The 139,532-nt window shown below is 55.1% G+C and overlaps 1 protein-coding gene and 1 long non-coding RNA gene across 16 annotated transcripts; both read left to right on the forward strand.

The window, feature by feature from the left end:
* The first annotated feature begins 2,912 nt into the window (after window positions 1–2,912).
* GRM4 (glutamate metabotropic receptor 4) lies at window positions 2,913–118,753 on the forward strand. 14 transcript variants are annotated; one of them, XM_077904386.1, is made up of 12 exons: window positions 2,927–3,021; window positions 14,359–15,253; window positions 58,257–58,473; window positions 84,869–85,004; window positions 87,868–88,022; window positions 90,170–90,310; window positions 101,033–101,233; window positions 101,447–101,583; window positions 104,224–105,159; window positions 111,422–111,454; window positions 111,533–111,668; window positions 117,760–118,753. In XM_077904386.1, exons 2-12 carry the CDS (start codon window positions 14,735–14,737, stop codon window positions 117,807–117,809), a joined length of 2,661 nt encoding a protein of 886 aa, XP_077760512.1. In that variant the 5' UTR covers window positions 2,927–3,021; window positions 14,359–14,734; the 3' UTR covers window positions 117,810–118,753. The 14 variants fall into 14 exon arrangements, 13 of the variants coding, with proteins under 13 accessions (XP_077760510.1, XP_077760512.1, XP_077760514.1 ...); XM_077904388.1 differs by lacking the exon at window positions 117,760–118,753 and adding an exon at window positions 111,021–111,142; XM_077904384.1 differs by having other exon boundaries at window positions 2,913–3,021; window positions 14,367–15,253; window positions 111,422–111,668.
* A 5,597-nt stretch (window positions 118,754–124,350) lies between these two features.
* Window positions 124,351–125,358, forward strand: LOC144316904 (uncharacterized). 2 transcript variants are annotated; one of them, XR_013382733.1, is made up of 3 exons: window positions 124,351–124,604; window positions 124,712–124,851; window positions 125,095–125,358. It is a non-coding gene; the product is annotated as an uncharacterized LOC144316904 (long non-coding RNA). The 2 variants fall into 2 exon arrangements; XR_013382732.1 differs by having other exon boundaries at window positions 124,712–125,358.
* The last annotated feature ends 14,174 nt before the right edge of the window (window positions 125,359–139,532 follow it).

Below are 139,532 nucleotides of genomic sequence, written 5' to 3' on the forward strand. Positions count from 1 at the left end.
GCCAACAGCGTTTCTTTTTTTAACCCCTGAAAAATAGAGCCTGCCCAGCCTTCTGCAACACAGCTGGTGGGGGGCAGGGGCGAGATAATTATGGTCAGTGAAGGCAACACCCAGGGCAGGGGATGGCAAGAAAGGCTGTGTTAGTTTGCCTTCTCCATAAACCATGGCCCATGTATTTTCAGCTTTATTGATTAATGAACTGATTTATCAATTAATTCAATACAAGGATATTGGGGACGATACCGTGTTAAAAATGTGGCTCCCACTTGCTGGCACCTGAACACAGGACTGGGCGCTCTGCACACATTATCTCATTCCTTTCTCACGACGGCCTGGCCAGTAGGACCCAGGTACCGCTAGCTCTTAGGGTAACTTTCCATGAATTAGATGAAGGACCCCCCCCTTTAGTCAGATGCAGCCTCAAGATAGGACGAGTCACTTGCCAAGCCCAAGGCAAGTTGAATTGGAGCCTCCCAGCATTCCCTGAACGGGTGGCTTATTGCCCACCAGCAGCTGCTCTGAGGTCGGCATCGTGGTCCTTGTTCTACATACCGGTTAGGGAAACTGAGGGACCCTGAGCAGGGGGACCCAGGCAGGCTGTTCCCAGGGAGCAGGCCTCTTCAGGAGTGACAGGAGTGTCCTGCAAGCCCAGAGCTGTGCACATGAGGCTGCGTAGAGCCACTGGATGGCAGGAGCTTTCGTGGCCTTAGCTTACATCCCTGTAAAATGCTCCAGGCTGAGGTGTGCATGGCCATGGGGTGCGCTCCTCAAGGGCAGGATAGTGTTCAGTCATTCGTGGATTCCCAGGACTGGGAATGGAATAGGATCTCCTCCAGTGTTGATTGCATTTCAAAAGGTATGAATGAATTCATGCTCTAGGTCCTTCCATCAGAGACTTTGGTCTGACTGGATAAACTAGACATGTATTTGGGGCCATTAATGTGTCAGCAAAGAGAGTTCATGCTTTGCCAACATTTATTCTTTCACCAACATTCATTGAGTTCACACTATGGGCCAGGCATAGTGCCAAGCACCGGATGAACCATGGTAAACCAGTTGCGGTCCCAGCCTGGCATAGTCTGGAATTCTGGACCAGGTGGGGGTGCCCGAGTGGGTCTCTGGGAAGGGGCACGGGTGGTGGATATGAGGCATGGAGGGAGAAAGATCAGATGAGTAGGGGGGAGGGTCATTCCTGCTGTCCCCAGACTCCCCAGACATTCCCTTGACCTATAAGGGTGCTATCTATGGCAATTAGGGGAGGGGCTGTAAGGGGGGGCTGAGGCCCCCCACCCCATGGGCAGAGACACATTTAAGCCCAGGGTGGCACCCTGCAGATCAGCCAGGAGGACTGAGGGACCGAGGGGGAGGGAGGCCATTGCCAGCCATTCTCCCCCCAGCTCCCTGGCACTGTGCTGAGCACCCTCCCCGGGACAAGGACAGTCACACGTCACAGCTCTAATTGAAGCCACTTCTGCAGTCTGGGACGAGATGCTCTTGCAATCCTAAGAGGGCTGCATGGCTCCCTCCCTCTCTTCTTCCTCTGCCTGGCTCTAAGGCCTGCCCTCTCCTGGGATTTTTCACAGCACCCCCCAGGGAAGGAAGAGAGCTGGGGCTCCAGCTTCTCCCCAACAGGGATTCTTTCCCTGGCTTGTGTTAGCCTGGCAGCCAGGCCACCTGTTACACTTGGCAAACCAAGGTTGATGGGAGACCGGCTGACTGTGGACCAGGGCTTGGAGGTTCCCCTGGCCTAGTGGGGTTCTGGGGAGGAGGGGGGCCTCAGAGGAAAGCCTCCCCCCAACAGGCTGAGACTAAGGACAGGTGGAATTGCCTCACTGGGCCTCAGTTTCCTCCCGCCCCCCCCCCCCCCGTGGTATGCTCCAACCAGGAGCGGTGGGGCGTGCAAATGAACATGCCACATGGGGGCACACGCCACGTGCATGCGGATGTGTGAGAAGAGGCCCTGCGGGTGGGAGTTCTCGTGACGCACAGGGGTGGGGAGGAGCGCAACCCCTTTGCATCGCTGTGCTTTGCTGTACTTCTGCGGGTGTGTGTCGGAGGCTGTGTTCCCTGACCCTCGACCGTTGGAGTCAGGAGGGTCCCCCCCACGCGTCCTCGGGCCGCTGGGCTGACCCGCGGGGGCGGGGCAAGGAAGGGGGCTTCCAGGGGAGGGCGCCGCTGGGGCGTGGCGGGAGGGGGAAACTGCGGGGCGGGTGTGGCGAGGCGGAGGGGCGCTCGGCCCGCCCGGCCTTCCGGCGGCGGAGGTGCGGGTGCGGGTGCGGGTGCGGGGTCGGGGGTGGGCGCCCAGGTGCTCGCTCTTTAAGAGGCCGGCGGAGGCGCCGCGCGCTCGGTCCGCACTCGCAGCGCAAACTTGCCGGGCCCGGCTCGCGCCTCCTCGAGGGCGGCGGCGGCGGCGGCGGGCGCGGGGGCTGAGCCGCGGCGGTCCCCTCGCCCCTGGTGCTCCGGGCGCCCCCGCCCCTCCCGCAGCCTCCCGTCTGCGCGTCTTCCGCGCTCTCCCCGTCTCCCGCTCGCTCTCCGGCGCGCTCTCTCGCTCGCTCTCATTTTTCCTTGCTGCCGCTGCCGCTGCCGCCGCGCCGCCGGGCGCCCGCATCTCGGCCGGCTGCGCTCGCAGGTCGGCTCGCGCTGCACTCCCCCGCCCGGAGCCCCCGGCCGGACCCCGCTGCCCGGAGCCGCCTCGCCCGCTCCCTTCGGCTTGGACGCCGGGCTCCGCGGGGCCGGGGCAGGGCTGGCCGCCGCTCCCTTGCTCTTGCCGGAGCAGCAGCAGAACGCCGCGCGCGGGGAGGCGGCTCCGGCCGGGCGGCCGCCGGCCCATCCCCGCTGCGTCCGGGACTCCGGGCGGCTCGGCGCCCGGCTCGGTCCGCAGCGTCAGCGCCGTCCGCCGCGGCCCGGGCTCTGGGCAGCGCGAGCAGCCCGCGGCCGCCGCCGCCGCCGCCTCCCGGCGCCCCCGGGGCAGGCGGGAGCGCAACCGACCCCTCGCCGCGGCTCAGACCTCGCCGGCGCGCGGTGAGTTGTGGCCCGCGGGGAACCGGCGGAGGGGACGGTGCCCTCCGGCCTCTGGGGCGTGGGCTGCGGCGGGGACCTCGGGGTTCGCGGAGGTGGCCTCTGAGCTCCCGCGCTCGGGCTGCCCGGAGGAGGGCCGGCGGACCGGAGCCCTCGGGGCCGGAGGGCGCGGGACCCGGGCTGGAGGGTCTCCCTTCGGGGCTAGGGCAGGCTCCCCGAACGCCCGCGAGGGAGGGACGGGGCAGCGGCTTATTTATTTATTTATTTATTTATTTATTTATTTATTTATTTTCCGGGCCTGGGGGAAAGTGTCTCTGTGTAGTGGGGCTTATGTCAGGTTCTGCCAAATGGGGGTCGTGGCAGCTCTCAGGTGGGGGCGGGGGCATTAGCGCGCCCCCTCCGCGGAGGGGCAGGGCAGGCGGGGGCGCGGGGCGTCATCTGCACCCCTTCCCCGCGGTCCCCCGGCGGCAGGGCGGGCAGCGCCAGCCTCGCGCGCCTCGGCTCCTTTCCCTTGCACCGCGTCCCGCTACCCTGGTCGCCCCAGCGGCACCTTCGCCACTGGCCGAGCCGGGCACCCGCTGGCTCGCGGCCGCTGCGGCTTGGGACTGCGCCCCAGGGCCTGGGGGCTCCGCGCGGCCCCGGGACTTCAGGGTCAGGGGCTCCTCCGATACTCTGCACCGACCCTCTCCGGGACCCCGGTGAACCCGAGGCTCTGTGGGGCCGCCGGGCGGGTGGCCAGGCCGTGCGTGCGCGCGCGCGTGTGTGTGTGCGCGCGTGTGTGTGCTGGGGGGTCCCCTCCGGGGTCGGGCTTCCCCGGCGCCCGGGAACTGGCGGCGCCCCCTCCCCGCGCGGGGCGGGGCTGCGAGGCGGAGGCCCGGCCTGAGAGAGGCGCCCCCGCACCGGGGCGGTCTGAAGCTGTTTGTGCAGAAATGGGGCGGCAGTGGCGGCGGCGGGGAGTCCTGAGGCCCCGCGTACGAGCGCCCCCTGCCCCCAGGCCACGAGTGACACCCCCTCCTTAGAGTTCAGTCCGTTTCGGAGGAGGCTCCGCGCTTCCTTACCCTGTCTCGGCACCGTGCCTGCCCCTGGGTGCGGGAGAGCCGCTTTGCGGACTGAGCTGGGCTTGCCTAGTGGGGTGCCCGAATCCACGTGTCAGTGGGAGCCGTGGTTAGTCTGTCTGACCCTCTGTCGTCTGTCGGAAAGCTCTCGGTGATGGGGGAGGGTGTGTGTGTGTGTGTGTGTGCGCGCGCGTGTGCGCCCATCCTCCTCCATTCTGGGCCACTGTGGGGCCTCAGGGTAGGCGGCGGGGCCAGTGCTCTGAGAGTCTCCACGCTGGGCACCCCCTTCCCACAGCCTGCTACTCAGCCTCACGTCCCTGGGGCCAGCTCATGGTGGAAATAAAGAATGTTCTAAATTCCATCTCCCTACTCCCCCAGGGTGCGCGCTGGGTCTGCCCCACTTTCCCCTCTGAGATCCACATGGGATGTGGGCCTGGGGTTCTGCGTCTGCTGGTTGAACTCTTCAGAAGCCAGTGCCTGGGTGGTGGGAGCACTTCAGTCAAGAGGTGAGGACCCCAGGGAGCCTTTCGGGGTGACCTTTCCTGAGGTGGCAGAGAGTTCCCACAGGTGTGTCTGGGGGCTCTTGGGTGTGGTCCCGGCTCCTGGGCAGGCTCTGGGAGCTAGTGGTGAGGGCCCCTGAAGAGGACCTGTCTGCAGTGGAGGGGGGGCTCAGAGCTCTGTCCCTTTCCCTGGGCCCCACAGAGGACCACTGGAGGGCCTCTTTGGCCCTTACTCAGAGTCCTATCCCTGACATGGGGTTGGGGGCCTTTGGGGTTGGTACCCTTGAGACTCTGCTTAGCCTTGGATGAGCATGCCTGCCCACTTAGGTATTGGATGACCACTGTCTTCCCCTTCCTCCAACCTCTGTCTGTTAGCCATAAACTTTCCCTCACCTGTCAATGCCTTCAACCTCTCAGAGACAAAAATACCAAAAAGTTATTACCCACCTCCTCCCGCCAGGCAGCAGTCAGTGCAAGGGCTACCTTTCTCTGGGATGTTTGCATTTGCAAGAGGCCCAGAGAGGAGATGGCAATGCTCAACCCAAAAGGATGCTCTACTGGTGGTAAATGAGAGATATATGGGATGGTGGTAGGGCAGGCTGCAGGGCACAGAGAAGGAGTCCTGAGCTGGCAGAGGGGGAAGGGGGGGGCGGGAGCATGTCAGGAGTTGAGCTGTTTTCTTGGCCTTTGTGGCCTAGTGTAGGCCGCACCTGTCTTCCTCCCTCATCCCTCCTCCCCCAGCCTGCATCTGGGCGTCTTCATTCTGTTGGAGGCGTGACGTCCCCAAGAGGAGCGCCTGGCACAGTGGCAGACAGGCAGCCCGAGGTAGGTGAGAGCATCAGTGAGCGAGCCAGCCAGTAAGTGAGCAGCTAGCATGCTACCTGCTACCAGGAAGGGGAGGGAGCAAAAAGCTCTATGGGGGGTCCCCTGGTCCAGCTTCCAGGATGCTGGGCCACACCTCAACCCACCCTGCTGCAGGGGGGTAGCTGGCAGGAAAAGATGGGATCAGGGGACCCACCGGTTTCTGAGCTTTATAATTACAGCCAACAGACACATCCTCTACCCTAGACAAGTCTGGAGCTCGCAGCCCCTAATTACCACCCACCCCAAGACATCTGCCCACCCCGTTGTCCTCCTCTGCTTGGCCGGCTGAGAACCTAACTTTGCAGTGGGCAGGCCCCACTGGCAGCCTGGGCAGCTGGGCCCGCTAGCTGCTGGCTGGGAGGTTATCTCACTTCTGCAGAGTGGAAGCTGCCTTTGCTACCCGGAGAAGGCATAGGGGGAAGCCGGCATCTGGGCTCTGGTCCTGCTTGCTGGGGCTGGCAGAGGAGTGGCCAGCTAGCTGGGCTGACCCGAGGCAGGAGACTCAGGGGCTTGCCTTGGTGGGTAGCTGGCCTGCGGCCAAGGACACTGGCTTTCTGTTGCTCCCACCTAGCCTGGTGCTGACTCCTGGAAAGAGCAAGGAGGGCTTGTTTTCGTGTCAACTCTGCCCCAGTTAGCAGGGGACTATCAAAAATTAGTTTAGAGATTTCACTGTCTTTGACCCTTGCAGAGTGCAGACTGTCTTTTCCTGGCTCCTGGGAACTCTGCTTCTTTCCTGGCTGTGGACTGGCTCTGGCCTGGCTCTGGCCTCCCTTGTCTTCTTGCCCTGCCTTTCTCCCAGTATGTCACCCTGCTGCTTCTCAGTGCTACCCCAGCCTCGTAGCTCTGCATTCCAGACAAGCTTCCTCCTCCCTGCCAGTCCTGCAGTCAAGCTGGGGGGGGTGGTGCTTCTGCCTCTGCTCCCCCCTGTCCCCCCCCCCCCCCCCCCCGCCCCTTTCCCTGCCTGAACTCACTCCTAAGAAGGAGGAGTAGCAGCAGAACTTGCTTGGAAAAGACAAGCTTACCCCACAGCCCTGCCCACCCCACTTCCTAGCCCGCAGGCCTGAGCCAGCCTCTTCCAGCCTGTCCGTTGTTTCTCTTGGCTCCTTGGAAAAATGAGCACCACAAGGATAGTAAAAATCACCCCTTAAATTAAAGCTGATGACTCCCGTCGAAATGTTTTATTATCAACCTCACCTTTAGCAATGTCGTTGGCCGCAGTGAGGCATAAATATATGTGTACACATGTATATTAAATAAATTGGGGAATGCAGTGCATAATGACATTATCTGGACCCCATTCAATTAAGGGAGATATTATCTGTGGTAATTGGGAAATGCCAGCCCATAATGCCAGCCCATGCCATTTCAGGCTGAGCCACGCTGACTAGCTAGCTGTAGTATCTGGTTAAGCCTCCCCATTCTGGAGAAAGCACTGGCTGCCCATTGGCTGTAATGCAGGGGGGTCCCAGGAGAGCCAGCTGGCTGCTAGTCCCAGGCTGGACCACGAGGTTGGGTCCTGCCCTGTCCCCTATCCTCAGCCTTCCCACCTCTCTGCTCTTCAGGGTGATAGAAACTGGCCTCTGGACCTGTTTTCTGGTTGGGCCTGTGACTTCTAGTGAAAACACGGTCATTGCTGTGGCTTACATCTTTATTGTTTCTAAAATCACTGGGTGATTTTTGATCTTTAGGAATAAAGATTGGGGACTTGATCTTAACTTTCTGGTGAGCCATTTACTTCACAGGTAGCACTGGCCCTTCCCTGTGCCTGGCTCCTGTGTGGCCTGGGGATGGGAGGGTCACCCACAACTGGTTGTGCTTATGACTGTGTAAGATGGTAGAGTCTGGGCTTTGACTTGTGAAGCCCGTGGGCCCTCTCCCTCTGGGGCAGTGCTGGAGTAGGGGGAGCTCTGAGTTAAGGAGGTGTTTGGACAGGAAGAAGGAGGAGAGAGGAAGAAACAGTATTAGTCGGGAAGCTCACAGTAGCACCAGCTGCAAACAAAGACGCATGCCCACTTGGATTGTGCCAGAAGACTGGGAGGGGGGCGGGTTGGCAGTGGTGGTAGGTGGAGGCAGGACAAGTTGGGGTAGGAAGGAGAGGCCTGGAAGTCTACATGGAAGTGGGGGCTGGCAAATGGAGATTTGCGCTCCCCCTCCGGGCGAGGGGGAAGGTCAGTGTCGGGCCCTTCCTGGGCTGATGAGATGGGCTTGCTTTGCCTTCAGCTGACCAGAGCTGCTGTGGCCTTAGCAGGTGGCATCTCTTTGAGTCTCAGGTTTCTCTTGCCATGAATCCTTGCCTGTCACTGCGCTCAGAGCCCTCCAGTGGGCCCCCATTTCTCCATCAGCACAGGTCTTGTCTGATCTTGTACCCATGCCCTCTCTGACCTCCTCTCCCCGCTCCCGTTGTTCCCACTGCCCTCCGGGTACTCCGGCTTCCTTGCTGGTCCTTGAACAATCAATGCTAAACATGAGCTCAGGGACTTTGCCCTTGCTTCTCTCTACCTGGGACACTTTTGTGGCTCACACCTCTACTGTTTTTAGTTGCTTTCTCCTATGCCACCTCCTCAGAGAAGCCTGCCTTGACTATCTTTTTCTGAACAGACCCCAGGGTCTTGACCTCTCTCCTTACCTGCCTTAGTTTCTTCATAACCTCTGGACTCCCTGAAGTGCCACATATCTTTATGTAAGTACGTTTATTGCATCTCCTGGGCCACCCCCCAGGTTGGCCCCAAGAGGTGGGTGCTGCTGTCTGTGTCTGTTACTCCTAGCACATTTCCAGTGCCCAGAGCAGAGCCAGCACACATTCGATCGACACGGTCAATAACTGAATGGTTATGGCAGAAAGGATGTATTCTATGCCTGACCACACCAGGGACGTGTGAGGATTTAGTGCCAGGTCAGAGTTCTACTCTGCAGACGCAGAATGCTGCTTCAGACCCTGCCCTGGGCATCACCTTGGCTGCCTGCTGGCTCCGGGCAAAGACCGTGTGTTGTTGCTTATTGAGAGTTTCTGAGCCTTGGGCTAGGCACAGGAGATGCAGAGATGAGTGTGGTCTACACAGGCCCTTAAAATCTTCCAGGCTCATCATTGCCAAATAACACACACACACACACACACACACACACACACACAGAGAGAGAGAGAGAGAGAGAGAGAGAGAGAAAGAGAGAGGGAGATGTGAATGTGCAAGAAGGAGGAAATAGAGCTAGGATCATCAGGGCAGGCTTCCTGGAGGAGGAAGGGTCTCAGTTGCTACCTGAAGGGTGAAAGTCACAGGGAGGAGGCTGGAGGGAATCCTAGATTGGAGGAACCACAATGGCGGATTTGAAGTTTTCTCTAGTTTCTATGGGCATTGAGCTGAGGAATTACTTTCTCATCCCTCCTGTCCTCTATCATTTCTTCTTTCCTTGCATGTTTCTGCAATGCCCACCACATGCCCAGCGAACCAGTCACTTTGGAATCAGGCTCTTTTGGTGAAACAGGGAGGGGATGGCCTATGAAGCAAGATCTGGGGATTTCTGTACTTGGGAGGGTTCCTGATACAGGCTGGTGGGCTGGAGCTTCTTGGGGATGGGAAAAGAATGAGATCCACGGAGCCTGGACCCCCACTGTGCCCTCCTCCTTGCTCTTCAAACATGGCCTGGCACGGCCCTGGGGAGTGTCTGGGAGCAGGGCTGCTGTTTCTATTAATATTGACACTGATGACCTGGGAGAGAGGGTGGGAAGAGCCCAGAATTCTTCACTCGCATCACATCATTCGTTCCCTTCCACAAGCTCTGGTGGGGGATGCCAGGCAATGTGCCAGGCTGGGATGCAGAGATAGCAAGAGGAGTATGACACGGTCTCCTCAAGCTGTGGTCCCTGTGGGGAGAGGGTTGGGCTGTTGAGGTTGAGGGAGCTAATTAGCCATCCCCTTTCCCCATGGACCAGGGATCACAAGGGTGGGGATCAAACTATGGGCCTCGTTGCTGTGGGGTGCAGCATCTTCTTGCTTGTTCCTTGGGTCTAGGCTCTGTCCATTTGGGAGGAGACTGTCCAGCATAGCGCACCTCTGCTGGACCAGTGCGGGGCCCCCAGGGGGGCAGGAGGGAGGGGGCCTCAGAGGTGGCCTGCAGTCCAGCGTCTCAGGTCTGCGTGGGCACCTGTGGGCTTGGGGTGGTGGGGGAAGGAGGGGAAGGGCCCTGGTTCTCCCTCATGTTTCCTGCTGGGGAGCAGAGCCCCTCCCGTGGAAGTGTGAGTTGTGGGTGATGAGGTGTCTAAACAGCTCAGAGATTCAAAACAGACGCCACGCCCAGCTTTGCTGAGCACCTGGGCTGGGCCAGGCCACAGAGACAGAGGTGAATGGAGAGGACTGAAGTTGGGGAGGAAATGTGGAAAAGCTGAGGGGAGGGAGGAGGCCTGGCTCAAGGAAGGCAGAGGTTGAGAGGGGGTGCTGGGGCAGGGCAGGGGGAAGAGCCCAGAGCTTGAGTGGCCTTGCAGGGGCTGAAAGCCTGCTTGAGCAGCTCTGGGTGCCAAGTGCAGGGTCATTCCCTCTGACTCTGTCCCTTACTTTGGTGTTTGGGGAGAATTCTCTTTCCCTAGCTTTGGGAGAATAAAAAGCTGAGTGAGTTTAGTAAACGTTGCAGTAGCTCTCTTTGGAGCCGCTTGTCATTCCATGGTTTGTGGTTCTTCCTGGCTCAGGCCCTGGTTGTGGAGGGAAGGATTTAGGTTAGACGTGCGGAAGCATGGGACTTGGAAGGATCACTAAGGCAGGTTGGGGAGTTTCTCCCTGCAGGCCTGCAGATATCAGAGAGGCCCTCAGATTGTAGGGTGCCTGGGCTGGAGGGGGAGGAGGGCAGACTGCACCCTCCCTCCTTGGCTCTCCTTACATCCCCTCTCTGGAGGATGTTCTGAAAGATGCTGTTGTGTGTGGAGATGACCATGTGCTCTTTCCTTTGCTCCTTGTCCCTCCCTGCCTATCTGGAGCCAAAGATCTGACAGAGGGTGGAAGGGAAGGGAATAGACAGGTTGAGGAGAGAGGTGGGGAAGGAGAGGGAAGGGTAGAATAAGAGGCCCCCCACTCCCCACCCCCTACCCCCCACCTCCAGCCCCCAAACGTCTGAAGTGTGAGCTTCCCTGGCTGTTTTAGAATTGAGGGGGTGGCCTGAGGACTCAACCTCCCCCCATCTGGCCCCTCTCTGCTAAGGTGGAGGCTGCCCGGTGGGGTTCGGAAGGGTATGGAAGGATGGCCTTGGCTCCCCCTGCTGCCCCACCCCCAGCCTCTGCTCCTGGTGGCGCCTTTTACTCAGAGTATTTTTACTTTTCCCTTGTTCCTGTTACAGGATCAAAAGAAGGAGGGGAGGCTAAAAGAGGCGGTGGTTTGCCCAGCTCTTTGGAGATGTTCAGAAAAGGCAGACCCAGCAGACCAGGGATGGGGAAGACCAGGGATGGAGCGGGACTGCTGTGGGTGGGGGCAGGGCCGTCGGGGTGGAGGGAAGCCTGTGAGCAGTTAGGGGGCAGGGCCTGGGGCCTTGGGCTCTTGATTCTAATGTTGCAAGAATTTGCTTTTCTCCTCATTGAGGCCTCCTTCCACCATGTGGCCTCTGCTTCTCCCCATTGTGTGTGTGTGTGTCTGGTGTGTGGTATGTTTGTGTCTGTGGTGTATGTGTGGTGTCTGTGGTGTGTAGTATGTATGTAGGGTGTGTGTGCATATGGCATGTGGTGTGTATTGGTATGTGCTGTGTTCATGTCTGGCATGTGTGTAATGTGTTTATGTGTATGTGATATATGTATGTACAAGTGTGTATGTATGATATGTTTGGTATATATGTGTGTGGTGTGTGTGCATATGGTATATGTGGTATGTGCATGCTGTGTGATATGTTTGTGTCTACGTGATATATGTTATATGTGTGTGGTATGGGTGTATCTGTATGGTGTGTGTGTGGTGTATGCACGTGTGGTATGTGTATTCTGTGTGGTATGTTTGTATCTGTGTGGCATATGTGGTGTGTAGTATGTTTGTGTCTATGTGATATATATATGTGTGGTGTGTGTGTATGGCATGTGTGTATAATGTGTGTATGGTGTGGGTGTGTGTGGTATATGCATGTGCGATGTGTGTATGTGATATGTGTGTATAGTGTGTGCTATGTTTGTATCTGTGCTGTATGTTTGGTGTGTGTATAGTGTGTGTGTATGGTGTGTATGTGGTATGTGGTCTGTGTCTGGTGTATGTGGTGTGTAGCATGTTTGTCTATGTGTTATGTGTATGGTGTGTGTGGTACGTTTATATCTGTGTTGTGTGTATGGGGTGTGTGTGTGGTGTGGTACGTTCGTGTCTGTGTGCTGTGTGTACAGTGTGTGTTGTGTCTGTATGGTGTGTGCACATTGCTCCGCCTGGGGTGCGTGGGCTCCCAGGAGAAGCCGGTGTTGGGCCTTCACGAGGAATCTGGAGCCTGAGCTGGGCCGACCGCGAGGAGCCCCGGCCCTCCGCCAGCATCGGCCCCACTGCGGCCTCCTCACAAGGCCCATCTGAGGCCAGGACTCCCTCCATGTTTAAGCCAGGCCGCCCAGGCCGGCCCGCAGGATGGCAGGATGTTAGGAGAGGGCCGCCAGCAGAGCGCGGGCTCCGGGGGGCCTGCAGGCCTGGGCCTGGGGTGGAGCTCCCCTTCCTCCTCTGAGCCCGCCGCTCCGGGGTGTGAGCCCGCTGCCATGCACTCCCAGCACTTAGTGTGGTGCCCGGCACACAGCAGTGTTGTCATCGCTCCAGGGCCACCATGGCGTTTGGACAAGACAGTGTTTCATTGTGTGGGCTGTCCCACCCATGGGACACCGGCCGGGAGGGGACTCCTTCCCATGGCTGTGCCAGCTGAAAGTGCCCTGCAGGGGCAGTCTTCCCCCGGACCGCATCCTCATCCATCCCCTTCTGTTCTGGAGATCTGGGAAGGAGATCTCTCTAGGGGATGGCAGGGGCGGGGACCGCCGGTGTTCCTGTCTGAATTGCCTTTGCCTGGTGCTGGCATCAGTGGCAACTACCCCACAGCCCTTCACTCCCCGTGGCCACCCAGAAACCCATCTGCTAAACTCACTCACAGGGAGGTGGAAGTGGGGATGACAGTTCCATTGAGGTGTAGCCCCCCTCCGGTGTTTTAGCAGCTCTTACTCTTCAGCCTTCCCCCAGGTACTGACACCACCACCCCACCCCACCCCACCCCCGCCCCGCCCCAGCACTAGGTCACTGGCTCCTGGCTTCAGGAGTGGCTGTGGGATTAGGAAGCTTTCCTGCAGGCTACCTTGGACCTCTCAGTGTGACTGGTGCTGGCTTTGAGTCTTGCCCCATCTTGACTTGCTTTGTGACTTTGGGAGGGTTATGGGATTCCTCGGGGCTTCTGGTTCCCCTGTGGCATAGGCTGAAGGAGAATTAATAGCTGTTCTTGGCCTCTGAGGAGCTAAAGGGTGGGGGAACATTTTGATGAGGGGTCAGATGTGTGAGGTGAGGGTTCAGAAGGCGCTAGGCAGGGAAGCTCAGGAATTGAGGCTGTACTCTCTTCTTCCTCTCCTTTCCCAGAACTGGAGCAGTTGGGGCCTCTGTGTGGGGGAAGTCCAAGCAGGGGACAGGTGGCTCTGAGAGGCTTGCTTGGCCTGGATGCAGGGACTGCATCTCTAGGAAAACCTCCTAATCCAAACACAAGCCCTTCTTCTAAATGGCTAGGGAAACTGAGGCACAGAATGGGTGAGTGGCTTGCTGGTCTTCATTTGACAAACCCATTGGAATGGGAGCCTGGGTGTCAGCCCCCCAACCAATCCCTGACTCAGCTTCCAGCGCTTCTCCCTGTGGCCTTCTAAGTTGAGGGGAGGGAGGTTGCTGGTTTTGAGCGAGTGGGAGGCTGGGGCAAGGGAAGGAACCCCAGGGGAAATTAGCCCAAATTAGCAGTGAGAATGAGGAAGAGCTGGTGTTCTCTCCTCTACCCTTGCAGATAAATATTTAATCACAACAACAATAATAATGACAATGATCATAATAATGTGCAGTAGTTCAGGCCATAACCTGAGCCCCCCCTCTCAGAGGGAGGAAGTGGGAGAGAGAGAAAGAGCAGTGGAGAAATTGAGAGCTAAAGACCATGAGAAAGATGGTGGGGGAGGGAGGCCAAGCAAATGAAAAGGAGGCCTACCTCCTTGAGCTTGGAGCCCCTGGGGTTACCGTCTGCCAGGGGTGTGGCTGAGGTAGAAATGTGAAATTTGCATTGCCCGTTTGGATTTGGGATGAGGATTCTGAGCTGGGACAGCCCCAGCTTCTCCCTGGTCTTCAGAGTGAGCAGCTCCCAGCCTGGTTTCTTCTGCAGGGGGCCTTGCTGGCTTCCTTATTCCTCAGTCCCCAAGGAACCTAAGTGTCTTTGGCTCCAGAGCTGGGAAGCTGGGGTCCGCGTGGTATTGTGCTTCTCACTACCTGTGTGACTTGGACAAAATGCTCTTCTGCTCTGGGCCTCAGTTCCCTCATCTCTAAAATGGGGTTGGATCCTGTGGACCTGATTTCTTGCTGTTCCCTCATGTGGGTGAGTGTTGAGGAAGACCCTTCTTCCTCTCAAGTCAGTTCAGGCTGTTCCTGGGGAGTGTGCACTCTGATCCCCTGGTTTCTGATGGCAGTGGGTCTAGGCCTAAGAAATCTTCAAACATGACCTAATTTCTGCCTCAGGCTCTCCCACTTGAACCAAAGTCGAGCAGCAGCTGGGAGAAAACCAAGTTCAGATTTGTGGAGCCTGTGGCGATAACCTCCAGCATCTCCTTCTCTCAGGCTCCTCATGAGAGATCAGAACAGCTAATGTCTTCTTTGGGCTTCTGTTTGATTCTCTCTCTCTCTCTCTCTCTCTCTCTCTCCCCCTCCCTCTCCCTCTCTCCATCCCTCTCCCTCTCCCCCTCCCTCTCCCTCTCTCTCCCTTCTAAGGTTGGTAGGAGGAGAGCATTGAAGCTGTTTTCTCCTTGATGCCAAGATACGTGAAGCTAGGAGCACTCTCTTTTCACATTCATCCGTCAAGAACAGGCCCGCAGAACGTGAGGACCAAGACTAGAGCTTTGCTGCTCCCTGGCCACTCCCTGCTGCCTGTGGGAATGGCCCATGTCAGCAACTGAGCACTGCCTGAGTGGCGAGGAGCACCAGCATGGGTGACCCCACTGGCTGCCCTCAGCCACCCTGCTGCTGAAGCAGCCCTGGAGAGACTTGTGGGGGCTGCCCTGCCCATGCTCACCCAGGCTGTGGGGCCAGGGGCCTGCCAAGGCTAGGAGTGGGGCCTGCCCTTCATGGGTCTCTAGGGATTTCCGAGATGCCTGGGAAGACAGGCTGGGGCTGGTGGTGGGCCCGGCTGCCTCTTTGCCTGCTCCTTAGCCTTTATGGCCCCTGGGTGCCTTCCTCCCTGGGGAAGCCCAAGGGCCACCCCCACATGAATTCCATTCGCATAGATGGGGACATCACACTGGGCGGCCTGTTCCCAGTGCACGGTCGGGGTTCAGAGGGCAAGGCCTGTGGAGAACTTAAGAAGGAGAAGGGCATCCATCGGCTGGAGGCCATGCTCTTTGCCCTGGATCGCATCAACAATGACCCGGACCTGCTGCCCAACATCACGCTGGGCGCCCGCATTCTGGACACCTGCTCGAGGGACACCCATGCCCTCGAGCAGTCCCTGACCTTTGTGCAGGCGCTCATCGAGAAGGATGGCACAGAGGTCCGCTGTGGCAGTGGCGGCCCCCCCATCATCACCAAACCGGAACGTGTGGTCGGTGTCATCGGTGCTTCAGGGAGCTCTGTCTCCATCATGGTGGCCAACATCCTTCGCCTCTTCAAGGTTAGTGTCTGGCCAGTTGGCCCCAGACGTGGTCTTCCGCCAACAACCCAGGGTGCCAGGCCTGGCTAGTTTCTTTCTCCTCTTCCCTCCTGGACTCTGAGGACTGTACCATCCCCCACAACAGTATCTGAGAATTTGGGGGCAGTCCTGTGGTGAGAGCTGAGGATCCGAGGAGTGTAGGTGTCAGGGAGGAGGGGCTCCGGGGTGCTGACCATGGTGCTGAAACAGCACGGCCGCCCAGAGTTCCCTGATCAACTCCGCTCCTCTGTGGGGAATTCTGAACCAAGAGGGGAGAATGAAGTGCTGGTGAAACAGAAGGAAGGAGATAGGTGGACAGATGTGTAAAAAGACAGACAGATGGATATGTAGAAATACATGTAGTCAGAGAAACAGAGTCAAAGAAATAGATAAAATGGAAATATGAATGTTGGAGACTGCCAAAGAGATAAAGCAAGACTTTTGTTTTTGACATTGTTTTCAAATAAATTGTAATTCCCTAGAAAGATATGCTTTTCTTGTAGTAGTTGAGAAAGCCCAGTGTGGCCCTCACACTTCACCCCAAGATTATGGTTATAAAATGTGTCTTGATATTTTGGATGGGGCAGTGGGCTACAGCAGAAGGTGGATGGTGGATGAGGACAGGGAAAGGGCCTCGAAGGAGCAGGCGGTCTCTGTAGCTGTTGCTCTGGGCCCAGAATCAAGCTTCGCTTGCTCATTTGCTCATTTCCTTCCTCCTGCCCTTCTTCCTTGCACACCTTTCTCCCTTTCGTCTGGAATCCTTCCCTGCCCCCTCCTTGCTACCTCCCTTCCTCTCTTCCTGGGGCAAGAGCTGCTGATTTGCAATTCAATTGGAGCCAAGTGCTTCGCTAAGCTGCTAAAACAACTGAAAGCTACCGGGTAGAGAGAAAAACATTACAAGCATTTTACCAATAATTATGAGCCGCTCTTCTTTGGAGCCTGCCTTCTTTGCTGTGTGTTTGTGTGTGCTTGTGTGCTTGTGTGTGTGTGTGTGTGTTGTGTAAGGGGTGCGGGGTGGGGGGGGGAGGGAGGGAGGGAAAATATGTGGGAGGAGGAGGAAGGAAAGCACAGAGGAAGCCACTGGGTCCCTCCTTCATCCTGGTGTCAGGTTCCCAGCCTCTGGAGGTGGCCCCTTCCCTCCTCAGTCTCCAAAGTTAGACCCAGTGGGCTGAGAGAGGCTGTCTGGGCCCATGCAGAGTGGGAAGTGGTGAGGCTGTGACTCTCTCACCTAGACCTTTTCAAGAGCCCATTTGTCCAGTCCCATAGTGCATCAGTACTTTGGGAGCATTTTTAGGGGCCTGGGTTGAAGTGGAGGTGAATGGTGTAGAAGTCCACTAAGTTGGGCATGGGGTGGGAGTGGGAAAGAAATGAAGCTAGAGTTGTCCTGTTACAGCGTGGGGTGGGAGTTAGAACTTTGTGGGGTCATGTGCCTTGTGCTCCTTACCTATGGGCCTTCTTCCTGGGGTGTTGGTTTTACTTATAATCCAAATGGAAACACTATCTTAATTTTTAAGCAAATGGATGAATTATGAAGAATGCCAGATTAAGCTGAACAGAAAACTTGAAGGAAACTTTGCCCTTGCAGTAGACAATCCAAACAGCCCCCAGGGGGCTGTGCTGCCAGAGATCATTCCTTACAGATGGTTTGGGAATGGGTAGCCTGGTCCACTTCTCCCACCCGCACTGAGGAGTGGAGACCCAGAGGGGAGGAGAAAGCAGGGCTCAGCTGCCCAGGCCAGGTCCTGGCAATGGCTTAGGTTAGCTGAGTCATTGCTTCAGCCTGCCTGCCTGAGAGGGAAGGCCACCTGGGGCCATCAGCAGAAAGGACAAGCCCCAGACTCCTTGTCAATCTGTCTGGGTGGGGCCTAGGTCCTCGGCCTTGGAGAAGAGGCCCAGACTATATACATGGGGCTGTTGCAGTTTCCTTATTGGAGCTTTTTATTAAACACTTTTGGGGGCACCTGGGTGGCTCAAGTGGTTGAGTGTCTGTCTGCCTTCGGATCGGGGTGTGATCCCGGAGTCCCAGGATCGAGTCCCACATCAGGCTCCCCGCATGGAGCCTGCTTCCCCCTCTGCCCGTATCTCTGCCTCTCTCTCTCTGTTTCTCATGAATAAATATAATCTTAAAAAAAAAAAAACTTTTGGGGACTGTGGGTGTTTTAGAAGACAGTCTGATGGGACCCTTGTTTTTTTTTTTTTCTTTAAAGATTTTATTTATTTTTTCATGAGAGACACACACACAGAGAGAGAGAGGCAGAGACATAGAGGGAGAAGCAGGCTCCGTGCAGGGAGCCCAATGTGAGACTGGATCCCGAGACTCTGGGATCACATCCTGAACCAAAGGTGATGGGACCCTTGTGTCCATGACCTCAGTGAGTGCCTCCCTGCCATCTCCCAGAGATGAGCCAGTACCCACTTTATGGAGAGATGGAGAGGCTAAAGGAGTGGAGAGGTGTCACTTGACACAGGGTAAAGGGTACAAGAATGGTATCTGTGAGTTCTTGGAAACATGGATATTTTGGAGTGAGGCATCAATGACTCCACTGGGAGTGTACTGTGACTTCCATGCTAATCTCTCTCTAGTTGGCACAAGGTCTCTGGTAGGGTGAGGGTGCCTGGAGCCAGGCCTCACCAGCCTAGGGGCTCACAGGTACTCCTTTTTTTCTGCCCATCTGGTTACCTATGAACATGGCTGAGGCCTCAGTTTTATCTGTGCCTTCTCAGATTGCCCGAGAGATGAATGGGTTGAGGCAGGGGGTCAGGAGCCTCCCTGCTGCACAGAAAGTGAGATGGGATTGGGAGGTGGGGGCCTGGGGAGGAGAGAAGGAATGGGGGCAGGAGGGACATGTTGGAAAGGAGATTCAGGGCAGGGGAGATGGGGAAAGAGCCAGAGGGAGGCAGTCATCTGTGGTCTGCATTCCTTGGGTTCCTTTTTAACAGTGTTAATGTTCCAGCCTGGCGACAAGAGGGCTCCTCAATAATTAAACTGAGAAATGAGAGGCTGGGTGAGAAACTTAAAAGCCTTTTACAGAGGCAAAAAGGTTGAACTTTGTTGGGGGTGGTCAGGAGCAGAGGCCACTGCCTGGGGAGCATGAGGGAGGGGCGCCCAGGCCAGGAGAGCTGCTGTGTCAGGTGTCAGTTTCAAAGGGCATCACTGCAGCCCCAGCCCTGCTCTGCCAAGGCCAATAAGTGGGGCCTGCTGGGAACTTCTACCAGAGGCTGTGATTATAGCTCCCCTTCTTCTAAGAGGTGAGTTTCTTGTGCACAGCTCAGAGAGGAGCTCTGGGCTTGGGGGCACTAGAGGTGATTTCCTACCTGGAGAAAGCTAATGGGGTGCCTTTGGGGTCAGGGTATGAGCAAAACTCAAAACTAGTAGAGCTGGAAGGGGCCAACTCCCCATCGTACAGATGTAGAATCTAAGTCCTTCTAGGCAGGGCCAGAAGTTAGGTCCTCAGCTCCCAGGCCTGACTCCTTCCAGAATGCCTGTCCAAATAAACTGGGTTGGAAGTGGGACCCAGGCTTTCATGGGGACCAGAAGCCCTGACTCTCAGAAGTCGTGGGTCTGACTTGATAGCTTATATCCCTTACTTCCTGTTCCCATCCTCTTCCTTCATCCTCATTTTGGCTCTCTCTTTGGGAACAGGGAATATTGATGGGTGTAAAGAGTACCTTTTGGAAGAGCTCCTAAAGCCCAAGGATGTGGCTAGCGCAATGCTATGTTGGGACAGCCCAGGTTCTGGAACGAGTTAGGCCTGGGTTTGAATCTTTCCACCAGAGTCCCCTCACCTCCATTCACCGTGTAGGTCATTTATACCATAGTGTGAATGGGCCAAGAAGATCTTTCCCTGAGAGCAGCCACTGTTGGGGGGAGAAAGAATGTATCAGGTGCCTTGGAAGAAAGCAGTTTTTAAATTCCAGACTTGTAAAGGCTAGAAGGATCCAGAAATCGTTCCATTGAGTCCCTCATTCATTTGCAGCAGACAGAAAAGCTGAGGCTTGAAGAGGGTGGTGTGTGTGGGGTTATCCAGCCTGGTGTTGAAGAATTTGGATGCTGGAGCCAGAGAGTCTTTGTCACCATGGCTAATTATTTTGCCTGTTTGTGCCTCTGCTTCCTCATTTTTTTAAAAACAATTTTATTTATTTATTTATTCATGAGAGACACACACAGAGAGAGGCAGAGACATAGGCAGAGGGAGAAGTAGGCTCCCTGTGGGGAGCCCGATGTGGGACTTGATCCTGGGACCCCAGGATCACGCCCTGAACTGAAGGCAGATACTCAACCACTGAGCCACCCAGGTGCCCCTCTGATTCCTCATTTGTAAAATGGGGATGAGAACATAGGCCTATCCTATGAGAACATATCCTCATAGACCAGGTGAGATAATTAAGAGTTAATGTCCAGAGAAGGCCTAGCACGGTGCCTGGCACACAGTCAGCCCGCAGGAAATGTCACTGCACAGCTTGTGGGGCCTGAAATCAGCATGAGAGACTCCATTGATGTGGAAGAGGCTGGAGCGGGTGGGCAGTGACAGACGGTGACCTTTGAGGCTGATCCTGGAGAGGCCCCACCATCTGCTGGGCCTCTCGTCTTCCTGCAGACCAAGCAGCCAACCTAACTTTAAGATAACAAGCTAGGTCTCACTGTCAGACAATGGAGCATGGGAGGAAGGAGTGGGGTAAAATGGAGGGAGAGCAGAAGGGGGCTGGGAGAAGAGGGGGCAGAGGGGACACTGGTGAGCTGGGGAGAGGGTGGAGATGGGCAGGTGCCCCAGCTTCCTAAGAAAGGCAGGGCCGGGGGCGCTGGTGAGCCACATTAGGCCTTCTGTGCAACCCCCCACCAGCCCTCCTGGCTGTGTGATACTCTGGACCCACATGGGGTTGTAAGTGCTGTAAAGGTTTGTGGCTTACTTCTGGAGAAAGCTGCCTGCCTGGTGCTTGGCTTGTTCTGCTCCTCAGTGCCTGACCCAGGACTCTGGGGGAAACTTTATGGCTTAAATAACACAAGATATTCTGTCGAGGATGTGGCTTTGTGTCTTCAAAGTGTTTTCACTGCACAACGAGGAGGAACTTTCAAGAAAGTCTATCCACCCTCCCACAGCTTGCCCACTCCCTTGAAGACAGCTTCATCCTTCCAGCACCAGGCCAAAAAATCTGGTGACAGTTTTGTCCATCCTTTTTCTACTGTCAGCAAACCCTACAGGCTTTCCTCTTAGAATGTGCCCTAGACATGACACCCCTCACCCTTCCCACCCCTGGGGCCTCTCCCCAGACCACTGCAGAAACTTTCTCTTCTCTCTCCTTCCAAATGGGCCTCTCCACAGCCAAACCTTTGCTCAGTGGCCATAGTGAGCTTTCTAAAAGCCAGATCTCACTCCTATTAAACCTGTCATTGCTTTTAGATTAAAATGCAAATTTCCAAACTCCTGCCTGTCTGAGAGGCTCTGTGCTACCAGGCACTCCGACCACATCTTTTGTCTCTCCTGGGTGCACTCCTTAAACTCATAAGTTTTCCTTATGGTCCTTGATGACACTGTTTTCCCCACCATAGGGCCTTTGCATTTGCTGTCCCCTGTATATGGAATGTTCTCCCTTCACTCTGTGGGGATAGGTACTTCTCATTCAACCTGAAGCTTAAATGGACTCCCTTCAGAGAAGCCCCCCTACCCCTCAATTATTCGGTCTTGTTTCCCCGTCTTTCCCTTTATGGTACTCATCATGGTTTGTACTCATGTGCACATTTCCTTGTTTTCCTCTTGGCTGTTGCCTTTCCCCTGTAGACCAGGGGTTAGCCCAAGAGCCAAATCTGGCCTGCTACCTGTTTTTGTATGACCCATGAGCTAAGAATAGTCTTGGTCTTTTAAGTGGTTGAAGGAAAAAAATCAAAAGAGTAATGTCACGACACAGGAAACGCATGTGGGATTCAAATTTTGGTGCCCATAAATAAAGTTTTGTGGGTATATACCAGGCCCACATTTATGTATAATCTAGGGCTACTCTTTTTTTTTTTTTTAAAGTAATCTCTATTTTTAAGTAATCTCAACATGGGGCTGGAACTCACAACCCTGAGATCGAGAGTCACACATTCTACCAACTGAGGCAGCCGGGTGTAGGGCTACATTTGAGCTCCCACCTGGGAAGTGAGATGAGTCAGAGGACATCAGCTGACCCCGCCAGCCTCTCAGCAGCACCTGCAGGACCCCCAGTTGGTGCCAGGCCCATAGGCTCTCAGGAATCTTGGCTGAATGAACTCATGGAGAGTGAGGCATCTGCTGTCCCCATGTCCCCCCAGACTCTGTGCTATCAGCAGGGTCGCCATGGTCTACAGAGTTCTGTATCAGCTCTTGGCTGTGGGCATGATTGTAGCCAGGCCCATCTTACCATTGGGTTAAACCAGTGCCCACCAGTGCCCACCACTTTGGTCATCCCAGGACCAACCTGGATGTATCTCCAACCCCAAAACACCTCCGGTTCCTCCCTGACTTATGGAATTCCTTTCACCCAAATCTCTGTTCCCTGTTAGTGCATATCTAATCCTGTACCATTTGAGGCTGTTGTTAGAGATTTGTTCTAACAAAGCTTCCTCAATAAATATTTGAGGGTGAGTGAGGGACCCTCCAGGAGAGGTGTCTGAGGTGGAAAAATCCCACATTTACAACAAAACACACATCCTGTGCCAGGGTTTTTCTTAATCTTCACAGCAAGCCCTGGTGTGTAATTGTTATTCCCTTTGTACAAATAGAGAACTGAGGCACAGAGAAGCTGAGCAATTTGCCCAAGGTCACACAGCATGTGTGGTGGAGCTGGAATACAAATGCAGGCTGTTTGGCCCAGAAGCTACCCAGCTCGCCACTCTGCTCTCCTATCTCTTGGCCATCAGAAAGACTTGGGTTTGAGACCTGGCCTGATACTCTGTGTGGCCTTTCTGAGTCTGTTTGCTCACAGGCATGATGGTATTTGCCTGGCAGAGGTGATAATGTGTGCAAAGCCCTGAGGAGGTGCTCAGGGGATACTGGTGTCACCAGAATAGTTTTGCCAGAGGTTAGTGTTTGTGAAGTGCTAGGCCGCATGAGGGGTGGGGAATGTGTGGAGGAGGTGTGGGAAGGGGGTCTTGCTGAGGGTGACTATCAGGGGTAGCACATAGGCCTTGCTTGACTGTGCCCCTCTTTCCCACAATCATCAGCTGTCCGTCTGTGGTGAGAGTCCGGGAAGGGGGGCCTCAAGACATAAGGGTCAGGCTGAAGCCTGCACCGAGGGGGGTGGGGGGACACGTGGCCCCAGGAAGCAGCTGCAGGCCCGGGCTCAGAGCCCCCCTGACTACTCCTTTGCTAGTTCTCTCCATGCCCTCTGAGCTCTGTCCAAACCAGCTGGATGTTGTCCATGGTGGAGGGGTAGCCCCCGCAATACAGTCAGATGCTGGGGATCCAGGGGTAGCGGGAGGACGGGTGGGTAGGGCTGCCGGGGTAGAGGTTGTGTGGCTTCAGTGGTTCTCAAGCCTGGCTGCTCATTGCAACCACCAGGGGAATTTACTAGAGCCATTTGATTCCTCAGCCTCCAGGGGGCTGATGAAACGTGGAGGCCTGACCTGTGTTTGGATACCTGCGAGGGGGCTGGGTTGGCCACCAGACCAGGTGCTCTGAGTGGGCCCGGCATTCCCCTTCCACCTGGCTTCCCCAGGGGGCACCCCACCCACCCTGCAGCCCTGGCAAGCCTGCTACTTCCCAGGTGCCCCCTGTGCCTGCAGAGCCGCTCGGAATGCAGGAGGTTTGGGAGTGGAAGCCGGGATTCAGCCCTGGCGACTGGACTGGCAAACAAGTCTGTTATTGTGAAAGTAGAAGGAGGGAGTGGGGCCTCTGGGGGGACTTCCCAGAAATGCCCTTGAGGGAAGCCTGGTGGGCTCCTGGAGTCCAGGTGGGAGCTGACGGCCCCTGGGTGGGCAAGGGGTGTGACTTTGCGGTTGAGGTGGGACAGAGCCTGGGAGGCTCAAGTTCACTACTGCCAGCATCTGGCTCTCTCTCCTGACTGGACCTCGGCTTGTCCACCTATAAAAATCAATTAATTCTCCACTGACTCATTTACTCACTCATTCATTCATTCACTCACTCTTTCGTTTACTAACTCCATACTGAGCATCTCCTGTGCCCAGCCCTGCCAGCAGCAGTCTCCATCTGGCTGCACGCTGAAATCACCTGGGGAATTTGAAAAAATCCTAGTACCTGAGCCCCACCCCAGGAATTCAGATTAACTGGTCTGAGATGGGACTCAGGTTCCCCGGTGAAACCCACGTGCACCCTAGGTGGAGGACTACTGCTTTAAGGAACCTTATAAGGCAGGAGACAAAACGGAGGAAGGCCTTGCCTTGCTGGCCTTCCACGTTTGAGGGGGAAGGCAGGCAGTGGATAGGTAAAGCATATAAATACTTAATGGAGAACAAAGCAGGGAAGTAACTAGAGAGGTGAAGGAGTGGGGGGCCAATTTCAATGGGATGGTTGGGGGTGGCTTTACTGAAAAGGGGACATTTGTGCATAGGCTTGGTAGAGTAAGGGGGGTTGCCCTATGGATATCTGGAGGTGGAGTGTTTAGGTAGAGGGAATAGCAAGTACAAAGGCCCTGGGGCATGGCTTTTCCTGGTTATTGACCTGGGAACCCAAGAGGAAGTACTGAGCCCTGGGGGCAGGGAGAGGGGGACTACAGGGATTCCAAAACCCACATCCTGCTTCTTATTGCTGCACAGGGTGTTGTGGAAGGGGGGCGGGCAGGAGTCTGATGACCTTGGGCAATCACTGGGCCTCTCAGGACCTCAATTTTGTCACCTGTACAATAGGCAAGTGGTCCCTGCACAATTCTCCTGGAGCCACACAGGTGATGGGGGAGGAGCCATAAGGGCGGAGCCTGAGGGAGGATCCTATCCTGCTGGCCTCCTCCTACCCATGCCCCCCCCCCCCCCCCCCCCGTCCCTTTCCACTCTCCCCCAATCTGAGGAAGGAGAGCTGGAGACAGGAGCCAGGTAGGGCCAGCCAGACAGGGAGCCCCAAGAGGCAGTAGCATGTAGTGGTTAAGGTATTGGCTCCAGGGCCTGGTTTCAAACCCCTGCTCTGCCATTTACTACCTGGGGGGCACCTCTCTGTGCCTCAGTTTCCTTGTCCGTGAAATGCCAGAAACCCACCTCATAGGGCGCCGTGAAGACTGCACAAATGCATGGAGAGTGCTAGGGTAGCGTCTAGTGTGTAGACTGTGGATGGCGGCTGAATGCCTGGTTGTAGCGAAGCCCAGAGCACTCCCTGCCCTTGCAGGTAGCCACATGGTAGGTAGCCCAGAGCTTGGCCCCAGGTCACTCCACCTCTCTGGACCTTGCTCATCTCATCTGTGAAATGGGCAGACTCAAATGTACCTTTCAGGCCAAGGATGTGGAATAATGTAGCGAGGAGCTGGCGGTGGGGTGGGTGGGTGCACAGCCGGGCTCCATAATGTTGGTCCTCATCTCCCGCTGACAGAGCATCCAAGGGGGGTTCAGGAGAGAGGATTTGGTCTGAGCCATGCAAGCTGGGGAGCTGGGCAGGTCTGTGGCTTTTGGCAGAGGGATGACTGGTGAGTGTACCTGAGTGTCCCCAGTGGGATGGTCCTGGGGCTCTCCTGAACCTCACTATGAGGTCTGGGGATGCTGGGGTGATCACTGGCTCCCCACTCAGGGGAGAGCTGTGGGTCCTTTTACCACTGAGGCTTCCCATAGCTCAGGAATCTGCATTCTGGGTCTGGCTCTGCGGCCAACTCACTGTGTGACCTTGGGTGGAAGGAGGACATTGGATCAGGTGGGCTGACCCCACTCCTCTCCCCCGTGGCCTCTCCTGCAGAAGGAGCATTGAGTTTTACCTCCTAGGGGTCAGGTCACCATGGGATTGCCATGGCCCCCGTGGCCTTTCTGGTCGTCTCTCCAGTGGAGTCCAGCCTGCCTCAACCCTGCATGTTCTCTGAACTTGGGCCCTGCTTTCCAAACCTACCTTAGGGATTTTCCTGGTCAAGTGCTCCTCCTCAAGTGCCCCTCCTTTTTTTTTTTTTTTTTTTTTTTTTAAGATTTTATTTATTTATTCATAAGAGACACAGGGATTGGCAGAGACACAGGCAGAGGGAGAAGCGGGCTCCCTGAAGGGAGCCCGATGCGGGACTTGATCCCAGGACCCCGGGGTCACGCCCTGAGCCAAAGGCAGATGCTCAACCACTGAGGCATCTAGGTGCCCCTCGAGTGCCCCTCTTGATGTCTGATGGACAGAGTCAGACTCCTTCAAACCCTGACTCAAAATCCAAGACTTCCCTGAGCCTTCGTGGGCTGCAGCCATCCTGGTACGTGAGGTCCTTTTCCTTTGCATGGCTCTTGTAGGGCTCCCTGAGGTCCAGGGGCTTATTGAGGGCAGAATCGGGCTGGACACCCCCACCTTTAGGCCCCTTCCCCTCCACCCCAGTGCCAGGCCCTGTCAGTGCCAGGGAGTCCGTCAGCCTTGGGACCAGGTGTGGAACCTGGTGAGGGAGTGGGCCCTGTGGAGGGGTGGGACCCACATTGTCAGACCTGTTAAGCTCATGGTACCTCCCCTGCCCAGCCCTGAATGAGCTGTGTGCTTTTCGGTTTCCTCCCAATTTATTAAGCTAGCATTTTTATGACCCAGACATATTGGAAATGAAAATAAGGCACATTCTGCTTTATATTCCAGTTGACCTTTACGCTTGCCACTTGCTCAGGGGCCTGGCCTGGGTGAGGGGATGAGATGCGGGCCCCAGCCTTCTGCCTTGGGGCTGCCATGGAGAGCGGTACCCCCGAGCTGTGATGGGGGGAGGGAAGCAGGGCCACCCTTAGTCTCCAGTCCCTGCCTCATTCTGTGGGACCCTGTGGCTTTCTCTGCTTCCCTCATATTCTACCCACATCTCTCCCTTTCCTTCCACCTTCTCTGGCTCTGCCTGGGCCTCTCCCTGGATCATGTGGTGGCCTCATCCACAGTTAAGGCCAAGAGGTAGGACTGGCCAGCAGCTCACCTGAGGCTGGACAGGTGTGCCCCAGCCTCCCAGCCACTCTGACCACCTGCCCGCCTTGATGATGGCCATCCATATCTCAGTACTGAGAGCCTCCTGGTGGGCACCAAACCCCTCGAGGCCCCCTTTCTCGACTCAGATCGTCGTCGTCGTCGTTGTCGTCCCCCCCTTGCCGGTGGGATGACCGTGGGCTGGCTCTGCAGGCATCCCAGGGTGGTGGGGACACTTGGTCAGTTGCAGGGATGTGAAGCTACTTCAGACAGGGCAAATCCTGGCTCTGCCACTCCTGGCTGTGTGACCTCGGGCAGGGAAGGTCACAGAACGTCTTTGAGCCTGTTTCTGGATCTGTAAAATGGGTAGGACGGTTGTGAGCATGAATGGGACAAGGTAAATTGACTGGCCTGGTGCCTAGCGTGTGGTAGGCCCTCAAGAAGCAGTAACTGTTGTGAAGTTTGTTCATGCATGAGAGGGAGGCTGGATTCTTCCCCCTGTCCCCCTATTTTATCCCCTCTCAGGCCTGAGTCCTCCCCACCCAGGCTTTAGTTTTTTCCTGGGGTCCACTGAGAGGGGCCCCTTGGATGACACAGGAGGTGTGAAGTGCAGGTGCAGGAAGGTAGAAGCAGGCCTGGCAGCCTGTTCTCTAGCCATCCCCAGGGGCCTAGGAGGAATTTAAAATTGTTAAGGCTGAAATATGCTGGAGGGAGGGAGGGAGCCCGCTGAGCAGCACCCCCATGCTGAGCAGGAGCAGCCAGGGGCCCTGATGGTCCTCTGGTGTCTCTGGCTAGGGCTGCAGAGTAGAGAGACAGCACTTAGCTCATTCTTCATCCCCTGTGGTCTGTGGTTTCAGGGGAGGCCCAGCAGCATTAACCTCGGTCAGGGCAGTGGGTGTCTGTGTTCAGTGCAGCTGCCTCCCTCCCTTGGAATTGGGGCCTGAGAGCTGTCAGGGAATCCAGTCCCATGTCTCCCCCTCTCCCCATCCCCGCCCCTGCACCATAGCGGCAGATAGAAAGCAAAGCTAGATCCTTAGGAAGGAATGTGGGCAAAGGACACTCCTCCCCTCAGGGGAGACCTTGAGGGTTAGGACATTTGGGGGCCCTGCCCCCAGGTGTGTGAGGGACATGGCTTCCAGAATCAGGTCTGTTCTGAGGGGAGATGAGGGAAGTGGGGAGCACACAGCATTCACAAAGGAGCCTTTTATCAAAGGTGAGTGGCATCATCCACACGAGCCTGGCAGGAAAGGGGTTCTCTCTCTCTCTCACAAGGCATCATGAATTTTATTACCCCCAAATTCCAAGCATATGGAGAATTAGAGAGCCTAATAAACTGCTCTGTACCCACCACCTGGCTTGGTCAAATACTGATGTTTTGCCCTAATAATATCAACATTTGTTTTCATTTTAAGAACGAAAACGTTGCAGATGTCATCAGAGGCTCCATGTGTGCGTCTTGCACCCTCCTCCGCTTCCTCCTCAGTGGCAGCCACTGCCCTGTCCTGTAGGGATTGTTTGTAATTCTTTCAGTTACTGTGCACTTAAAAATAGTTTTGTTTTGCGTGTTTTAAGCTTGCTAAAATTGGGATCTGGGTATCATGTTGCTCTTCAACTTTTCCTTGGCCACATACTCCCCCTCCTTGGAACAGCACCCTGTTCATTTTCTTGTTTGTTGACTGTGGACACCTAGCAAGGTTCCTGATGATCTTCCTAGTTTTTTTACCAAGGGTGCTGCACGACAAAGCTGGCCACTGTGTCTTTGTGTTCTTGGGAGAGTTTCTTGTAGGTCACACCCAGGAGTGGAATTGCAGACTCGTGGGGAATAAGCCTCCTGAACTTTCCCAGAGGCTGGCAGGTTGCTCTCTACGTTTTATGCAGGAATGCTGGTTTCCAAACCTGCCTCCACATTGGACCCTTCTGGTGCTGGTTAGAACACACGTTTTCACCAGGTGCCTGGACCTACGCAGCCTTGCTAAGAGGATTCTCAGGGTGTGAAGTCTTGTTTCATCAAGCTCCCGGGTGCCTTGTGGACTTGCATTTGGAGGTGCTTCTTCTGGGTCTGCTGCTCACTTGCTGTGCAACTTTGGGAGTGTTGCTGGATCTCTCTGAGCCTGGATGTCCTCCTCTATAAAATGGGGATGAGGATAACTGAGGACTCAGGCTCTAGTGTTGTCCACCGGAAGGTTGTGTCTCCTCGACTCCATCTGTGATGTCAGGCTTGATTCATTGTTTTACACAACAAACGTGACAGATCTCTGCTTTATGCAGACCATGCCCCATGCTTCTGAAACTTGGGGTTGGGGTGAAGACACCTGACTCCAGAGTCAAATGGTCAGTAATTTCATGACAGTAAGAGGAGTTTTTTTTTTTTAAAGAAACATTTTTTAAAAAGATTGTATTTATTTATTCATGAGAGACACACAGAGACACATGCAGAAGGAGAAGCAGGCTCCATGCAGGGAGCCCGACATGGGACTCAATCCCCGGTCTCCAGGATCACACCCTGGGCTGAAGGTGGTGCTAAACCGCTGGGCCATTGGGCTGCCCAAGATGAGTGTTTTTAAAAAATTTTATTTATTTATTCATGAGAGACACACAAAGAGAGAGGCAGAGACACAGGCAGAGGGAGAAGCAGGGTCCCTGTAGGGAGCCCAGTGTGGGACTTGATCCCAGGACCCCAGGATCACACCCTGAGCCCAAGGCAGACACTCAACCACTGAGCCACCCAGGTGTGACAGATGAGTGCTTTAATTGGGGTAGATGAGATGGCCTTATTCAGCTTGGTGGGAGGTGTCAGGGAGGGCTTCCTGTAGGAGGACAACTAGCTCAATAGCCAGGATACAATTAGGTAGGTGGAGGTCTGTGCTGGGCAGCAGGGGAGGGCATTGCAGGCGGAGGGACCCAGGAGTCCGAAGGCCTGGTGGTGAGAGAGAGAGCCTGGTGCTTGTGTCGGGGTCAGCTGTCTTGCTTTGGGTACTGCTGAGGCTTGGGGTGACATGGCAGGAGGTAGGGGCCTGACATAGGCACCTACCTCCTGGCAGTGGTTTCTCCTGACTGAGGCCTCAGGTTGCAGCTGAAAGGGGGTTTATGGGAAGCCTGAAGTGTGAGGAAATGTTAAGTGCCTTCTAAGTACTTTGATTATTTTAAATTGCTTAAGTGGTTTCTAAGATGGTCCTAAGTATCCTGGGGACACAGACATAAAATCAATTAGGAAAGTGCAACAAACCCAACCGAGGGAGAGTAGCCCCCTCCCCTGCTTGTCCTCCCCCACGCTCACCTGGGCCTGGCTTCGGCCCTGGCCTGTCAGCCTGGACCAGGACCCCGTCCATTCCCCTCTAGCATCAGGCTGGGGAGCCCCCAACTTCTGTGCTGGCCCCCCTGGCCTTGAGTCCTGGCTTCTCTCTCAAGCAGTTTGGGAGGTAGGGGGAGAGGACAGGATGAGTGGAGGGGTAGGGGGGTAGGCAGAGAGAGGGATTGTAGGTGAAGGTGCCTGAGAGGATCTCCCATGGAGATGCTTCTCTCTCCTGAACGTGCCCTTTATCCAGGGGCCCCAGACCCCCTAGGCCTGTAGTAGTATTTTTTAAGTGTGAAATACTTTCCCATGGGTATTCAAAGGTACTGAGGGACATACCCCAGCCCCACCATGGAGGCAGCCACTGCTTCCTTTCAAAGAGGGCATGAGTCTGGACTTGGGGCTGCCGTATGGCACACGCTGGGGGCACCATTCACCTAGTGTATCAGGGCAAGGTGTGTACACCTGTGTTCTCCTCCACTGTCTTCACATGACTGCAGCAGGGGTGACCTTGGGGACTGATCAGCGAGTAAGGACCTTGTCCTTTGCATGGCCACCAGTACTCCCTGCTTCCGGTCTCCTGGTGATGGACACTAGGTGGTTCCCCACCCTGTGCGTTTGTGAACAGAGTCATGATGGCTGCCTTTGTCATTGACTGCTTTGCACATCTCTGTGGGGTGAATTCCTACGGAGTGGGAGTGGAGTGGGAGTGCCGGGTCAGAGGGCCAGTGTATTTGTAATCTCATGGCCTCCTGCCAGCCCTGGGTGGGGCCTGGACTCCCTGGGGCCTGGTCTCCACCTCTGCTGCCAGCTGGGTGGGGCTGGGAGGAGGCCCCGTGGCTGGTGCTGCTGACCTGGCCTCTGTGCAGCCTTGTGTAGCAGATCATGGGGAGCAGGGACCTCAGTCCTTAGCTAAGGAGAGGCTCAGGGGAGTGAGTGCGCCCTCTTCACTGTGAGTCTGTGTAGGGTGGGGTGGAGGCAGCCCTAGGCCTCTCTGCAGGTCCCGGAAGGTGCTGAGAACTAGCAGCGGGGGTGACCATTGCTGGCCTGGCTCGGCTGGCCATCTGTCCACCCATTCCCTCCACCCCCCATCATTCAGGTGTGATTACCCCTAGTAAAACCCTCAATGCCCATACTCTGCTGTCTTTGGACGCTGCGGCTGCCTTGTGTATCCCTGTAACAGACGCGGCTCGGAGGGGTGGTGACTCCTTGGGTCCCGCAGCGGCTCAGGGCTGGAGTTTGGCTGGTCCTTTGCCTCTCTGGCTCCCCAAGGAGTGCTTCTGGCCCAGGCCCGCACATTATGTTTATCCTCCGTCTGCACCTTGGTTTAGACACTGCTGTCTGCTGGAGGGCCCCCCTTCTGTTCTAACCAGCCTTGGGCCCTTGACAAGATCACTTAGACTGTTTGCCTCTCCATTTCCCCATCTGCGCGATGCATCAAGACCCAGTTTTACTGAATACTTTCTGAGGGTAGTGAGGCAGGAGCTTTCTTACTTCTTCCTGGAGGGGCCTCAGAATTCTTCTTTTGGGGGGCTTGAAGCTGTTCTTGTTTTCCATGTGGATTTTCCATGTAATACTTCCTCTGAAGAATCAAGGGCTCTGCTGCCTCCTTTCTCCCCCCTTCCAAATTATTCAGGGAGATGCTGTCACCTGCAGCCATTGTACATATTTATTATATTAATTCTACATAATTCACCGAACTCCCTTTGAATGAGATGTGGCTTCCCCTACTGAAAACCCTCTTTATTCTTCCCCGCTCTTCATATCCAGCTACAAACCTCCTCCCCTGAGACCCTTCCCACACCAGTCCTCACCTGGGTCTGTGCTGGCCCCTAAAGCTTTCATTCCCTCTAGCCTCCCCACCAAGAGAGGGACCCTGAAGTCAGGGACTATGTCACCTATTTCTTCTGGGGAGTCCCCATAGAATCTAGAGAGATGAGCTGAAAAATATTTTTATTTTTTTAAATTTTTTTTTTAAGTTTTTTATTTATTTATGATAGGCAACAGTGAGAGAGAGACGCAGAGACACAGGCAGAGGGAGAAGCAGGCTCCATGCACCGGGAGCCTGACGTGGGATTCGATCCCGGGTCTCTAGGATCGCGCCCTGGGCCAAAGGCAGGCGCCAAACCGCTGCGCCACCCAGGGATCCCTGAAAAATATTTTTAACAGAAAGATGTCAACGTGAAAAAAAACAAAAAACAAAAAAACCACCGAACCTCTTTTCCAAAAGGAAATCCAGCACAGAGTTGGCTAGAACTTAGGCAGTAAGAATGCTTCGACACTGAACTTTTCCCTATTTCATAGAGATGAAGTGAGTGGGTTTTGTTCTAGTGTGCACAGTGGTCTTTGGCAATGTTGAAGGAGGAAGTGGCTTTTTCCTTAGCTTTTGTTGGGTTTCCAGTTTAATTAAAAATACGTATGTTTTCTGTACAGCTTCGGATTCAGCATAGGGGTACGTACGGTCCATGATTTGGGGAACTTTCAGGCACCTGCTGTAGGCAGCTTCTGAGCATTTCTTGGAAACCATGGGAGGGGGGCACCTGCGTGGCTCAGTGGTTGAGTGTGCCTTCGGCTCAGGTCATGATCCCAAGGTCCTGGGATGAAGCCCTGCATTGGGCTCCCCGTTCTGCAGGGAGTCTGCTTCTCCCTCTGCCTCTGCTCATGCTCTCTCTCTTAAATAAATAAACAAAATAAATAAATAAACAAATAAAATCTAAAAAAAAAAAGAAACCGTGGTAGGGCCTTAGGGCCTGGTGAAAAACAGAAAAACAAGAATGGGAACACCAGGGTCTCTTACAACCAGTGACAGTTTACAACCTTTCACAGTCCCTTCTTGGTTATTCCACAGGCCGATGGTACTACAGAGTGCTCAGAACAGATGCCCTACTTTCCAGGAAGAAACTGAGGCCCGTAGAAGTTAATGTGTGGAGACCACCTGGTTAGTCAGAATCAGAGATGGGCTTTAAACCCCGGTCCTAGGGGCAGCCCGGGGGGCTCAGCGGTTTAGTGCCACCTTCAGCCCAGGGCGTGATCCTGAAGACATGGGATCAAGTCCCATGTCAGGCTACCTGCGTGGAGCCTGCTTCTCCCTCTGCCTGTGTCTCTGCCTCTCTCTCTGTGTCTCTCATGAATAAATAAATAAAATCTTAAAAAAAAAACAAAAAACCCGGTCCTAGATCCCCAGACCTGTGCCCGTCCCCTCCACATAGCTGGATGTGACATGCAGGTCCTTTGAGGCCACCTGTCTTAGTGTGGGAGTCTGTGGGTGGTGCTGAAGGTGGTTTGCAGTCTGGCATCGTGTAGGTCTTCCTCTGCCCTGTGGAGCGTAGGACCGTCAGCCCCGGGGTCCTTATGTGTGAGTGTGGCCTGATGGCCCGACTCCTTCTAAAAGCCAATGTGCTCATTGCAGATTTGGAAGAAAGCAGAAGCGCATAAAGAAGCGAATGAAAATTGCCCACTCATTCCACCATCCAGAGTGACAAACTTGAAACATTTGTGTATTTCCTTCTAGCCTCTCTTATATATAATTTACGAGGTTGAGACAATAACACCTCTGTGGTTCTGTAGCCAGCTTTTGCCCACCAGACTACAGTTGGGAGCATTTTCCACTATCCTTAAATAGTCTTTGAAACATGGTGTGTAATGGCTCCGTAATCCCCCATCAGGGGGCCCTTTTATGTGCTATGTCTCACTGGTGGCTGGGTGGGGTGTGAGGTTTCTTGGCTGCTCCCTCAGCCGTGCATTTCCAGTGCTCTCTCTCTCTCCAAGGGGTGATGTGATAGCGAAGGCTTGGGTGCTGGGTGGTAGGAAGCAGAAGGTGGGAGGGTCCTACCTAATTGGACCAGTTATCCTGGGTGAGACAGGTGCTCAGGTGAGCTCCCTGAGAGGGCAGATGGGAAGGTGGACATGGCAGGTGGAGTGTAGGAGGCAGAGCCAGGTGTCCTCAGTGATGCTGTGGGCGTGGGACACGGGGGCCTGGAGAAACCTGCTTGGCTGAACTACAGGCATGGGGGTGAGAGATTGTGGCTATCACTTTATTTCTGCTCAGGATGAAAGCCTCCCAAAAGCCCCAGAAATTAAACTCAGGGATTCCGATTCAGGGTGGTGGCTGAGGGAGGGGTGGGGGTGGGGGTGGGGGGACAGGCTGGCAGGGAGGGGGAATGACCTCACCTGTACCACTTGCTGTGCACAGGTGGGGTGTGTGGCAGGGGGTGCCCAGAGAAGGAGGTGGAAGCCCCTGGGCTCCCAGGGTGGCTTTGCCTCAGCAGCCCATCCGGCCGACCTTCACCCTAGTCCTTCCCTCTGGCCGCTGTCACTCCTGCTCCAGGTCCCCTGTGCCACTCCTTATGCCTCCTAAAGTCCAATCTGCTGGCTTCTGCTTCTAGTGTTCCCTCAGTCCCTGAAGAATACTCTGTCCACCTCTTCTTTCTTCTACATTACAAAAAATTGAAGTATAACTTATATAAAGTACACAAATTTCAGGTGTACTACTTGATGAGCTTTCAAAAATGCATGCACCTGTATGAACATTAAGACGGAGAACATTTCCAGTACCCTAGAGTGTTCCCTTGAGCCTCTCCTAGTCCATATCCTTCCTTCCCCAAGGCTAATCGAGCCCGACTTCTAACAGTATAGATTACTTGCATCTGGCTTTGAGCTTCTTATAAACAGAATCACACAAACAGTAAGTCTTTTGTATCTGGCTGCTTTCACCCACATTGTCTGGGAGGTTCATCCATGTAGTTAGATGAAAGAATAATTGGCATTTTTCTTTTTCATGGCTCCATACTATTCCATTGTGTGGTTGTTTGCCTGGTTCATAACTGTTTACCCATTCTGCTTCTGCTGGACATCTGGGGCGAATCCAGTGATTGGCTATTATGAATAAAGGTACTCTGAGTATTTGTAGACATGTCTTTTAGTGGACACGAGCACTCATTTCATATACAAACACGTACATATATATGTATATGAATACACACACAAACATGCACACACACACAATTGCTGGCTCATCAGCTAAATGAATGATTAGCTTAAAAAGACAGTGTCACAGGGTGGGTGTCTCAGTCTGTTAAGCCTCTGCCTTTAGTTCAGGTCGTGATCCTGGGGTCCTGGGATCGAGCCCTGTAGCAGGCTCCCTGCTCAGCAGAGTCTGCTTTTCCCTCACCTTTTGCCTGCCGCTCCCCCTGTTGTGCTCTCTCACTCTCTGTCAAATAAATAAGATCTCAAAAAACAAAAAGGTACTGCCAAACATTTCTCCGAAAGGATTATACCTTCTTGCCACTTTTTTTTTAAATTTTTTTTTAAAATTTATTTATGATAGAGAGAGAGAGAGAGGCAGAGACACAGGCAGAGGGAGAAGCAGGCTCCATGCACCGGGAGCCCGATGTGGGATTCGATCCCGGGTCTCCAGGATCGCGCCCTGGGCCAAAGGCAGGCGCCAAACCGCTGCGCCACCCAGGGATCCCTTTTTTTTTTTTTTTTGCTGTGGAAATTTCTCCTGTGCTTCAAGGCCCATCTCAAATGCTACCTCTGTCATCATCTTGATGGATAACAGTGATGGTTCGGATGTCAAGCTCTGCAAGTCACGGTTCTGCCTCTCTTCCTCACTGCTCTACCTCCTGGCCCAGAACATAGTAGGTGCTTAATAACACCCATGGTTGAATTTATGTGCCTGGCACTGAGTCAGAGCTTCATAACGGTTATCTAATGTAAGTGACCAGCTGGGAAATCCTACAGGTGAGGAAGCGGGCTTGTCCAGGGCGTAGCGGAGGCCTGCAGCACCGCCTGTCCCCGAAACCTGTGCTCATTCCACTGTTCTTGGCGGCATGTGTTTGCAATTTCTTGTTCTTTTTCAGCTCGCCCACTTTGATTTCACTCGGCCTCATATTCCAGTCTGGGGGTTGTTGAAGTGAATCTTGTGGGTGACCTAGTTAGCTTGTGACCCAGCCAGCTCCTGGCTTTGCCAGCCCTTTTTTCCTCCTGAGTCTGAGCCTCAGAATCAGGGGTTTTCAGGTTGGGGTATGGGTGGCAAGGCTGTAGAACCCACTCTTCTGAAATGAAAGCCCTCTCCTAGCAAGGCCAACATTTATACCTCATTTTACTTTTCCCAAGCCCCTCTCCAGTGATTGTGACGCTCCCATGGGGTCACAGCCTGGGCATCGTCATTTGCATTTTCTGAGTGAGGAAAGCAGAGCCAAAAAAAAAAAAAAAAAAAGGAAAGCAGAGTCCAGGGAGGTGGTGTGATGTGGCCAGAGTTCATCGTGGAGGCTGGAGAAGAGCTGGGGTGAGCCTTGAACTCCTGCCTCCCAGCCACAGGCCGTGAAGTGTTTCGGGGGGTGCTGGGAGCTGATAGAGAATTGGAGTAAGGTTCAAACCCAGCCAGGCTTGTCCCAGGGCCGCCTTGGGAAGCCAGAGAGTCTCCTTTAGGTCACTGAAGTACTAAGTGGTCTTTTAGAGCCCTGACGGTTTTGCCAGGGGCCTCAGGGGCAGCCTCTGGGTTAAAGTTCACTGCAGACCCCTAGAGGAGGGGTCCCTGTCTGTGGTCCAGACACAGGACTTGGCTGAGGGCAGGCAAAGCAGGGCAGCAGGGTTGGCCTTGGGGAGCTTCTGGCTTCCCAGGCGGTCCCATCCTGCCAGTTTTGGTGGGAGCTGGGCATGTGGCCCGGCAGACGGTGCGAGTGCCTTGATATTTTAATTGAAGCCTGGAGACACGGTTGCTCTCTCTACTGTGCTAACAATGTAAGGAATAAATAATTCAGCAGTGGCTGTGTTGTGCCTGCTGTCCTCACCCATGGGGGTGGCCATGCTTGTGCTCATATATGCAGGCTGCTGGGTGGACCAGGAGCTGCTATTATGGGCTGGACTGGAGGCAGGGCATTGCCGTTTTTTTTTTTTTTTTTTTTTTTTTGGTATATTTTTTTATTGGAGTTCGATTTGCCAACATATAGTGTAACACCCAGTGCTCATTCTGTGCATTGCCGTTTTAACAGGGCCCTGGCCACCTCTCAACCCTGGGGAATTGATTTCTTCTCAGGCATCCCTCAAGGAGAGGTTAGTGGAATGTGGGGCCAGCTGCTCCCATGTGCTGCAATTAAGAGGTACTTAAAAGTCCGTTTGTCCTCAGACCAGCCTGAAATGCCAGCAAACTGGAGGAAAGACCCCTCTTAATGGGCACTCTCCCTGGACTGTGTTTGAACTGGTTCAGTTTGATTCAGCAAATGTTTATGGAGCTCCGAGTTTGTGCAAGCTACTGGAGCAGGTGGTAGGGATGGCAGAGATTGCCAGAGTGAATAAATCTGTGTCCTTCCTGGAATGGGAGGTGTGGCATATGTGTGATTTGTCATAGCTTAAGTTGGGGTATGGGACGGCTGTGGTGGAGGTGCAAGTGAGGGTCTATGGGGTTTCAGAGGAGGGAGAAGTCACTTCTGACAGGGCATGTATAGGGTGGCTGCCTAGAGGAGGTGGTCAGTATCCTGTAGGCAGAGAGGGAGCCATGAGAGTGCTCTAAGTGGAAAGGGCTAAAACTTCAGATATGTCTGGTTGGATCAGTAAGGCTTGTGGCATTGGGGGGAGAGGGTTGGGTGGTGGATAAGTGGAGGGGGGTGCTGGGGTGGGTTGGGGGCTTAGGCCAAGAGTGTGGACTTGATCCTGTAGAACAGTGCCCTGGTTGGATTTGGGGGTTAGAAATATTCCTTTGAGTGTAGAGTGGAAGGTTGGTTGTAGGCTGAGGCCTGAGTCTTGAGTGATTGGGATCCAGTGGAACAATTCAGACGAGAGGTGATGATGGCCCAAATAATGGCCTTGAGCATTCATTCCTTCATTCATTCACCAAATAGTCAGATGTTGGGCTAGGTTAGGAATACATCAGTGAAGAAACACACACATACACTCCTTGCCCACATGGAGCTGACCCTCTAGAGGGGGAGAAGATAGTAAATGAGGTGAGCAATAGTTCAAATGGTGACAGGCACTGTGGACGAACAGCGTACAGGTCAGGGGTTTTGAGACAGATGAGGAGAGAGAAGGCTATTTTACACAAGGTGGTCGGGGAGAGGGTGTTTGAATATAGATGCAGGCAAGTAAGGAAGGGAGCCAGTGGCTGGATGGTGTTTGGGTTAAGGGCACAGGCGGTGCAAAGGTTTGGAAGCAGAAATACTCATGGCTCATCTGAGGAACAATAAGCATGCTGTTCAGAGAGGTGGGGAAGGGGTGGCGCAGCTGGACCAGCAGGGACTCCTGGGTCCTGGGACAGAGTTGGACTGTTCCCTCCAGTTGTTCTGGGCAGCTTTTGGAGGTTTTTTTTTTTAATTTATTTTTATTTATTTATGATAGAGAGAGAGAGAGAGGCAGAAACACAGGCAGAGGGAGAAGCAGGCTCCATGCACCGGGAGCCCGATGTGGGATTCGATCCCGGGTCTCCAGGATCGCGCCCTGGGCCAAAGGCAGGCGCCAAACCGCTGCGCCACCCAGGGTTCCCTTTTGGAGGGTTTTAAGCAGAGAATGATGGGATCTTTTGCATGGTTTCCAGGGTGCTCTCTGGCTGCCCCGTGTAGACTGGATTTGCAGCATTGTCGGGGGGGCCAGTTTAGAGCAGTTTATTTGCAGTCACCCTCCATCCTCCATCCATCCCTCTCTCTTCCATTCTTGCCTCCCCTCTTCCCTCGCCTCCCCTCCTTCCAGGCCAGCAATCGACCTCCCAGTCGTCCTCCACCGAAAGTGCCTGAAGAGGCTTCCCAGGGACCTGGCAATTCTGAAGACCCCTGCCCTGCTGCCTGCCCCACACCCCTGGTCCCCAAGCCCCAGCCCACCAAGGCTAGGACCCCCAGCCACAGCGACATGCACCTTGCCCATGGTCCTCTCTGAGCCTCAGGGTTTCTCCCCTGTTAAGTGGGCATCAGTGACAAACCCTCACCTGGCTGATGTGAGGTTTCAAAGGGAGAATGTATGTGAAAGCTGTAAATGGAAGGCAATTATTATACATTTTCAAAGCGAGAGGGAAGACCAAAGAGGGTGGTTGAGGAGGGACCCTGAGAGTAGTTATTTAGGAACCTGTGACTCCAAGACATGGCCTGACAGAAGCATAAGTGGATTTAAAGGCTGTGAGGAGAAATTTGGGGACTCAGCTGCCCAAGAAACTGCCAGAGGAAATTGAGGGTACAGGGCGCAGTCTCGGCCCGAGGGCAGGTGCACTGACCTGTGATGCTTGTGCCCTGAGCTGGGGAGACTGAGTCCTGTCCTCAAGGGAAGTCCCTCCTCAGCATCCTCTGTGCCCTGCACTCCCTCCAGCCCCTTCCTACCAAGAGGTTGGGGCCAGGATGGTGTTTCCAGCCAGAATCGTGGGCATCAGAGTATCCTCTTTTGGGGGGATGCTCATGCTCCCCATCTTCCACATCCAGGCCCTTCTCTTCCCCACAGGGAAGCTGGTGAGTCCCCCATCTAACCACAGGAACCTCCCTCTGTCCCATCTCTGAAGGGTGGTTGAGTTAACTGCCGTTCATATTTTTGGCAGAGAGCTGGCAGGGAGACCTAAACTGGGAGCGTGCTAATTGAGGGGCTCCTTCTGGGGAAACCCCTGTGATAGGCATCTGGGAATCATGGCTCCGCCGTGTTCCTCCCCGTGGCCCGGCTTATAGAGCTGTAAGCAGGAGACACCGCCTCCCTGGGGCGGGGGAGAGCACCAAAAGAAAAGGCCTGTTTAATTTAATTCCATGTTTTATTGCTCGTTGGATAAATAACCTTCATTAAGATGGAAGGTGGGGGGATGGACAGGGAGAAGTTTGATTAATTTCCAGCTGGTTTCTCGTTTGTTAATTTTCTCCCTGTTCAGCAGGATTATTAAAACAAATTACAGATACTGCCCTCTCCTCCGTAGGCTGGAGCAGGCCTTGGCTTACAGGGAGTGATTCTGCCCCCCCCCCCCCGCTTTTCCACTATGGGTATTTAGGTGCAACCTGGGTTGAGGGAGGGGCCTCCTCACTGTAGGATCTCTACACAAGGTCCCTTTGTTTCTTATTGGAGTTTTCATGTCCTCACAGCCTCATGGGCGATCTGGACAACCAGAAAGATGAGCACAGGGTGCTTGCCAGCACAGCCTACTCCTGGCAATGCCAATGACCTGGGCAGGTTGGGGCCTGGGGCAGGAGGTAGGCCTGCCAACCCCAGCCCCCACCCCTGGTATCTGTGGGAGCAAGATGGGCAGGTGAGCATAGTAGGTGGGTACACAACTTCTGGGCTGCCCCACGCTGGTGCCCAGTTCTTCAATCCTCCTCTGCTGCCAGGGCCCCCCCACTGCCTGGTCTGACCCTTTCCCGGCCCATCAGCTCTCGCCCACCTTGGGCTCTGCGGCTGCCAGGCTGGATCTCCCACTGGCTCCCTCCAGCCCTGCAGAAAAACTGCCACCTGCTGGGTGTTAATGGGTGATAGCAGGTCAGCACTTTTCCTGCTCACATGTGGGCAGTTAAGAATTCCAGCTGCTTAATGGGCAGTTGGGCAGGGCAGTGACTTTTCCGGGGTGGGGGATGAACATTCTTTTGTGCTCCCCAAATGTGCTGTAAATCATGATTCCACCAGACTGTACCAGAGTGGGGTGTGTATGTGTGTGTGTCTATGTGCGCACTCACATGAGTGAGTGAGCCTTTCTGGGATATTCCTGTGGCACACATGTGTGTGCAGGTCCTTCGATTTGGGTGGACTGACTCTGAGTCTGCTGGGCCTGGCAGGGCTGAGTTATAGGGTGTACGTCCATCTGTATGTGTGTTTCCTCCTTCCTGGCCCCTGCCACCATCAGCAGGTACTATGGACCGTGCGATTGGACTGTCTGGAGCTGTCCGCCTGGCCACGGCAGCCCCAAGGGTGACCGTGGAGAAGACTGTCTCCACTTGGCTCCTGTGGTCACAGGGTCCCCTTGGAGAGGGGCCATTTCCTGTGGGCTCCTGACTCTCCACACCCACAGCCTGCCCTGGAGGGCCTTCCTTATCTTCAGATGGAAGTTGGAGGAATGAAAAAAAGAAAAAAAAAAAAAAAGGAAGTTGGAGGAATGAGTCCAGTGAAGGACAGGGCCTGCAGCCAGGGCCAGGGGAGGGGTGCAGTCGTGATCTCCAGCACCTGGGGGCCTTGGCCCCTGTGGCTCTCAGGCTGTTGGGGCTGCCAATCCTGTGAGGCACAGCCAAAAGACAGCTAGACACTTACTCGAAGAGAGACATGTTATATATAGTTGGGGTGAGAAGGGCCATGGGTAAGGGGACAGGGTGTGAGGTGGGGCTGCTTTAGATGAGTGACAGCATCTTTGAGAGGGTGACTTTTTTTTTTTAAGATTTTATTTATTTATGAGAGATGCAGAGAGAGAGAGAGGCAGAGACACAGGCAGAAGGAGAAGCAGATTCCCTGTGGGGAGCCTAATGCAGAACTTGATCCCAGGACCCTGAGCCAAAGGCAGATGCTCAACCACTGAGCCACCCAGGCATCCCAGAGGGTGACATTTGATCAGAGATGAGGATAGAGTGAAAGAGTATGCTCTGTGGCTGTGTGGGGGGAAAAGCCAGCTAGGCAGAGGGCATGGCAGGTGCAGAGGCTGAGGCTAGACAGTGCTCGATGCTCAGGGGCTGTTTGAGGAGTAAAGTGGGGCAGTTGGTAAGAGCTGAGGTCAGCAAGGCAGCAGGGCTCACACAGGGCTTGGGCTTTCCTTCCAAGGGGGAGGCTGGGGGCTGGGGGGGATGTTGGGGAGAGAGTGGTGGTCCTGCCCGGGTGTGCTCCACTGTGCCCCTGCATGTCCATGTGGGTACACGTGCAGACCTAGACCACCAGACAAAGAACAGGCCAGAAGCCCAAGCAGGGCTGCAAGTAGGGGTGTAAATATAGTAGAGTCAAGGAGCCCTGGGGGGCCTTCCAGCTGGGGGCACAGGCTGGGTGTTTGCTGCTCCAGAGAACTACATAGAAGCACATGAAAGTGACAAAGAGGTAGATTTCAATTCAGAGTCCCGAAAAGCCTGGCAAGCCTGGGAGTTGGGATGGGCTCCCTCTAGGAGATGGTAAGCACAGGTCCCTGGCAAGGCCACTTTGATCCCAGTGATGGGGATTCTGGCCTGTGGGGCAGGAGTTGGGAGATGCTTGGGAACTTGAGGTGAGCTTCGTGCTCCTCTGAATTTACCCTGCTGCCTGGTGGCACTGAGAGAGGGCCTGGGGTTCCCAGCTATGACGGTGGCAGGACCTTTCTCCAGGCTCTGCTACCCGAGGCTGCCCCCAGTGGGACCTGCTGAGGCCTGGGTTAATGGGCAGAGCTTCGTTCACCCCAGAGATCCTGAGGCAGGGGCCTGAGTGAGTGAGACAGGGTGGAAGGGCCCAAGATCCACTCAGGGCTTCCCTTTCAGAGAGCCGTGTCAGCTCGGATTACCAGTTTCTGGAAACTGAACACGTCGGGCTGGGACAGGGAGAGCCTGTGGGCATCTCTAGCCTGTCCCTTCATTATCTGGACAGGACCCAGACGTGCTGGTGGTTCCTGCCGTGGGCTCTGTCTCTGGCATTGGTGGGCCTGGGTTTCAATCAGTAGCTGAGTGACAGAGGGAGAACGACTTCTCTCCCAGTCTCTAAGTTTTGCCTAAAAATGCAGATAATAATGGAACCTGGAAGGGTTTTGTTAGGAGTAAATTAAGTGAGGGAATGGTAGAAAGTTCTATCTGGGGTCAGTCCCCTCGAGGTGACCTCAGGATGTACCAGTGATAGAGGAGAAGTGAGAACAAGGGGAGGAGCCAGGCAGGTGTGTTAAAGAGCAGGTTTGCTCAGTGGTGGCCAGGGCCCATGCCCCTGGGGACTGTTGGGACATGGCACAGAGCAGGTCCATGGTACTGGGCAGGGACCGTGCTGGCCCCCACCATGTCCTAATATCTGGCACACTGTGGGCCAGTGGAACGTGCTTGCTGAATAGAATGCAACATCTGGAGGTTTTTGCAGAAGGTAGAGAGAAGTAGAAGGGTCTGGGGTGAGATCCACCCCAAGTCCAAGCTGCCAGCCTTCCGGAGTTGCCGGCTGGAGGCTGGATCTCTGGGCTGAGATCCCAGGAGGCAGCCACAGCAGAGTTTGGAGGGTCCTAGAGGGGATTCCATCCAGTCCTTATCTCGGTGGGGAGGCAGGACAGCCTGGCTGCAAGAGCGCAAGTCCCTGCTTGGCCACCTACCAGATGCATGTCTTTGGGCAAGTAATTTAACTTCTCTGTACCTCAGTTCCCTCACCTGTGAAATGGGCTGAATGCTAGTATCTCTGTGACAGAATTCTAGGGAGGAGTAAAGAAATTAACCCTGAGAACAGAGTCTGGCATATAGTAAGCGCTCAATACATGTAAGTTATTACTGTAGTTGTTACGATTCTTAGATGAGAAACCTGGAGCACAGATGGAGGAGCCTCTAGCTCGAGGCCATGCAGTGAGTTGGTGGCTGATGAATTCAGGTTCTTTCCATCGTGGCAAGCTCACAGAGCTGTAGGTAGGGGGTGACGGCAGTGGAAGTGAGAGGCAAAGGGTGGCCCTTTCCTGCTTTGTGTCTACACCCTGGCCGCCTCCTCACCCTGCCTGTGTCACTGGGGCAGCTGGAGAACCCCTGGGAAGCCTGCTTATCTTGGAGGAATGGGCTTGGCTCTGAGGAGAGGCAGGCACCCGAGACCCCGTTTGCCAGTCTTTCAGCTCCAGGCCCTTCCTCTGGTTTTTGGTGAGCTTGGAGTTTAGTGAAGAGCTCACTAAGTGTCACAAGGAGGGAGATATTCGGGAGCTGGAGAGCTTGTGGGAGGGCATACTTCTGTCTCCACGGATACCCCCTGGCCCAGCTGCTCTCACCTCGCACCTGGACCAGTGTGGTGGCCTTCCCACTGCTGTTCTTGGTCCCCATCTTGTCCCCACATCTGTTTTCTCTACAGGTGCATCTCATGCTCTATTCTCCCATTTTCTTTGCGGTCTTGCTTTTCCTTGAAACTGCCATGGGCTCTTGGCCACAGGGCCTTTGCACAGAATGCTCTTTCCTTCCCTCTTCACCTGGGTATTGCCTGTCCATCCTTTGGATGTCAGATTCCTACCTCTCCTCAGGAAGCCTCCTTGGCTCCCCTGACCAGATCCAGGCCCTGATTCCAGGCTCTCACAGGCACCTTGCCTCTTCCTCCCAGCACATCTCAGAGGTTGTGATTATGTATGTGTAGGTGTGCATATCTGGTTATGGGCCATTTCTTCCACTAGACTCAGCTCCATGAGAACAGATATTTGTCTGCTTTTGCCCACTCTGGCATCCCTGGTGCTTATCATAGTGCTGGACACTAGTGAGTGCTTGGTAAACATATTTTGAATGAGTGCATGATGTGGTGGGAAGCCCATACCACCTCTACCTTTGCCAGGGACCAGAAGCCTTCATTTTGTAGGCTGAGATGGGACTTCCACAACAAATGTCCCCCAAGAAGGACCCCTGGGGTGGGATACCACCTGGAGTATGCCACATGTGGGTCCCCTTCTAGATGGTGCTGAAGATGATGGTTCAGAGTAAGGGGCTGCTGGTGCCTGAGGACAGCAGTGAGGGGAGCCAGGGATCGGAGAAGCCCTAGGAGGGTGGTAGCACCACCTGCAGGCTGGGTGCTCAGCAGCCTGCTCACCCTGGGCCCCACTGGGGGCAGTGCTGGTGAGGCAGATGGTCAAGAGGACACATGAATGGAATGTATAGTATCAACAGGCAGTGATGAGTGCATAGCCAGTGCCAAGGTCCTGAGGCAAGCTCCTGCCTGGTGTGTTGGGAAGAACAGCATGAAGCCCGAGTGGCTGGAGCAGAGCAAGTGAGGGACAGAGGGGTGGGTGGTGAGGTCAGGAGGCTAAGGGGGCAGATTTCCTTGGGCCTGGTAAACTCTGGCTAAGATGGGAGACTCTTTTTTTTTTTTTTAAAGATTTTATTTATTTATTCATGAGAGACAGAGAGAGAGGCAGAGACACAGGCAGAGGGAGAAGTAGGCTTCATGCAGGGAGCCTGATGTGGGATTAGATCCCGGGCCTCCAGGATCACATCCTGGACCGAAGGTGGCGCTAAACCGCTAAGCCACCCGGGCTGCCCAAGATGGGAGACTCTTGAAGAGAGGAGGGACATGATCTAACTTGAGTTTTGTTTTTAAAGATTTTATGTATTTATTTATTTATTTGAGAGAGAGAGCAAGAGAGCACAAGCCAGCAGAGTGGCAGGCAGAGGGAGAGGGAGAAGGAGGTCCCCACTGAGCAGAGGAGCCTGATGCAGGACTTGATCCCAGGACCCCGGGATCATAACCTGAGCCAAAGAAAGATGTTCAACCGACTGAGCCACCCAGGTGCCCCCTAACTTGAATTTTAAATGGGTGCTAGCCAAGGAATGGGTGATGAGATGGGTGGTAAGTATGGGACCTGGGGGACCAGGGAAGGGGGCTGCTGGGTTAGTCCAGGCCAGAGATGCTGGAGCCATGGCCCAGGGTGGTAGTGGCAGCATGGTTGAGCTGTGGTTGGATTCTGGATTTATTTTCCTCATAGAGCCAAAAGTATTTCCTGATAAATCAGGTTTGGGTCATGAGAGAGAGGAATCAAGGATGTGTCTGATCCTGGCTAGGAAGGCCTTTGGGGAGATCTGGGGGTCCCAGTAGACAGCCAAGAGGAGCAAGCAGTGGGTGGGAGCCTGGAGTTTGGGGGTGGGTCATCAGGCTATAGGTGGCCTGGGAATGAGTGGAGAGAGAGGAAATGGAGGACTGAGTCCTGGGGTTGCTGGCCTTCAGGACCAGCCAAGGAGGCTGAGGAGGTGCTGTCTTAGAGGAAGGAGGGCCCCAGGGGAGCAAGGAGCCAGGCAGCCAAGTGGAGGGACTGCTGGGTCAGATGTTGCTGTGGGGTCAAGTGCTTGAGGACTGGCCAGAGGGCTCAGGTCAAGAGCTCCCAGACCATAGCCTGGCACCCTGGCCCGGGGATCACCTGGCCTTGCCTGCTTGGTGGCACATCCCTTTCTCTCTGGTCTTGGCTCCACTCCCCCACCCAGGGCTCAGGCCCTTCCCCCAGCAGGAGCCCCAGAGCTTCAGTGGGGCCTCCCCGGCCCCGCCAGCCTGGCTCTGGCCCAGGCTGTGATATAAATTACACGGAGTGATGGTGATGTGACTTTTATCGGCTCATGTATTCAATAATGTTAATACATCCCATTATATCATATTATATTAATACAGAGCCGTATATTACCCACGGCACAGCGCATTAACTTGGGAGAACACTGGGGCAGACGCCGTGGGTAATTTTCCCTTAGCTGGGCTGTGCCCCACGGCTGGTGCTCAGTGCGCAGGAGCGGGGTGGTGGGGCGCAGGGCTAATTCCTGGAGCCTCAGGCACGCCGCAGTGGCTGACGCTGTCCCGGCCTCGCCTCCACCTCCCAGGGCTGGTGGCTGTGGGCAGATGTCACTCTTATGTTGTGGAGGCCCCTCCCTCTGTCCCAACCTTATAAGTCCAGTGGGTAGGGGTCATTAACTGTCCCCTTGAACAGATGTGGAAACTGAGGCTCAGAGATGCAAAGCATTGTGCTCACAGGATGTGCTGGGGAGAGACCTGGAGCATGACCCTGGACTCCCCATCCCGGCTGCCGCCCCCTGCCCCCATGTGGGGATGGTGTGGATAAAGGGCAGGACCTGGCAATGAACGTGGCGGGCCTGCCCGGTGTGGCCACTTGTGAGCTCTCAGGGGCTGGAGTCAGACCTTGGGTTCAGGTCCTGATTTGCCATGTGCTCTAGTTTTATTTCTGTGTTTTCCTGGGCCTCTGTTTACTCTTCTGAACAGCGAAGGTAATAAATAGCATTCGCTTCATGGGGTTATTGTGTGAGGATTAAATGAGATAATCCCCGTGACCTGCTCTGCGTGGAGTAGGTGCTCATGAAGGCACAGCTACCAGGCCTCTTATGACCACCACCAACACTGAGCAGCCTCTTGCCTGCTGCCTGCCACCCCCCCATGCCCAGTCCCTGCTGAGCCCATTACGGGTGCCAGCTGCGGCCACCCTGGGCTTGTCTGAGGAGCCCCCTTGGACACGTGGGTATGGCCCAGTGCTGCCCAGCTCCCCGGCTTCTGGGCAGTGCTGTGGCACAGAGAAACCCAGATGGGTCTGGGTGATCCTGGGCATGCCCCTCAGCCCTCTGAGCCTCATATAAATGTGGCTACGGCTCCCTGTCTCGGGGCTGTGGTGAGAATCAACAAAAGGAGAGTCTGTATAGGCTGACTGTACCCAGCGTGCGTGTGTGCAAGAGGTATCATGATTCTAGCGTCTTAGTCTGCTTTCTAAGACTTAACGTCCCTCCTTCCATAGGAGCCTCACAGTAAGGCTTACAGAGCCCAGGCTCTCACTGCTGGGGCTATTTGACAGATGAGAAGTTAGAGGCTCACAGGGGTGGTGACTTGCCCACGGTTACCAAGCGAGGCAGTGGGCTGAGGGTGTGGCAGCCTGTTTCCTTGCCTCTGCGAACTTGGGATTTGAGCCCTTCTTGGAAAAAGGGGTGCAGGCCCTGTGGCCCCAGGGGCTCCACCAGGTCCCTGGCCCTTTCTGTCTAGGTCTCTGGGCTCCTCCACCCCCTAGTCTCCCCCCGTAAGTATCACTCTTGACAAGGTTACGGAGTCAGCATGTAAAACCTGTAAAAGTGAGTGTAATTTATTGATCTACATTTTGCTTATGAAATAGGACAAGTGCTGATATGAGGATCTTGTTTGCTCTTGCCCTTGCACCGCCTGCTTCCCCGCCTGTGCTCTTATCTATGCAGGCCCTCCACCCCTGCATCTGAACAGCTTCTTTGTCAGCGTCCCTCCCAGGCCCCCCACCGCCCTACCCCTATGCCCTCTTCTTCTCCAGCCTCCTTGCCTTATTGAGCCCCCTTTTTCCTGGGCTCCCAAGAAAACACATAATGTTTAAAGGGGTGAGACAAGGGACTGAATAAAGCACTTTCTGGGGAAATATTTGTTCAAAGGCCTGTTGCCTGCATCTGTCGGGTTCTCTCCTGGAAAGCATAATTCAGAACCATTCTGGAAATTAATCCAAGTGTCTGCTTGCTGTCCTGATAAGAGTCCAGGTGGGCTCCAGGGAGGGGGAGACAGGGGTGGGTGTGGGATGGCCCCACAATGATTGCCTTCTAGGGTGTTGCTGGGAAATCAGGGGGCCGAGGTGGGTAGGAATTGGGCACGGCAGGCCCTAGGAAGTGAGGGATGCCCCTGCTGAGCCCTGGGGAGGGAGAATGGAGACCTCAGAGCAGCATCTGTGTGTGCCAGGCACTGGTGCAGAGTGGCCTGCTTGTCCCCAAGCATCCCCCTGGATGCTTGTCCAGGTCAAGCATCGGAGCACGGGAGAATTGGAACTCAGCCCCTGGCCGGCTCTGTGACCTGGGCTGTGAGGGTGGGTCTCCTCACCTGTCTAAGGCGTCTGTGAGATCGTGAGCTTGTCCTCGGGCCACTTATGTGGCAGGAATGAAGGAGCCCCTTTGAGTATGGGGCACCTGCCCTGTGCCAAGTGCTGCGCCAGGCACCCCGTGGGGAATCAAAGGAAGGTCCCCAGATCTGTGGAGCTCACGTGGCAGGAGGAGGTGGATGTTAAGTGAAAAGTAAGTAAAGGTTGAGCGTGCTGGAAAGTGGTCGTTATTATGGGGGAAAATCCAAGCAAGGGCAGTGACAGCAGGGTGCAGCGTCTGGAAGCAGCATGGGTACTAAGTTGGGAGGTTGGGAAAGGCTTTCCCAGGAAGGTGACATGTGAGCAGTCTCTCCAAGGGAAGGATGTGAAGGAAGGAGTGAGCCACATTTGTGCCTGGGAGAAGAGCACTGAGGCAGAGGAACAGCCAGCACAGAGGCCCTGAGGCAGAGCGTGCCCAGTATGTTCAGGGTTCAGCAAGGAGACCTGTGTGACTGGGGCCCCGAGAACACAAGCTAGGCCAAGGTGGGATGAGGTCAGAGGTCATGTGCTGGAAATGCTTTGATAAAACGCCAAGTGCTATTGATAATTTTGACTGACTGCCCTGAGCTAAGCTGTGAAGCATTTTATTAGCACCTGGCAGGTGCTCCAAAGGGAGGCCGTATGTGAATTTTGCATGAAGAGTGGAGGTCTGTTCATCTCCTGTCTCCTGCTCACCTTTAACACCCCAGTCCTTCTTGCTGCAAGATGATACGAGTTCTCTCCAAGCTGTTTCCCCCATTATGATGCCATTTGGAAAGAGGCTGCTGGTGACTGTGGAGCCATGTCCCCCATTTGGGGTGGGACATAGGTCATGGGCGCTGACCTGGCCGGTGGGGCCCTGCTGACAGCGGAGTGGCCCACACATCCTGGCTGTGCCTGGGGCCTCAGGAAGAGAAGCAGGGGCCAGGGCACACTTTCTGGCAGCCTTGGGTGGGGTTGGTGATCCTAATTAAAAGCTTGGATCCGAAAGGCTTGATGATGGAATTTCTAATTAAATCAATTTCATCTCGTCTGGGAGACAGAGGTTTGCATATGATAAGCATGAAATTAATAATTGTGTTTAGAAATTAGCTGTTGCTCAAAGCAGAGCCATTTATACAACCCTCTAGGGCCCCAGCCTCACCTCTGCTTGATCCTTTATGCTGGAGACAGATGGGCCACTTCAGCCGAGAGTGTGACAGCCAGGAGGAGAGGCAGGGACTGGGCATGGAGGGCGAGCAGGGGTGGCTTCCTCGGTTGCTGCCCTGAGGACCCTGCCCCGCAGAGGGTGTGGGCAGCCCTCCGGGTCCCTGGAGGCTGTCAGCCACACCCTCAGACTCTGTGTGCGCGTGTGTGCACGCACACGTATGTCTGGGCCAACCGGTACAAGGGGGAGGCTGGGGTTTTACATGACAGTGGACTGGGCTCTGGAACTTGTCCCTCTGGGTCCAAATCCTGCCTCAGCCACTTGCTAACTGTGTGACCTTAGACAAGTTTTTAATCCCTTTGTACCTCAGTTTTGGGAAAATGGGAACAATAAAAGGGTCTACTTCATATGCTTTTCATAAGATCAAAGATGTGAAGGCATTTGTAACCACTGAGGACAGGTCCTGGCACATAGTAAACTCAATAAATGCTAGTTTCTTTTCTTTTTTTTTTTTTTTTAAGATTTTATTTATTTATTTGAGAGAGAGCATGAGCGAGGTGAGGGGCAGAGGGAGAGGGAGAAGCAGGCTCCCCGCTGAGCAGGGATCCCAATCTGAGGCTCAATCCCAGGACCCCAGGATCATGACCTGAGCTACAGGCAGATGCTAAACTGACTGATCCCCCCAGGTGCTCCTAAGTGCTAGTTTTCACGGTGATGATGATTGCGAGTGTGTGTGAGTGTGTGTGTGTGTGTGTGAATGTGAATGTAATTCAGTTCAGCCCAAGCCAGCATGTACCGAATGGGAACTTGACATGCCCAGGCTCGTGAGGTGGTGATAAAGAAGACTCATGCCTGGCTGTCCCGAAGCTCCTGCCACTGTCGTCAGCATCAGTGAGGCTGTGCTGAAAGAACAAACCACCCTTCAGGCTCTGTGGCTTAAAATGCATGAACAAGCTGCTTACTAGCTCTGCGTGGGTTGGCTGAGTGCTCCGCCCCGTCTCCCCAGGGACCCAGGCTGGTCTTGGTAGCAGAGGGAACGTGGACCCTGTAGGGTCTCACAACTGCAGTGAAATGCTCTGGCTCCAGAGGAATGGCATTTTCGGCTTGCGCCTCATTAGCCAGAACGTGGCCCACGGCCCCAGCCAACCATAAGGGTCAGGGAGTCGAATTTGACCACGCGGCGGGAAGGCCGAGAGCTGGAGATGCCTCCAGCAGCTCTGAGGACAACGTTAACTGTGTGCGTGTTCGTTTGTTACCTCTCACTAGAATGTCTGTTCCATGAAAGCAGGGATGTGTCTCTGGGTGCTCACCCCTGTGCCGAAGAGTGGGCGAGACACAGTGAGTGCTGGGTAAACCTTTATTGGGTGGGTGAATGAACAGTTTCTGAGGAGTGCGGGGAGGCCTGGAGAGTGGGGGAGGGGAAGGCTGGTGGCCCCGAGAGCGGCCGTGGCAGAGGAAACACGGGGGTCCCATGGGCAAATTTGATTGTCTTTTAAGATAGCGTTCGTCTTCTGGGAGAGTCATGTCCACTGCTTAGTGGCAGTGAGGAGACGCTATGGGGCACGGTGTGAGAGGAAGGGGGTCCGTGTAAAGGTAGAGTAGGGCCAGGGCCACCCAGTCTCCAGGCCTGGGGGGGTGGCAGGGCCAGGGAGGCCGAGTGCCCCGGGGAGCAGAGATGGACACCGAGATTGGAGACTGTGGGCGCAGCCCCCAGCGCTGAGTGACTGGCAGCACTGAGGCACAGGCTGGCTCAGGGCCCGGTGGGGTGCATGGCCAGGCCCCCGAGTGGCTGGACACCTGGGGCTGGGAGTTGGTGGCGGGTCTGTGTCTGCAGAGCAGGGTAATGAGGTCTGATTGATGAGGCCATCCTGAAGTGGGTGGTGCAGGCCAGCTTGACCCAAATTCCCAGAGGATCTGAGGGGAAGTGGCCAGCAGCCCCCAAGTGACCTACTGAGTACAGGGGAAGGCCTTTGGCTTATGGGACAGGCCTACCTGGGTCTATCCTAATCCTTCCAAAGATGACCCAGATGCCACCTCAGTCTCATGCCCAGGGTGCCCCGTCCTGCCCCTGCCCACTTCCCAGGCCTTGGAAGTCTGCTCCTCTGTTTTTTTTGAGGGGGGCCCTAAGATATAGGGTCACTCTTTTGCTCTTATACTCTGGGGTCCTTGTTAGAAGTAGGCCACCTCAGGGCTGAGGCCGGGGGGGCCATCCATACCCCCTCCATGTGCTGGTCCTCCCCCCTTGCCCCTGCTCCTCTTATGTCTTCCTGAACCCCTCACCCATACCTCTGGTCTTTCACTGTGACGGCCCTGCCTAGCTGCTTTGAACCTCCTTGACCTTGTGTTCCCCTCTGTGCACCTCCTCGGCCCGTCCAAGCCCATGTCCCATACTGTCCACCTTTTCTCTCACACAGCTCCTCTGCGAGGCCCCCAGTGAACCCCTCGTTGCCCCAAACCTGGCGTGTCAGCCTGGAGACAGCATGTCCCTCTGAGGACCACCTTTACCCGCCCCCACCAGGCTGGTCCTCAGCACCCGGCTAAGAGGAGGTGCTTGGTGCCCCACTAGAGCGTGTGAAGTGCCTACCGTGTGCCCAGCTCGGAGGGAGACACACTCCCTCCTGAGGCCCCGTAGAGGGAGGAGAGGTGGCTGGCAACACCTCTTGCTCCTCTGGGTGCTGTGCGTCTGCAGCAGATGCCCCTTGGGAGACTGTGTGTGGCTCAGGCGGGTGGGGGGTGCTGAGGTGGGGGATGGTGTCTCTCAGCCCTGACCTAGTGCAGGCCAGGCCTTCTTTCCTCTGACCGGTTCTCTGAACTACACGTCCCTGCCTGTGCCGCTTTCATGTACCTAAAAGCCTGGCTGCCTTTCATCCGGCGGGGAAATGGCTGATGCTGAGGGCCGGGCAGTTGAGGCCTTGAGCAGCCAGGATCAGAAAGGCAAGGAGCAGGCAGCCGGCCCAGGGTCTGCCCGGCCCAATGCAGGGCCTCCCTGCTGCTCAGGTGAGAGGGGCTGCAGCCGGCCAGGTGGGGTCCCGAGGTCCACGAGGGCCCTGGCTGGGGCTGGTGGCCACAGGTGGGGGCAGGGTCCAGCTTTCATTTGTGGCTGCCCAGCCTGGCCTCAGGGTGGAGTGGAAGGAGCAGAGTCAGCTGGAAGGGGCTGGGCAGGGCCCTGTGCTGGGGATTTGGGGATGGTGAGCAGGGAGGCAGAAGAGCTCCGTCTGTGCCTTGTTTCTGGCTGTGATACTCAGAGGATACTTTCATCTCTTTGAGCCTCTGTTTTCTCATCTGCAAAATGGGCACAATGGTCCTTGCCTCACCTCCTCCTCTCATGCAAATAGCTAGCATTTGCTGAGGGCCTGTGTGTTTTGAGCACTTTGCATGTACCAGGCTAGTGCAGTCCTCTCTGTTGTTACTGTGGCTTCTTTAAAGGGGAGGAAATTGAGGCCCAGAGAGGTTGCTCGTTTGCCTAAGGTCACAAAGCTGGATGACAAGGCTGGGTCACTGCACAGTCCAGGGAGGATGGCTCCAGGGTGTGCTGGAAGCTTATGTGCTGTGCAAAGCATTAGGGAAGAGGCAGGAAGGGGAGGTGCTTTTAAACACTAAAGCTCACAGGAAGAGGGTTGGTGTTACTGTGGGGTGGCCCTGAGGTGTCCGTGTGATGGTCATGGACACCCAGCTTCTTGGCTCGGGGTGCTGCAGGCTTCGTGGAGGTCAGGGTAGAATTTCATCCCTGAGTGCTTTAAACAGACTTGAATGAAGTATCAGCTTTCAGGGGACCATGCTCTGGGGGGCTCTGAGGTGCTGGGCAGGTGGCCAAACTCCTCTGGATGGTATGGGACATGGAGCAGCCACTCTCAGAAGTTTCTTGATGCTGGCCAGGCCTGGGACAGCCTGAAAATAAATTCAGGCTCTAAACACATGTGTGTGTGTGCCTGGACACACATGCATGTAACATACTTACACATGCACACATAGGCTGTTCCCTCTGCCTGAGATGCCCTCCTTCAAATACCCACGTGGCTCCCTCCTTCACCTCCTTAAGGTCTTGACTCAGATGTTGCCTGGTCAGAGAGACTTCCCCCAACCCCTCTAACGTCCGCTGCTCTGCTCTTCCTTTCTCTCCTGGATCCTTCATCCCATATGACAGCTTGGGATCACCCCTCCATGGCCTGCCTCCATGTAGACTGGGAGCTGCACGAGGTCAGAGTGTCCACCCGTCTGTCGCCAGCACTCAGAACTATGCCTGGCAGGCTGTCCATACTCAGCGACTATTGGTAGGAGGAATAAATGAATGAACGTGCCCTGCGCTCATGTGTTTAGGGCACACGCTCCAGCACGTGTATGCACATGCGCGTGTGCGCACACGCCCTGCCCCCCGCCCCCGTCTGATGCGCTTGGCATTCATCTTCATTGTTGCTCAAGCCCGGAAGCAGCTTTTGTCTTTCCCCACGTGGCATGGACCTCCTTGTCACTCCAGAAACCTCAGAGAGAGAGAGAGAGAGAGAGAGAGACTGCGCGAGCACAAACGTGAGCATGTGGGGGGGTGGAGAGAAAGGGGGATTTCTTCACTTCCTCCATCTCTCCCCTCAGTCACTCATCCTTGGGTGGGAAGTTCTGCAGGGTGCCAGCTCCAGACACACTGTGTGTCACTCTGGGGTGGCCCACCTGCCCCTTTCGGGGGATGCAGTGGGTGTTGGGAATAGTCCACTTTTTTCTGAATCTCCACAAGTGGCCTTGCCCAGCATGTCGAGGGCACCTTAGAATGCCTGCTGAGTTGGCAAGTAGTCCAGGCGGCCTCACACCAGGGGGACAGGCCTGGTGCCCCTAGAGGACCTCCACTTGGTGCTGTGGGAGGTCTGAGCAGGCTCTCTGGAACGCAGGGAGGGCTGCCTGGAGGAGGTGATACGGGCTCTGTAGGCAGAGGAAGCCAGGCAGGTGGACTGTGAGTGGGCCAGCTGTGGTTGGTTAGGCGCCGTTGGAATCTGGGTTCCAGCTGACACTTGTGCTGGCACTGGCAAGGCTGTGGCTGCCCCCTCCTCTGCCATGCTGCTGTTGTCAGAGGAGAAGACTTCTCTGAGAAGAATGTTAATCAGGCGCCCCTCCTGCTCCAGCAGGGCTGCAAAGACACAGCTGAGGAGACCTCAGAGCCCCGTGAGGCCAGGCTGTCCCAGGCACCCCGTCCAGGGCATCCCGGGGGGGCCCCTGCAGGCCTGGGTGGGCCCAGGAGGGAGGCCCTTGGAGGGCCGGCCAGTTCATCAGCATTCCAGGAGGAGGTGCCTCACCCCTAGGAGCACAGCTGTAGCTGGGAGAGAGCTGGCACAGGGACCAGAGGCTGAGGAGGGTGTAGCAGGAGGGACTGTAGCTCGCCTCAGAGCTAACCTTTCGAGTGCTTACTGCTGGTCAGCAGTTCATGGAAATTCCCTCATATGACCCTTACAACCATACCAGGCAGGGATTATAATTATTCCCATTTTGCAGCTGAGAAAACAGGTCTGGAGGGGTGAAGTAACTTGCTGGAGGCTTCCCAGCTGGTGGGGGGCTAAGCTGGGGTTTGAATCTGAGCCGTTGAGCTCCCAAAGCTCTACTCAAAACCAGCGTGCTAGGAAGCTTGGGAGGGCCTGGAGCTGGGGAGGAGCCTGTGAGGGGGGTGTGGGGGAGAGGAGGCAGGGATGCTGGCTTGTTTCCCTGACTCTGCTCTGGAGGCTCGCTCCTCCCTCTTAACCAGCAGGGGCTGGGTCACTTTCCCGGGTCTCAGGAATTGTTGGCAGCAGAGCAGGGGCCCCTCCTGGGCTCCTGAAATCTGAGGCCGGGGCACCCCTGCAGGCTGACAGACTTCCCCTGCAGGAACCCCAGGCTTGGGGCTCCCCACTTTGTGGGAATGAAGGCCTGCAGCGCCGGGAGGGCCTGGGTCCTGATGTCCGGACATCCATCTGTCCATCTGTCGTCCCAGCCTATGCTGAGTCCTGCACTGCAGTGGTGGGAGGTGGCTTGGAGGGAGGAGTGAGGGATGAAGAGTGAGAAGGCCCCTGTGTGAGAGGCCCCGAGACCTCCCTGGGCTTCCCACCCCTCTGCTGTACGCAGTCTATCTATCTATCTATCTATTTATTTATTTTTATGATAGGCACACAGTGAGAGAGAGAGAGAGAGAGGCAGAGACACAGGCAGAGGGAGAAGCAGGCTCCATGCACCGGGAGCCCGATGTGGGATTTGATCCCGGGTCTCCAGGATCGCGCCCTGGGCCAAAGGCAGGCGCTAAGCCGCTGCGCCACCCAGGGATCCCCGCAGTCCCTTTTGACTTCAGCGCCGGGTTGGGAGAAAACATCAGAAGTAGGAGACCAGCTTTTTCTAATTAGGAAGAGTGGGTTCCTGGGTGTTTGATTAGCGCTCCTTGCTGAGGGCCAGGCGCAGAGGGAAGCTGACAAACATCCATCTTCTCTCAGGGACCTGCTGGGAAGGCAGGCTGGTAGGGCAGGCCCTGGCCTCACGATCTCCACCACCTGCTCCGGCTCCAAATTCGGGGCTCTCCTGTTCAGAGGGATGACCCTGGAGTGCCGTCTGTTTTATTTTGTCTTATTCTTAAAAACTTGTTAAGTACAGGGGCACCTGGGTGGCTTAGTTGGTTAAGCGTCTGCCTTCAGTTCAGGTCATGATCCCAGGGTCCTGGGGTCGAGCCCTGCCTCGGGCTCCCTGCTGGGTGGGAGCCTGCTTCTCCCTCTCCCTCTGCCCCTCCCCTTGCTTGTGCACGTTCTCGCGCTCTTTGTCAAATAAATAAATAGAACATTAAAAAAATTTGTTAAATATGGATACTTCAGACACATACAAAGCAAATGGCACGGTGAGCCCCCGTGTACGTGGGACTGAGTTGTCTGCTCTTGGCTATTATTCTTTCTTCCATGTGCTCCCACTGTGGTTCTTTTGAAGCAAACCCGCGACCTCATTGTATCACCGCATCCCTCAATGTTTCTGTACAGATCTCTAAAATAGTAGGTCCCCACTTGGGGGAGGGGTTCTGCACTGGTTCTGTACCCTGGGGGACCCTTGGCAATGTCTAGAGACATTTTTGGTTGTCACAATTTGGGGAGGGGTATGCCACTGGCATCTAGTGGGTAGGGGATGGGGATGCTGCTAAACATCCTTCAGTGCCCAGAACAGCCTCCCAAGAAAGAATTACACCCCAAAATGTTAACAATGCCAAGGCTGAGATGCTGCTCTGGATAATAGCCCCTTAAACACCAACCAACCCCTACAACCCTAAAAGTAACGACACTCCTAAAATTAACCATCAACTCTCCAACCAGAGGCCACTTCTAGAGGGTGCTGTGTTCATGCTCAGTGCTCTCCGAGGCAGAGAGGACTGGCTAGTTTTTGGAGGCTGTCGACACAGGTAGGAGAGGGAAGATTTTAGCGTGATTTGTTTTCCAAGCAGGTGGTATGTTTGCATTATTCTACATGCAAAATATACAAAGGGTATCAGGGGAAAGGTCTCCCATCAACCCTGCCCCCCAGCCACCTGGTTCCCTGTTGCGTCAGAGAGTGAGAATCTGTGCCGCCCCCCGCACACGACAAGCAAGGTGCCGCTCACACACAGAGCTGTGTCTGGGTGCTCGGTTCCTGCTGCGGGTCTTGGAGAGCTATCCAGAGCAGCGCATGGAAAGCTGCCGGGTTCTTTTTCACGGCCGATGTACTTCTTGTGGGGCCCTGGCTTCTTTTACCGGATTATTTCCAAAGGTTTGCTATTACAAACAGCATCACAATGGTTTCATGGCATCCTAGAAGGACCACAAGAACTACGTGAGACGGCCTGGGGTTACCTTTAGTTGGCTCCCCAGATCTGGAAAACCAGTCCTTCCTACCCCATCCTTACCTTTCTCGTGAGTGAGTTCAGTGAGGACCCATCTGGGGAACTTCATGGGGGGCTGAGCCGTGTCCTTGTCCCAATGGATGTCCTTAGTGGAAGGCGGACCCTGCTGTCCCTGGGGGTAGGGACATCATAGGCATAGGCCAGGTGGGCAGCCACTTGTCCAGGGTGCACTCCAAATCCTCTCGCCCCCTGCAACATTTCCCACCCTCAACTGAGGGTGCCATAGACTGGCTGAGAGGTGTTTGTCCTTCGGGAATGGTTGGATATCAACCACAGGAAGAGGGTCAGCTTAAGGGCTTAAGGGTTCTGCAGCTCACCTTTGTGTCAAGAGGGCCTCGGTGAGGTCTGCGGGGGCAGAAAGGTGCTCTGTGGCTGGGAGAGCTGGGGCGGGAGGCAGGGGGCTGGAGTCTGCCATGGAGGCCTGTCTGGGGCCTGTGTTGCAGGCTGCAGAGGGAGGGACCTCCCGGGGCCCCACACACTCTGTCTTCCTGCGAGTCCATCCACGGGGTGGGCAGGGTTGTGGGAGAGCAGGGACCTGGGTTCTGTCTCCTCTGAGCTGGGCAGCACGAAGGAGCTGTGGGGACAGGGTCCACTGGGTGGTGACAGGAGGGGCTGCCTGGGGGAAGGTCATGGGCCAAATGACCTCTAGGGGTCTATCTTGACACCCTCAGCCCCACCCCATCCTTGGGCTGCGCTGTGGTGTCCATCTGGGGACATCTGCTCCTGGGATCTTCCAGTTCTTTGTGTAAATGGAGGCACCCAGAGGCTCTGGTGTGTGTTTACACGTGTAATCCTCTATGATTCTGGTGTGTGTGTGTGTCTGTGTGTGCACATATGTATATGGGGTATGTGGTGAGGACTTCACAGGACCCAGTGAGGCTGGTTGGAACACTTTTCTGGAAGAGGAGGGTTTGTGCTGGTGCACCAGTTACTTCTCACTCTGATGCCAGTCTGATTCCTGTCGGGGATGCAGAGGACATGGGGAGGACATGGGGAGGACTGGCGGGGACCAGGAGGAGGTGGGAGGCATTGGGACCCTGGTCTGGAGCCAGGGGACAGCCACCCAACCAGGTGCTCACACTCTCTGGGCCTCAGTTTCCTCCTCTGTCAGGTGGGCTAGGACCCATCCAGCCCGCATCAGGGGTCTCCCCCAACCTCCTGTGGCTCTGGGGATGGGAAGGAGGTCGGTGTGGAGTGGTGGTGTGGTGTTGGCTGGCGTGGAGGGGGTGCCAGCCGCCCCATCAGCGGCCCGTCTCGCCCCCAGATCCCCCAGATCAGCTACGCCTCCACAGCCCCCGACCTGAGTGACAACAGCCGCTACGACTTCTTCTCCCGTGTGGTCCCGTCGGACACGTACCAGGCCCAGGCCATGGTGGACATCGTCCGTGCCCTCAAGTGGAACTACGTGTCCACGCTGGCCTCGGAAGGCAGCTATGGTGAGAGTGGTGTGGAGGCCTTCATCCAGAAGTCCCGGGAGGATGGTGAGTCGTGCTTGGGCCCAGGGGGGGAAGGGGGGCGGGTGTCAGGGCCTGGTGGCCAAGCACTGCCCAAGAGCCGCTCTCTGGGTCCTGCCGTGGGCCCTGCCCGCCCTGGGCCATTCCCCTCAGGGACCTCAGCCCCCTGAGCCCTGGGGAGCAGTCCGTGGCCTCCCCAGCTGGCTGGGTAACCCCCCAGGGGTAGGAGGGGATGTGAATGACTTTTGCCAGCGTAGCCAGGCAGACAGAGGGAGTGTCAGTTTTCCTGTGGAACAGCTGCTGTTTTCAGGCAGATGGAGAAGGGGAAGGGGTGGGGATGGAGGTGGCTTTGTCTGGGGCGGTGGGGGGGGTGTCTCAGGGACCCGGGAGACAGGGGCTCCACCAGCAGGTTCTTGGAAGGATTGTGCTGTGTGGTGGGAGTGAGAGGCAGGGCCAGCAGGGCTGTGTTGGTTCCTGGTGTCTTCAGGGAAGTTGGTGCCCCTGGGGGGAATGTGAGGACCTGGGAAAGTGATGTGCTCTCCTGGAGGCCTCCCCCTACCCTTACCACAAGCCAGCTTTCCCCCTTTAAACTCCCCCCATTCCCTTACTTGTCCTCAGAAGCTCCAGGGGTAACGCTTTTAGATACCAGCAAGCGGTAAGAGACTGGTATAACAAGGGTTAATACCTAGTCAAGCCTGAAGCCCCCAGCACTGCAAGGCTCAGTTCTGATGGTGCTGAGGAGGGCAGGCTGCCTGGGGCCGTGGTGGTGGTGGTGGTGGTGTGCATCCAGCCGCTGTGGTCAGGCCCCGGGTTGGGGGCTCCACCCGGGTCTGGGTGAGCCTTGCCAAGCGGGATGGTTCATTGCACATGGGTGGGGTGTGCGGGGGAGGCAGACAGGCTCTTCCCCTCCTGGCAGCTCCTCGCAGAGGGGCCCCTGGCCTCTCCCAAGGCTCTATCTCTAAATAGCTCATTGTGGCGCCCTCGACCTTGGAGGATGGCATCTGTATATTTATACCCGAATAACCTCAGGACTCTAATTGCTTTTCCTAAGGACCACAGAGTATCCAGAGGCTGGTGTTGGTAACACCCTGCGGACATAATCCTGCTATAAATCTCAGATAAGCCCCTTTAATTGTACAGCCAGAGCAGCTCGGGTGCCTGCAACCTGGTGGAGAGGACGGAAGTGGGGCGGCGCTGACCGATGGCCGCAGCTCCAGGCCACTCCCCGCTCGGGCAGCTGGCCAGGCAGAGGGCAGCACGGGCTGGAGGGGTCCCACTCCCACCTAAAGCAGGCGGGCTGCAGCTCCCTGCCGCCCCCCCCCCCCCCCCCCCCCCCGCCTGTAGTGTCAGACCCTGGTGCCACAGCCCCCTCCCTCTGGCTGCCTACAGGTCCTTTGCTGCTTTGCTCGGAGGTGGGTGCCTCTCTCTGGGGTAGCCCCATCCCCTGCTCTGCCCGTTGGCTGGAATCCTTTCCCAAACAAGCCCACCACCTCCCTGTTTATGGTGTAACCTCTACAGGCTTTGGGAACAAAGGTGCTAGAGGGACGGACAGAAGGTCTAGAGCTTTAGTTTTCAGTTGTGTTCAGACACAGCCATAGGGCCCTGGGAGCCACTCCCAGCACTTACATAGCTCTCCCTACATGCCTGGCCCCTGCTGAACACCTGTTTCACACCTGTGGTCCTGGGGAATCCTCCCTACCCTGTGAGGTGGATATCCCCATTTTACAGGGGAGGAAGTGAGGCATAGAGAGAAAGAAAACCGACATCAGGCCATCCACGTATGAGTTGAAGAAGGGATTTGAACCCAGGCTGTCTGGCTCCAGGATGAGACGTCGGAACTGCTTTTGTATTCATCGCTCCATCTTCTGCCCCCCTTTCCCACGGATGGGGGGATGACAGTCTCACACACACACACACACACACACACACACACACACAGAGCCTGGAGGGACACTTGCTGGTGTGTTAAGAGTGGGAGAAGCATGGGATTGGGATGAGCTCTAGGTATTTGTGTTTTGGCTGAAACTTAGACTACTGTTTGAATTTTCCACAAGCATCTCATTTGGTGGCTAGAAAATATAAAGCCTACTCAAGATTTTTAAAAAGGGGTGCCTGGGTGGCTGGAACAGTTGGGCGTCTGCCTTTGTCCCAGGGTCCTGGGATCGAGCCCGCATCTGGCTACCTGCCCAGCGGGGAGCTGCTTCTCCCTCTCCTACTTGCTAATGTTCTCTGTCACTATCTCTGTCTCTCTCTCTCTAATAAATAAAGAAAATCACACACACAAAATATCTTTTTACAAAAGGTTTAAAAACAAAGAATTCTAGAAAAATAAGAAAACTAGCTGTGCTGCCAGCGCCTGCAGCTCAGGGGCTCTCCTGGCCTGGTACAGGTGTCCCTCACCGCACCCCTGCCCTCTGTGTGCTCTCCCATCACCGAGGGCCTGGCCTCCCACCCGGCCTGAACTTCCATGTCCTTAAAAGCTCCTTCTGTCCCCCTGCAGCCCCAGGGCCCTGGCTAGGCTTCCCCTCGGGTATGGGCAGCTAGGTCTCCCCACCCCACCTGCTAAAATGAAACTTGATTTGGAGGAACGTCTTTAGGTGGTGAAAAGAAAAAGGAGAGAGAAAGCTGCGCTCCAGCTGGCCAAATTGAAATCAGAATTGAGCGGCCTGTAGAAAGAGGCCACTGTACCTTGTAGCCTAATCCCTGTGAAAGATTAAAGATGTCTTTGGCCGTATATTGTATTGATTCACTCTCTGAAGTATAAATCATCTGTGAGTTGCTCAGAAGAGTGCCAGGGAGCAGAGTAGAGGGGAGGGTGCACTTGCTAGGCTGAGGACACACATCAGAGCTGAGGGGAGAGCTTGGCCAGCAAGTCCTGGGTGCCTGTTGTGTGGGCTTGGGGTCTTGTAGGGGAGCACAGTTGTGTCCATTTTATAAGAGAAGAAACTAAGGCCAGAGAGAGTAGGTCATTTCCCCAACCACGTAACCAGGATATGGAGGACCAGGAACTGAAACCCAGCTCTGTCCTCTGTGTGGGGAGCTCTTGCATTGCACCCAGCACGGATTGGGCCATTGGCTTGGGGCTTAAAGGAAGCCCTGGTCCTGCATTTCCCAGCCCGCATCAGCGCTGTGTGCTCCTACTTTGAACATTCAGTCTTGTGGCTCAGCCCCCAGACCTTCCTGTGGCCCTTGACTGAGCCCTGTCCTGTGCCAGGCACCCTCCCTGCACCATCATGAATCCTGGTGACAACCCTGTGGGGGCTGGTCTTTTTGTTCCCATTTTACAGATAGGGGAACTGAGGCTCAGAGGGGCTTGCCCAGGCTCACACAGTGAGGTGTTGGAGCAGGCCTTGGAGTGTGGCTGTCACACCCAGGCCTTTCTTTCTTTTCTTTTCTTTTTCTTTTTTTTTTTTTTTTAAGATTTTATTTATTTATTCATGAGACACACACACACACACACAGACAGAGAGAGAGAGAGAGGCAGAGACACAGGCAGAGGGAGAAGCAGGCTCCATGCAGGGAGCCCGATACGGGATTTAATCCCAGGACTCTAGGGTCACGCCCTGGGCTGAAGGAAAGCGCTCAACCGCTAAGCCACCCAGGGATCCCCCACCCAGGCCTTTCAACACTATGCTGCCCGTCTCCCCGCGGCCCCCGTAGCAGAGGCGGCAGCGTGTGGCTAGCGGGCAGCTTCTGGCAGGCAGATCTGGGCTCTGGCTTGTCCACCTATTGGCTGTGAGAACCCGGGAAAGTCACTCAGCTGCTCAGTTTTGGGTTTCTCACCTGTGAAATGAGGATAAACCTGGTTGCTACCAGAGTGGAACATGCTTCTGGCCCACAGCCGTGGGAGCCCAGGAACACATATCGGAGGGTTATTATTGGGGGATCTGGTGGCTACCGGCCTCCCCATTGCCCGGCAACTCCTGGGGAGGCCCTGGGTGAGCTGGAACGCCCGAGGGGACCATGCTGGGCGCTAACTGAAGCTGTAGTTCATGTTCAGGGACAAGGCTAGGGACAAAGCCATAGGAGCCCAGGCCTGCTGGTACTTATAGGACAGCTGGTCTGGCAGCCACAGGGCAGCCAGGTGAGCTCCAGAAGCCGTGAGGGCAGGACACACGTGGTGGTGGGGGTGCACATTTGTGATTTTCTGGACATGTGACTGGTGGGCCTGTGTGCGTGCTCACGTGCGGTGTCTGGTGCTCTTCCCGTCGTCTTTGGATGCCGGGACTCCCTCCTCCTTGCCAGGGGGAGCCTGTGCTGAGGGGAAGGCAGAGAGGCAGGAGTGAAACCGATGTTGGGATTAGGCATGCAGAGCAGACTCCGCCTGGGCTCTGGAGATAATGTGACTGAGTCACTCAGGCATGAGGGGGTGGTACCCTTGAGACATGGCCCTGCCCTGGGTGCTTCCCTCCACCATCCTGGGCCCTCTCAGGGGTGGGGCCTGGGGTATAAATTCTTATACCCCCACAACCTTTCTTTGTCCATGGGGCCCTATGTGAGCCTCGGTTTATTTCCTGTAGGGCTCCATTTCACGAATGAGGAAAATGGAGGCTCAGAGAAGTTAAGGTCAGTTAAGGTCTGCTTAAGGTCAAACAGGAGTAGCATCCTAGGGCCTCCTATGTGGGTGACGGGAGAGTGGATGGTAGTAGTAGGTAATATTGATGGAGCCCTTCTGTGGACCAGATCTCCTTTTGTGTACTTCATACATGTTAACTCATTTAGCCCTCAAGACAACCCCATTACACGGATGGCAAAACTGAGGATCAGAGAAGTTGTAAGTTCCCTGAGGTCACACAGCTGGAAGAATAGCAGGAGTGGAATTTGAATCCAGCTGATGGTCCCCCCACCTCAAGTGCATGTGGCAGGAAGGACACAGGTCAGCTCCTGACAAGGGCGTCTCCATGGAATTACCTGGGGAGTTTGGTTCTGGTCTTTTCTGGGGAGCGATTCCAGCCTCCTGGGTGCCTGGGCTTCTAAGGTGGGAACAAGGTGGCCACTCAATGCAGCAGGAGAGGGCGGGGGTGGATGGATCAGGCCAGCTCCTTGGAGGACACCCTGTCCCTTGCACAGTGAGGAGTTCCAAAGCCTCATCTCCCTGCTGTGTCCCTGTGTCCCCTATTGATATTCCGGAGACACTGGTGAGTCAAGCTGTTACTGGTCTGACCTCCAGCTCCAGCTCCCACTGCTGAGCTTCAGGCTTGCATTTAGATGGTCCCTGTCAGCAGCGCAGCAGCTTGGGCAGTGACTGGCGGGGCGGCAGCCCAGGCTCAAGGCTGGGGCGCCTCCTCGTCCGGTTGTGTATGTGACATCTCTGGACTCAGCTTCTCTGGCTGTAAAGGGAACACTCACCTCCTGGAGGCTCCAAGGGGATGGGGAAGAGGTTGGCCAGCCGGAAAGGTTTGTGCCACCGGGGTTGGGGGGTGCTAGCTCTGCTTATGTATCTGGGAAAGCAGAGAGGTGCCTCCAGGATCCAGAGAGCCCTGAGAGTGGACCGAATGCCTGCTTCCCTTCCTGTTGCCCCTGGCCTTTTCTCCTCCCTTCCATCTCTGCTGCAGCCACACCAGCCTCCTCCCTGCTCCTCTGACACTGGGTAGTAGCTCACCTCAGGAGCCTTGCGCTGGTGGCCCCTCTGCCTGGAGCCGTCTTTCTGTGAATGTCCGTATGCCCACATCCTCACCACATTCAGGTGTCTTCCCAGCTGTCCCCTCCTCAGAGAGGCCTTTCTGACCACAGTATTATAGCCCCTCCCCTGGCCCATTGCTCTCCATTCCGTTCCTGGCTCTGTTTTTCTTATAGCACTTGACAAATCAATTTATATTTGTTTATGGTCTACGAGGGCAGAGATTTTTTTTTTTGCCCGTTTTGCTCTCTGCTGCATCCCCAGCAAGTCCCCAGCATATAGCAGCTGCCTAGTAAATATCTGGGAAACGAGTGGCTGATCGATCACAGACTCCACCCCCAGCTGCTTTCTTCTTTAGCTCTTCTCCTAGGGTGCCCGAGGTTGTTCTCCCAACCTGCAGAAGGGCAGACTGAGGTCGACAGAGCAGAGGCACCTGGGCTTAGGTCCGGGGGCCCTGAGACCCCAGCTCCCTTCCCACTAAGCTCCCTGGCCAGTGACCCTCTCCTGACTCCCCGAGGACAGAATCCTTTCCCGGAGGCAGAAGCAGGGATATGAGAGCTCGGGGCTGCTCTGCAGCTGCATCAGGCTGCCATGAAGGGCCCTGCTTCCTCTCATTTCTTGCTACAGTGCCTGGCTTGGGGGTGTTTTTTTTTTTTTTTTTTTCTTCCTGGAGTGCAGCAAGGGGAGGACACTGAGCTTTCCAGACCTGCTTGAGTTTCCCAGCTGGCCTGGGCTTCACACCCTCCAGGTATGCAGCTCCTGTGTGAGGCGAGGAGAGGTCCCAGGGGCCCTGCTGGCTCTGGGTAGGGTGAGGGGAGCAGTGTACCACCTGACCTCACGCACTGCCCTGCATGCAGTAGGGGCTCAGTAGAGTTTACCATGCATCTGGTAAAGTAAGGGATATACTCCAGGGTTGCAGGGGATCGGCCCAAAGACATAGCTTAGACAAGTGAAGAGGAGGGGAAGGGCATGCCAGCTGGGGGAAAGCATGAGTAAGAGGCTGGAGGTAGGAGTGAGTCAGGCAGGTGGGACCCCGCTGAGGGGCTTGGCCTGGTCCTCATGGCCATGGGACAGGGAGTAGTGTGACATGGAACTGAACAGAGTTTTTTTCAAGCCAATCCTATTTAAAAATTTTTTGGCAGTTGGGGTCATGTGTGCTTACCCAAGGGATGGTATTAGCACACACCGTCTCCACCTTCTGTGTCTCATTTGCTCAGGGCCCTGGCGGGTCCTCTTTGCCCTTAAGGCTCAGGCCAAGGCCCTGCCTCCCTGAGGGCTTCTGTCATCTGCTTTCCTGCCTGGGAGGCAGAGATGCTCACCAGGAGGGAGGATGATGGTCCCCAGGGCTCACCACCTGGGAAGCCTCAAGCACACCCACCCCAGTGCTTACTGAACTTTCCCTGGGCCTCTTCCATTTGACTCTAGGCTTCTTGAGGCTGGGAAAGGAAGGGCTCCTTGGCTCTGTCCTCCTTGCCCTCTCTTGCACACAGCAGGAGCTTAATAGATGTTTATGGAATGAACATGTGGGCCAGCAGATGACCAGCCCTGTGTCCTTGGGCCCATCACTGTCCTTCTGGGCCCTCCTTCCCTCATCTGTAATCAGTTCATCTCCAGTGTCTAACTCTGCCCCCTACAGGCTGTGTCCTCACAGTCTATGGCCCTGGGCTCCAGGCATTTTTCTCCATAAGCAAAGGCTCTCAGAGGAGTGCTGGAAAAGAAGACATCCCTGAAGACCCAGAGGAATGAGTATCAAATGGTAGCACTTCAGAGTTTGGTCTTTTGGTTCAGGGATGATTTGGGCCAATTGTACAGGGACAGAGCCTGGAGCATGTAATCAGATGAAATGTGGTTGACATTAGCCAAAGGGCTGGGGAGCTGGAAGCAGGGAGGGGTCCTGCTGCTGGCTTTAGCTTGGTATATATGAGCTTGTAGCATCTTCTGAGGGGGAGACCTCTGGACTCTCCCCCCAGCTGCTTCTGGGAGTCACAGTACAGGGACCCAGCAGCTGGGGCCCAGTATGCCCTGCCCACTAGCCATGTATTTTCCAAGGATGCGGAAGGGAAATGGGCCCCACCTTGCAGCCAGTACCCACCATTCTAGCTTAGTAGTCAGTCCTCATTGAACTTGATACCCATCATGACTTCCCCTGCCTTGGTCTGCTGCCTGTCACTCTACTATAGATGGAAATTAAGTGGACCTGGCATGGGTACCCCCTGCCAACCCATGAGGCCTACCACGAGCCAGTTGAGTCTCCTGGCCAGTGCTTGGAGATTGGCAAGGTGCTGGCATCAATGTGACTGCTCGGTGATTGCCAGGTCAATCTTCGTATTGCTGTGAAGATAACCCCAAGCTTGCCTGACCTGCCTTGGGGACTTTGCCTGTCCACTCTGATTTCTCTGCCACTCTGGCCTTTGGCAAGGTGCTGACACCTCTTTATTTTGTGAGTCCCCTGGTATGGGTGGCATTGGGTCACTTTTCCTTCTCTCTCCATTCCGTCTTTGATGTGTTCACCCTGGCCTATCATAGCAGGGATGTGCTCCATTCTGGGTTTGCCTCTAAGCTTGATGGGAGTTACAGGAGGAAGAAAATATTAGACACCAAGCCCTTGTTGCTCTGAATTTGCATCCCTGCCCTCTTGGACAGGAAGCAACATTTTTTTTTTTCACCAGCCTCCTTTGTGGAACACGTTTGAAGATTTCTTTGGGGTTTAAAAAACTTCCCTTTGTGGATTGCAGCCCCTTTGTGGCTTTGACCTTCTGAACCCTGTCCTCTGGATGCTGTAGTAGAGTGGAGTGGTTAAGAGCCCAGATGCTGTCTCTGCCGCCAGACTCTGCACCGCCTTGAGCAGTCCCTTATGGTCTTTGGGCTTCAGTTTCTACTTCATGAAAGGGGGATATAGATAGTACCCCCATTAGGTTGCTGTGAGCATTTAGTGAATGAATTGGTGTAAGGCATTTAGCACAGTCTGGTCCCTAAGTGAAACACCAGGCTACCAAAGGTGCATCCATTGTCACCATGACGAATCAGAGTAGGGGCACTGGGGCCCAGTCTGGTTCTGACTCTGTCTCTGGGTGGCTGTGTAACCAGTCACTTTCCCTCTTGGAGTGTCAGCTTGATGGCCAATGTGAAGGTGATAGGTTAGGGGACCTGCGAGTTCCCCCAGCATGCATCTCTGCATGCCTCACTCACCTCTCTTAGCTTTTCTGTCCATCCTCATCACATGAAAATCTGGATACCATAGGCTTGGCCTTCAGCTGCCAGTGTGTCTGGTTCTTGGGTCTGGACCTGAGCCCACAGAGGAGCCCTGTGCATGGCAACCTGATCCCTTCTGACCTCTTCCCTTTTGTTAAAAAGCAAGCAGTGAAGACCAGTGACCTTTCCCTGCTGGGGTTTGGGACTTGACTTACACGAACCCTCTGCACCTAGTGGCTGACTATTGGATTTCATCCTGTTTTCCCATCTGAGGTGGGGTCCCCAGTCCTGTTTCCCATCTGAGGTGGGGTCCACCTCACTCTGAGCTCCTTGGAGATGCAGCTGAAGCAAGCTCCAGACTGCTTTTTCCCTGCAGCTCTAGAAAGACCCTGTGAGCTCACCGTTTTCTTTCTTCTCCACCCTAAGACTTCCTGCTTCAGGCCTCTATGGGGCTGCTGAGTGTCCTGGGGCAGGGGGGACTCTCAGCCTTATCCTCTACCGTGTGTGACCTTAAGCTAGTCCCTTTCCCTTCCTGAGCTTCCAGTTCTTTATCAGTAAGACCACAAAGGTGCTGGGTGCCTTCTTCAATGGGGTCACACACATGGACACACAGAGGGATGCTCATAGCCATTTTTGCCTTGCTATTCTATGTCCACCAGCCCCTTCCCAGGGTCTTTGAGCCCCAACAGGCTCTGACTCCTGCATTGGCTCCTCTGCTGGCCTGGCCTGGGGAAAACCCCTGAATCTCCTTTTGTTTTAATATACATAGTTCTTGGGGATATCTCATTAACTGTCCTCACGGAAGCTGCTAGGCTCTGGCCCCAGTATGAGCCCCTACACAGCCACTCTGAGACTTGTCCCTTTTTTTTTTTTTTTTTAGTAGAGGCGAGTATGGCTCAGGTTACCCACAGGCTTGCCTGGGCCCTCACTGCTTTGGCAGTGGCAGAGCTGGGGTTGACACTTAGGTCTGTGTGACTCTGGAACTTGAGGGAAGGAAGGTAGAGCCTTCTTTGAGGCAGTTGAGCCTGCCTTTTACCTGGCCTTCTCCAGGGAAATGCTGGTGGGTCAGCCAGAGGGAGGGACCTACAGGGACTGTCCCCAAGAAAGGCCAGAGGTTCTGCTCAGAGCCAGAGTAGGAGAGGGTAGAGGGGTTCCTCTGATGGAGAGTGTGTGTGTGTGGGGTGGTGGTGGGAGGTGGGTCAGGTGTCACCATCATGATGGCTGTGTATGAGCCTATGAGAGGCCCTGTCTAACAGTCCCCAAAGATAGAGAGGGACACATCCCTTGCTAGTCACTTCTTCAATGCTAGCTCCCCTCGTGTTCGTTCCTAGAGTTCTTAGGGACTCAGAAAGATGGAGTCTAGGCCTCTAAATTACACAGAGCCAGCTCCATGGGATGTAGCTGGTGAGGAGGAGTGAGGGATTTCCTCCTTCATCTTTTGCCTTTGGGTGGTAATTCATTCATTTGCTGGATAAATATTTATTGAGCACCTACTGTGTGCCAGGCATTCAACCAGGACACTGGGCCTATGGCAGTGGACCAAACAGACAAAGATCCTTGGCCTTGTGAGCTCCCATTTGGGGAGAGGGCCAAAGGAGCTTATAACAAACAAGTAAATGCATCACTGTGTAATACAATTTTAGATAGGAGCTGATGACATTCTATGGAGAAGAATAAATCAGTGTAAGTGACAGAGAGGGCCAGATAGGGGAGATTATCTCATATAAGGTGGTCAGGGAATGCCTTTCTGCAGAGATGGACATTTGAGAAGAGCCCCAAATGCAGTGAGAGAGTGAGGCTTGTGATCTCTGGGAAGAGTGCCCCAGGCAGAGGTACCAGCAAGTGCAAAGGGCCTGAGGTGGGAAGCTTCCTGGCGTTTGGGGAATAGCCAAGAGGAAGCAGCAGAGTGAGTGAGGTAGAGGGAAGTAGAAGAAGAGGGACAGGTCACATGGGGCCTTGTAGGCCACTGGGAGAACTTTAGATTTTGTTCTGAATGAGATGGGAACTATTGGAGGTTTGTGGGAAGAGGAGGGATGTTAACAGACTTGAGATTAATAGAATCTTTCTGGCTTTGTGTGGGGAACAGACTGGGCGGAGGGAGGCACTGAGGCAGGAATGCAAGTGAGGAGGCCATTGCCATCATCCAAGTGAGAAGTGATTTGGCTTAGGCTGGGGGTGGGGCTGATAATAAGGGACAGATTTAGGGTGTATTTTGAAGCTCCAGCCCGAAGGACTTGCTCCTAAATTGCATGTGGACGGGAGGTCACGCGTGCACACCTGGGTTCAGCACCACGGATAGTGACAATTGCCCCAAGGCGGGCCATCTGGGGGAAGCCCTGGTTGGCTCTGGTCCCAACAAACTGCCAGTTCTCTGCCAGTCTGTGGCTGCTGAGCAAAGCCTCATCTATAGAGTAGAGGTTCTATCTCCTCAATTCTGTTATCAAATTCTTTTTAGCCAAGTATATTTCTTTTTGGGCACTGCTGCAAATTCTTTTTGGGATGAGGCAGGTCTAAATGTAATTACAGTTGATCCTTGAACAGCATAGGGGTTAGGAATACTGGCCCCTGTGCTGTTGAAAATCTGTATATAAGTTTTGACTCTTTCAAAACTTAACTACTAATTGCCTTCTGTCGACCAGAAACTTTACTGATAACATAAACAGTTGGTTAACACATATTTTGTATGTGATATTATAATAAAGCAAGCTAGAAAAAAGAAAATATCACTCAGAAAATCACAAGAAAGAGAGAAGATGTTTACAGTACTCTACTGGGCCAAGAAAAATCCACGTACAAGTGGACCTGCACAGTTCAAACCCGTGTTGCTCAAGGGTCAACTGTCTATAGCTGGGAGAAGAGGTTTGGAAACATTTGTCTCCAAAAATTTCTGCACCTGGCTAAATGGTTGTTTTGGAGAGGGGAAGCTTCCTTGAGGAGAGGGCGATGGGAGGAGAATTTAAAAAAGGTGGGCCTGTCCCAGAGGAGCAGGGGCTGTTCTGGGTAGAAGAACTGCATGACTGGTGTGGCTCTTCATGACCTCTTCCTTCTGAGAGGGAGGAGGGGCAGCATTCTGGTGAGAGCAGCAGGCCTACGTGGGTTGGGGGAGTCTAGTCCATGGCAGAGAGTGCTGCCCCCCAGGAATGCCACAGACCTGCTGTAGGTGTCTTTGGACAGGCCACTGTTCCTCTTTGGCTATCAGTTTTACCATCTGTAAAAATGGGGATAATTGCAGTCCCTACTTTGCTGGTTACTGTTAAGAATGAAAAAACAGGTGAATTAGCCATCAGAAAGGGCAAGGAAGGGCTGAAGGGCCCGAGGGGGGCTGACTCTGAGGCCTGAGACTCTAGTGGTGAGCATTTGGCCTCTTCCTGCCCTTCCCATTGTGACCGTCCTCCCTTTTCTCCCTGACTTGCATGGTGCCTTATATTCATGTCCCATTTTGCTGTAGACAGAATGATCATATGGGTATTCTATGCAAATTCGCATTTTTAATGAGCCGGAAGGAAAGCTAACGACCATTTTACAGACATCTTGGGACCCAAGGGAGGCCTTGGGATGGGAGGAGGAAGCAGGACAAGGTGACAAGCAAGAGGAGAGGGGAGGGAGGGATGAGAATGAAGATGGAGAGGGACACAGCTTGGGCTGCTGAGTGGAGAATGGGGGAAAGAAGCATGGGTCCCATTTACCATCTCCCAGAGCCTGCCTTGCCTGCCTCATTTTACAGAGAGGGAAATGGGCTCAGAGAGAGGAGGCAACTTGCCAGTCACCCCAGAAGGTGGGAGAAAGAGTTAGAAAGGTGGAGGGGGTGGGAAGAGAAGCTGGCAAAAGGGAACAGGGAGGCAGCCAGGATGAGGCTCTGGCTTGTGAGATTTGGTTTCTTTATCTGTAAAATGGTCACCTAAGCTGTGGGCTGATTGGGAGGAATTAATGAGAGAACATGTGAGCACTGTATGAACATGAGGGTCTGTGGAATAATGGGGTAGTGTGTGTGTGTGTGTGTGTGTGTGTATGTGTGTGTGTGTGAGAGAGAGAGAGAGAGAGAGATAAGAGACAGAAGATGGGGTGGGAGAGGACAGGAAGAGGAAAGTAGAAAGACAGGAGCAGAGCTGAGGCCAAGACCTTCTGGACGGTAGACTGACTCTTAATTAATTAGTTCGTTCATTCCTCAGCATCTGTTGTCTACTCCATAGATGGCTATCAGCTCCACAAGGGCAGGATTCTTGGTTGTCCTATTAGTAACTGTAGCCAAGGTGTCGAGGACAGTGCCTGGTACTGGGAGGAGGGCTGCTTAGCAAGTGGTTGCTGAATCAGTGAATGCTCTGGGCCCCACAGCGGCCATCTCCCCTAATTTTCATTCACTGTGCTAAGTGCAGTGATGGAGATGTTGGAATTGTTACAGGCTCCCAAGGGAGAAGGAGCCTGGGGATACCCACGAAGGCTGCCTGGAGGAGTAGGCCATGCCCTGAATCCTCAAGAATGGACAGGTGCTGACTTGAGGAAGGAGGAGTCTGGGCAGGGTGATTGGGCACTAAGGCAGAAATAAGAGTCTGAGCAAAGCAGGATCTAGGCCTGGAGCCCCTGTCCAGGTGCCTGTCTCTCTGCTCCTGGATGTGGCCTAACCATGTTAGGAGGGCCTGGGGAAGGTTTCTGGGGGTGAGGTGAGCACAGCAGACTGGCCCACCCACATCTGGGCCTCAGCCCCAGACCTTTTTCTACCAGCTTCTGCTAAGCTGAGTCCTGGGCAGCCCAGCGCCTCAAGAATGCCTCTCGTGGCATGCTGGGTCAGGCTGGTGTCTGCTGCTGTCCTCACTGCTGTCCTTTCATTGTCCTCTGCCCATGCCAGTTAATGAAGCACGCCCACATTCGCCGTCTGGTCCTCCCTCCTGGGCATGGCTCAGCAGCCCCATTTTCTGGCTGAGGAAGCTGAGGCCCGGTGGAGGTGAAGGGATTGCTTGGGTGGATCTATGCCAGGGCTGGACCATGCCCTCCCCGCCCGCCCTGTTTGCTGCATGTCCTGCTGTTCTGCTGCCCCTCCTGCTGGCCTGGCCGGAAGAGGAGGGGGCAAGGGCTGGCATGGGAGAGGGCCCAGGAGGACTTCATTACCCAGTGCCTGCTTGTGGCAGTTGGGGCGGTGCTGAGCCCGCCGCCGGCGGGGAGACATGCTTGGCCTGCCCGGGTAATTACATCTCAACATTTCATTTTGCTTGTCAGTCTCCACTTCCTGGGGATGTGGGCTCCTAAATATTTTATCCCGGCCTGCAGCTGCCTGTTCCTCCCTGGCCAAACCGCAGGCCAGGCAGCCGGCCCCTCGCCCTGGCTTCTCTCTGCCCATCCGAGCATACGTTCCTGCTGTGGGGGTGGAGCGAGCCAGAGGTCATCTTCACACCCCTGCCCCCCCAGGGGACACCCCTCCCCACCCCCCACCCCCGCAACCAGCCCATCACTGACTCCTCCTCTCAAGGAGTCTGGTGTGGAGAGGCCAGGTGGAGGATGCTGCTGGAAATGAGGCCCAGTTCAGCCAATGTTGATGAGTCCCTCCTGTGTGCCTGGCACTCTGCTGGAAACTGGGGAGTTAGGGAGGAGAAAGACATGGTCTCCCCTGAAAGGGGCTTATGGGGTGATGGGAGAAACCCGACAATATTACAAGAGCAAACACTTACTGAGTGCGTGTGCGCTTGGCTGTGTTCGGAGCACCTTATGTGTATTAACCTCTTATGTGTATTCTTCACACTGTAGTACAGGGAAATAAGGCTCAGAGAGGTAAGTAACTTGTCCAAAGTCACCCAGCCTAGAGGTGGCCGAGCTGGGAGCCCTGGCACCCTGAAGCAGGAGAGTTAGCAGATGGGCCACGGCACAAGCAGGAGGATGCCGTGTGCCAGTGGAGAGGGTGTGGGGAGAGCCCACGTGGGCATGGTGAGCTCCAGCTGGGCCAGAGAGCTGGCATGTTTCCAGGGGGAAGTGGAGGAGAAAATGAGCCCCTCCAGGGTATTGGGTGGGTAGAGGAGCAGGAAGGGTATTTCTGGCAGAGGGACCAGCAGAGGCTGAGGGCGGGAAAATCAGAGTTGATCTGGAGAAAGAGGTCCTGCTGTATGAGGGTATGGAGCTAGAGGCTGAGGAAGCAGGGGTGTCACTGGAGCTCTGGGGTCTTGCTCTGTGAAGGGCTCCTTAGCAGAGAATTCTGAGCTAGCACTCAGCAGACCTGGGTCCGGCTGACCCCTGACGTGCTGTGTGAACCTTAGGCAGACTCCTTCCTCTCTGAGCCAAATCTGAGAAATGGGTGGGATTCCTTCAACCAAAGGATGCCTGAGAGTCAGGGAAAGTGGAGGTTGGGGGGGCTGAGTCGGGGCAGGGGTATCCTGTGGATGGGGGGGTGGTGCTGGGGGTGCGGGCAGATAGGAACCAGCCTTTTGTCACTACCTGCCTCCGAACCTCTTTGCTTTCTTTTCTATTTTTTTTTCCTGCCTTTCTTGCTTCAAAGGTGTTTTGCCTAAATGGGTTTGTGTTAAGATATTAGGTCGATCACTCAGCAAATTTCCCTCTGCTCAGAGCTGAGCACCATGAATAATGCAGCTCTGAACAAGGCTGCCACTGCCCAGCAGCCTCCTGGGGAGGAGATAGCAGCACTCAGCTCCAAGGCACTGAGCCCCACAGCTGCCCTGATAAGTCTCCCCTAACCTGCCCTCTCCCCCTCCCCTAAGTATTGCCCTGGAGGCCAGATATGTCCACGGGGGATCCCGTCCATCTTCACGACAACCTTGTATTTCTGGGGGTGGGGGTAATGTCATTCCATCACAGATGCAGAAATGGATGTTCGGAGAGCTTGGGCAAAGTAGCTTTTACCACAAAGCAACCCGGTGGTTGAAGTGCGACATGGGCCCTTCTGTGCCCATACTCAGCCTCCTATGTCACACTAGGCCAGGGCTCTGGATCTGTGTCCCCTGCATCCCCAGAGCCAGCCTGCTTCTCCACAGGGGCAAGGCTGGGCTGGAGTGGAGGCAGAGGGACAGGATTTCAGCAGGAAGACAGGGTTTGCCTTGACAGAGAAGCCACCGAAGCTGCTTGGTAAATAGTTGTTGGAAGACAGGGGTGCCATACCCCACTGTTAGGTCACTAACCCACCCCCCTGGCACTCCCAAGCCAGGCCCGCCTCAGAGGCAGCAGTGCAGGGGAGGTATGAATGGTGCCCAGGTGTGGTCCTGCTGGTGTGGCAGCTTCAAGGAGGAGTGGACACACGAGTGTGCTGGTGTACCCAGCTCTGTGGCTGAGTGACTGAGGGAGGCCGGGTGCGGCGAGTGGTCATGTGAGGCCTTGCAGTCACCACGTGAGCTTGTGTGGCTGTTGGTTGTGTGAGTGGGACTGTGCGTTGGTGCCTGAGTGTGGCCATGTGCCTGTCCTCTGCACAGGCTGTCATCAGGTTCGTGCTGGTGATGGGGTGGGGCTGGGTTTGGCCTCATGCGGGTCCATGGCCCTAAGGTAGTGTGAGGTTGGGGTATGTGACTTGTGAAGGGGTGTGTTGCCTGTGTGCACGTGTGTGTGTATGTGTGTGTTGGGGTGTGGCTGGGAGTGATGCTAGGTGCTGAGATTATTCAGGAAGGGAAATGTGTATGTTTTGCCCAGCATTTGTTTCCGGGGTCAGGTCCTGGTTTATCATGGTGTCCCTGGTCCCCCAGAGCACACCTCAGCAGCCCTGGGTCCTGATTTGGCCTGGGGAATGAGTTCTCTGTCTTCCCAGCTCCCGCCCTCCTGTGTGAGCAGCTCCTACCCCCACTGTCCTCAACTGTCCCCAAAGGCATTGGCCCCAGGAGGCAGACCCAGGTCTTCACAGGCGCCACTGCCTTTGACCCTCACTGCAACTCCATCAGGTGCAGTTTCTTTAAGTCCTTTCCCATTTTAAAAAAGAGTTTACTTATTTATTCATGAGAGACACAGAGAGAGGCGCAGAGATAGAGGCAGAGGGAGAAGCAGGCTCCATGCAGGGAGCCCGATGTGGGGACAAGATCCCAGGATTCCAGGATCATGCCCTGGGCCAAAGGCAGATGCGCAACCAATGAGCCACCCAGGTGTCCCAGTCCTTTCCCATTTTGTAGTTGGAAGGTCTTTTGCTCAGAGAGGCTAGGTGACTTGTTCAAAGCCACACAGCCAGTAAGCTGTGCAGCTAGCATGCTCTTTCTTGAGCTGGAGGGGCGGGGCGGGGGTGGGGGGAAGCCGAATGCAGGTGCAGTGTTCATGCTTGGCACAGACCTTTGGTGGCATGTGTTAGGGAGGCACCTGGACAGGAAACTGGGGGACTGTCTTCTCTTCATTGTCCCTTGGTACCTGAGTCTTCTTGGCTCCAGCCAAATCTCTCACAGTTGGCCCACTTCTTCCCTAGGGGTAGAGTCACCCTGGTCATACAGGGAGGGTGAATATTCTACTTCATGCTTTTCTACCGGCCCTGCTATCTTCAGACTCTGAGGACCTGCCAGTTTGTATGGTTCTCTTACACTTTTCTTCACTTCCTGTTTTTTTTTTTTTTTAAGTAAATTCTATCCCCAACGTGGGACTTGAACTCACAACTTCAAGATCAAGAACTGCATGTTCCACTGACTGAGCCAGCCAGGTGCCCCCTCACTTGTTCTTGTTTTTCCTAAGTGTTCACAGCAAGGAATTTTCATCTAGTTGGAGAAGTAAAATCTCCAAGCAAGGCAAGACTGAGGAAGATGTCCAAGTGTGTGTGATGCCCGGCCCATGCATGTGCGCAGAGCTCACAAGTGCATCCTGCAAGGGCAGATGCTGTGAATGGATTATCTCTGGAGCCCAGAGTCTGGCATGGACGAGGTGCCAGGCACAAAGTGGGTGCCCAGTGCCTGGCATACAAATGTCTGGGCACTCAGCATGACTGGGCGGCAACTCAAAGGGGAGGTCACAGGTGCAGGGGTCAGGGGCTCCCAGAGGAGGCAGAAGGATTTGAGCAGGTACGGGTCCCCACTCTGGATTCCTGCAGAGCCTCTGCCCCTACTCCCTGCTAGCTGCCCCTGCCCCTCTGTCCCTCTGTCCCTCCCATCCCCCTCAGTTAGCTATGCAGTGGCTCATTCATGCAGCAAGCATGAATCAGTGCCTATCTCTCGAGCAGGTACAGCACGAGGCCTGGGCCCTTTGAGGCTCTGAGCAGAGCTACAGACACTAAGGATATATCCAAGGTGCAGGGAGGGAAGGCTGCAGAGGGTCCCTGCAGCACCAGGTGGGGGCCTGGCAGAGGGAGCATCCTCTGCGAAGGCCTGTGGAGGCAGCAGATGTGGTTGGATAGCAGATCCTTGTAGGGGCCCGGGTAAGGCTGGATGTTAGAGACCTGAGGAGGAGGGGTGGACCTCGAATCCCTGTCCCTGTCTCCATCTCTGTCTCACATTCACGTGCATGCACGCACAGAGTCACTGGGGGTTGTAGGCAGGGAGCTGTGTCAAGTGGAGAGTAGTGGGGAGTAGGTCTGGGAGCAGGAGCAGAAAGGGACAGTGGCCGTGAACCAGTCCTGAATGGCCACGCTCCCCCCAACTAGAGGCCTTAAGCCCCCTGGGGAGCCCCAGACCCAGCAGGAGCCAGGGTTGGTTAGAGTCCAGGCCTACCTCTCACTTGCTCCCACAGCCCTCCTCACCCTGGAACAGCCAGGCATCAGGGGCAGGCAGTCTCTCAGGGCCTGGCATCTTCCTGACCTCAAAACACCCTCCAGCCACAGCTCTGCTGCCTGAAAACAAAAGTAGCACTGGATTAGTCACTGACCCCCTGAGTGGGTCCCTCTCCTGAAAGCAGATTTGGGAAGAGGACCTGGCTTTTGGAGTGGGAGGCAGGGCTGAGTGTGCGTGCTTGTGCATGTGTGTGTGTGCCCGTACGTGTGCGTATGTGTATGTGTGTGGTGCCATATGGTCCAGGGTAACTCCTAGCCTGCCTCATGCCTTCCTCCCACCTCCCCCTCTGCTGGGAACCTATAGGAACCTGGGACCCCCCTTGGGTTGTGTAACTCCCCCCACCTTTCTTTCTATGTTGCAATTTGCTGTCTTCACATTTTGCTGTAATGTAGATTTTTCCACTTGATTTCCCAGGATTTGTCTTTTTATTGTTTTTCTCCCTTTTTAAATTTAAAAGGACCAAAAAAAGAAAAAAGCAAGAAAAGAAAAAGAGGAGAGGAGCCCGTGTCTGTGCTGGTCTGCAGCTGCTCACTGTGCTGTGAGGGAACAGGCCTTCCTGGGCCACCTGCATGCTTCCACCGTAGGGAAATTTCTCCTCCCTAGTCTAGAGCCTAGCACTCAGGGTGCTATTCAGGCCAGTTGAACAGCCTGGGTAGAAGAGTGTGACCCTAGGGCCCTGGGAGCTGGGGAAAGACGGGGTGGACGTGGAGTCCCCTGGGGAGCCATGGATGCGGCGCCCTGTCCTGGCCTCTCTGCCCAACGGGGCCCATCCCGCTGCCTGCATGCTGGCCACTTAGCTCCTTACTCAGGGCCTGGCAAGGGTAGGTCTCCTGGTGAGTGAGAGAATGAGACTAGGACGGAGAGACAGATGCCCAAGCCTGGAGGGTGAGACCTCTGGAAGGAAGGAGGAAGGAGAAAGGAGAGAGCCCGGGTCCCCTGACTGCCCCCAACATGGGGGGGTGGACTTAGGTGAAAGCAGGCTGCTCTGGTGGAAGGCCACCTCAAGTGGGGTGTTGCAAAGGCAGGGGACCTGGAGGTTCCCTGGGGGCGGGTGGCAGGATGGTGGGGAGGGCTTCTTTAGACTGGTAGAATGGGAAGAGCCATCTAGTGGGGGGCAGGGAGGTGTGGGGAGGACGAGGAAGCTGGGCACAGGTGCAGTGTGTGTAAACCTGAGTCCCCTGGGGCACGAGGGAGAGCCCTCCAGGTAGGAAGGCTGGCTGACTGGCTCCCCCGGGGTGTCCCTTCTTGCCTGGCGGTTTCTGTGTCCCTGTGCTCAAACAAACTCCCTGGGTCACCCGTGCTGATGGAGGGAGCCAGGTGCTGACAATCCCAGGCACTGGGGGACAGAGAAACCAGGTCATTTTAGCAGCGAGCTCTCACTTGAGGGTGGGATTTACAAGTCTAAAGTGTTTTCAGTTCCTGGCTCTCGGGCAAGGCAGCAGCTCCAAGGGAAAAGTCAGAGCAGACTCAAATTTGCCTCTGCCTCTTAAGCTACACAGCCTGGCCTGACCCTCCTTGTCCTTTAGGACCCAACGGGGTGGAATGAGGGGATGCAGCCCCCACCCCTGCCCCCCATCACCCTGCTGGTTTCCTCCTCTGCCCCGCCTCCAAGAGGTTTTCTGCCACCATGAGCAGGTTGTGTGAGGGTAGGGGCCCCATCCTCACGGCTGCGCCCTAGCATCTAAAACTTGCCAGGCACCAGACAAGCTCGGTAAACATTTGTTGACTCCATGAAGGGAAAGTAGCAGCATGCGGCAGGGTGTGTTGGTGGATGCGTGAAGTGCAGAGAAGCATGCGGTGGGCCTGGCACCCAGGGGCCATCCCCTGCCACTGTCTACTCCTGCCAGCCCAGAGGGTGTCCCCTTGCACTTCTCCTCCGGCTGATTGCTCTCTTTCCTGGTCTTGCTTTTCCCAACTAGACCATGAGCTCCAAGGTAGGGATCTCGCTTGTTATCATTTCTCAGCATCTGATTGTGCTGGGAACTGAGCAGGGCGCTTCTTGGATGAAAGCATGCATGAATGAAGGAACACACAAACGCATGGACCCGGCCTTGCCCTTGGGGAGTGCAGTTGGAGGCAGACACTGACACAGATACATTGGCTGGACCTGGAGAACACCGGGAAAGGTCATCAGACCGCAAATAGAAGGGGCTCAGAGACCACAAAATACAACAGGAAGCCAGTATCAAGTTTTGCTAGTGGAGTCTCTATGTCACATTCAAGTCAGGGCAGGTGTCTGGACCCTGGGGGAGGCACAGGGGAGGGCTAATAGCCTGTCCTCAGGGGCAGATAGGATTTCAGGAGCCAGAAGGCTGGTGGGAGAAGGGCGGTCTCTGGCAGGCTCCCCACTCCCCGCCCTCCAGTGCCCTGTGGATGCCACTGGGCTGGGAGCGGCTGAGGGGCTCCATTCCACAGATGGAAAGGAAAGGCTGGGGTGTGTCCCGTTGTGTCCTCCATCGGGCAGCACAAACCACATGAGGACGAGCATACCATCATTGTGCCTTGTGTCTGAAAGTTTTGTCCGATTTGGATTCTATGGTCCACATTTACTAAGCATTTACATTTTGCCATATTTGCTTCTGATTATTGCTTAAAGAAGTAAAACATGGAACATGGATTGTCTAGAAGCCAATCCCCCTGCCCCCCTCCCACCCCATGGAGCCCTTCTCAGTCTTGTTCTTTTGCTTTCCTCTCTTGAGGTAACCACAACTCTGAAGGTGGTAGAAGGAAGTCATTCAGCATACTTTTATTGAGCACCTACTATGTGCTGGGCACTGTTCTAGGCTCCGGGGAGGTTGCGATGAGTGCAACAGACAGAAGCTCCTGCCTTCCTGCAGCTTTTGTTCATATGGATGTGTGTCTCCCTATACATTAAGTCTTATTATATGTGATCTTTAAGCTCCTCATAGACGGGACACATCATGTTGCAATTTGCCTTTTTGATCAACTTCCTGTTCTCAGGATTCGGTTGTGCTGGTACTGTTGTGAGAGCTATTTTCTTTCCACTGTACAAACACCACAGTTTATCCATTCTGTTGTAAAGTATTTAGGTCATTTCCGATAGTCTGCTTTTGCAAACGGTGCTGCAGTGCATGGCTGCGTGGGGCTCCTGTGCCCATGTGTGCGTTCCTGTGGGAGGAATGTAGAAAGGGGCGTGCCAGCTTATAGGTGATCAGCGCACCCCACTTTACTGAATGTCTCTATGTAGTCTCCAAAGTGTTCAGTGGCCACTCTCCCAGCTTTCTGGGAGCAGAGGCAGGGCCTTGAGGGGACCAAGGATGGGTCAGTTTTGACCAGTGGGAGGGGAAGGCGTGGAGAGAGGGCAGGCTCTGGTCTGCCACAGCTGGGGGTACGTGGGGCACTCACTGCACAGCTGAGGGAGGGCGGGGGTGGGAGGGGTCCCAGAGAGGTAAGGGGATGTCCCAACATTCACTGGGTTTAGTTGGGGGGGCTCTGCTTATTCTGTGACAAAGCAGGTGGGAAGAAGCCACAGAGGGCTGGCCTGGATTTTAAACCCCCTGGTGCAGTGGCGAGAGCCTCATCTGGAGGTGGGCTCTGCCCCAACTGCCGTGTGCCCCTGGGGAAAGCACTCCTCCTCTCGGGCCTCGTCCTCCTTGCTCCCTGTCCAACCTGGGCCAGGAGGTCTGTGAGGTCCCTGCGCTCCCAAGTGCTCAGATGTGCTTGGCAAGCGGTCATGGCTTCGTGCCCGTGGCCCTGTGAGTGGATGCACTGACTTGGTGGGCAGCAGAGCTTGTAGCTGGCAGCTGGGTGCTCACCCAGGGCCTGGGAGGCTGTGGTGTAGAGTGAGGGGCTGGCCAAGGGGGCGCTTAGGAGGGACTCCTCCATGCTCCCTGCTTTCTTATGATCCTATGCCTGGAGTCTGGGAGACGTAGAAGGTTTCAACCTCTGAGCAGAGATAGGGAGTGGGCTTGTTTCTTGCTACTTAGGTTTAATTCAATTCTGTTTACTGTCCATATGGACTCATGGGTTTGTATTTTATCCAATGAGGGAGGCCATGGGGGAAAGGAGTAGGGTGAGGAGAACTCCCTCCCTGGTAGAGAGGGTTGAAGAGGGGGTCCCAGGGGTGTGTTAGCCATGATCCCCACAGCGATGGTGATGGAGCTACAGCTACAGGATAGCAGGCAAGAGGGCTGGCGGGTTTGGCATGTGATTGGGGTCTTTCCAGGGGTGGGGAGGGGCTGCGGGAAGCAGAGCTCAACAGAGACCCAGTGACCCAGGCCTTTTCTTTCTCTGCCTGAGAGAGGGTCTGGACACAGACCCAGATTGCATTCCTACTTCCGGGCTGTGTGACCTCCGTCAGGCTGCCTAGCACCTCTGAGCCTCAGCCCTCATCTGTAAGATGGGACTACTAGCACCTGCCCTGGGGGGTGTGAGGCCTCACTGCGTGCCAGGCTTGGAGTGGATGCTTCAGTAAATGCTGGTCCCTCTGGGGCTACTCCGGTCCTCTCTGGCTGCAGCAAGGGGCCAGGAGGGCAGCTGAGATAGATGCCGTGCCCCTCACTGCTGGGAGCTTGTGTCACACTGGCACAGCCCCCGGTGAGCCAGTTGCTTAATCCCCATCCTGGGGTCCCTGGAGCAGCCATGCTGACATTTGGGCAGCAATGCAAAGGGACCCTGTGGGTACTTGGCTTTTTACCCCGGACGCCACTGGGCTCTTACTCCAGAACGGGCAGTGTGCCCAGACATGCCCATGTCTACGGGCTGTAGGTGTTCCCTTGACCTTGTACACCAGCCCCTTCCCCACATGGCCTGAGCCATGACACAATGGGGGAGCCAGATGGCCTGTGTTTAAACCCTCCCCCTCCCCCTGACTATCTATGTGACCTTGGGAAGCCCCTTTAACTTCTCTGTGCCTCAGTTTCTTCATCTAGAAATTAGAGATGTGCTGATGACACCCCATATGAATGAATCCATGTAAAATTTGCAGAGTAATAGTCAATGCACACTAGATGCTTCATAAATGTTCACTGGTATTTTTGAGCTTTGTAGAACATCCTCCCCCCCCCCCCCCCACTGCCACCTCCAACTGCCTCCCTCTCTTGTGGTTGTAAGAGTATCCTGCTTGGACTATCCTCCCATCTCAGGTACCTCGTGGCTCACTCTCATTCTAGCTGATGGAGTGGTGGTCATTTAATTCTTTCACCAGAGAAATGAAACATGCAAGATAGGCCCTGGGCTGTCAGGTGGGACCATCCCGTGGATCCTCCTGGGGGGAGGGGGCGTGGCCCAGAAATACCCCTTTTCTGAGAGTTTCTCCCCATTTGAAGACAATTAACTCCCATTTCCTTATGCCCCTGGCCCCCCTCCTCCCTCCTGGAGCCAGGTGGCTCACCCTTACCCCCTGTCCAGCCGCCTCCCCTTGTCCATCTGTCTCTCCAGATGGGAGGGAAATGTCACAATTGGCCCACTTTCTAACTGGAAAGGAACCATATGGAGGCTTTAGTCGGGAGCTGAGCGCCTGCCCAGCTGCCATTAGCACATGGCCCGTGCTGTGGGCAGCAGACTGGCTCCCTTTGGCTCTCTCTGTGGGACCTGGGTCTGGAGGGACCAGTCCTGCCCAAGGACCCTCCCTCCTTCCCCATGAGCTCCTGGTGACCATGGTCTTCTCTGGTGCTTTGGATTTCTTTGGTGCCTTAGGAGAGACCTGAGGAGCTTGGCCTGCTTGAAAGAGGCAGAAAGTAAGGGAGGTGGGTTCTAGTCAGGGGCGAGGGCAGAGCACCATGGCTGCTTTGCCTGCTGTGGAGAACCAGGGTGGGGTCTACTTCCTGGGGACAGGGATGTGAGAGTGTGCATGTGTCGTGTGGCCTCAGGCCTGGCAGGTGCCTGGCACAGAACTACCCCCCTTCTAGTGAGTGTACCTTGTTCCTCTCCAGAATGCCTCATATCTGGCTGCTTATGCCTCCTCCTTCAGACTCAGCTCAGGGTCATCGCCTTTGGACAGCCTTCCCTGATTGCCACCTCTGTTCCAAGGGTAGAGGCCCTTTTTTTTTTTTTTTTAAAGATTTTTATTTATTTACGAGAGAGAGAGAGAGAGAGAGAGAGAGAGAGCGCGCGCGAGCTCACAAGCAGGGGGAGCAGGAGAGGGAGAAGCAGACTCCTCACTGAGCAGGAAGCCTGATGCAGGGCTCCATCCCAGGACTCTGGGATCATGACTTGAGCTGAAGGCAGAGGCTTAACCAACGGAGTCACCCAGGCGCCCCTAGAGGCTCCTTCTGGAGTGGAGCTGGGTACTGTTGGCACTTCTGGTGGGGCTGGTGGGTGGGCCCCACACAGAGGCACATGGAGTCTGTGCAGAAGTGTCAAGTGGCCCCAGCGTGGGCAGCAGCCAGGTGCCCAGCCAAGGTAGATGGTTTGAGGCATTGCTGGGTCCCCAGGGGATCCTGTTTGGGGTGGAGCTGGGCTGTGACCCTTGAGTAGGACCCAGAGGGGCTGACAGTCTTAGATAAAAGATCTGTTTCCTTAAGAATAATCCCCCATGCTCTTCCATCAGTTGAGCCCTGACTCTGCCACCAGGGACCCTGGTGTTCTCAGCCCCTGGAGGCTCCCTTGCTCTGTATCTCAGTAGGGGCAGGGGACTGTGTGACTTCTCCTCCTGTCTAGCGTCCTCATCTGTCAAATGCTGTTGATAACAGCAACAGTGATCCATAGGTGCTTTTGTACTAGGAGGTCAGGTGGGATTTCAATGCACGAATGACATCTGTCCCCTGCCAACACTGGAGACGTGTCTAAGGCTAGGAACTGGCTGGGTGAAGTCTGAAGTGCTCCCAGGGTTTCTGTGAGCCTTGCAGCCTGGATGTGAATCTGGCCTTGGATGTATTGACTCTGCCTCCTGGATGCTTCTGCAGACGTGGGGGTTGGGCTTCTTGTAGGGTTGGGCTTCTTGTAGGCAGACAGCTCAAGAGATAGTCAGGCTCCGGCCCTTGGCCCCTCCTCCAGGACCCAGCCAGGCAGGCAGTGGGCCAAAGGAGGAGAGACAGGGGGGCTCCCAAACCCCCTGACCCATTCAGAGCTCCTCTGGTCACTCCACCGGAAGCACACACATTAGAATGGCTTTCCTGTGAGTTCTTGAACTGGGAATGGGGGGAGAGGCAGGCATCAAGGCACCCTGTGGGGGTCAGGGCATAGAGGGGGAGCTGGGGAGCCTACCTGCTGAAGAGCCTGGAAAGGGTGGGAAGACCTGGAGGGATAGGCCTCAGATGCACAGGTATGAGTCAGCAGCCATGCACAGTGGTCTCATCAAGGGACCTTTTGATGAGCACATGACCTGGGGACAAGAGCCCTGGGAGGTGCACATGACATGGATGTGGATGCGTGGTGATCTGATAGCCCAGGGTGGGCAACTTGCTCTCTTCTCAGATTTACTCCTCCAAAAAAACCTTATGAGATGGTTTCAACGAAAATAACCACCATTACTAAGTACTCCCTATGTGCCAGGTATTATTGTATTTGTGTGCACTAACTCACTTAGCTTGGTAACAACCCTGTGAAGTAAGTAGTAGTGTCATCACTTTATAGATGATGTATTTGAGGCACAGAGAGGTTTAGTCACCACCCTGAGGTCACACTGCAGTAAGCAGCAGAGCTGAGATTGAAACCCAGGCAGTCTAGCTCCTAAACATGATGCTGTATTGCCTCTCGCTACCAGCCTGCTTTACAGGCTGGGGAACTGAGGCACAGAGAACTGAAGTGACATGCCCAGGGCCATCCAGCTGGTGAGTGGTGGAACCAAAATTTGTACCGTGGCAGTTCTGACTGCACAGCCTGTGCCTGTGCACAGATCAGGACCTGTGAGCTAGAAGTCTGGCTGGGGGGGCCATGGGCAGCCCTGGCCTCTGTCTCCTGGAGGGAGTATGTATTGGAGGGTGTAGGGTGAAGCGGGGAGAGACTGGTGCTGCCCCCTGCCCCAGGCTGACTGGCGCCCTTCCCACAGGGGGCGTGTGCATCGCGCAGTCAGTGAAGATACCGCGGGAACCCAAGCCTGGGGAGTTTGACAAGATCATCCGTCGCCTCCTGGAGACCTCAAACGCCAGGGCGGTCATCATCTTTGCCAATGAGGATGACATCAGGTGAGAGCAGGCGGCAGCGGGGTGAGGGTTGGGAGCCAGTCACGGGGAGAGCCCTGGGTCCCGCTGGAGACCTTCCTAGACAAGCCTGACTGCACTGTAGGATCTGGAGGGGTGGGGTGGGAGACAGCTGGGGCACAGGCTACTGCTAATGGGCACTCTTATCCCCCCTCACTATTTCCCCCGCATCCATTCTATCAGCTGGGGATGGTAAGCAGGTACTTTAACAAAGGAGCTAAGGCCCTGGACTTTCAGCCAAAGAACTAGGTCTAATCCTACTCTCCCTCCTCCTAGCTGTGTGACCTGAGGCAAGTTTCTCAACCTCTCTGTGCCTCTTTTCTGCTTTAAAAAAAGGAGGGAGGTGCTAAGGATGCAAGCCTGGTAGTGTTATTTGAGAACTGAATGCAGGAATGTGCTTAAAGGGCTTAAAGTCAGGCTCCAAGCAAGTGCCTGGGGCGTGTGGAGTCCCCACCACCCCCACCTCTGTTAGCCCCTGCCTCTTCTCTTTGGCAAAGCTTGGAGTAGTGGGAAGAGGCCTGGGCTGTGGGTTTAGTCCTGGCTCTGGTGCACACTCTCTGTGGGCGGTGTCGTCCCCTCCCTGGCCTCAGTCTCTGCATCTGCTGAGGAAACAGGTGGACTTTAGGGTGCCAGGACCATGTGATGCAGTGCTGGGCCAGCCCATCTCTTCTGGTCCGGAGTCTGGTGCACATCAAAGCACCCATCTTAACCTACTTCCCTTCTTCCTGCCTTGCCTTTTCCCTGCTACTACCTCTCAGACTGATGTCAGGGCCAAGATGTGCCAGGCCTCTGTGATTGTCCTGGCCAAGGGGAGAGATGCAAGCTCTGAGCTCAGGAAGCCCCAGGCTCAGGGGACACACAGCCCCTGCTAGAGTCCAATGGGGGAGGCAGGCCCCCACATTTGCGGGGGAGGATGAGTCAGTAGATGTGATCCTCCTCAGGCCTCCCCCCTCAGTTGGCTGGCCTGACGTGTTATAGCCTGCTGTGCCCTCAGCCTCCCCTGCCCTCCTGCTCCGCCAGGGCTGCCTGTCTGCCCTTGCCCCCCTGTGCTTCCCTCCCTGTTGCTAACCAGTGTCCATCTGGGTCCTCTTCTTTCCAGCCCTTTCCCCACTTGGTGACGACCCCATCCTGGACAGATTTCCCCCAGGAGACATTGCCAGGTCCCTGCAGGGATGGAGGGGGAAGTTCTGGAAGATCATTAAGGCCACAAACGGCTAAGAGACCAGCTCTAAGGGCAGCGTCTCAGGCAGCCCAAGGCTGGGAGGGAGGAGTCAGAGGCTGTGGAGCCTAGGGCTGCTCCTGACCCCCTCAAGGCCTACAGGCCCCCTAAATTCTGCCATCGGGACATTCCTGTTATCCACAGGTCACCAGCTCCTGGAGGAGGAGGTTCCCTTCAGAAGTCCTTCTCCTTCAGTTACTGGTCCCTGCACTCCTATCTTTATCCCCACCTCAAAGCCCAGGACTCAGAACCCATACCCCATCCAGAAGTGCACCCTGCTCCAGGCCTCCTGCTTAGCTCAGATGGACCCATGTGCTGGGAAGGGAAGATGAGGGCGCTGGGCCATGCCTCCCAGAGCAGAGGTACCTAGGGGAGGGGCTGACTCCAGAGGGAATGCCGCAGGGAGGGGGGGCAGAGGCATTTCGGGAAATCCACATGCATTTTCAGAAGCAAACAGAAGTAAAAATAAACCCAGGTGACTTTGCAGGGAGGAAGGTCTGGGAGCTCTGGTCATCTCTGGCTGGCCTGATGCTAGCGGGTACTAATAGGCTGTGGGCATGGCTTCTGGGAACAGCTCCCCCTCACCCCCCCCTCATTAATGTGCCCTGGGGAGGGTGGGTTTGGGGACTTGGAGAGTCGAGAGCTGCTGGAGGAGGGAAGGTGTGGGCTCTGGGGCCTGCTAGCGAGTTTCTCCCCCAGCCCTGGGCTGTCCGGCCCCAGCGGCTGCCTCCTGCACAGGCTCCCAGGATCCGCAGCCCCCCCAAGCCCTGGGGGCCGTGTCCCAGTTCCTAGTATCACAGCCTCTCCCTCACTGTGAGCTTCTGAGCTCGGTGCTTGCCTCCTGGAGTTCCGGCCTCCCTGCCCCCCTCTGCCTCCCCTCCTCTGAGGAGGCATTCCCCAGAGCTGGGTTGGGGGAGTTCTGGCTGGTTTTCTCCTCCAGAGTGCCTCCTGTGGGTACCGCCCTGTGCTGGGCTCTAGGGTCCCCAATTTGATTTGATTACAACCACTGTCACAGTAGGACTGTGGACGGGGTGAGGTGAGCACCTGGTTGCCTCTCACCCTTTCATCTACCCAGGAGGGTCTGGGAAGCAGCTCTTTGGAGGCCCAGGCTTTTGGCACAGAAGGGGGTGGGCTGGAGAGGGCTCTGCTGGCAGGGGAGCAGCAGGTGCAGAGGGGTAACCATGTAGAGGAGTGTGTGTGTGTTTGCACACGTGCGTGTGTATGTACGCATTTGCAGGCATATAGATGTGAAAATGAACCAAGAGATGTGGCTGTGACACAGGACCAGGGTGGCATGAGCCTGAGAGGACACAGACTGGGCAGATGTGGTGCCGGGGGTGCAAGTCAGATATGGGGCGTGCACGGACCTAGGGAAATGGGTTTGTCTTTGTAGGACAGATGTGGCCCTAGGGGCAGAAGTGGGTCTGGGGGAGCACCCTGGGCCAGAGGAGGGTGTGGGCCAGATGCAGGTGGAAGCATGGGCCTGGTGGAACAGGCATGGGCTATGAGGGGGATGTGTGTGTGCCTGGGGTGGGGAGGGTCAGCTAACGGCCCCTGAGCAGGTGTGGCTGGGGTGGGGTCGTGGCATGGGCAGACACGGCTGGGCTGGGCTGGTGTGTGTTCCCACAGGCGTGTGCTAGAGGCGGCACGGAAGGCCAACCAGACAGGCCACTTCTTCTGGATGGGCTCGGACAGCTGGGGCTCTAAGAGCACACCGGTGCTGCACCTGGAGGAGGTGGCTGAGGGTGCAGTCACTATCCTCCCCAAGAGGATGTCTGTGCGAGGTAGGACTGGGCAAGGCACGCCCACCGCTCTTGACTGCTGCCACCATCCTCCCCAGCTGTCCCTTTTTATTGTCCCCCTACTCCATTCCTCATTTTCCCACATCCTGTCCTTCCTCTTCCTTGGTCCACATCCCCTTGGTGCTGACGGTCTAGGCTGGGTGGCCTTTCTGGCTACACTCAACCCAGCAGGATTCAAATCCAGATTCAGAAGTTTTCTTCCTCCTTCTCAGATATTTCTGGGTGTGGAGATGCGTGGCACATACAGGAAGGTTATTTATCAGGGACTTCCCTTCATCCCCACGTACCTCCATCCCTTCTCCCATCTGAGACGGAGAGCCAAGGCCCTCTCCCTGCCTGGGGCCAGTCCTCTGTCAAAAGGGCCTGGGAGCAGGAGACAAGAGGAAGATGCTGTGCTGGGGTGGGGGTGGAGGCAGGTTCTCCCTGCAGGGCCTGCCAGATCCAGGCCCTGGGTGCTGTCGAGCTTGGGCCTGTCCTGTCCGGCATCCCTTCCTCTCGGGGCAGAACCCACAATCACCCTGGGTAGGAACAACCTGCTCTGACTAGAACCTCTCTGTGAGTGAGGCGTGAGGTTCCCATTAGTGGCCCAGTCTGGCAGGGACCTCACTGTTCTCACCATGGGGGAGGCAGGCTCCCAGGGCCTTCTCCCCTGCTCTTGCTTCGGTAAATAGAAGCCAGCATTGATATTGTGGGGAAGGCCTGCAGACATCCGTCTCTACTGAGCTTTCCAAGAGATGGAGGCCTGAGCACGGGAGGCATTTGCTCAAGGTCACAGGGCAGCGTGTTCTTTACCCTGAGCTAGAGGGGACACAGGCCACAGAAGTTTCCACATTATCCCTCTCAGCCTCGAGCTATGGTAAACACAAAACAGTAGTGACTATGGCTGTTGAGAGACATCTCATTTACTCTTACCAGCAACCCCACAGGACACTTTTATACACATTTAGTAAGTGAATATATTAAGGCTCAGAGAGATGAAGTGACATATGATGGTTATTAAGTGGCATAGCTGGGATTGGAACCCAGAACTTGTCTGGCAAGTCCCTTCTCCCTATGATACTAGAGAAGACTTTGAGCATTGGTTCTCATAGGGGAGAGGAGCGATTTGACCCCCCAAGGGAGACAAGGGAGTCTGGAGACATTTTTGGTTGTCACAACTCGGGAGTGATACTACTGGCATCTAGTGGGTAGAGGCCAGGGGTGCTGCTCGATATCCCACAATGCACAGGACAGCCCCCCACAACAAGGAATGATAGGGCCCAGACTGTCAATGGTGCCACGGCTTGGGAAACCCTGCCCTAACCCTAATCCCTTATCAATGTCAGCATTCTCCTACAGCTCCGACAGCCACTGAATCTCCACCTGAACGCTGCCCCAGGCAGGACACTCACTGCATGGCATGGACCCTACTGAACTCTCAGGTGTTTGGGCCCACCCCAAGCAGCTCAGTCAACTCTGCATGTTGCTGGGAACAGTCATCAATGCAGAAGGAGCACTGTGGGGAGAGAGTAGGCACTCTTCACTGGCCAGGCTGCCCACCCTGGGGTGGGGTTTTCTGCACTTAGAGCAGAGGTGGGAGTCTCCTTTGGAACATCTGGAGGAGGAAGCCGCCTCTGTCAGAAATGGGGAAGTTCTGGACGCAGAGGCAGAAGATCCTGGCCCTGGTCTTGCTATGTGACCTGGGTCACCCCTTTCCCTCTCTTGTCTGGCCTCCTCTTCAGAACCAGAGAGCTCAGGTGCCCCCAGCTTTGGTCAGCCCCCAACAGCCTCTCTACTCTAATCTCAGGACCCCCAGGTGGCTTCTTCTCAAAGAGCCCGGATATTAGCATTTTGGTGGTTAAAAGGCCAAGCGTGAAGCATCCTCCCCACGCACCTCTCTTCCATAAAGGCAGCAGTTGTAAGATTACACATGCTACCCCTGGGACTTAATACAGCTCTTTTCATTTTGAATGAAATGAAATGCTCCACATTTTGTTTTTGCCAGCTGGGCCCTGGATCAGAGGCTTGCTCTTGCCTTCCTCCCTCCCTCTGCCTGGGCATCTCTAACCCTTGGGGGATGCGGGAGCTGGAAGGGCTGGGGGCAGGTAGGGAAGGGGGCACGAGGCCCTGATGCCCTGGTTCCCCGCCAGGCTTCGACCGCTACTTCTCCAGCCGCACGCTGGACAACAACCGGCGCAACATCTGGTTTGCCGAGTTCTGGGAGGACAATTTCCACTGCAAGCTGAGCCGCCACGCGCTCAAGAAGGGCAGCCACGTCAAGAAGTGCACCAGTGAGCACGCGCGGGCGGGGTCAGGAGGGGTAGGGGGCGGGCCGAGGCCTGGGGGCGGGCCGACTGCGGGGTGGGGCGGGGCCTGAGGGGCGGGGCCAGGAGGGGCTGGGGGGCGGGGCCTGAGGGGCGGGGCTAGGAGGGGCTGGGGGCGGGGCCTGAGGGGCGGGGCTAGGAGGGGGCTGGGGGCGGGCCGACTGCGGGTGCGGGGCGGGGCCTGAGGGGCGGGGCCAGGAGGGGCTGGGGGCGGGCCGACTGCGGGTGCGGGGTGGGGCCTGAGGGGCGGGGCTAGGAGGGTCCCTTTGGCTCCGAGGCCTGGGGCAGGAGGGCTTAGAACAGTAGAAGCCGCCTTGCTCTCAGCCATCAGGGATGCTGCTGGGGTGTGGGGTGTGGCAGGAGGAGGCTCCTGGGTCTCTGCAAGAGGTTCCTCCTGCCTGTAGCCACCTTGGGGGATGAGCCCACGAAATTGACCCCAGCTGCCCCGTGTGGGAGTCCAGACATTCACCCATCAGAGCATTTTGCAGAAACCATCTCTAATCCCTTGCGGTTCCCTTGGTCATTCAACAAACACCAATTTGACTCCTAGGGTATACTCGTCCCTGTTCTAAGCACTGTGGATATGGCGCTGAATGAGTGAGTCAAAAATCTCTTGAATGTTTATCCTAATAGGAAAACGTTTAAACGAGATAAATAGTGAACTGTACAATATATCAGAAAGGAAATGTACACTAGAAACAACTAGAACAAAGAGATGGCTTTCCTATAAAGGTAACATTTGAGTAGAGTCCTGAAAAAGGTGAGGAATGGGCCACCTGAGAATGGGACAGTGGGTCCATTCTACAGATTGGAAAACAAGTTGTAGGGCAAGAAAGTAAAAGGATCTGAGTTCCCATGGATGGAAGGTGGTTGAGCAGCATTTGGACCCAGGTCCAGGCCCTAAGTCCCCTAGGGTAGTCATCGTGGTATGTCCACATTTGGATACATTCAGATGTGGGTCCCTGTATATTCTTGATCTGGGTAGCCTGCAGCAGGACCTTCCCTTAGTGACATTGAGGGAGCTCTGGGTGCCTTCAACCTGAGTGGTCACGAGAGGGGATGGTGATCTCCCTCTCATATCCTCCTGGACGGATTAATGTGGCTTGGGCAGAGGGCCAGGTGAGCAAGGGGCCATTGGCCTGGCTTGCGGGATCTTAGGTTCCTGAGTCACAGAACTCAGGAGGAGGAAGCTTGAGGAGGTTGGCAGGCAGGTGGGAAGGGTGCTGCCCTCTGGTGGCCTGGGTCCTCTGGGAGTCAGGAATATTGGCTAGTTAGGATCATGGGTATTCCCCAGGGGCCCAGCAGGCAAGCTCATGTGTGGGTGTACATGGTGGTGTGTGTGACTGTGTATGTACATGAGTCAGTACGTCTATGGGAGAAGGGGTGTGTGTGTTTGTCTGATGTGGGGGCTTATGTTCCTAGGCAAGCTAATAACCATAAATATCACTCACTGTTGTGTATCTTCTGTGTTCCAGACACTTTATACACATTACCTCATTTCACTTTTTTCACTTTTATAACAGCTCTAAGGGCTTTTCTGATCTCCATATTATAGAGGAGGGTCTGGAGAGTCAGAGAGGCCAAGCAACTTGCCAAAGGCTGTACAGCAAATGCCTTTGTCAGGCAGTAATTGAAGATTTAAGAAATGCAAAAATGACAGCACAGGAGACTGAGCTTTCATGGGTAGGGTGACTATGCATCTTACATAATTTTGGAAAACATCTCTTTTATTATTTTTTAAGATTTATTTGTTTTAGAGTATGAGCTGGAGTGGCAGAGGGAGAGAGAGAGAGAATCTCAAGCAGATTCTAAGCTGAACACAGAGCCTGATGCAGGGTTCGAGCTCATGACCCTGAGATCATGACCTGAGCCCAAACCAAGAGTTGGATGCCTAACCAACTGTGCTACCCAGGTGCCCCTAAAAACATCCCTCCTCCTCCTCCTCCTCCTCCTCCTCCTCCTCTTCTTCTTCTTTTATTTTTAAAATTTCATTTATTTATTCATGAGAGACACAGAGAGAGAAAGAGAGAGGCAGAGACAGAGGCAGAGAGAGAAGCAGGCTCCATGCAGGGAGCCTGATGTGGGACTTGATCCTAGGAGTCTGGGATCATGCCCTGGGCCAAAGGCAGACACTCAACTGCTGAGCCACCCAGGCGTCCCACATCCCTTTTATTCTTAAAAGTGCCTAAGTGGGGATGGAAAATTGTATGTTCACCCTGATTATAAATCCCCAGACCTGGCTGGAGGATGGGGAATGGTGAGACTGGAAATGGGGGCAGGATGGGTAACAGGGCCTCCAGTGTCCAGCCTGCCAAGGGCAAAGGGCTTTCTGGAGTCACTTCTTGGTTTGGGAGGGGCAGGAGAGGAGAGGACCTTGGTCAGCTCCTGTAGACTCTATTTACCTAGATTCCCAGTCCTGGGGTCTGGATTCACAAATGTCTTCGGCCTGGCTGGTGAACTGGGGACAGGGGCATCTCTCCGCAGCCCTGAGGGAGGTGTTTGGGCTGTCAGAGCAGGTGGAGGAGGGAGGGCTGGAGCACAGTTCAGGAGTGTAGAGCTTCGCTGGGAGCCTGAGGCAAGCTCTTTAACCTCTTCGGGCCTTTGCTTTCTTATTGGAGGAATGGGATTGATGGTGAGCCAGCCCAGAGAGTGTCTTGGGTTGGAAATGAGAAAGCATGGATGGAGGTACTTCGTGAACTGTAAAATGGTGGCTCTCAGGCCTGGCTGTGCATTAGAATCACCAGGTGGCTGTTAAAACTATGCCAGCACTCCACCCCCAGACCTGTTCAGTCAGAATCTCAGGGGTGGGGTCTGGGCTGTGGACTTCATGAAAGCTCCTTGGGTGATTTTGTGTGTGTTCAGGGCTGAAGACCATAGTAGGAGCTGTCGTCCCCAAGCCTTGTTCACAGTGAGTCACCTGGAGATTGTTTAAAGCTACTGATGCCTGACCCCCAGACGTTCTAAGTGTATTGGTACTGAGTACAACCTGGGCATTGGGATTTTTTTTTAAAGTGGCCTAGGTGGTTCTCCTGTGCAGCAAAGTGTGGGAGCCCCTGGCTCAGAAGGAGAGGCAGTGATGGCACGCACCCCGGGCAGGGGGAAGGTGCGAACCAAGGAGCAGAGGCTGGAATGAACACAGGGTGGGGAGGAGGAGCGGAGGACGGCACCTCACAGCTGACCCCGATCCTTCCTGCTGCGTCTTGCTCTTCTGGCAGCAGAGGCTGCTAAGAGTCCCCGTGTGGCCCCACGTCAGGCGCGGTGAGTGGGTCCACCTCAGGGTATCGGGTCCACCTCAGGGTATCGGGAGGAGCAGGGCTGCTGCTGGGAATGTGTGCGGGACCTGAGACCCACTCCGGGTGAGGGGGAGGCGGCTCAAGCATCCCGTGGCCCCGTCCAGGTTTGAGCTGAGCCACTCCCTTGGGAGAGTGTCTTAGGCAGGAGGGCCAGGGTGACACCCACGGGAAGTGGTGGGGGGCTGGCTCTGCACTGGGCACCTGGTGGGGGGCAGGAGAAGGATGCAGCCCCGGGCCTGGATCTGACTCCGTGTCCTCCCTGCTGTGTGACCTTGGACAAGTCATTTAACCTCTCTGCGTCTCAGAGAAGATGGGAGTCACTGCCCATCTCAGTGGGCTGCCGTGAGGATTGGAGGTGAAGGGTAGGAAGAGGCTGGCTGAAAGATGATGTGCATGATCGGTGCTGGTAAAATGGTTGTTGATGTGGATAGGGAGTGGGAGTGATGGGATTGCCAGATCTGTTGGTACTGGTGTTGCATGTCAGCTGTAGGATCCAGGATGAGGGAGGGCAGTTGGTAGAGGGTGTTGCAGGTGCAGCACCCATTTTGCAGAAGAGGCTGCAGAGGCCATTTGAGAACATCACGGCACCAGAATTGGCAGAACTGGCTTTATCCCCAGGCAGCCTGGCTCTAGGGCTGGTGCTCTGCCCAATCTCCGATTTCCTGCCCTCCTGCTCTCCCAGGCACCCCCTCTTGCCTCCAGCCAGCCCAGGTGTGCTCTGTGTTCTCCACCTACCCCTGCTCTATCTCCCAGCCTGGCTTCCCACTCACTTCTTCCAGGAGGCCTGCCCATCTGCACTGGTGGCCTTGTACTGGCCCACTCTGGTCCCCTTGAGGCCAGCAGATTGCACAGTTGGCCTCTGCCTGTTGCTTCCACAGGCTGCTCCTGGAGGGTGCTAATTCCTCAGCGCCTCCAGCCTGCCTGCCGGATGGCTGGGCAGAGAGCTGCTGTGACCACAGAAAGTCTCCAAAGAGCAGCAGATGCTGGCAGCTGGAGATTGGGCCGGTGTGTCTCAAAGTGGTAAGAGGGAGAGGGTACACACATTCTGCTGTGAGGGTCCTGCAGAGCTGGGTGTGAATCCCCCTGTTGCTGCCTCCTAGCTGTGTGACCTCGGCAGGGCCTTATACCTCTTGAGGCCTCAGTCTCCTCATCTGTAAAATGGGAATCCTATTACCCACGCCCATCCCCACAGAGCCCCATCCCTGCAGAGCCACCTTGCTCACCTTTTCCCGGAGAAGGGATGGAGGTGATCTGTGGGAAGCACCTGCAGATTGCCCAGGGACTCCCCCCACACCTGAGCCAGGAAGGAGTCACTGAGGGGGAGGCTTGCAGCTGTCAAGGCCCAGGGAGGGGCAGCACCTGCCTCCCTCTCTGTCTCCTGGCCCCCTCCCTGGGAGCATGCAGAGAGGGTTTGGGAATTAAAGCTGTAAACAAGGCAGATGTGGCATCCATCTTTTTGACAGCACTGCCAGCCAGGTGATGGCTGAGCGGAGGAAGGCCCGGTTTATGAGGAAATAGGAAAAATTTACTGCCTTCTGTTCACAGGGGCTGGGAGCTCTGAGAGGGAGGGTGGGTGCATGGCAGCTGAGGATGTGTGGGGGATTCCTGTCGCCCAGCCTGTGCCAGCATCCACACCACCACCACCAATGATAATAACAGCTAATAGTTATATGGCATTTATCGCTTGCCAAGACTTGGGTGTTTCAGGGAGATATTGGGGAGGATGGATCAACCACCGGTGAGTCGGGAAAGAAGGGGAATGGCCAGGAAGGACAGTGTGGCAGCTTTGTCCTCGAATCTAGATCTCGGCGGGTGGACCTCAGCTGGGCCCCGGTCTGCATGGGGTCAGGTACCCTGTGCTCACGTCATCCTGAGGGTAGGAGGGCCTGTATGCACCACGCAGGATGGAGCAGGGAGGCCCGGGATGTGGGATCTTATCCCGTGGAGGAGTGCCTGGGAGGAGAGGAAACAAGTTTATAAAGTGCTTCTGTATAGAAGGTATGATGCTGTGTGTTGTACCTGTACCTCCCTAATCCTCTGAGGGGCCCTGCAGGCCAGTATTATTACCCCCCATTTACATCTGAGGAATGTGCATTTTGCTTGACCTAGGTCATATCACTAGCTGGTCCGTGGCAGGCTGGGAGACAGGCACAGCTATTTGCTAGGCTGCTGTTCCTGGGGGGACCCTGGGACCCTCTTATCCTACTCCCCGGAAGTTGCCCAAGAGATGAAAGCTGGTGTGTACGTTTGTATATTGTATGTAAATGCAAGCTTCTGTGTGCAGATGTGTGTACGTGCACCTATGCTGGATTGCACATGTGGGCCTCTACCTGTGAATACAGACACGCTGCCACTCCCTGGTCCCTGCAGTGCTCACCAGCCCCGTCTTTGCCAGTGGAGTTAGTGCCCTTGGAAGCAGGCCTTGGCCTAAGATTGGTGGGAGCGGGAGTGGTTGTCTCCTCAGATGGGCAGCCCTGAGGCGTCCTCTACATGGTCTCCTGGAGGGCCCCAGAGGGATGGAGCCGCACACCTGGCATCAGTGGCCGCCCTTCCCCATCCCAGGTTCCTACCCCTACTGGTCCTTCCAGGTATCACTTCCCAAAGAAAACACTTGTGAGCATCTCAGCCCAACAGTGGGTGACTCTGGATGACCCTGTGTTTGGATGAGTGCCATGCTAGTTGTGTAGCGATGTATGTGTTACCCGTGTTTATACATATACTTGTGATTATCTGTGTTTGAACATGGGTGTGTGTTTAGACATGTGTATCAACGCCTGCAGGTTTGCGTGCAGCCACCCTGGATGGGTGGATGTGAATATACGTGCGTGCGTACGTAATGGATTTCATATTCCTTTATGTGAGGGAACCGCTTCGAGAACTGGGTGCGTGCGTGGGTAGGGAGCGTAGAACTCCGGAGGGTTGCGGTTGGGCAGGGTGAGTTGGGCGGGGTGAGTCGTGGCGGGTGATGGGAGAGAGACAAGGAGGCACTCTGATTATTTCAACCTTGAAAACTCATTTCAATTACAATTTACAACCTGCTTACAAAGGCTGCAGTCACTGTAGTAACCATAGCTGCAGGGTTTTGACGAAGAAAATCCTCTCCCAATAGTTTCCCCCGCTGGCTGTCACCTGTGGCAGAGCCAAACGCATCCCTGGCTCACTGTACCCCGGGACACAATTAGGACATCTTCAAACTGTTGCTGCGGTCATTGCCACCGTATGTCTGGGATTTATCTCCTACAGTGGCTCTCAGGGGTGTGTGTCATGCTTCCTTCCAGAGCCACCTGGACCTTCTGAAGGTCTTGCCCACCCATGAGGGGATTTTTCTGATCCCCACTTTTCTCCACGGCTACCACCTGCTTTAGCCCCACAGACAGGGATCCTTAACTCCTGGTTGAGCCTGGACCCCAGAAAAGGGGAAGGAGGCAGGTTAGAGGCTGGGTGGAAGAAGTAGGAGAGGGATGGTACAGGTGGTGGAAAACTCTTATGGAACTAGAGAGATCCGGGTTCAAATCCCTGCTCAGCCACTTCCCAGCCAGGCCAATCCCCAGGGACATAGGAGCACATGCCAGGTGCCAGGATTCCGTAAGATTCTGGTACATCACTCGGCCACTCGCACACCTCAGTTACCTCCTCTGTGAGAGGGGCCAGTTTAGCCTGCCTACCTCCCAGAGCCTCCCAGAACAGAAAATGCCAGGCATGTGAAGGTTCTCGGTGAGCAGCAGCTACGCCAAAAGGTTATTTGCTGAGGAATCAGGAGGAACGTGGAGAGCTGCGCTGGTTACTGGCACAGCTTCAGACATTCAGGATGGAGCATCTTGTCCTTTTTAACTTGTATTTATGATTCCTGCTCCCCGCCCCCCACCATGTGAGCCACTTAGGCCCTCTCATTATTGCCTTCCAAGGGGTGCAGGGGAAGGGCCCTTGGGGTTTGAGGGGTGCCTGTGTGTAGAGGACATGCTTGAGGCCTGGGGTACCCTTGAAAATAAAGGTCCTTTGCAAGCCGCCTTGCTGCACATTTTCTCATCTGTCATTGGGGCTGGACGTGAGACAAAAGTCAAGGATGTGCGGGTGTGTCGAGAAGTCTCTAGGAGTCTGTGGCTGGCACTGTGACAGCTCTGGGGTAGAGATTCTGGAGGGGCTGCGCTGAGGGGGCAATGACAGCTCCACAGGAGCCCAGAGCCCCTTTAGTGGGAGCTTCCCCAGCCAGAGCTGGCTTCTCCCAGTGAGGGTGGTCCTCAATCTGGTGTTGGTGCAGGCGGCTCGTGACCCCAGCGAGGGCACTTGTCCTGGACCAAAGTGGCCCAGGAATGGATGCTTCAGCTGGTCCCCCTGAGGAGGGACCCTTGGAGGAGGAGAGAGGAGAGGTGAGGGCAGTTTAGCTGGGGTGGTGCAGCCAGATCCCCTTAGCCCCATGTGTCCTTGGCTTTGGGAGAGAGCTTCCAGCTTGCTTTAGTGGCCACAACCTTCCCTCCGTCCTGGTTAATAATTTAGTCTCTCACCCAGATGAAATGAAGGTGTGATGGGAATGTGGGTTGTTGAGTGGGATTTTATGTCTTCCATTCTTCAGGCTCAGTGGAGCAGGTCCCCTTAGGGTCCAGGGCTGGAGCTTTCCAGGCAATCCTGCTCTAGGACCCTCCCCCGCCAACTGCCCTCCCTTTGGGGACAGGATCATCCCTGTGCTTCTCTTCTGGTTCTCAGAACCTTGTCATCAGAAGCTCAGACACAAGGGCAGGCTGGAAAGCTGGAGTACTTGCCTTTCATGTTCATTCTTGTTTGCTCCTTGGCCTAGAAATAATGCTGCCTGTTAGCAAGGCTCTGCTGGCCCAGGAGCTCTGAGGCAGGGCAGGACTCACACCTCTCTGTGCCCTCAGGTGCAAAGATTTAACCAACCTCTGTAGCACTTGGGAAGCACCACGCCTCTCTTCAGGTCTTGTACATACTAACCTATTAATCCTGACCCTCTGGGATCAGTACCATCACTGTCCCCATTTTGCAGTTGAGAGGACTGAAGTCTGAGAGATGGAGTGACAGGTCCAAGGTCACACACAGCTAGAGTGGGTGGTAGAGCTGGGGTTCCAGCCCAGACAGTCTGGACTCAAGTCCAGGCTCCTGCACGCAGAGGACAGTGACAGCAGGTAGCGAGGGCCTTTGGTGACCAGGAGAGAGCCGGTGAGGCAGCTCCGAAGCCTGGCCTGCTTCCAGCCCCAAGGCCACCCTGGAGGAGCTGGGGCCCTGTCTGGACTGAACGGTGCCCCCCCCCCCCGCCTCGAGCTAAGTGGGCATCTGCCCCCCAGCTGTGCAATCTGAGTACTAGTGACTCTTGTTGATCTCTGATCCCCGAGGTTGGGGTGACTGGGGTCAAGTTCTGCCCTTGGTCAGTCTTGGTGGCCAAGGCAGGGATACGAAATGTGCCCCCAGCTCTGCAGGAGCCCTGGGCAGGCAGTTTTGTCATCTGTAAAATAGCAGAATTGGAACAGATGACCTGCCTTGGTCTTGTTGTTCCTAGCACTATGATCCCATGATTTCTGCTGTCCATTCAGCAAGTGTTGAATCTCAACCCTGAGCAAAGCTGAGAATGGGGTGGGGTCCTGGCCACCTGACCTGGCCAGTTGAGGGGTGACTGATGCATAGCCCAGCCATCCCCACATCTGGGTGGGGTGGCATCTGTCCTTCCGGGGTGAGAGGATTAGATGGTAGAGAGAGCCTGGGGACAGCAGTGTGTTTCCCTTTACCCGGTGTTTGCTTCCGAGGTATCCAAGGGAGAGGGAGGGACAGAGTGACCTTTGGAGTTCCCAGGGGAGCAGGGCCTGGGGCTGACCCAGCCCGGCCTGGCCCCCACACAGTAGACATGAGAGGCTCAGACTGTGGCCCATGGGGCTAGGCTGGGGTGCAGCCACTTATCCTGCTGCCCGCTGGGGAATCACCTCTGCAAGGTGTGGCACTGGCCCTCTGGCACAGAGGCGGTGGTTGTGGCCGGGCTTCTCTGTCCTGGTCTCCAGGGAGGAGGTTCCAGGTTGTGATGTGGGCAGGGTCTGTGGCCTCAGGAGCGAAGCCAGGCTTCTCTGGCATTCTGGCCATCCTCTGCCTCCCTCCACTTTGCAGCCACCTCCTGTCCCCTCCTCCTCTCAACCTCCCTGCTTTCCTGTCCGCCGCCCAATCCCGCTCTTAGAATCCCTCAGGCATAGAGTGGTGCCCAGGCTGGAAGCCAGCGTGCCTGGGTTCAGAATCGGCATTTCGTGGTTCTGGAATGTCACTGGGCTTTTCTGTGCCTCAGTTTCCTCTCTGGTATGGGGATAACTGCTCACCTCCTAGCACCCTGGTGAGACTTCAATGAGTTGATATGCATAAAGAGCTTAGAATGATGCTGAGCATAGGGCAGGTACTCGCTAGAAGTTAGCAACCCTTATTCTTCCTTATGATTGCTACCCTGGCCCAGGCTCAGGTAGTGCCTCCTCCTCCAGAAAGCCTTCCTGGCCTGCTCTGGCTCAGGGACCTCAGAAACCCCCCACTCTGACCACTTTGCACAATAACATGGATTAGTCACCTCAGTGCCAAGTGTTTTCTGTACCTCTTCTCATGTAAGCCTCTGTGGAGCAGGATTATGATCCCCTTTTTACTAGAGGACACTGAAGCTTTAGGCAGCCAAGGAGCTTGGGCCCAGGGAGTAAGGGTAGGAGACCAGAGCCCCAAGACCATGCTGCCCTGGGGAGCTACTGCCATTTGCAGCAAGGTGAGGGTAGAGGTGGGAGTGGTTCCCCACTTGGCAAATCTCACTCAGCCTGGCTAATGGAGATGGAGTGGGTGGGGATGCTGGTGACTTCTGGTGTCCAGGGTGACTGGAAGCCATTGAGGGCACCAGGTGTCCTGGGATCTGCAGCCAGGCTCTCACCCTCTCTGGGCCTTAATTTCCCCATCTGTCCCATGGCTGGAGCGGCTGCCCATCAGTGGGCTGCCATAGGGTACCACTGCAAGACATAGCTTTTGTCCTGGCGATTTCCCAGCCTGTGCGGGGGCCAGCTGCTCCCAGATTAGTCTAGGCCAGGCTGGGGGATAGCAGGGAGGCCACAGCCACAGGGAAACCCCCTGGCCGATTGCCTTCTGAAGGCGATTATGACACGGGGACCTGCCCTGGCTGTTCTGGGGCCTCAGAGGATAGGGTCTGGCAGTACCGTGGTGAGGGTAGTGGACCCTCCCCTTCACCTTTTGGAATTGTGCCCCCGTGTGCCTCCATAAGACCATCTCCTGTGTGGCAGAGCAAGCCCTGGGCTAGGAGCCAGGAGGCCCAGGTGTGCAGACACGGGCTGTGTCACCTCTCTCGTCTCTGGTCCCTGCCACATGGTCTGTGAGGACGGTGAGCCTCATGGTTGCCCCCGCCTTGCGCGTTTCATTGCAGACCGAGAACGCATTGGGCAGGACTCAGCATATGAGCAGGAGGGGAAGGTGCAGTTTGTGATCGATGCTGTGTATGCCATGGGCCATGCGCTGCACGCCATGCACCGTGACCTGTGTCCCGGCCGCGTGGGTCTCTGCCCCCGCATGGACCCCGTGGATGGCACCCAACTGCTCAAGTACATCCGCAGTGTCAACTTCTCAGGTGAGCGTCCCGGGCCTTGAAGCCCAGGGGAAGGGGTCCTGGGGCTCCGTAGGGTAGGAGTGTGTGGGGGGCGGTCTCCTCAGATGTTTCCAGGGCATGTTCCATGCAGGAGCCTCCCCCGAGGGGTCTCTGCACTGGCCTCGTGGTACTCCCTGCTTCTCAGTAAAAGCTCAGCCAATATACTGAGTGTGTGACCCTCACCGGCCCCTCCAGGCATCGCAGGGAACCCTGTGACCTTCAATGAGAACGGAGATGCCCCTGGGCGCTATGACATCTACCAGTACCAGTTGCGCAATGGCTCTGCTGAGTATAAGGTCATCGGCTCCTGGACTGACCACCTGCACCTCAGAGTAAGTGCCCAGCAGGAGGGCAGGGAGGGGCCCCTGGAGGGATGGAGAGAGTCACTCGTGCCACCCAGCCCCTGGGAGGCAGCCCCCGATCAGTCTGGGTCAGCCCTGAGCCCAGGTGCGCTGCTGCCAGGTTGGGGCTTCCTTCCGTGCCGTACTCTGGCTTCTGAGGGCCCTGGGCACCACTCCTGCCTGAAATGGAGGAACAGGGCCTTGGCGGCTCAGCAGGGGTCGGGAAGCTAGGTGAGTAGGGGTGGGGAGGGGCTGCCATGGGGCGAAGGAGGACAGTGGCCTAAGGCAAAGGGCACAGTATTGTTCGAGAGCGTTTCTTAAAGCTGTCAAAGTGCACCCAGAAGGTCATCATTTTTCTGGGTTTTGGGGCAGCTGGGTGGGTGTGGGGGGTCTTCTCCTGGGTCCTCTTAGCGACATCTTCCCAGCCCGTGATCGTCCCAGGGACAAGGTGGTTCTCCCTCTCTGACCTTCGGTGTACCCAGCGGTGAACAGAGCCAGGTGTTTGGAGAGCGAGGACCTGTGGTTCATTCCCCGAGGAAACGCCAGTGGACTTGGCCCCTGCCTTGGTGGCAGGGCGAGCCAAGCTTGGGGTGGGCACAGTGTGACAGTCAGAGGGATGGACCAGAAGACTCAGGAGGCCCAGGCCCATGTCTGGCCACAGCTACCCTAGAGCCAGATCCTGGGAGAGTTGCATCGTGTCCCTGCTCTCCCCTCTTGTAAGAATCTGTTCCAGCGGCGAACCTCTTGAACTCCTCAAAGCCCTTTCTGCCCATGATCCCATTTAGCTCCGATGATCTTCTAAGTCAAAGGAACTATCTCTGCAAGCCCAGCCTGAGGGATGTTCTGAAGGCCAAGTAGCAGGGCAGGGGCCGAACCTGTTCTTGTCGTGATGCTCCCTGGGCTGCTGAACGGAGACTCACTTTGCCAAGTGAGGCGATACCCCAGGTGGAGGCGTGTCTCTTTTGGGTGCAGTGGGAGGAGCGGTGGGGGCCTGTGATTCAGTTGACTAGCAGCATCGGCAGTTAATGCTTACTGAGTACCTGCTGTGTACAGGGACCCTTGTAAGCATGTGACCTTACTGTGTGGACGGCAGCCCTGCGAGGCAGGTACTATTCTTGTCTCATTCTACAGATGTGGTAAGTGAAAGCAGGGCCTCGGTGTGGGGTGCACAGCGGACTCCTCCCTGATGATACGAGGCCCCTCTGCCAGCATGGATTGGGGCAGTGAGGGTGGGGAGGGTTAGGGAGAACTGGGCTTCAGCCCTCATACCCTCCCCACTTTCTCCTGAGGGCTCAGTTTGGGGTCCACTGAGTAGGCCAGGCTGGGATAGGGGGCGCTGAGGAGGAGACTTCGCCCCGCCTGCTGCTATCTTCCTCCAGGGTCTGAGAGCAAGGTGGCCTCTCGTGGCTGGTGCTTGGGACTCACTACCTCTATCACAGATTCCGCAGAGATTCCCTGGGCCCTCTGTGTGCCAGCCCTGTGCTGGGCGCCAGACACGCGGCAGGGAACACGCACAGAGCCATTCTGGGGAAATATTCAGAGTTTCTGCTTTGACTTGCCAGAGGAAGCCACAATAGCAGTGGTACAATAAGCAGCAAAGGGCAAAGTGGCCTCATATCTGCTGCCCTTTGGTCAGGTGAGAACACAAAAGCTTGGAAGGGTTGAGATGTTTGCTGCAGGGCCTGCAGCCAGCTAGCAACACATCTGTGATCGCAGGGTCTGCCTGCATTCGCGGCTCTTCTCCCGGGAGCCAGAGTTTTCCAGAACAGCTACCATCGCGCTGTGTCCCTTGTGGTCTCATAGCTCCCGTGCATGGGGGTTGTCCAGCCTCACTGTTCCTACAGGATGGTGGCCCTGGTTGTTGCTGTGCTCTTTGGCTTCTAGGGGACCACATGGCCTTGTCGTGCCCAGAGCCACAGGATAAGCTACTTCCCTGAACTTTTCTTACTTTCCAGGCTTCTCTAACATTGAATTCAGTAGGGTGTGCCAACATGCCTGTGGCTCCTTTGCTCACAGCGATTGTGTCTTTGGAGACATGTAACGGTGACTAGCACTAATTTAGAGCACAATATAAAGAAACCCTAACCCCTGGGCACAGATTATGTATCCTCGGCATAAACTTCTGTTCATTGCTCCCTGCTGAGCTCAGATTCCTGGGCTGCCCAGAGGAGACCCCATGGTCTGAATTGTGGGGCAGCGCATCTCCAGCATGGTCACCTGCAGGGCCTACTTATAACTCAGATCCTGAAACAGAAGGTCTGGGGTCGGCCAAAATGTGGCATTTCCCTCAAGCCCCTGGGTGATGCTGATGCTGATCTGGGGTCAGAGCTCCTGAGTCCCCTCTGCTTCCCCATGTGACTCTGGGTTGTCACTGCTGCTCTCTGGGCTTGCTGTCTCCATATGGTCCTTGAGGGTTTCGGGTTTGGTCCAGATGCCGTGTCTAAGTCATGTGGGTGGGCTTATTTAAATCCAGCTGTTGGATGCAGCAGCTCATGGTTGGGAAGGACAGCTGGATTTTAACCACCTAACCAGGTGATGGAGGTGTGGGGCCCCAGGGTGCCAGCCAGGAGGGTAGCCCAAGGCACTGGACGGCGTATCCTAAGGCTAGCTCCCCTGTGCTGTCGTTGCCAGATAGAGCGGATGCACTGGCCAGGGAGTGGGCAGCAGCTGCCCCGCTCCATCTGCAGCCTGCCCTGCCAGCCGGGTGAGCGGAAGAAGACAGTGAAGGGCATGCCCTGCTGCTGGCACTGTGAGCCCTGCACGGGGTACCAGTATCAGGTGGATCGCTACACCTGTAAGACCTGTCCGTATGACATGCGGCCCACGGAGAACCGCACGGGCTGCCGGCCCATCCCCATCATCAAGCTTGAGTGGGACTCGCCCTGGGCTGTGCTGCCCCTCTTCCTGGCGGTGGTGGGCATCGCTGCCACACTTTTCGTGGTGGTCACCTTCGTGCGCTACAATGACACACCCATCGTCAAGGCCTCAGGCCGTGAGCTGAGCTACGTGCTGCTGGCCGGCATCTTCCTGTGCTACGCCACCACCTTCCTCATGATCGCTGAGCCTGACCTGGGGACCTGCTCTCTGCGCCGGATCTTCCTGGGGCTGGGCATGAGCATCAGCTATGCGGCCCTGCTCACCAAGACCAACCGCATCTACCGAATCTTCGAGCAGGGCAAGCGGTCGGTCAGTGCTCCGCGCTTCATCAGCCCTGCCTCACAGCTGGCCATCACCTTCAGCCTCATCTCCCTGCAGCTGCTCGGCATCTGTGTGTGGTTTGTGGTGGACCCCTCCCACTCGGTGGTAGACTTCCAGGACCAGCGGACGCTCGACCCCCGCTTTGCCAGGGGCGTGCTCAAGTGCGACATCTCAGACCTGTCGCTCATCTGCCTGCTGGGCTACAGCATGCTGCTCATGGTCACGTGCACCGTGTACGCCATTAAGACGCGCGGTGTGCCCGAGACCTTCAACGAGGCCAAGCCCATTGGCTTCACCATGTACACCACCTGCATCGTCTGGCTCGCCTTCATCCCCATCTTCTTTGGCACCTCGCAGTCGGCAGACAAGGTGAGTGATGGCGCCAGGGTGGGGGTGGGTGAGTGAGGGCCCTGAGCTGGGGGCAGCCTCTGGGGCTCCCTGGCCTCGCACCTGCTCTGGAGATGCCTTCTCCCACGCCTCACTGCCTCCTCTGCCTCCAGTCTGTTCTCCAATCTCTGAGTTGCCCCTCCTCTTTTCCAGCTTACCTTCCCCACCATCTCATCTCTTTCCTTCCTCCTCCCTTCCCCCTCTCCTTCTGTCCTCCTCTCTCTTTCCCTCCCTGCCTCTGCCTCCCATCCTCTTCCTCTCTCCTCTGTCAGCCTTCCCTCTCTTCTAGACTCTCCCTCACCTCTCTCCCTACTCAGCCCCATCAGCCTTGCCATCCACTCCTCTCTTCCTCATCTTCTGTCTGCCCCTCTCTCTGTCCTCACAGGATAGGATCCCCATGGGTCCCTGGTGGGGGATGGATCCGACACTGTCTCCTTCTCTCCTCGTCCCCAAGCCTCCGAAGCCCGGGAGCCTGGGGTGTCAGCTGAGGCTCCTTCCTTCCACTGGCCCAGAGCTGCAGAGGGGCTGCCTCCTGCTGGCTCTGTCAGGCCATCCCATGGGCCTGGATGCACCCTGGGGCCCTGTGCACTCTGCCCATATCCCAGCCCCAGCACTGCCTGGCTTCTGGCGGGGGCGGGGGGGGGGGGGTCTTACCTATTTTTTTCTTTTTTTTAAGGATTTTAAAATTCATTTATTCATGAGAGACACATAGAGAGAGGCAGAGACACAGGCAGAGGGAGAAGCAGGCTCCGTGCAGGGGAGCCTGATGTGGGACTCAATCCCAGGACCTGGGATCACCCGCTGAGCCGAAGGCAGACACTCAGCCCCTGAGTGGTGCCCCGGGTGCCCCCGTGTGGTTTTATCTTGAAGGACTGGGAGTCACTGAAGCCAGAGGCTAGAAACAGGGGAGAATTGTGGGGACAAAGGACCCCAGCGCCTGGTCTGAGCTCCACATGATCCTGAGCAAGCCAGCTGGCCTCTCTGCCTCAGTTTCCTCATTAGTGTATTAGGGCCATGATTCTTCTCTAGCAATCCTTAAGGTGTTGTAACAGTCACATGGCATGATGGGCATGAAAACAGTTTGCCCAATGCAGGGAGGCCCGGGGCTGAGGAACCCAGAGGGTGACAGAGGCAGGGTCAGAAGGATGACAGGGCAGATGCTGGAAGACAGAGGCTGTGGGAAGGATCCTGGCTCCTACTGTCGGTGAGAAGGGAGCCACCACGGGGTTCTGAACAGTGAGGAATGTGACATAGCTCAGGTCTAGAAGGATCCCTCTGGCTGCTGGGTGGGGCCCTGAGGAAGGCGAGCTGGGAGCTGGACGGCCAATGTGGTGGTGCCTGTAGGGACCCCACCAAGGGGCTGCTGGCGGCAGGGGTGATGAGAAGTGGGGGCTCCTGGATGTGTCTGCAGGTGGGCTGGCTGGATTCTGGATGGATTGCATGTGGGGTAAGAAGTACAGAGGATCAAGAATGATATTCCATGGTTTTTGGTGTGAGGATCGGAAGGAAGGAATGTCTGCGTCCTAAGGTGGGGAAGACACTAGAGGAGCCTGTTTGGGGGCCGAGGGCAAGCAGCCCGGGCTGGATATGTTGCTGGGGGGTCTTCAGCCCATGGACAGCATCCGAAGCAGAGCCCGCCCAGGTGTGAACTACCGGGGATGCATGGCCTTCAGTGAGGCTGCTGCCAAAGCCACGATGGGTGGGGTGCTTGTCATGTGCCTGATGCACTACCTACTGGCCAGCAGGCTCCGCTGTAGCAGGGTAGGGGTAGGGATCACTGTCCCCATTTAGGGGAGGACACAGGCACAGAGAGGCCAAGTGACTTGTTTGAGATCACTCCGCCGGTAGGGGCACGGCTGAACTTGACCCTGCTGGCCTACCTCAGGAGCCCCCCACCCCAAGCCTAGTGCACACTGTCCCTGCAGCCCTGGGACACCTTCCTGCCCTGGGGCTTCCTTTGGAGGTGCTACCTCTTCTGCCGCAGCAACTCGAGGCAGGAGCTGTGCTCTTGTTCTGAAACTCTTGGCCTGGCTCAGGGAGGCCTGTGGGCTGAGGGCTTCGGAGAAGCAGACGTTGGGGTTGGCAGTGAGTGCCCTGAGCCAAAGCAGCCACCAGGCCCAGCTCACACTATGAGCCAGGGCTCCTGCACCCAGGGCCTGTGGGGGGCCCGCCCTGGTGAGGACAGATGCAGGCAGAAGCCCCTTGGCCCGCAGTGTGGGGGTGGGGGGGCCCATAGAGCCCACCAGAGAAGCCATCCCTACTCCAGCTTGAGAAACGAGCCTCAGCAATGACAGGACGCCCCTTCCCTTGGTTCCTCAGGGAGGAAAGGTACCTGGCTGGAAGGCCCACAGCTTGGTAGCAGCCCCTTATACTGCTTCTGGTAGTTTCCTCGGGCTACCGCCAGCATCCTGCTGCCCTGGCCCCCCCCCCCCAGGGTGTCACACCCACCTACTCCAGCTACCGGGCCCTCCCTCCCTCCCAGCCCCCACATCTCTCCTGGCGCCCAGGCCTGCCTCTGACTTCTCCCTTTTTAGGAGGCTCCGCTCAGTATTGATTCTGAAAGGAAGCCTCTGAAATGATCTCCTCTGAAGCTCAGAAAGGGGCAGAGGCTTACTTGCCTGGGGTCACACAGCAGGCCAGCCTCACAGCAACATGTGGCCATAAGGCCCTGCTCTGCCCCCCACTGGGGTGGGGGGACGTGGACCTGCCTCCCGGGCTTCTGAGTGAGGAGGCAAAGGCAGCCCTGGGGGTGTATCTGTGCATGTTCTGTAGCACTATAAAATGCTGTGGGCATTGGAAGCTGTAGGCCTGGCTGGTGTGTGTGTGTGTGTGTAGATAGAGTGGGTGCGGTTGCTGTGGGGAGTTGTGGTAGGCTTAGAGAGGTGTGTGTGCCTTTTTGTGCATGTTCAGGGGTGGCTGGGTGGTATGTGGATCTGTGTGCAGGTGGGCGCATGTGTGCACATTGAGTGGGGATGGGCAGGTGTGTATGCTGAGAGGTTCATGGCTGCTGGTGTGGGTGTGCAGACGAGTTGTGTGTGCCCAGCGGTGTCTGCAGATGTGTGTATGCGCTTGTATATGCATATTCAGTAATGTGTGGAGATGTGGGTGAATGTATCTGTGTGTATGCACCTGAGTGTGTGTGAAGGAGAATGTGTTGTGTGTGTGTGCACGCGCATGCCCAAGTATGATTCTGAGTTAGGTATGAGTGTATAGCTGTGAGTTCAGGTGTGTGTGTGAATGCAGAGATGCATGCGTAGATGGGTGTGTGTGTTTGTGGGCATGTGGGTATGCCCAGGTGTGTGCGCACCTGCACTTTCAGGGGCTCAGCTGCACCCATTTCCCCAAGCGTGCAGATGGTGGCGCAGAGTGAAGCCTGCTCTGGTGAGCAGGAGGATGGATTTCCCTGCCTTAGTCCGGATTTTCAGGGGTTGTCGCTGCTGCCGCGAGGCATTACTCTGAGCCGTCTGGAGCGTCCTTTCTCTACCGTGTGGGGTTACGGCTCAGCTGGACTTGAGCGGGACCTGGCCACAGGCTGACCAGCTTGTGGGGAAGTTCATTCATCCGGTTTGCGGAGATTCTGGGGATCTTAGTAGCCACTTGGGTCCACCTGGACAGAAGCATGGAGCCGTCAGGACTCCTCTGTGCCCCCAACAGGGCCCCTCGGACTCTGCCCTTTGCCCCACCTACGGTGACCTCTATCCACACCCATCAGACCTAGCTCTGACAACCTCTTTCACCTTGAGGAGCACTCACTGGTGAGGCTAAGACAGGATTTCTTGCAGAGGACAGAGTGTAGCAGGCAGGCCTGGCCTAATCAGAGATGGGAGCAGGAGTTCAGACACCTCTGTCTGGAAGATGGGTGGTTGGGAAACAAGATGAAATCACATCCTGGAGGTCGCCTCTCACCCCACCTGCCTTGCAGAGCTGCATGTGTGCCTGGGCCCCATTCCTAGGGGGGAGGAGGTACCTGCCGGGTTCTAGTGGCTCTAGAGGACCACTGCTTCTTTGATAGAATCGGCACGCTACTACCTCCTGGTGACAACATGCACCTTCACACAGGGGCTCTAATGCCTGAGCCGGTGGTGTGGTGGGACTTCCAGTGCTCAGAGCAAGGAGAGACCCCCACATCCATGTATATGCATGTGTGATGGCTAGAAGAGCCCCCGAGGCTCATGCTGGAAGGGCAGGGCCCCAGAAGATGGGGGCAGCTTTGCTTGGGTTTGATCTGTTGATACCCCATCTTTTATTTTATTTGCAGAAAGGGTCCTAGGCTGAAAAAGCAAAAAAGAACACCAAAGATTGTCCTCTTTTCCATGCTCAGGGCTGGCTCCATAGTTCTCAGGGCGCTGTGCAAAAAGCGAGTAAAGGCCCCTTGCTCAAAAATGATTGATTCAGGATTCAAGATTCAGGTTTCATGAAACCAAGTGTGTGTACCCATGGTGCTGACTCTGCCTGTGTTAGTGGAGGGGCCTAGCGTCCCACAGTGGGTCAGGGAAGAGTAGAATCTGGCGCCCAGCACAGGGCTGTGTCCACTGCAGGACTCACTCTGTCCAGAGAGGGGGCCTCTATCCCTGGTTCTATCAACTCCATATGGGCCCAACTGCACGCCCCACCCCCCAATCAACAAGGTGGGGACAGAGAGCCTAAACTGGATATCTGACTTGGAAATGCAACTCCTGTACCCAAGAACCCATGTGTAACAGGAGAGATTGCCCTTGCCCTTAGGGAACACCCAATCTAATGAGGGAGACATATACCCTCACCCAGGGAGCTCCCCATCCAATGGTGAAGATCCAGAAAACAAGCCTCATCTTGATTAGCCCAGACCTTCATTATTTTCCCCAGTGGTGTGGAACCTGTCCCCCTGCCTACTCCTCCAGCCTGGGGACCAGGCTGTCATTTCCCTGGGCCCATGACATTTTCTGAATGGTGACAAATGAAATAGCCTCTCCACAGTCCCAGCCTCCTTCCCCATGGTGCTGTGCAAGTTCACAGAGCTTCACAGTCTGGGTTTGGGTGACCTTGTGGGTTGGGAGAGGTAGCAGTTATCATCCCATTGTATTGATGAGAAAACTGAGGGCCAGAGAGGGCTTGAGACTTGCTCAGGATCACACCCCTCCCTCCTTTCAGACCCTAGAGCTTCTCCAGCCTCTCTCCCAAAGGGTAGCCAGAATGATAGCCTTCAGATCCAGGTCATGAAGCATTTCTGGAGAAGGGCAGGAGATGGGTGGAATATGAGAATGGGGGTCATAGAGGGTTGGATAGAGCTGCGGGTCAGGGAGAGCGTCCTACAGGAGGTGGCACCTCAGCCAGGCCCCACAGGAGGGGGCCCAGGCCTAGAAACAGCAGATTTAGGAAGCTGAGCATTTCCTGCCCTCTCCATGCCTGGACCTGGGGGCCACAGCCTGGCCACCTCTGACCTCCCACAGGCTGGTGGGGTGGAGTGCTGGAGGGACAGCAGAGGCTTGGAGAACTAGGAAGGAGGGAGGAGGCGGGGAGGGGCGGGGGGGGGGGGCAGTGGGAATTGTCAGGCCCTGCCTGGAAGACCCCACTATTGAAGAATGGATTATCCGACACCCAGATTAATGGACTTTCATTTTGCTAAACATCTGTCACCGTTAGTGCTGGCTCGCGAGCGTGAAATGAGCTTTGACTGTGCTGCCATCACCATATCTGGCTGGGCGCTGTGGCTCCTGTGCCAGTGGCCGGCTCTGCACAGGGTGGCGGTGGGAGGCGCAGTCACTGAATGGGGACCTGGTGGAGGGGCTGTGGCACGGCCACTGGGAGTTACTCCAGGGCACCAGCAGACGCTCATCTCACTCCTGGCCCTGTGATCCCCCGAGGGCCCTTCCAGGGGCGTAGGCTACCCCCAGTATCTGCATGTAGCAGCGAGCAGCATTCCCAGGCACCTACCATGTGCCGGCCCTTGTACATACGGTCGCCATTTACCAAGTCCTGTCATGAGGTAAGTACTGTAACATCACACCCAGGTGACAGGTGAGGAGACGGAGGCACAGGGTGGGACTCACCCAGGATCACACGGCTGGAAGTGGTGGGGCCAGGCTTTGAATCCAGAGATTCTGGTCTGAAGTCCCAGCTCCACCACGACTCCCTTCAGACTCCCTTCTGCCCAAGTCCGTGGGACCCAGCGCGGGGCTCCTGGGTCCATCCCCCCGTGCCTGTCTCTGGGGGCGGTGAGGCCTGGACGGAGCCCTCTCTGACACCAACCCCCGCCCGCCTCCAGCTGTACATCCAGACCACGACGCTGACGGTCTCGGTGAGTCTGAGCGCCTCGGTGTCCCTGGGGATGCTCTACATGCCCAAGGTCTACATCATCCTCTTCCACCCGGAGCAGAATGTGCCCAAGCGCAAGCGCAGCCTCAAAGCTGTTGTCACCGCCGCCACCATGTCCAACAAGTTCACGCAGAAGGGCAGCTTCCGGCCCAATGGTGAGGCCAAGTCTGAGCTCTGCGAGAACCTCGAGACGCCAGGTGAGCGCCCGGCCCTGCCCCCTTCCCCTCAGGGCTCACCCAGGCCCGCCTCCTTCTGGGAGAAGGCCAGCCTCCCCCTCCAACCTGAACCTGGCCATGCCCCTCCTGAACCTAGTCCTCCAGGGTCTCGGGAGAGCCCTAAGGCCACAGGTGAGTGGGAGTTACAGGAGAACCTTGAGGCACCAAGTTAGTGCCCCTCTGCCCCGCCCATCGTGGTAACCTGGAGAGAACCTCAGGGTCCCACCCCACGTAGCCCTCCCTGCACCCCTCCAGGGACCTCTGCCCGCCAAGGGCAAGGCCATGAAGGGAACCTGGTTCATGAAGGGTAAAAGGGGACTCTGGGATTTCTCTGCCCTGGTACCCACATCTGGGCCTGTGCCTTTTCAGTCCCTCTGGGAAAAGGGGTTGTCTGGAGGGTCTCTGCTTCCTGGGCATGGAGGCCCGGTGCCAGCCTGGCCACCCCTGATCAGGGCCCTGAGATATGGGGACTCAGGAGGCCAGTCCCCAGGATGGGTCTGGGAAAGAGTAGATTGGATGGAGGGCTTTCAGGCACCTCAGTTCTCAGGTGGCAGGGTGTTTGAAGGGATTGTCCAAGGACACCTCTGTAGTAGAGAGTCATGCTTTGAGGGGGTCCTCGGCATCTGAGGGGCAGGCCTAAGGTCCAGGCCTGGGCAGGGATGTGCATGGGAGGGACCAAGACTACCATCTTTGCCAGCGTCTCTGGTCCCCCTGAAGCCTCCCCTGTGTGAGGAGAAGAGATAGAAAGAGAGAGGGGCAGGGCATGTGAAGGACAGATCAGACCTCGGGGGCACCAGTAATAATGGCGACTGTCTCTTGAACCCTGACTGTGTCCCACACTACCATGTACCAGTGTTCATCTTCACAGCGACCTTGGAAGGCAGGTTATTTTTTATCCTCTGTGTAACACAGATGAGGAAAGGGAGGCTCAGCAAAGTTAGGGACTCACCTGGGTTGTACAGCCAGCAGGTGGCGGGGCTGGACTTGACTGCCACAGTGGTATCCCTACCGCCTCCAAAGAGTTGGAGTCCTCTGCCCTGGGGTGAGCCATGGGATCTCCTGCCTGTGGGGTGGACCTCCATGGGCCTCACTTCCAGCTGCTCTGGTGGGGGTGGCTGTGGTCATCCCCGCCCCACTGAGACCATGGCTCCCTCCCTGGACATCCTCCAAGTGTCCAAATAGTTTGAGTGGCAGCTTCTCCTGCCTCCTCGGCTCTCTGAAAGTCCTGGGGGGCTCTTATTGGTGGGGAGGGAGGAGAAGACCCCCTCGCCCCAGACTTTCCATCAGCGGGACCTGGGAGTTAGCACTCAGCTTCTTCCGTCTTGTCCTGGGGAGAAGGCCAGAAATGGACATTGTTGATGGCAGCAGGAGGACATGGGCTAGACTACAGGAGGGTCTGGAACACAGGCTCCAGAGAGGAGGCCCACGGTCACCTGCCAGGAGGTCAGGAGAACAGGAGACCTGGCCTCCCTGGTGTGTGTTGGCTGAGGCAGCACCTCTCATGGGCTCCCCGCCTTGTGGCTCCAGGGAAGCATCTTCTCTTCCTTTCTTAGCACGGCCCCCACGTGTTGAGAGACTGCCATCTGTGGAAAGAAGGAAAGTCACTTCCTACATCCACACACAATTTTTCACTCCCAAAGCCTCTCCTTGTTGAGTGATCTTCACAGCTGTCCTGTGAGGTCAGGATAGGGCTAGAGGTTTGATCCCTGGCAGAGGCCCAGAGAGGATGAGTGACTCTCCTGAGGTCACACAGCAAGGCGGTGGCTGGCTGGCTGGCCCCACACTGTCTCTCCTTTGACCCCGACTTCACATGGCTTCCCTATCTCTGGAGTCCCATGCTCTGTGTGGAGTAGGATACATGGCTTTGACATGCCCCCTTCTTTGACATCCTGATGACAAGGTGTTTTTCCCTGCCCCATCTTCTACCAGAGGACCTCTGGTTCTCTTCAATCCTGCTCCTCCTCCCGGACCACCAGCTTCTTGGGAACCTACAGCCCTGGGACTCCCTTCAGGTGCCCCCTGGGCCTTCCACTCTGAGATGGGAAGGGGCATGGTCCTCCCAGGACTCCCCTCTTCTGGCCTTTTGTGTCTAGATCTGCAGAGACCCCAAATGTAGCCCCTAAGCAGACCCTTCTGTTCTAAGCAGGGATCCCTCACTGCTCCCCACCCCACACTCCTGACTGCCGTTTTCCTCTTTCCCACGGAGCTTTATCCTTCCTGGATTCATCTGTCATGCCTTATTCTGCTGGTGCGGGAGTGGGTCTGTCAAATGAGCTCTGCTCCAGGGCCCATCAGAGTGGAGCATTAGCCCTCTGGGGGCTATGGGGGAGGGGAGTCTCACTGGACATAATGCCCTAACCCCAAAGGGTGACACTTATGGTGCTGTCACTGGCCAGGGGAAACCAGAGGGCAGGTCCTTCCCTGGCAGCTGTGATGGCACCTCATGGTCACATGGGTACAGGGTAGGATTATGCCCCTTCCCACTCCACCCGCCCCTAACCAGACAAGGAGGGCAGTGGAGGCACAGTGAAGGGAGATGCAGTCTTCCGGGCCCCACTTTCTGCAAGGGAAGGATGAGAGCTGTTTGCTCCTTCCACCCTGCAGTGGGAACCAGAGGCCAGGTTCGTTCATCCCCTGTTCCTTAGCTTGGCGACAACAGGGGCTGTGGAGGTGCTGGGTGGGAGCCAGGTGATTAATTCTGGGGATGCCAGACTGGGGGGGTGTAAGCAGGAAGAGTGGGGAGATGTCACTCCTGTGGAGCAGGGACATTTTTCACTCTGTCACTGGCAGGCCATGTATCTTTAAACAAACAACAGAATAAATAATTCAGGGGCCCGATTGTGGGCTGATGGGGCGCAAAGACACAGGGCAACAAATGGGGGCTGTCCGCTTGTGCTTGCTGCCGCCCGGCTAATTGTTATCTGAGGCGGCAGGGACTGCAGACCAGCAGGGGCCTGTCACCGGCAAGGGGTGGGTCGGGGCTCTTGGCTCGTACACCCCGTCCCTCCCTCCAGGCTGGGGAAGCCCCTGAAGTGTGGCTCTCCCCACCCTGTCCTTATTGCTGTGACTTCAGCCCTGCCCCTCTGCCCACCACTTCACAAGCTTTGAAGAGTAACTCTGTCCACCCTGTGGCTGAGAGCCAGCCAGGTTTATGACCCCATTTTACAGATGAGGGAATCGAGGCTGTGAGAGGTTCAATTCATTGGAAGGGCCACCTGGCAGGTGCTGAGATCCCCCATACTGGGGAAGGCAGGCCTGGACCCGAAGTCTCCTGACTCCCGGCCAGAGTGCTTCCTTTGGAGCCTCACAGTTAGCTCCCGGGGGGCCTGGGCAGACTCACTGCTCCCATTTTCCAGATGGTGAGACCGAAGCTCCGCTGAAGGACTCTGGGGCCCCTGGCTTGTAGCTGAGGGCCGAATGCGCTTCCAGGTTCTGGAACCCAAGGACTGGATTTTCTGTTGGAGACAGCTCTGGTCTTAGAGGGACAGCAGGGCCCAAGTGTCCCACACCTCCTCACCACTTTGTCTCCTCCTGCCTGCCTGCCTCGATGCCCCTGCCCTCGGGTGCCCGTTGCCCTGCAGCTGGTGGAGGTTTTGCTGCTTCTGCTGCAGTGTTCCTTCACCTCTGAGCCACAGCTGCTGACGGCTTTACAGGTTTGGAAACTCCATTTTATCAGTTCACCCAGGGGGTGATGGAGCCCTGGGGAACTGATTCTCACCGGCCTGGCCTGCAGCTCGTGATTCACAGAGCCGGCTCTTTTTCTGACCGCGCTGGAGAGAGCAGGGTGGAGATGTGGGGCTGTGGGGAGCCCCTTGGGGAAAGAAGTCTGGGCAAAAAAGGGTGCTCTCATGTCGTGGGTGGGGAAACTGAGGCCTGGCAGGGCAGGAGCTGCCAGAGGTCACAGAGGGAGGGAGCTAGAGGCTTCTGTCCCCAGAGTGCTGATCTGTGCACTCTCCCGCCTCCCTTTCAGCACCTCTACCCTCGTGGCCTGGCTCCTGTGCCCAAGTGTGCCAGCCCAGTCCCCTTCTGGGTGCTCCCCTCTCAAAAACAGCCCCGTCCATGGTCCTTCTTCCCTCCCGGTCAGCTGGCACCCTGGAGGCACATGGGTCATTTTAGAAACGAAGGGGGCACGTCTTGGCACACTGTGAGGTGCCGGGCTCTTACCCTCTTCTGAAGTCGCAGCGCCCGTCTCCTCCCATTGTACCTATCCGGGTGGCACCGCAGACTCGCAACTTCCTGGCTGCTGCCCAGCCAAGTGATTGTTCATGTTCTGCTTGAATATTTCAAGTAGGGAACTGAGCCACCACACAGGGCCACCCTCTCCACGCAGGAGAAAGTTCTTCCTTTAGTGCACCTGGACTCCATGCCACCCCTGTGCTGCCCCATTGCCCTACGTTGTACCCCTCTGCTCACCCCACCCCGACAAGTTTGCTTCTGGCCACACTTGATGGGCCCTCTGGGAGTTGGGCCCAGCACCCTGCCTATGTTGGTGGGCTTCCAGCTACACGGGTGCAGTGGGTGAGCAGGATCAGGAACCGGGTTTCTTCATCTTGCTCCGTCAGCTCCCAGGGGGTTGTGCTGAGGCTGGTCACTCTGTGTCTGTTCTGCTCACAGAAGGCAGAAGAGAGGAAGTATAGGAGAAACAGGTTGTTTTTATCAAATGACATGCTGGTTGCACACAGCCCTTTCACTCACATGCCATTAGCAGGAATGTCATCAAGTGGGGAGTGTGGGAAATGCAGCCTTAACTGCTGTCCTGCGTCCAGCAAAAATGGGGTAAAGGGGACCGGAGCCTGCCATACTGTTCCCCTTGGTGTCCCTGGCCAAGCCTGGTGGATGCACTCCTTTTCTGAGTAGACAGGCCCTTGATGGAGCGTCAGGGCAGTTTTGCGCCAGGACTGTCTCCCACCCAGCTTCCTCTGCACACCGGCACTCAGCCCCCAGCTTCCACCCCAGGCAGCAATCCTGACCCGCATCCCTCTCCACTGAGCTGTCCTGGGCCATGCAGGGAAACTCTGGGTGTGGACAGGACAAAACCAAGGACCTGGCCAGGGTCCTCACCCCTCTGGCCTCTCAGTGCCTCATTTGTCACAGGAGGGTGGCACTTACCTGGCCTTGTCAGTAAGCTGCTGTGAGGCCTGAGCCCCAGCCATATGGAGGTAGAGGAGACTCGTGCTTCCCAGAAGAGTTGACATTGTCACCCAGCTGTGGGGGTGGGAGGAGGAGGGCCCCAGGGGGCCGAGGCCGGGAAACAAGGGGTACCCAGACATGCAGCCCTGGTCCCAGTGGTGGCTGAGTGAGGGCCAGAGCCGACGGCTGCAGAGAGGGGAGACTCAAGGCTGGGGGGAGACAGGGGCACTCAGAAATGGGAAGTTGGCCACACTGAGGCCTGATGGAACCTGGAGGCCTTCCGCCTTCCTTGAGTGAGGGGTGGAGGCTGAGTTAGTCAGAGGGCCCGGCTGGTCAACTAGTTGGTGTCTAGCCTCGCAAAGCCCCCCACTCTGGTTCCATCATTCATTCCCTCTGTCCCAGCTGGCTACTCCCTTCCCCTAGGCTGCCAGGCCACGTATCATGTCTGTTCTTCGCATGTGCTCTTCCAGAATGTGTGCTGTTGACCTGAAAAACTTCTGTTGATAATACCTTAAGGCTATATATATCAAATAAAAATGATTCTCCTCGAGTGTGGTGGAGTCGGGAGGTGGCAGGGGCTTCACTGGGGGTTGGGTTTTGGGGGACCCTACCAATGCAGCAGGGTTGAGAGGGAGTCCTCAAAGGGGGGAATGTTCCAACTAAAGCCCCAGCAAAGGTGTGGAGGTGGGAAGGATGTTCAGAGACTGGGCGAGTCCAGGGATAGGGGAACTTGGTGCTGGGGGTGGGGACCCAGGGTGGGAGGAGGGCAGCAGGGGGAAGCAATGGGATGGGTGGGGGGCCACCATGCAGTTTGAGGGGCTGTGAACTGCTTGCTTTTGGAATCTGGACTTGATGCCATGGGCAGGGCAGTGCCCGTGTGGAAGGGGGTGTTTGAAGAAACCAGCCCCTGATACCTGGGTACCCCCGGTCTCTCTCCTTCCAGCACTGGCCACCAAACAGACCTACGTCACCTACACCAACCATGCAATCTAGCTAGGCCGCCAGAGCCGAACAAGAGGAGGAGGACCCGAGACCCTTGTGGCTGACACGTCGGGCCAGGGCCACTCCCAGGGGCCCAGCTGATGTCTTGCCTGCCCGTGAGCGCCCACGGACGTGGCTTGGTGCTGAGGACAGCAGAGCCCCCAGCGGTCACTGCTGGGCAGCCTGGGCAAGCTGGTCAGGTGACAGGAGGAGGACAAGGGGCCAGGGCAGCTTCAGGCCACCCCAAGAGCCTGCATCTTGGACCACGGCCCCTCCCAGCCCCAGATCACAGGGGCTCCGACCGAGTGGGCCCCAATGCTGGTTTTCTCACCCTCCCTTTGTCTCTGCCTGTTCCACTGGTGACCGTCCCAGTCTGTCTCCATCCCTGTCTTTATCACTGCCTTTCCTCGCTGTGTCTCCACCTGTTTGTGTGCTCTGCTTTTCCCTATCTTCTTTCCTTTCTGCCTCTGCCCCGTCTCCCTTGTGCATCCTCCGTCTCCAGGCCTCTCCAGTTTTTTCTCTTGTGCTCTACCCGGGTCTCTCGTGCATTTTTCTTTCCTGTCCTCGGCCCCCTCCTCACCTTCATTACATCCAGCCTTTGCTCTCTTCCCTGCCACTGTCTTCCAATTCACAAACTCTTACTTGTGGCGAAAGAGAAAAAAAAAAAGGAAAAAAATTTCAAAACACAAAAAGCCAAAACAAAAACAAATCTCGAGTGTGTTGCGAAGTGCCGCGTCCTCCCGGTGGCCTTTGTGTATGTCCCTGTGGCCCGCAGCCTGCCCGCCTGCCCTCGCCTGTCTGCCGTGAGTCCTGCCCGCCTGCCCGCCTGCCCCTCCTGCTGATGACATGGAGTTCAGTGCCTGGGTGTCTGGTGATGGTTATTGATGACAATGTGTAGCGCATGATTGTTTTTATACCAATAACATTTCTAATAAAAATAAACACATGGTTTTGCACCCTGGCTCCACATCCACTGGGGGTGCTGCAGGGGGACCCCTGTCTCAACCTTCAGCAGGAGAGCCTGGAATTGGAGGCAAGGAGAAAGTGGGTGATGGAGACCTAGGGCTTTGGGGTGGTAGAGGCTGCCTCCGGGGCTGGCAGGGAGTGGGAGCATGGAGAGGCCCCAGGCAGGGAGGGACCAGGGCTTTGCAACAGATTCCAGAAATCTGCCCCTGGAGGTTCCCTAAGTAAGGGGAGGTGTTCTATTCCTGTCCCCTGCCCTGCAGCCCTTGAGGAAGGTACCATTTCTGCCCTGCCTCTCCCCTGACTCTCACTCCTCACAACGGGACTTGGACCCGCAGCCTCTAACCTGAGCCTCTCCTCTTGAGAAATTGGCTTCCAGGGCTCCCCTGCTGCCTGTCCTGTCCCCAGGTTACAGGTGCTGAGACAATGTGTGTCTGTCCTGGAGCCTGGAGTGTAGCGTGTGTCCATGTGAGCCAGGGGTGTGACACAGGTGTGGGTGTCTATTTTGGCTGCATGTCTGCTCCTGGCACCTCCATAGGTGTGCTTGTCTGTGTAGCGTGAATGTCTGTTTAGGCCCAATGGAGGGGGGCTTGTCCACACTGCACCCACATCGTGAGGATGGCTGTCACTGGCCGGCGGCAAGTGTGCCAGTGTGCATTCACAGCAGCTGGCGTCCTTGGCAGGTTGGGAGGTGGGGAAGGGGAAGCAGTGGAGGGGCTGGGCCCTGCCAGGGGTAAATTACAGAGCCGGTGACACAATGAGGCCACAGGCAGCAGCTGAAGCCCAGGCTTCCTGGCCCGCCCCTTCCTGGCGCCCCCACCCCCAGCCCCGCACCCCTGCCCACCTCCTAGGCCAGCTGACTGAAGTGCGGAGGAGTGTGTGTGGGGACCCCCCCCCCTCCGGGTGGGAGCCAGGCTGAGACTGGGTGTGGGGGAGTGTGTAGAGGTGAGGCTGGTGCACTGGATTGTGCCTCTGGTAGTGCCCCTGGCTGAGCCCATCGTACTCCTGGGGGAGGATGGGTGTCACACGCACCTCTGCTCAGGAAATCTGTTCCCCTGGAGGGTCTGTGAGACTGCGTGTGTGTAGAGCAGCTGCGTTCCGCTCAGTCAGTATTTGTAAGGGAAGGAGGGGGGAAGAGCCTGTTTCTCACTGTTGGTCTTGCTTTCGCAGGACGGTTCCTAAGACTACACCCCAGAATAGATTGTAGCCGGTGCTCCAGCCCAGTCAGGCAAAACTAGGTTGTCAGACCAGGGGTGTTTGCCAGGAGCTCCCCGGGCAGCGCGTGTGTGCCCTGGGGGGTGGCTCGGATGGAGAAGGGGAGTGTGGCATCCTCAGCCTGGGCACCTTGTCCCCCCTCTGGTCTGTTTCCCCTCAAGGTGATTGCCCTGCTGAGGCCCAAAGCTAGGCGCAGGGTTTGCTGTTCAGCCCAGGACTTTCCTAGGGGCCCTCCCCACATCCGTGGAGCCCCTATTCTAGGCTCCGGCGGGGAGAATCACCCTCTTTCCAGGGAGGGTGCTGCTTCCTCTGCTCCCCTCAGCACCTAGAGCTGGGAGAGGCATTCCTGAGCCTTGGCCTCATCCAGCCTGTCTGGGACTCTAAGAAAGGGGTAGGAAGAAAGGGGAGGAAGCACACAGGCCCTGCCCTCAAGGGGGTGCCAGTCAGATGGAGCAGACACAGCCCCACCTTCAAGGACTGCCCTAAGGGGAGAAACACAGCCTCTCCCTCACGGAGCTTCCAGTCTGATGGGAGAGACAACGGCCCCCAGCATATTCCCACCACCCAGAAATGCTGACTATCCCAAAGTAACATAATTATGAGAATAGTGTGGGTTAAGCGGGGAGCCAAGGGTGGGGTGTGAACCCTAAGTGGCTATATCAGGGGGCTAGAGAGAGGTGTGCAGGCTCCATGGGTCTGAGGTAGGGAGAGGGGAAGGACCAGTCTCCCCAGGACTTCTGGGAGTCAGACCTGCTATAGCAGTGTGGGAGGGTGGGTGCCACCCATCACCCAGAAGGCCTGGCCAGTGAAGCCAGGGCTGGGATCCCACAGGGAGGCCTGGGTGGGACCTATTCTGATGCATGGGTGGGAAAGACCCACGGCTGCTCCCCTTTACTCCCTATGTCCTGCTATTAATCCCCCGGGCTCATGCGGGACACCTAGGAGAGGTGGACAGATGAGTAGGGTCTTCAGAATTTTATACTTCAGTAAGATAGCTGGGGGTGGGGAGGTGGGGTTGCAGGGCTCCAGGCTCCTTGGAGAGAGGGCTGGTGCCCCCCAGAGACCTTTGTTCTGTATGAGGGATGATCCGGTCTCCTCAGGCTCCCCGGGAGAGACCCAGAGGTAGTTGTAGTGGCTACCCAGGGCTGCAGTCTCCTTTGGGGGTGGGCTGGGGACAACACCTTTTACAGGCTCCCTAGGTGTGGGCCATGCAGCAGGCCAGGTAAATCAGTGGCTTTCAAGCTGTTCTAACCCCAGACCTCTTTCTTTAAATCAGAATCAGCATCTCTGGGAACTTGTTAGAAAAGCAAATTATGGGCCCTCCCCCAGACCTGCTGAATTGGAAGCTTTGGGGGTGCTGTCTGCACTCTGTCTTGTAGGCCTTCCATGTCCCTGCGATGCAAGCCCAAGGTTGAGGACCACTACTTCAAACTGAGTGTAAGAAGGCCAACGTGTATGGTGGAAGTGTGTTTGGGGGGTGGGAGGAGGTGGCATTCAGGCCTAGGGTCATCAAGGGACTAGGGTTTGGGGATGGGTAGCAGAGTTCCTGGGATGCCAGACCTTCAGTGCTAAAACCAGGAAAGTCCTGGAAAAACTAGACAAATTGGCCACCCTGTCAGACCTCATGTTTAGCCATCCATTCAACAGGTATTAAGTACCTACTGCAGGCCAGGCCCCAGGTACGCAGTACTGAATGGGACAGATGTGGTACCAGACTTTGGGGTTTCTGCAGCCAAGAGGGAACAATGCCCACTAAAGAGTTTTTGGGGCCCAAAGCCAAGACTGGGCTGCTACCAGCCCCGGGCAGGAGGCCACCAAGCTACCGGGTCAGTGGGGCACACAGGACACACCTTCATGGAACTCCTAGTTCCCTGGGGTATTAGCTTGAGGGGTGATATACCAGCTTGGGTCTCTTCCAGCTCATGGGGGGAGGGTGGTTTCCAATGTCTCAAAACCTGCTTTTCTATCCTGCTTTCTCAAGCCCCAGAGGCAGAGGCAAAGGGGACCAGAAAGTGGCCTGTTAGCACCATGTAGCGCATGATTGTTTTTATACCAAGAACATTTGGAGGCCCCCACACCATCTCGGCCTCCAGGTCCGAGGAGCAGTCGTCAGGAGCCCACAGGAAGATGCTCAACTTCCAGGAGGCTCTGTGGCTCCTCTCTAGGCAGAGGACAGGCCGTGGGCCCTTTCTCTTGGATGCTCTGAGGCCTGAGGCTTCCTCCTCCCAGCCTGGATTTCCATCTCCCCACTCAACATCCTGGGGAGATTGGGGCACTCTCCCTGGCATCGAGAACTTCTCTCTGCCCCTAGTACCTGCCCTGCACTGCCCTGGGTGCCCAGCCAGGCTTGGCCCTGGCACTCTGAGCTTCCCAGGCCTTGGACCTCGCTGCAGACAGCCTGGCACTGAATGGCACATGGTGCCCAAATCTCACTTCAGTTGGCAAAAGTGGCAATTAGCATTTAATGAGGCTTCTTGCTTTATTTTTAGGTAACCTCCAAGGCCCTGCCTGTGTAATTCAGCCCACCATTGCTCGGCAGATAATTAAAGCATGTCACCATAATTTGCCTTTTTTTTTTTTTTTATAAAGCCCGTAATTATGTTTTTATTGCGGGGGGGGGGAGGGAGGGGGAAGAAGAGGGAAAGAAAACAAAGAGGTGAAACTGGGGCAGGAAATGGGGCTTGGTGCTCACAGCCAGGCTCCTTTACCCCATTGGCAGAACCAGGAGCCCCTGTTTTGGATGCAGCTACCCCTGGGTTTCCTCAGCTTCAAGGTCCACCCTGGTACTCCCTGCCCAAGACTGCCTCCTTTTTTTTTTTTTTAAATATTTAATTTATTTATTCAAGAGAGACAGACATAGGCAGAGGAAGAAGCAGGCTCCGTGCATGGAGCCCGATCCCGTGACTCCAGGATCACGCCCTGAGCCTTGTTGGCTTGCCTGGATTGCACTTCTGGGGTCCTCCTCTTCCCAGTTTGGTTGGGAGGGCCTTCCTGTTCTCCCCCTCCTTTCCTTATAATAGCAGCCCCAGTTTGCTTCAGAGCATTCCAGTGGGCAGGAAGGGGATCAGGCTAAAACCATAGTGGCCAGGAGTTGATGTTTCCTGAGCTGCACATAGGCACCTGGGAGTGCTTTGTACTACTCTCCTGTTACATGTTTGAAAATTTCTGCAGAAAGTGAGATAAAACTCCCTCCCAGGAAAGGGTCTGCTAACAGAGCCTGGTATCTGGAATCTGCTCTCAGGGGCACTTGTGACTTGCTGTTCTTTCTCACTATGAGGTGAAGGGCTGTTTTTCCACACCAGGAACTCCGCTAAAGTCAGTATTTTGATGCTGGCGAGTGGTGGCAGGCCAGCAATCTTTTGGGGGCCTCTGAAATCTGACTGTGAATCTACAGGCCATGCTAGGAACAGGAAAGGCAGTTGCCCACATCGGGGAGCCCACTCACCCCAAACATCTTCCCAACTGCCCCCTATGCCACTGAAAATTCTATTGGTAAAGCCTCAGACTCATGGGCCAAGGTGTGTTTGCCCAAAACACATCAGTTGGTCGGCAATCATCTTGGAGTCAAGTGTCAGGACACCGGCTGCCCTGAGGCATAGAATAAGGGACAGGTAAGCCGTGAAAGAACATGCAGGTTACCTTAACTCAAGCAGCAAGTGATCCCTTCACCACTTTCTGAACCCACATCAACCCAACATTGTATTATGTTCACGTACTTTGTTCATCATCTTCAACCTCCCACAGGAGTGTCAGCCCACCAGGGCAGGGAGTTTTGGTCAGCGTGATCACAGTTGAACCCCAGGGCCTAGCGCAGTACCTGACACATAACAGGCATATAATATTTGTGGAATGAATGAGTTAGGGGGTGAAGAGAGGGGCTGGAGACCCAGAGGGACCTACTTAGCTGCACCCCCCCCTCCACAATCCCCAGTGCTTGGCTCTATCTCTGAGTCTCTGCCCAAAGTCCAGTGATCATTTCTTCATTGCAGCTGCCCAAGGTCTTCTCCAGAGGCCTGAGGTGAGCCTGAATGTATCATACTGGTGACTGGGTGGGGAGGTGACCCCCACCACCCGCTCAGGGTGACAGGCATCCTAGAGTTGGAATGGGGAGACCTGGAATCTGCATAAGGCTCTGCTGCTAACTCACAGTGCAATCTCGGGCAACTTGCTTTCCCTCTCTGGGCCTCAGTTTCTTTATCCGTAAAGTGAGGGATTGAGCTCTGAGCCCTGGGAGCCTGGGTAGGGAGCCAGCATTCCAGCAGTACAGTAAGGGGAGGTGACTGCAAAAGAGAGTCTTGGGGGCATGTTGCTATGGCGACTGTGCACACACCAAGAGGTGGGGGAGGAGCTTGTGTATGCAAATCAGGGCCTTTGGCATTCCCAGTCTGGGTCGTCTCTGACCAGAGGGGGCTCCGTTAAGATGGTGGGGCAGGGGAAGAGGATGGAGAGTGGTGGGGTTCTCAGGGAGCAGGACGAGTCCGGGGGAGCCTGCCAGCCCCGCACTCTGCCACAGTGTGGTGTCCGGGCCTACAGATCAAACAGCAGCAGTGGAGGAAACCGAGGCCCAGGGGTCAAGAAGTTCGTCAGGATCTGGGAGACCCGGGAAAGACCCTCCTCACCACCGCCCTGGTCAGCCCGGGAAATCAGGGAGGCACGGTTCTCGGGGGCGGGCGGGGGCGCCGGCAGACCTCTCCTGGTAAACACTGTCCCTTCTGCGGGGGCCCTTGGGAAAGCAGGGAGCGGAGCTCGACGGAAGACCCTGGCTCTGGTCCCCGCCAGGTCACCGTGACTCGGCCACTCGGCCGCCCGACCCCGTGGAACGCAGTTAACAGTCCCACGCGAGACGCTCTCAGGCCTCCGAGTGGACACACAGCAGGTCCGGAGGGGCCCGGCGCCTGCGCTGGAGCCTTGGCTGCCTCACCCTCCAGGGCCCCGCTCGCCCTCCCCGGTGGGTTAGGGCTTCCTTCCCCTCGGTCCTCAAACGCCGGGGCTCCCTCTGGGGCTCCAGGCCGCCTCCACGCCCTCTTCCCCTCTCCTCAAAAGTCCGGGGTCCCTCGCGTCTGGCCGCGCAGCCTCAGCACGTGCCCGACATTCCACATTCGTCCCCCACATTTCCCAGCGTCCCTTGCAGGTGGGCTGAGGCCACGTGACACTTCTGGCCAATGAGCTAGCGGCGAGGCGCGACCACGCCCATCACCTCCGGGCTGGGGCGCAGGCGCGGGTGTCCCGGGCCCGGCCTCTCGCGGGGGCCGCGGCGGTCCTCGTGGGTTCAGACGGCGGATCTGAGGTGGAGGGCGCCGGGGTCTCCGACTCACTGGTCGGAGCTTATCCTCTGCCAGCCCCCTGTGAACTTCGCATGAATAAAAAATAAGCTTTTCTGTTAGGATGCTGAGATTTCAGGATTTGTTTCTAAGTTCTAGCTCTTCCTGTTCTGACTAATGTATCATCGGGCACCTGCCAAATTTATCTCGCTCTCCCAGCCACCACACCTTCTGTGCACCGTGCTAGTCACTCAGAATCCTCCAGGGTGCAAGCCATAGCCTCTCCGAAATGTGGCCCTGCCCCACGGTCCGGTCCGCTTGGTGATCCGCAGCCTCCAGCCTCCCGGGCCAGCAGCCCCGCCCCTTGCCTGCGGCGGCCTCGCACCCCAAGTCTCCGCGGTCCCTGCCGCCCTGGACTTCAAGCCTCCGCACGCGCACTCCCCGCCCCCGGGGTTCCAGCCTTTCTTTCTGTTCCTTAAACACGTTGCTCCCTGCCTTCTGGCGTCTGTGCTTCCCGGGAGAAATCTGCCCAAAATCCTGATCTTTGTCCTTTTGTATATAATGACTCTTTCCTCTGGCTGCTTTTAAGGTTTCTTCTTTATCACTGGTTTTAAGCAATTTGGTTACGATGTGCCTCGGTGTGGCATCTCCTCATGTTTCTTGTGTTTGGGTTTCGTGGAGCTTCTGGGATCTATGGCTTTGCGGCTTTCATATTTGGGAAGATTTTGGCCATTATTTCTTCAATACTGTTTGTGTCCTCCCGTCTATCGTCTCTCCTTCAGGGACTTCTGTGCACATGCAGTAGGCCTCAAAGTTGTCCAATAATGCAGTGATGCTCTATTCTTTCATTTTGGGCCTTTTTTCTCTTTGTGTTTCATTTTCTATATTTTTATTACTATGTCTTCAAGTTCACTAACCTTTTTGTCTTGGGGTGTCCAGCTGCTGTTAATTGTTTTCAGTGCACTTTTCATCTCAGTACGTAGTTTTCATCTCCAGAGGTTTGAGTGGGTTTTTTTCATATCTTCCATGTCTTCCAGTTAAGTGTTCGTTTTCCTCTGGCTTCTTGAGCATGTGGAATACAGTTACAATACTGAATATCCTTGTCTACCAATGTCATGGCATTTCTGGGTTGTTTTCTATTTATTTATTTATTTATTTATTTATTTATTTATTTATTTATTTATGATAGTCACAGAGAGAAAGAGAGAGAGAGGCAGAGACACAGGCAGAGGGAGAAGCAGGCTCCATGCACCGGGAGCCCGATGTGGGATTCGATCCCGGGTCTCCAGGATCACGCCCTGGGCCAAAGGCAGGCGCCAAACCACTGCGCCACCCAGGGATCCCTCTGGGTTGTTTTCAATTGATTGGTTGATCTTCTCATTATGGGCTGCATATTCATCCTTCTTTGTGTAACGGATAATTTTTTTTAAGATTTACTTATTTATTTGAGAGAGAGAGAGAGAAAGAATGAGCATGGGGAGGGGCAGAGGGAGAGGAAGAGAGAATCCTTAAGCAGATTTCCTACCAAATGCAGAGCTCAATCCCAGGACTCTGAGATGATGACCTGAGCCAAAATCAAGAGTCGGCTGCTTAATCGACTGAGTCACCCAGGCACTCCATATTGGATGTCAGATATTGTGAATTTTATCTCATAGGGTGCGGGTTATTTTTGTATACATATAAATATGCTTGAGCTTTGTACAGTGTGGTTAAGTTACTTGGAAATGATTCAGTCCTTTCAGGTCTTGCTTTCCAGCTTTGTTAGGGAGGGCCAGAACAGCATTTAGTCAGGGCTCGTTTTGTCCCACTATGAAGCAAAACCTCTAAGCTTCCTGCTCTGGCTGGTGGGGCATTTATAATCCTAGTGATCGTTCCCTCTAAACAGCTGCAGTGCTTCCTGCTGGAACATGATTGCTATTCAGCTGAACTCTTGAGGGAGGACTCTTTGGGACTCTCTCTGCGTAGCTGTTTCCTCCCTGGCCTCTGACCTGTGAACTCTACCCACCTTGGCCTCTCTGTCTGCCCAAACATAGGAGACTCCAGGGTCTGCCTGGGTCCCCTCTCCTCATGCCAGCGCCTGGAAGCTATCTCTGGGCATATGGGGGACAATTGCAGAGCTCACCTCAGTTGTTCTCATGTCTCAAGGACCACTGTCATTTGTTGTTTAATATCCAATATTTGAGAACCAGGGTTCCATGTAGTTCATGCATTATGTTGCTATTTCAGACAGTAAAGTAAATCTGGTCCCTGCTACTTCATTTTGGTTGGAAGTGGAAGTGTCCTCCTATCTTTCTAAGATGCAGATATGCTCATGCTATTCCATATTCATTTTTATCAGAGGTTCCTCAGTGATGTTGGCCTAATAATAACAAGAAGGGCTAACTCAGTGCCAGGCACTACTCTAAGTACAACGCCCATTGTTTCATCTTTGCAAAGACTGTATAAAGGGAGTACTGGTTTTGTTGTCACTCTACAGGTGGAGGCACTGAGGCTAAGAGAGGTTAAAATAACTTGCTCAGGTGCACACAGCCAGGGGATGGTGGAGCTGGGATTTGAACCTAGATGGTGCAGCTCCGGGGCTTGCTCTTAGCCTCCAATCTGCACTGGCTTCTGCCCACCATCCATTTCTCCCTTCAGTTGTTTCCTGAGTGCTGCCATGCGCCCAGGTTCGCTGCTAGTTACCAGAGATGGGGAGCAACTAGCTTGAAGAAATAATTATGAACTAAGGGGGAAAGTAGGTCCATGCATCCAAAGTTCAGGATCTTTGAGTCTATTTCCTAAAGGAGTAGCACCTGAGCCAGTCCCAGGAGGATGAGAGGTCTGTAAGCTGGAAGCAGGAAAGATTATTTCAGGGATGAGCAAAGAGACAGAGGTGATAAATAACATGATATTTGAGAGGAGGAGCCAAGTAGGGGCATCAGGAAGATGGAGATGAGCAGTCCAGAGGAGAGAAGTGAATCTGGAGAGGTGGGCAAGGGTGAGGGGAGGAGGGCCTCGGAGGATCTGCCAAGTGGCCTGCAGGGAGTGATTTGGCCAGAACTACAAAGTGGGATGGACATGATATGGATGATGGTTTGGAAGGGCCTGGCCTGGAGACTGGGAGACCTATGAGGCAGCCACTGCTTTGTACCTCTGGAGAGGCGAGGACCTGGAGAAAAGTGAGGAGCTGGAGAGGAGAGACTTGGTTGGTTGCAGAGGGTAGCTTAGGGGAAAAAGTGGGGCTGAGGTTGGCTTGGATAACTGGGTGGTGGAGTTGCTAGAAGGGAAGAGTGGTAACTTGTGTTTCTTGGTTATATCTCTATGAGGAGTGGGTATGCACCCCACTTAATGCTTTCCCCTTCCCTCTGGCTGGGATATAGATGTGATGGCAGGAGCTGGAGCAGCTGCCTTGAACTCAGAGATTGGAGCCAAGTTTAAGCCTAGGAGCACCCAGCTCTGGACTGTTTGTGTGGAAGAACTCAGCTTCTGTCTTCAAGCCATTATATTTTGCAGTCTCTCTAACAGCAGCTTGGCATGTCCTTGAACTAAGGCACCTATATTCCACTGATTCTCCATCATGCTGGTTTAACTTTTTTACCCTTGTCTTCACCTTTGCCTATGTTGGTCCCTGTACCAGGGATGCCATTCCTTCTACCACCTCCACCTGTACTCGCTTGGACCAGGGCACCATCAGGTCAAGATTCTACCTTAGTATTTCTTCCTCTGGGACAAGTCCTACTGTGCCTCCATTCCATTCCTCTTTCTTGAGTTTTCTTGACCACTTCTGTAACCAAGACCACAAAGCTTCTCAGGGGCTGGCCATACCTTATTTCTTTTTGTGTGGTCAATGCCCGCTTTTAGTGGGGACTCCATCAATATGTGGTGGTTGAGTGATTCTGAGAAGTGGGTGTGGGAAGCACATCACAGGGCTGTCAGGAGAATTCAGTGAGTATTAGTCAGGTGGGCTAGGTTATGCTGTGTAACAAATGGCCCCAAATTCTCAGGGGCTTAAAACCACAAAGATTTTGTACCTTGCTTGCAGGAAGGGGGGAGAGGACCGTGCTCCTGTCATAGTTACTCAGGGACCACAGATGATGGAGGCTCCCTTATCATCTCCCCACAAGGGTTTCTTGGCAGGAGAAGAGCACATGCAGAACTTGCATAATAGCTCTTAAATGCTTCCACCTGAGAGTGACACATTCCTTTCTGCTCATACTGCATTGGCCAGAGCAGGTTCCATAACCCCATGTAACTCCAAGGAGATGAGGATTTGTAATCCTGTTTGCCCAGAAGGAGAAGAGGACTAGATGAGTTGGTTAGCAGCGATGACGTCTGCCACAGTCAGTTATGTAAGAGGTCTGGTATGATATTGAGAATGTAGTGCAATGATCAACCAGGGCTTGTTTTTGCTCCTTAGCCATTTATCATTCAATGTGTATTTCACTGTACACAATGGTGAAAGACAGGTAATGTTCCTTGTCTCATGGAGTTTATGATCAAGAAGAGGAAGAGGAGCAGACATTGTTCAAATCATCACACTCATATAGAAATAATTACAGTTTGTAATAAGTACTCTGAAAGCAAAGAACAGGGTCCTATGAAAGAGAATAATGGTGCATGTGTGTGTGCGTGTGTGTGTGTGTGTGTCTGTCTGTCTATATTAGCATGGAGAGTCAGGGAAGTCCTCTCTGAGGAGGCTGCCTTTGAGAGGAGACTCCAAGAAAAAGGAAGTCAGGGAACGAGTGCAGGGGAAGAAATTTTTAGGCAAAAGGAACAACGTGTGCAAAGGCACTGGGGTGGGAAGGGGTCTGGCAAGGAGGCTGAGTCTGGTGCAGAGTGATTTGGGGGCAGTGATGAAGGAAGTGAGGACAGAGAGGCCCAGGACCTGGTAGATTGCATCCAGAAGGCCTCTGGAAAGCTTGAAGCAGGATGAGCCTGATGTGTACATTTAATGACTTCTGAAATGTTTCAGTGCTCTCAGGCCACCACATCCTCCTTTGCTTCTCCAATGTCCACCCCCATCCCCCAGTCCTGCGGCTTTGACTCCCAGATGTGCATCTTTATCCCTGTTCTTGCACCTGAGCTTGACCCATGTAGCCCCCTGTGGCACTCCTCAGCTCTGCCAGTGTAGAGAAGGGAAGAGTTTCCCTCTGCCCTCTTAGGATCTCTGTCTGGGCCTGAAAATAAAAACAAAGACATACTAACAGGAGAAAAGCATACACGTTTATTTACTGTAGGTCTTACATGATACAGGAGGCTTCATAAAAAATGAAGACCCAGAGAGACAGTTAGACCGGAGTATTTTTATGCTAGGTTTGATGAAGAGTGGGCAGTCCTACAGAAATGTGATGGGTTAGAAAGTGCGAGGGAAGTATAGCAAACCGTGGGAACGTAACAAGGTTCTTCTGGTCATTGCTTTGTCTTCAGGGATAAGGAAGCTCCTTTCCTCCAGGTGGGAAAGTGCCTCTCACATGAGAGTTTTATGATCTCTTTCAGGGAAGAAAGCGGTTTTCTCAAAGGGATTCAGTTTAAAATATTCAATATGCCATATTTTGGGGTAGTATGTCCTGAACCCCATTACCAAGTACCTCCACCTCGGCGTGTGCAGATCCAGACCTTTGAGCATCTGTCAACCTGCACCTTCCTCCTCTGCCCTCTCAATAGAGGACCCCACCATCCTCGTGGTCAGAAGAAGCCTTGGCTTCAACCTTGACCCCTAACCCCTACCCTTCATCCGGTGTGTCAGCAAATCCTGTTGGCTAGCTCAGGATGTCTCAGTATCCAGCTTTAAGTACTGCTCTTTCACCATGGAACCTTCTTCTCCCTAATGCTGGTGAGCTCCCCTCAACTAAGTTGTCTTCACAGAGAAGTGTTTCCAGATTGCCCCTCAACAGCACACCCATCGCTCCTCGCCACCCCACTTCATTTTCCCTCAGGGACACCATCACTCTCTGGCATCACACAATACACTGATTGTGTCTCTCCCCTTGGGGGCAGGGAGGCGGACAAAAGCACTGAGTGGGCAGGGACTCTACACTGTTTTCTATGAAACTTTGAATGCCAGAAAGAGTGCCCCCCACATGGAAGATGTTCTATTCATTTGTTGAATGAACGAATGGCGTGAATGACCTTGGAATTCCAAGGACTGCTAGGGCAACAGAGACCTTGTTTTGTTTCATCCAGGAAGAGGCCATTGTGTGCAGTTTGGGTTTTCGGAGGTGGTGAACTAATGGCTTTGGAACTGGCTTCGTTTACTTTCTCCTCATCCCAGGCTGGGCCCTGTGGTTACAAACAAGCCAGAGCCCACCTCTATTTGTTCTCGAAGGAAACTATAAAGTCACCACAAATTGGAGTGCAGATGTGGCAGTTTATCAGGTTAAGTGTGCTAAGTTGTGTAAATTGGGAGCATTTCTAGCCTGGTTGTGCCCTTAAAGCATTAGAGAACCATTTTCCCTAAATGTGTGTTTGGGGAACTCAGCTAAACTGTGGCTTTCCCAACAGTGTCATGTAGATATTGAATAATCCAGACTAGGGGAAATCTATGCTCAGTTACTATGACTACCTTGCCTGGGCCAGAAACTAGGCCCCTTTCATTCATTCATTCATTCACTCATTCATTCATTCATTCATTCATTCATCCATTTGACAGGTCCATACTGAGTGCCTTCTGTGGGCCAGGCACCAGGCACCAGAGTGGACAAGACCAACACAGACTCCAAGGACAAGATGAATATTCCTGCTATGGGAACTGCTTGGGCCTTGGCCTGGGAGGAGGAAAGGGCACTCTCTGTGGGTCAGGGTGGGTGAAGAGACCTGGAAGTCTGGGGGATCAGGCCTCAGCATTATGGAATCAGGCAGGGGCCATGAGGGTAGGATTTAGGGGCTTGAGCCCCAAGAGTCACTGGGGCTGGTGGGCATGTCACACCCTCTCAGGATGGTCTTGATGGTCTCCCAAGCCTTCAGTAACATTCTTGGGGCTTCCAGGTGCACACAGGTACAGGGAGAGGGGGAGAAATAGAGAAGGTGGTTACCAGACAATGAGAGGTGAGCCAGAGCAGCAAATGTTAGAGAGGTGGATAGATGGAATGAGGCAGGAGTGACAAGTAGTTTACAGAACACCCAGAAGTGCTCCCTAAAATGACAACTATTCTTTCAAATGAATGAATGAAAGGAAAACCTTTAGAATGTCAAACATAAAGAGGATGCTGGAAGCCTGGGTGTTAGGGAGCTCCAAAGCTGCAAGGAGACCTCAGGTTATTTGCACATACATCTCCATGACCTATATCAGAGTTTCTCAGTAGTAGCACTGTTGATATTTTGGGCTGGATTGTTTTTTGTTGGGGTGAGGCCTGTCCTGTGCATTGTAGATGTTTGGCAGCAATCTTGGCCTCTACCCGGGAGATACCAATAGCAACTCCCTCCTCCAGCTGTGACAACCAGATATGTCTCATGTGGAACAAAGTTTTCCAGGTCCAGAAATAAAGGTCTAGAGGAAGAAAGAAACAGTCTGTGGGCACTCATGGTGGGAAGTTGTAATTGAGACCTCTGCCAAAAGCCAGGGCTGCGCTTGGGTGAAAGGATAGAGAGGGAAAATACCCATCCAGTGGCAAAGAGAAATGATAATTGTCTATTTCAGCACATGCTTCAGGAATTAAAAAAAGCTTTTCCATTTGTAACTACATGCCTACCCACACAAATGTTTAGGGTAAGCATTTGCATTACCCATGTGTTCCAGGAAACTCCAAATGATGAATTTAAGCCGAAGTATGCTGGTAGTACCTGGGGCATTTGGCAGAAGCAAAAGCAAATTCTCCTGAGAAGGACATACCCTTGACTCCTGCTGTACAGGATTCCCATGGATAGTACTCAACCAAACTTGACCTTACAATACAGAATTACAAAGCACATGAGGAAATAATCATACGTGAGTCAGTGGAAAACAACAAATGATAGAATTAGCCTTCAAGGCTTAAGATATTGGGGTGATTGGGGTGATTAGGGTGAATATTAAAAAAAATTTTAAAAAATATTTTAAAAAATTGTTTAAAATGTTTAGAGAAATAAAGATGCCTCCAGGAAAATCAGGCAAACATGAAAATGAACAAAGACTCAGAAATGAAAGTGATAATGTTGAAAGTTAAAACTCAATGGACAGGTTAAACAACAGATTAGATACTGTTGATGATATAGTTAGTGAACTGGAAAATAGATATAAAGAATTTGTTAGCTATTATGGGGCACACAAAGAACAATATGAACAAGTGGGAAAAAGACATGGGATATAGAATGGGAAATTTAACAAATGTCATCTAGGCATTCTTGCAGCAACAACTGGGAGAACTGGGGAAGTGATATTTAACAATATATTGATTAGGAATTTTCCAAAAATGAAAAAAAAAGACAAAAGCTGGGAATGAAGCATGAATTCAAGCAGATCGATAAGGAGAAACCCAGACCTAGAAACATCATGTGAAAGTGCAGAACTGGGCCAGCCCTGGTGGCTCAGCGGTTTAGCACCACCTTTGGTCCGGGGCATGATCCTGGAGACCCGGGATCGAGTCCCACCTCGGGATCCCTGCACGAAGCCTGCTTCTCCCTCTGCCTGTGTCTCTGCCTCTCTCTCTTTCTCTCTCTGTCTCTCATGAAAAAATAAATAAAAATCTTAAAAAAAAAAAGTGCAGAACTCCAAAGGGAAGAGAAGACCTTAAAAGTAGCCAGATAGGAACAGTCAGATCACAAAGGGTCCAGGATAGAATTATGGGACATGGACATTTGGCCTTGGGATGCCCAAAGACTACCAAGGGAAGGGTACCTTGAGAGGAATGTCCAACTGCCGCCAACATGAGTGGGTAGGGCCTTATGGTTCAAATATTAAAAGAAATAGGGGCAGCCCGGGTGGCTCAGTGGTTAAGCTTCTGCCTTCAGTCCAGGGCCTGATCCTGGAGTCCTGGGATGGAGTCCCACGTCAGGCTCCCTGCATGGAGCCTGCTTCTCCCTCTGCCCCCGCCCCCTCTCTCTGTGTCTCTCATGAATAAATAAATAAAATCTTAAAAAAAAAAAAAAGAAATATAATCCTAGTATCCCCTTAGCCAGGGCCTGGTGGTTGCACAGCCTAGTATGTGGGTGTTTGGGGCACACTAAGTAATACCTGGGCAGAGCCTGGCCCACAGGCTGCAGGAGGTTGCTTGTACCTTGAGAGGAGAAAGGGCCACCTTGGGAACACTGCCTGGGCACAGCCCAGGGGTGGCAGTGAATACAAGGAGTGTGAATTAAGGGGATCTGGAGTGGCTCTGGGAATTCACTGCCTTGCCTCCAGGCCTATTTGGGACCCATGCCCTCAAGGGACTCTGGAGGATCCTGGGGTCATCTCTCCAATCCACATAGGTGTGGTGAAGGAACACGAGCGTGGCAGGACTGGGGAGAGGTGGGCCTAGGGTGTGTGCAGGAAAGGAGAGAGGACAGTAGAGAGGCTCAGAAGGTTGAGGGGAAGCCCAGGGACCGCCTCTATTTCTGGATAAATGCAGTGTCACCCACCCCTTCACACACACACACACACACACACACACTTTTTGCTATGAATTTCTCACCAAACAAGCTTCATTAATCGTCTAATAACCAGATTAATTAAGGACGCTAAAAGTAAACAGCAAGAAGGTAATTTGCTTCTGATTACTGTGTAATTGTAGGAGGATGAACTCATTTGCATATGCAAAGAAGTCTCCCTACACAGCAAATGACAATGGAGAGAAGTAATTGTGTATCTGACCGGCACCTCCATCTCTCCCCACAGCATCCTGCTTCCTCCAGCCCCCTCCTAAACCTCTCTAGAAAGCGGATTGAGATGCCAGCCCTGCTGCCAGCCAGCAGCGCCGCCAATCAGGACCCCTGCTCTCCATGCCCGTTGCCCCACACCAGCTCCTGCAGCTCCTTTGGCACGCAGAGAGGCCAGGCTCACAAAGCAGCCATGGGGAAGTCTAATTTTGGCTCTACCTGAGTGATCTTGGCAACGACATTCTTCCCCAACCCAGATTTCCTTACTTCAAAATGAGTTTGCACACCCGCCCTCTGCAGTCCTTAAGACGACTATGCTAAGAGCAAGTGAGGGAGCGTTTTATAAGTTGTAGAGTGCTGGGCCAAAGGTTGCTGGGCATTATTTTTTTACCTGACCCCAGGATGGGTGGAGTGTGTGTCTTCAAAGGCCTCTTAGAATCCTGCCTCATCCAGGAAGCCTCCCTGGATCGTGCTCTTCCCTGGAACTGGCTTTCCTCCAGGGCCACAGTTTGGTAGTTTCTGTAGAAGCGCTGGGTAGTCACAGCTCCCACTAAGTCCTGGAGACCGGAGAGGAGGAAAAGCCCCAGTGTATCACCCCCCCCCCCCCCCCCCCCCCCCCCCCCCCCCCGCGATCGAGGCTGAGCTCAGCCTTGCGGGTACCCATGCTGGGGTGTTCCTTGTCACTGAGGGCCTCAGACGCCAAATTGTTTCTGCTGGCGGCCTCCGTCTCTCCTGAACTCAATTTGCGTTTTCAAAGCAGCTAATAGACGCATTAAAAAATCCATTTTCACTCGGGATTGAATCTGACTGGAGCAAGATCAATGCGCAGAGGCCTCCCTCCTCCCTCCTTCTCCCCTCACCCCGCCCCCGCATCGCCATGGAGACCGCAGAAGCCGCCGCACCCAGCTCGGCTCCAGCTGCACCTCTGCTCCCCCAAAGCCTTCCAGCGCCCCAGCCCCACCCCCGCTGTCTGGGCTTCGCCCGCACCCGCCTGGGCTAGCTCACCTGCACCCACCACGCAGCCTCTTCCATGGCGGGGTGGGGGGGGGGTGTCTGAGAGAGGCGGCTGGTTCACCGATTGAACCGCACCCCAAAACTTGCTTTCAACCCACCACCACCTGTTCAGCCAGCTGTGATCACAGCCTAGCCCGAGGAAGCCAACAGCCTTGCCTCTGAGAGACCGCATCCATTGTGTGTGGGGTTCACATTTCTGCTTGCCCCTTTGGCTTGGAGACTTTGGGCAAATCTCTTCCCCCTCTGGTCCTCATTCATTTCCTCCTTCCTTCCTGCAAGATTGGGGTGAGGCTGAGGATGAGAAGGAATCGTGCTTGTGACGGCAGATAAATATATCTTCAACCCTGAGCTGCTCTGGTGAGACACCCTAGGCATATTTACATGCCGATGGGAGACCCCCCACAGCAGCATTGGGGAGCCCCCTAGACTGGGATCTGTGTAATGGCAGGAGCTCTGTGTGCTGCACACTGTGGCTGGATGCCTGCCCGGCAGTGGCAGTGGTGTGCACTTTAATATGCATGGGCTGCTCAGTGTTGAGAGAGGGACCCCCACATCCTACCATGGTGGATATTGGAGAACAGGCTAGCCTGGCTGCTTGGGTCTGACTCCTGTCTTCCCCACTTACTGCTGTGTGGTCTTGGGAATGCTAGTTAGCATCTCTGTGCCAGTGTTAGCTCATCTGGGAAACGAAGAGAATAATTGTATTGATCTCATAGCGCTGCTGTAGGGATTCACTGATCTAGATATAGGAAGTCTTAGAAGAGGGGTGGCACACTCTTCAAGAAGAGTCTTCTCTTCTTGAAGAGTGTGCCACTGAGTCTTCAAGAAGTGTCAGCTTTTGTTCTTCAAACCTTAGGCCATGTTTTATGTGAGAGGAAGGCCCTGACCCCAGCCCTGTCTCTCCTGTTCCCTCTGTCCTCTGAGAACAGCCCCAGCCCCGCACCGCCCAGCCTCCTGCAAGAAAGTCTCTCATGATTTCCTTCTGTGTTTAGTCTTTTGGGATTAGAACACCCGTGTGGGCACAGAGGTCACCTCTTGTTACCAGTCCATGGCCACTCGCCATGGCCTCCCCAGCCCTCAGCTCCTGTGTTCCCTCATTTCCACCTACAAGCCCTCTTGCTGCCTCTGACGTCTCTTGCCTCTGCTCTGATCTCCAGAGGGACCCTTAGTGGACGAGTGGGACTGGGAAGCAGGATAATGGGGCTGGCCTGGGTTTTGGACAAAACACATATGGAACTGGAGGGATCTGGGGTGCTCAGATCAACACTCGTACTGACAGTGGCTCCTCATTAGCAAGCACCATTGATTTTGTGTGGCTCAGCCTGACGTGGCAACAGCCCAGTTTCCCTTTTGGAAAAAAAAAATGCCTTTGAAGGCTTTAGGAGGGTTTTCAGGTCTCAGGATCTCCCCAGGCTGGCCAGAGCACCCTCAGGCTTTCCACTCAGCAAGCGAGCCCTCCAGGCCTTGCCTCAACAGGAAGATCAGCCCCAACACACACACAAGTGGCACATACACACCCAGCCCCTCTCATCAAAAACTAGGTGAGTCCCCCCTCTGTCCCCAGTTGCCCCCTCTCTAGCCCTTTTCTTCCCTCTGGTGCCTATCATGGGACGAGGCTATTTGGAGGGACAAAGATGTTGAGATGGGCAGAAGGGCCTCAAGCTCTCAGCGGTTTCCAGTAGAGGACTGGGGAGTTGCTGGCCTGAGTGAAATAGATATTTAATTGATGAAGTTGAGGTCCTGATGAAGTTGAGGTCCTGGCTTTGAGTCCTGGCTTCACTCTTGAGTAAGCTAGTTGCCTTCTCTGGGTCTCAGTTTTTCTGCCAGTAAAGTGGAGAGATTTATTTATTTATTTTAGAGAGAAAGAGAGAGGTGAGAGGGAGCAAGTGGGGGAGGGGCAGAAGGAGAGAATCTCAAGAAGACTCCCCACTGCATGCAGACCCATGAGATTATGACCTGAGTTGAAACCAAGAGTTCATTGCTTAACCAACCGAGCCACCCAGGGGCCCCCTAATGGTTGTCTTTTGATGAACAGATGTTTCAAATTTCAATGAACCCCATTGTTTCTTTTTTGATTAGTTGTTTTTTGTGTTATGTGTAAGAAATGTTTGCCTATCCCAAGGTCATGCAAATATTCTCATATTTTTACCTAGAAGCTTTATTATTTCACCATGCACATTTAGATCTCTGATCCATTTCAGATTAATTATTGTTTATAGTATGAGGGAGTCAAGCTTTTATCCCCCTATATGATCCAAATAAGCCAACTGGTCCAGCACCACTTATTGAAAACAATCCTTTCTCCACTGAATTGTCATTGAGGAGGAAAAATTTTCCTTCTATCCTTGTAAGTTCTTTGGCTGGTCTAGTAATTAAATTGATGGAAGACAGATTAACAAGAGAAAAACAAATTGGGAGGTCTGGGTGGCTTAGTCAATTAACCACCTGTCTTCAGCTCAGGTCATGATCCTGGGGTCCTGGGTTTGAGCCCCGCATCTGGCTCCCTGCTCAGTGGGGAGTCTGCTTCTCCTTCTGCCGCTCCCACCCCCACTCATGCTTTCACTCTCTCTCTCTCTCAAATAAATAAATACACAAATAAAATCTTTAAAAAATGTGCACATGTGGGAGGCCTATAAAAATATGAGACCCAAGGGCCAGTTGGGCAGTTGAGGCTAAGATTCTGTCCTGTGCTTAGGAATGGTTTAGGAACCCAGGGCTTTGAAGGGGAGAAGGTTAATTCACAGGGCAATAAGGAAGGCAGATATTTGGTGATTAGATGTTTACCCTGACATAGAAGTAGGTCCTTCAGATAAAAGTTATCTCTGGTAATAGCTCTGTGACTCACGCTCCCTATCAAATCCTTTCCAGTAGTTAAGGGAGAAGTAAAAGTTTTTCTTGAGTCCGCTGTGTCTTAATTGCCTTCAATTCAATATAATCTACATGCCAGGGATGCCTGGGTGGCTCAGTTGGTTAGGCGTCTGCCTTTGGCTCAGGTCATGATCCCAGAGTCCCATATCAGGCTCCCTGCTCAGTGGGGAGTCTGTTTCTCCCTCTGCCTCTCCCCTTGCTCATGCTCTCTTTCTTGCTCATTCTCTCTCAAATAAATAAATAAATTCATATATATATATATAAAATCTTCATGCCAAAGTGGCATACTTTGGGGTCATGTCTCAGTGCCCTTGTTATAAATCAGTGGATCTATTTTGGGATTCTCTCTATTATATTAGTCTATTTGTCTACCCTTAAACGAATATCACAGTGTCTTAATAGCCATAGCTTTATAGAAAACTTTAAAACCGGGTTGTGTAAGCTGTTCATCTTTGCTCTTCTTCATGATTCTCTTGGTTATCTTAGGTCTTTTGCATTTTCATATACATTTTACAATAGGCTTGTCGATTTCCATAGAAACCACCTGGGCCTTTGACTCGGCTTGTGCTGAATCTACAGATCATTTTGGGAAGAATTGACAGTACCCATATGGAGACTTCCAGTCCAGGAACATGGTGTATCTCTCCATTTATGAATATCTTCC

Source organism: Canis aureus, chromosome 7 (genome assembly GCF_053574225.1).
Source record: "Canis aureus isolate CA01 chromosome 7, VMU_Caureus_v.1.0, whole genome shotgun sequence".
NCBI lineage: Eukaryota > Metazoa > Chordata > Mammalia > Carnivora > Canidae > Canis > Canis aureus.

Excerpts from the sequence above, each read along its gene's own strand:
- GRM4 (XM_077904384.1), top strand. The coding sequence starts at position 14,735 with ATGCCTGGGAAGACAGGCTGGGGCTGGTGGTGGGCCCGGCTGCCTCTT. Across the intron at positions 85,005-87,867 it reads GCCAATGAGGATGACATCAG|GCGTGTGCTAGAGGCGGCAC; the intron begins GTGAGAGCAGGC and ends GTGTTCCCACAG. Across the intron at positions 88,023-90,169 it reads CAAGAGGATGTCTGTGCGAG|GCTTCGACCGCTACTTCTCC; the intron begins GTAGGACTGGGC and ends GTTCCCCGCCAG.